The sequence below is a fragment of the Rana temporaria genome, chromosome 3 (assembly GCF_905171775.1).
Source record: "Rana temporaria chromosome 3, aRanTem1.1, whole genome shotgun sequence".
NCBI classification, from domain to species: domain Eukaryota; kingdom Metazoa; phylum Chordata; class Amphibia; order Anura; family Ranidae; genus Rana; species Rana temporaria.
The window spans coordinates 220,827,856-220,972,034 of NC_053491.1; the positions used below are offsets into that span (position 1 = coordinate 220,827,856).

The following is a 144,179-nucleotide window of genomic DNA, read 5'->3' on the forward strand; positions in this document are numbered from 1 at the left end:
TGTTTTACAAGCTGTACACTCATTAGTTTACATTATAGCAAAGTGTGATTTCTTCAGTGTTGTCACATGAAATGATATAATAAAATATTTACAAAATGTGAGGGGTGTGCTCGGGTCGGCTTATACTCAAGTATATACGGTATTTATATATATATATATATATATATATATATATATATATATATATATATATATATATATATATATATATATATATATATATATATATATATATATATATATATATATATATGTATGTATCTTTTACCATATTTGTTCTTCAGGCAAGTGACTTTTCCTCAGTTTTTTGTCCTTCAGTGATCTGTCTTTGTAGCAGATGAGATGGTGAGAGACCGCAACAGGAGATGATCTATGTCAGGCATTTTAAACACAGCCAAGATCTGTATAGGCATTAGGATCTACAATGTTGTGTCATCTGTCAACCAGCATCTCAATCCACTATTTAAATTCTGTTCCTCTATTGTCCCAAAACAAAGATGGCTCCATTCTTCTGCAAGGAAAAGTAAATAGAGCAGAGGAGTAACTAGAACCTTCAGGGCCCCAGTGCAAGAAACCATTAAAAGCCGCCCTGGCCCCCGACCGGGGCCCTTCCCATTGATCCCTTGGCTCTTTACTCCCATTGTAAGACATTTTATTACGGTTCCACAGCAGGCCACCTTCCTGCTGCCTTGGGGTCTCCCGTGGTGGCAGAACGCCAGAGCCCAGTTACAAGTGAAACCTATGCGACCCTGGTAGTTCTGCCACTGGTGTCAGTAGTTTTTTTATTTTTGTTATTTTATTTTTTATTTATTTTTTACATCTTTTTTAGGACCACCGTTGGGGGACTATGGTGAAAAATTAGTAGCCACAGCTATGAATGAATAAAAAAAATCTATACCGATCACTGACTCTATTCATTAAGATGAGGAAGGTCTCCACCCTGACAGATCACTTCAGCAGCCGGCGGGAGGTGGGAGGGGGAAACCTGGCAGCACTGTGGGGGGGGGGGTGAGGGGGGCCAGGGAAGCACACAGGGGTCCTCAGCAGCAGGACAGGTATTGGGAGGCGGGGGAATGGCATATAGAGGAACCGATGCCCTCCATTTCCCTCCTGCATCCGCTGAATGTCTGTGAGAGAAGAGATGTTGGGATGTGGCCTGGCGGGGGTCCAGGCTGAGAGAAGAGAGGAGAAGAAGCAGCCATTCAGCAGCTACAGGAAAGGATCGGTTCCTCTACATGCCACCACCCTCCCATTCAGGTGTACAGGGGGGGGCTGCATGGTCCCCCCAGAGTATGGGGCTGAGTTGCAATGGCGACCCCTGTATGTACGCCCCTGATAGATGCATTGCCAGGGAAAGTACTGTGATCTCTGTAGGCCTGCACCTAGTAACCAATAGGCGTGCACTTAATAAAAAAATATATCTGATGATAGATCATTCAAAGCCACTGTAGGTGGCACTTGTCCACAGCGGCATTGCATTTGGAGGAAAGTCAAGAGGGACATGTTTCCTCAATGTTTTCCTGGGCCCTGGGGAAGCTATCCGATTGGATGCTGCCATCTCACGTGACTCTAGCAGCTGTCTTGGGTCATGTAAAGCCTATTTAGGGCCCTGGCTCCCAGGCTTGGCTCACATTTTGCATATGGGTAGTGTAGGGACAGGTAACCCATCTGACAGGGACAGTGATAAGGATCCAGTCGATTAGGGAAAAGATAGGGACATGCTATCTTTCCTGGACACCTCCCTATTTGGGTACAGACCAGACAGGCTTCATTCCACCCCTAAAGACAGATGCTATTGGCACGCCCGAGACCTGTTCTGCTACACATTATTGTTGGATTCTATAAATGTTCACAGTCAGATGCATGTTTGTTGCAACTGGTCTCTCAGTGTTTACTGCCACCGCACCACACAACACCTCCCCACAGCTAATCAACTCTTTTGAAACAGATCAGCAATGGCAGCACCATATTTCTCTCAGTAGAAGTTTGTCTTACTTTTTGTTCCTGTATTAACCCCTTGACCCTTTTGGCATGTCTGGTATGTCCAGGCTTTAAGAAGTTAAAACAAGTTCATGTCTGTATCAGCTTTAGAGCCGCCCATTAACTTTTATAGAACTCAAAGGTAGCACCCCCAGCCTGCTCCCCCTTCTCTGTGGTTCCTGGGCTACCCCTGAAAGACTAGGAACAAAAAAAACTGTCAGGACCAGTGGCGTTGTGTCTATAGAGGGCGCTGGAGCGCCTCCCCCTCTGGCTCTCGCACAGCCACTGATATAACATAGATTCATGCATTGCATGAATCTATGTTATTGTTGCAGGCCGCTGCCGCAACTATTCAGATGGCCAGAAGGTGAGCGCCAACTACCTGAATAATGGCAGCTGGTTGGCTGTGCGGAAGTGCCTATGAGAGCCAGCAGGTCTGATAGGCTTTCCGAGTACAGCCCTCGGCTCCCGGAAGCTTATTCTCGGGACGAACGGGAGGTGCGTTCCTTGGATAAGACTGACGGCCGTCTTAGCCAATCAGATTCACCGATTCTGGTTATCGGTAACCTGATTGGCTGAAGCGTCATCGAGGGCAGGAGAAGACATCGAGGGACGTGGAAGGAGAAAGGTAAGTGCCGGGGGGGGGTATTTTACAGGGCACAGCGGCGACAAAAGGCACAGAGGTGACAATGGGTACAGTGGTGACAAAGGGCACAGTTGCATCAATGGGTACAGTGGTGACAAAGGGCACAGTGGCATCAATGGACACAACGTTGTTTTTCCTGATGAGATTCTTGGCAAGAATCTCTTGCCGGCCGAGTGTACAGACACTCCATTCAAAAGAACTGCAGTTCTTTTGAATGGCACGAACGCGGTGACGTCATCGTCTACGACGAGCATGCGCTCGTCACATTCGATGCTGTCGCCGCCATCTTGCTACACTCTACCTATGCCTTGGAAGCTATCGTGCATTCGTCAAAGTCATTTCGAGCATGCGCAGGTTTCCACGGCGACAGGTAAGTATACAGACGCTCGGGTTTCTCGGCAGGAAAACACTGTCGAGAATCCTGAGGTGAAAAATAGAGAGCAGATTTTCTATTTTTCTCGTCGAGATTTTGGGCAGATTTCCAGACGAGAAACCTCAAAGCTTCGTACACACGCACAGTTTCTTGGCAAGAATGCTCTGCCAGCAGTTTTCTTGCTGGTTCTTGCCGAGAAAACCATGCATGTGTATGAGGCTTAATACTCTCCTTGCCCGACCTGTCAGTTTAGGTGGACGGCAATGTCTTGGTTAGTTTGCAGTTGTGCCATACTTTTTCCATTTTCAGATGATGGGTTGAACAGTGCTCTGTGAGATGTTCAAAGCTTGGGATATTATTTTATAACCTAACCCTGCTTTAAACTTCTCCACAACTTTATCCTGGACTTGTCTGGTGTGTTCCTTGGCCTTCATGATGCTGTTTGTTCACTAAGATTCTCTAACAAACCACTGAGGGCTTCACAGAATAGCTGTATTTATACTGAGATTAAATTACACACTGGTGGACTCTATTTACTAATTAGGTTAGGTTTTAGATAGGGGTATCAGAGTAAAGGGGGCTGAATACAAATGCAAGCCACACTTTTCAGATATTTATTTGAAAAAAAAAAAAAATTGAAAATCATTTATCATTTTCCTTCCACTACACAATTATGTGCCACTTTGTGTTGGTCTATCACATAAAATCCCAATAAAAAAAATTACATTTTGGTTGTAACGTGACAAAATGTGGACAATTTCAAGGGGATGAATACCTTTTCAAGGCACTGTATATGTGTGTGTATCTAGATGTGCACAATACTTTGCAGCTGTAATTGCAGCAAAGTTTAGACTCGGTGAGCTGAATACAAATGCATGCCACACTTTTCAGATATTTATAAAAAAATAAAATGAAAACCATTTATCATTTTCCTTCCACTTCACAATTATGTGCCACTTTGTGTTGGTCTATCACATAAAATCTCAATAAAATACATTTACGTTTTTTTGGTTGTAACATGACAAAATGTGGAAAATTTCAAGGGGTATGAATACTTTTTCAAGGCACTGTATATTATAAATGAAGTATCATTTTCAATTTGCTTAGAAAGATTCACGGTTTGCTTACTTGCTGAAAACATCCAGGTGATAGAAAAAAGTAGAACAACATCCTAATTACTCATCTTTATTTTCTGAAAATGAAATGCTGCTTCAACCCATATGATGTGAATTTATAATAATAATGAGGAGCCTCAATGACAAACACAATATATCTGATGACATGACGTAATGAATATTTATAACACAATCCTCCAACAATGAGTATATAAGACATAGTTGTATGGGGTAGAAGGACGAAATCTACTCTACTGCAGGTCAGTTTGTTGGTTCGCTGATAGTACAACAAGTAATAAAACAGGTATGTGGAAGTTTTGATGCTTTTGTTCAGAAAAAATCCTATTGCTGTACAGAGAAAGCAATATTAGTGTTTATATATTTCAAAGCTGCCTTTTTCCACTATCTTCCAAGGGCAGGTTAGACATGAAGGCTGAAGTGGGAGTCTGTCAATGCAGGAAGCAGAGTCTCATAGAGGATGCTCGCAAGGAGAAAGAAGCTTCGGTCCTGCCTGCGCCAGAGCCTCAAGAAGTAAATAACGGAGACCTGGGCGAAGAAGACAATGGCACCACCTTAAATCTGATGTTTACAGTCAGGAGCCCTAGCACTTCTTCACTTAAAGCTATTTTAAAGATCTTAGAGGTAAAGTGACCACAGTGTTATATTTTTTACATTTTTTATTTTTATTTTAACTATGTTTTTAAAGATCCTAGGTGCTAAATGTAAAGTAATTTATCATTCCCCATTTGCTCATCATCACATTTTGTCATAGAGCAGACTCTGCTATCGCTATCAATGAGTTTAGAAGGAATAAACCAGATTATTTACCATCACTTTACATAGAATATTTAGGAAACAGATAAAAGACAGGTCACATTGTTTCTTTGTAGTGTTTTAATTGTAGTTACACAAAAAGATTAGTAACAATAAGGAAAAAGGTTAGTAACATTAAGGACAAGAATGAAGTGCACAAATATAAAATTAACATGTTGAATAGAATGCAAGAAATAAATAAAGCTTTATGTACCTTATGTACTCGAATATATGCCGAGTTTTTCAGTACATTTTTTTTGTACTTATATTATTTTTGGCTTATATTCGAGTCACCTTTTTGCACCTGATCTCCCAAAATTTGGGGACCCGGTACCAGTACACATGTAGCCCCACTCTTCCTTTACAAGTGTGCAAAGTTTGTTGTTCGGGGGACCTACGGCCGGGGAGCACCGATTTTTCAAAGTTGGGCAACCCTTCCATAGACTCCCATGTTAAACGGGCATTTCTCCGGTGATTTTGGGGACCCGTTACCGTCCGGTCGTAGGTCCCCTGGACCTGGAATTTGGCACACATGTAGCCTTATTTCTCCTCTACCAGTGTGTTTGTTGTCTGGGGGACCTACGGCTGGGGAGAACAAATTTTTCGAAAGTTGGGCATCCCTTTCATAGACTCCCATGTTAAATGTCAGTCTAGTCATGAGCACAGTGAGGCATGGACACAGTGAGGCATGCACATGGACACAGTGAGGCAAAGTGAGGCACAGTGAGGCACAGTGAGGCATGCAGATGGACACCCTAGGCTTATACTCAAGTCAATAAGTTTTTTGTGGTAAAATTAGGTGCCTCTGCTTATATTCCGGTCGGTTTATACTCGAGTATATACGGTAAGTTAAATTTACTAAGCTACAAATTATTTGTATGGCTGGAGGTTCTTTTATTTAACCGTTATATACTTAAAAAGTATTACATCTTATATGAGCTGTTCCATCATTTGTGTATGAATAATAGTTATTAGCATTTAATGATTTTTTTTTTTTTTTTTTATGTACTGTAAATTATCAAACCAGAGTTTACACTGGATATTAAAATAGTTTAGGCTTTTTTTGTAAGTACATTATTTTTCTACTTTCTTAAATGATACATTTTCCCAATGTTTTGTTATTAATGCCTTTGGTACTATTAACCACTTAAGCCGGGACCATTTTGCTGGCCAAAGACCTGGCCACTTTTTGCAATTCGGCACTGCGTCGCTTTAACTGACAAGTGCGCAGTCATGTGACATGGCTCCCAAACAAAATTGACATCCTTTTTTTCCCCACAAATAGAGCTTTCTTTTGGTGGCATTTGATCACCTCTGCGATTTTTATTTTATGCGCTATAAGCAAAAATAGGGCGACAATTTTTAAAAAAATTCAATATTTTTTACTTTTTGTTATAGTAAATATCCCTCAAAAATATATATATAAAAAAAAATGTTTTTCCTCAGATTAGGCCGATACGTAAAAAACTTAGATCTGAGACATACCTGTCATGCATTCCAAATCACTTGACCCAGGGCAAGTACTGAAATTAAAAAACGTATCTTGCACATTTGTAACACCTCTGTAATCCTGAGCTATGGAAATCTGAGACAGCCAAGCAAATAGTATTTTTACAATGAGGCCAGCAATGGAAGCCTGCTTAGTTATTTCCAAACAGACATGCTTTAAACGACATTGATGACTGGGTAAGGAAGGGTTAGCAATCTTGTGAGCATATATTCTGTAAGCTACTAAAACATATTAAATTAAATGATACATTTTTAGAGAGAAATACTGTGTGTAATGTATTTATTGATATTTATAATATGTAACCTTGTCATATAAACTTAAAGTCAATATTACTATTTGGATTTAATGTCTTTCTTAAAGCGGTAGTTCACCCTCTCGTACTTGATTTTACCATCGAGACAGGCATTGTAGCGCGAGCTACAGCATGCCTGTCCCGATTTTTTTAACCCCGTACTCACCTCGTAGTCGTCCATCGTAGATTTCGGCTCCCGCGGGGAATGGGCGTGCCTATGGAGAGGGAGGATGATTGACGGCCGGCCCTGGCACGTCACTCTCCCCGAAGACAGCCGGAGTAGGTCTCGGCTTTTCACGGTGCGTGCGCACAGGCTATGCGCACGCGTCGTGAAGACCAAGCCTATTTCGGCTATTTCCGGAGAAGCGTGACGCGCCAGAGCCGGCCGTCAATCATCCTCCGTCTCCAGAGGCACGCCCATTCCCCGGTATCTTCGATGGACGACTACAAGGTGAGTATGGGGGGAAAAAATTCGGGACAGGCATACTGTAGCTCGCGCTACAATGCCTGATTTAAAGGTAAAAGAAAAAAAATTATTTTTTTTCCCGTCGATAGGGTGAACCCCCGCTTTAAATTGTGTAATTTAATTTAATTATTTTTACTCAAAATAATTTTAGTAATTGTATTTTATCAAATGTTATATGTGGCTTTTTTTAGATACTACATTACATGATGATAAAATACAAAAAAAAAAAAAAAACTCTAATTTATCTGACTGCTTCATGGAAAAAAGTGTAATGAGGAAAGCATCATATGCAATGTGCAGTACCCATATCATTCAGTTAGAATTAAATATTTACTTGTCTTATCTTTATACAAGGAGCTCTAAGTAGTTGCTGCTCTTTGCACTACTTTTTGACCATTTCCTAAAATATGGTCCTCATCATTCAATGTGTATTATATACTCAAGTAAAACGCTACACAAGTAAAACACTTTGGGCCAGATCCACAAAAGAGATACTCCGACTTAACTGCTGTTCAGTCTGTGTGTAACTTTGGAAACGATCCTCAAAAGGCTTTTTCCAAAGTTAGGCAGAAGATCCGGCATGTGTAATTGAATTACACTGCCGAATCTTAGGATGCAGTACCGCATCCGCCGCTGGGGGCATTTCGAGTCGAAATGCCGTTTATAGTATGCAAATTAGCACTTAAGGCGATCCACAAAGCTTTCCAGCTTCCTTTTTGCGCCGTAAGTGTTATTTTGCAAGTGTAAAATTAGGGCTGGTTCTACAAAGTGTAAACTAGTCACACCTTGCAAAAGCCCATTCCAGCGACGGCATTTGGTATGCTTTCCCGAGGGAGAACTCCACGGCAATTTGTAAAAACAAAACCGGCATGGGTTCCCCCCCAGGAGCATACCAGGCCCTTAGGTCTGGTATGGGTTGTAAGGGGACCCCCCCTACGCCGAAAAATCGATGTAGGGGGTCCCCCTACAATCCATACCAGACCCGTATCCAAAGCACGCTACCCGGCCGGTCAGGAATGGGAGTGGGGACGAGCGAGCGTCCCCCCCCCTCCTGAGCCGTGCCAGGCTGCATGCCCTCAACATGGGGGGGTTGGGTGCTCTGGGGCAGGGGGGCGCACTACGGGCCCCCCCACCCCAGAGCACCCTGTCCCCATGTTGATGAGGACAGGACCTCTTCCCGACAACCCTTGCCATTGGTTGTCGGGGTCTGCGGGCGGAGGCTTATCGGAATCTGGGAGTCCCCTTTAATAAGGGGGCCCCCAGATACCGGCCCCCCACCCTAAGTGAATGGATATGGGGTACATCGTACCCCTATCCATTCACCTGTAGGCAAAAAGTTAGTTAGTAAACACACAACACAAGGCTTTTTAAAATATTTTATTATTCTGCTCCGGATGCCCCCCTGTCTTCGTTATTAGCTCAATTAGCAGGGGGGGCTTCTTCTTCCACTCTGCGGGGGTCTTCCACTCTCTGGGGGTCTTCCGCTCTCCGGGGGTCTTCTCCGCTCTCCGGGGGGGGCTTCTCCGGACTCCGGGGGGCTTCTTCCATCTTCTCCCCTCTTCCGCTGTTGACTCGGCGAACCCCGGTTCTTCTGGAGCTCTCCGGTGCCTTCTTCTTCAGCGCTGGCTGCCTGCTATGTTTGTGTGTTAGCTCGATTTCTAACAGGCAGCCGGCGCGGTCTTCTGTGGCGTCAGGGTCTTCTCTTCCTTTCTTCCGATGTTGCCTCGTCGCCTGTTGTCGCTGTAATGATGGAAGCGCGCCTTGCATCCCATTTATATAGGCATCACCGTCCCATCATGCTCCGGTAGGTACCCACGTGGTGGGTGCCTACCCACGTGCACCCACCACGTGGGTACCTACCGGAGCATGATGGGACGGTGATGCCTATATAAATGGGATGCAAGGCGCGCTTCCATCATTACAGCGACAACAGGCGACGAGGCAACATCGGAAGAAAGGAAGAGAAGACCCTGACGCCACAGAAGACCGCGCTGGCTGCCTGTTAGAAATCGAGCTAACACACAAACATAGCAGGCAGCCAGCGCTGAAGAAGAAGGCACCGGAGAGCTGCAGAAGAACCGGGGTTCGCCGAGTCAACAGCGGAAGAGGGGAGAAGATGGAAGAAGCCCCCCGGAGTCCGGAGAAGCCCCCCCCGGAGAGCGGAGAAGACCCCCGGAGAGCGGAAGACCCCCGGAGAGTGGAAGACCCCCGGAGAGCGGAAGAAGAAGCCCCCCCTGCTAATTGAGCTAATAACGAAGACAGGGGGGGCATCCGGAGCAGAATAATAAAATATTTTAAAAAGCCTTGTGTTGTGTGTTTACTAACTAACTTTTTGCCTACAGGTGAATGGATAGGGGTACGATGTACCCCATATCCATTCACTTAGGGTGGGGGGCCGGTATCTGGGGGCCCCCTTATTTGAGGGGACTCCCAGATTCCGATAAGCCTCCGCCCGCAGACCCCGACAACCAATGGCAAGGGTTGTCGGGAAGAGGTCCTGTCCTCATCAACATGGGGACAGGGTGCTCTGGGGTGGGGGGGGCCCGCAGTGCGCCCCCCTGCCCCAGAGCACCCAACCCCCCCATGTTGAGGGCACGCGGCCTGGCACGGCTCAGGAGGGGGGGGGCGCTCGCTCGTCCCCACTCCCTTCCTGACCGGCCGGGTAGCGTGCTTTGGATACGGGTCTGGTATGGATTGTAGGGGGACCCCCTACGTCAATTTTTCGGCGTGGGGGGGTCTCCTTACAACCCATGCCAGACCTAAGGGCCTGGTATGCTCCTGGGGGGGGAACCCATGCCGGTTTTTTCTTTGAAAATTGGCATGGAGTTCTCCCTCAGGAATGCATGCCGCTGTCATTTTTTTTTTTTCCCGACGCAACTTTTTTAAGCCGTCGCGATCCTCAAAACTCGGCGTAACGTAACTTCGCGCATGCGCAGTACGGCCGGCGCGGGAGCGCGCCTCATTTAAATGGGACTCGCCCCATTTGAATAGGAACGCCTTGCGCCGGCGGAATTTTAGTTACACAGCCTGAAATTTCTAGATAAGTGCTTTGTGGATCAGGCACTTAGGTAGAAACTTTAAGGCAGTGTAACTTAAATGGGATTTTTTAAGTTACGCCAGGTTTTTGTGGATCTGGCCCTTTATTTTTATGATGCAGCTGTGTATTGTTAATGAAGGTGATACTTGAAAAATGTGAATATCGTGCAAAAGTTAATTTATTTCACTAATGCAACTAAGTGCATTAGTGGCTTGAAGTCCAGTGTGAAGTTTCCACAGTCTGTGTTGATTTGGGGTCCGGGGTCAATGCAGCCGTCTACCAAGAGATTTTGGAGCACTTCATGCTTTCTTCCACAGACAAGCTCTATGGGGATGCTGACTTCATTTTCCAGCAGGACTTGGCACCTGCCCACACTGCCAAAAGCACCAAAACCTGGTTCAATGACCGTGGGATTACTGTGCTTGATTGGCCAGCAAACTCGCCTGACCTTAACCCCATAGAGAATCTATGGGGCATTGCCAAGAGAAAGATGAGAGACATGAGACCCAACAATGCAGAAGAGCTGAAGGCCCCTATTGAAGCATCCTGGTCTTCCATAACTCCTAAGCAGTGCCACAGGCTGATATCTTCCATGCCACGCCGCATTGAGGCAATAATTGCTGCAAAAGCGGCCCAAACAAGTACTGAGTACATATGCATGCTTATACTTTCAGAGGTCCGATATTGTTCTATGTACAATCCTTGTTTTATTGATTGCATGTAATATTCTAATTTTCTGAGTTGGTGGATTTGGGGTTTTCATGAGCTGTAAGCCATAATAATCACAATTATGACAAATCACGGCTTGAACTATCTTGCTTTGCATGTAATGAGTCTATCTCATATATTAATTTCACCTTTTGAGTTGCATTAGTGAAATAAATGAACTTTTGCACGATATTCGAATTTTTCGAGTTTCACCTGTGTGTTCTTTACATGTACTATATTTTGTGTTGGCTCTGTAGTCAGGGAATTCTAATTTGGCAGAATATTTCTATTTTAGGTGAACTATGCATGCCTTGTAAATTTAAGCTATAAATCACATCAGCGGGGGGCGTGGCCTGGAGCGACATGGGATAGGACGCTAGTCTGCAGAGCTCCGCCGGCCGTTTATCCTTATTGCCTTATCCTACAATCCCACCCGAGATTTTCCTCACTAAAACGCTCCAACAGACCCCGGATACTTCGGTAATCATGGCCCCACCGAAGACGAACAAATCGGCTGGCCCAAAAATCGACCAGTACCTCCGTCAGGAGAAGGACCCCCCGGCGCAAGATGGCGGCGCCACAAGGTCGGAAGACGCCACGACCGGCGCGGACATAGCCAAGGTGCTGCTGGCCATTACCTCCTGCCAGGAGGCGGTGGCGACCTGCCAAACTACCCTCACGGCAAAGATCGAGGAGGTAAAGGTGGACATCTCGCTGGTGCGCCAGGACATGCAGAGGCTGAGAGAGAGGGTATCCGAGGCGGAGGTGAGACTGGGCACAGTGGAGGACTCCCTCCCCCCATCCAGCAGTCCTCCGAGGCCATGCAGCTGCAAATCAACCAGCTGCTACAGAAGCAGGACGACCTCGAGAACAGAAGTCGCAGGTGCAACTTGAGGTTTGTCGGTCTCCCTGAGGGGGTGGAGGGGAGAGATCCGCAGGATTTCCTGGAAAAGTTGCTCCGAGATGCTTATGGCAGAGAGGCCTTCTCCCCCATGTTTGCAGTAGAGCGGGCTCATCGGATGTCGGGCAGGCAGCCACCGCCCGGGGCGCCTCCCCGCACGTTCATCGCCAAATTCCTGAACTACAGGGACAGGGATGCAATCCTCCGGCTGAGCAGGGAGAGGGGCAACATCCCCTTTGATAACAAGATGGTGGCCGCGTATCCGGACCTTTCGGCTGAAGTTCAGCGCAGGAGGAAGACCTTCATGGAGGCCAAGCGACGCTTACGGATCAAACATGTGAAGTACGCCATGCTGTTCCCGGCCCGACTTCACGTGGAGGATGAGGACCGAGCCTACTTCTTCAAAGATCCGGAGGAGGTGCTGGCCTGGATAGAGCGGCAGGACAGACACAGATAAGTACTCAGCTCTCCCTGTCCCCTGTTGTATTACCTATAATGGCGCCTGGGCCCTGAAGCATTTTTTTTTTCTTTTGGTCACCCCCGCGAGGATCTTGCGGCCCTCAGCCGCCCCCATGTATGGGAAGATCTCCCCCTATCCTTCCCCCTGTTGACCCCCTGTTGTGTGCCCAGTCCCAACATATCCTGCCCCCCATGGCTGCTTTCGGCCTGGGGTCCACTCCCCTCTCTGCGGGCTCCAGAGGGCTCCAAACCGCATCCTGACATTGCTCTCTGACACCTGGAGCCCCTGCGATACCCAGGTTACCCGTACAGCACACAGAGATCTAAGACCCTGTACTGCCCGCATGACTGGATCCCCCCCTGAGGGAACGAGCAGCATACTGGGCTGAACAGGGGGGACACGTTCTCAAACCTGTACTCTTGAACACTGGTCTGATGTATCTAGTACCTGATACACTTGAAAATCTCCACGTTCACTATTCACCCCGTTTTCCTTAACCCCCTTTTTTTTTAGTATTATTTTTTATTTTTCATATAATTTTTTTTTCTTTTATTTTTTCATTCGATTTTTCTTGTTTATCATTCTCCCTCTCCCGGCGGAGGGAGGCATGCTATAAAAGGCACGCAACTGACAGCGCGTCAGGTCCTGGACCGTGCATGTGCACGCAGCGGAATTCCGCCCCACTCGCAGCAGCCCATTATCGACCGCCACTGCACAGTTTCACCCTGGATGGCCCGGCTGGATACTATCCGGGACTGTGCTGGTGGTCTCCCTGGGTATACTCTGGATAGCTAGAATGTTCTCTATTACTATGCAAAGGGTGCTGCTCTTGCCATGTTGGCAGTTTTGGGTTCAAGCCCGCACCAGTTGGGGAATGTGCAGGGCGGGGTGGGGGGAGGGAGGGATGCAAAGGTACTGGGTTGTTAACGGTTATCTCTTGTTATGTATTTTATTTGAGCAAAACGTACATGGGACAAGTTTCACTGTGTTATTGTTGGCATGTGGGGACGTATGCGACGGCGGCCACGGGGTAAAGAAGTGTGTAATTAAAAGTAGTCTGGATCCTGGAGTTCATAGCCTCCCCTGGTATATCCCATGGCCACACTGAAGCTACTAACTTGGAATGTCCGAGGGATGAGGGATTCGATCAAGCGCTCTGCAATATTTGCAATACTCAAAAAGCTAAGGGCAGATGTCGTAGTCCTAGTTGAGACACATGCGGAGGGTCTAGCCCAGCGAACGCTTAGACGTCCGTGGGTGGGCTGGGGCTTTCATTCTGTCCACACTTCCCATTCTAGAGGGGTCTCTATACTAATTGCCAAAACGGCACACTTTGAACTCCAGGATTCAGTAATAGACCCGCAGGGCAGGTACGTCTTTCTGAAAGCTAAACTATATGGGGATCAGGTCCTTCTTATGGCATTCTACGTCCCACCCCCGTTTCAGTCCACTATAGTGGTTTCCGGCTTTGACTATATGGCCCTACACCCCGACACGCCGGCAATTTGGCTGGGAGATTTTAATACAGTTCTGGATCCCTCCCTAGACAGGATGGTCAGAGACCAGGCTGGACCTGCGGGATCGCGCCCCATGAGATTCGCGAGACTTCTCGCGGATTTCAACCTAGTTGATACATGGAGAAACGGGCACCCCACAGACCGGGCGTATACATGCTTTTCGGCCTCGCACCACTCAATGTCCCGCATAGACTTGATCCTAGTGTCTAAAACGCTTCTCCATAGAGTAAGAGAGTCAGGCTTCTCCCCTCGGTCCCTTTCAGACCACTGCGCATGCTGGACAGAAATGTCGCTGCCTCGGGCCCGCCCGCCGCCCTCTTGGCGGTTGAACCCGTTCTGGCTGACCCTGCTCCCGGGGGACGCGGACCTAGCCACGGAGTGGGAACACTACTTTACTGATAACTCCGGGTCTGCGTCCCCTCGGGCAGTCTGGGAGGCCTTTAAACTCCATGCCCGCATGACACTCTCGTCCCGCATTAATTCCCTTAAGACCGCCTCTGCAGAGACACTGGATAGGGCCACGGAACTAGTTGCAGCCAAAGAGAGAGAATACACTGCCAACCCGACCGCTGACCTGGCTGCTGAGCTGCAGCTCTGCACTAGGGCGGCTGACCAGCTGCACTACGAGAAATCGAAGCGCAAGCTTTTCTTTCTCAGACAGCGGACGTTTGAACATGGGGAGAGAGCGGGGAAATTACTCGCCTACTTGGTACACTGTGAGGAGAGACCCCCAGTGGTGATCTCCCTGCGCTCTCCAGCTGGGGATTTGATAACCGAACCGGAGCGAGTAGCTAGTATGTTCCACGACTTTTTCTCTTCCTTGTATGACACGGTAGCCCCAGACACCGACTCCCTGTCGGAAGACTTCCTTGCCGGCCTGCAGATCCCACGACTGACTATGCAACAGGCCCAAACACTTGAGGAGCCACTGACGGCAGAGGAAATATCCGCTGCAGTTGCTGGCCTCCCGAAGTCCAAAGCCCCGGGGTCAGATGGCTTGCCAGCCGAGTTTTATTCCACCTATGCGGGTCCTTAGACTTCTTGCCCTATACAAATCAATCTTTGATAACTCTGAACTCCCGCCCTCGATGAGAGAAGCCACCATAGTATTAATCCCCAAACCAGGCAAGGACCCACACTTACCAGAGTCATATCGCCCCATTTCTCTATTACAGGTAGATATCAAAATTCTGGCCAAGGTGCTCTCAGCTCGCCTCTCCCTTGTGCACGCTGATCAAGCGGGCTTCATGCCCGGCCGGAACACCTCCTTTAACCTGAGGAGGCTGTTCATCAACCTACAGGCCAGACACGACAACCCGGGGGCTAGAATTATTGTCGCATTGGACACCGCCAAAGCGTTTGACTCGGTGGAGTGGAGGTACTTGTGGACGTGCCTTGCTAAATTCGGGTTAGGCCCCAAATTCATCCACTGGGTGAAGCTCCTTTACCAGGCCCCGGTGGCAAGAGTAGTAGCCAATGGATGGCCCTCGGACCAGTTCCCCCTGCGGCGTGGCACGAGGCAGGGCTGCCCCCTGTCGCCGCTGCTGTATGCCCTGGCGGCAGAACCACTGGCAATCGCCATACGCTCACACCCAGACATAACGGGCCTACAGAGGGGTGGTGTGGAAGAGAGGATAAGTACATACGCGGAACGATACACTTCTATATCTAGACGACTCCACGGACTCCCTCTCACTGGCTCTGACCCTGATAGAGCGCTTCGACGCCTTCTCGGGACTCAGGATCAACTGGGACAAATCCCAAATACTTCCACTAGATAGCTACCCGGTGACCAGGGACAGGGCCACTCTCCCATTACAGAGGGTGGCTGACATTAAATATCTTGGGATTCGAACAACCAGGGATCCGGCAGACTACATTACGCTGAATGTCACGCCATTGTATGAAATGCTAAAGTCTAGAACACAAGCTTGGACTAGACTCCCGCTAGGAGTCTCAGGCCGCGTAAATTTAATAAAGATGGTCCTGTTGCCCAAGATTCTCTACATGGTGTGGCACTCACCGGTGTACCTAGTGCTCCGGTGCTTCAGGCTTATGGAAACTATCCTAAGGCCATTTGTGTGGGGCACCGCGAGACACAAACTCCCCTGGCACAGACTGAAAAACCCGACTGACTTGGCCGGGCTGGCGCTGCCCGAACTCAACGCATATTATCTGGCTGCCCAACTGTCACAACTTTTCCACGTGGACAAAGTTGACAGGACTAGGTTCCTCCGCCTGCTCTGCCCGGCGTGGACTCAATCGATAGGCGATCCCCTGGTGGCTATAGCGGGGGGGTCAAAGATACTTGAGGGACGATACTCCCTGTTGTACCATTACCGGAGGGTGTGGAATATAGTGTCAGACAGACTAAACATATCGCCCCTGCATGGATACACTTCCCTATGGCACAACCCTGCACTACCGGAGTTGGAGCGCATTCAAGATACCGAGGTATGGAGCGCTAGGGGAATTTACTACTTGTCCCATGTCACCAGGAGCGGAAAACTGAAACCCTTTCCGGTGTTACAAACTGAGTATAATCTGCCAGATCACATGTTATTCCGTTACGCCCAACTGCGACATGCCTTTAGGGCTCAATTCCCTCAGGACGATCTAGCCCTGACGGATAACCCCCTTATGGCCGCTGTCAGGTATCCAGACCCCAAAAAGCTGATCACCCAATTCCACACCATGATCACGCTCCCGAGGGCGACGGTGTCAGCTTACGCCCTGAAGCCCAGGTGGGAGGGGGAGGTGGGCCCAATGGAGGACGATGAGTGGAGTGATGCTCTAGAGGCTTGCAAACTGGTATCCCCAAAACTGTCAGACCGCCTTACGCAAACCTTCATCATAAACAGGGCCTACCTTACACCCCTTAGGATTTCTAAGTATAAGAGAGACTGCTCCGCCATATGCCCAATGTGCAGTCGTGAAACGGGCACCTTTTTCCATTTACTGTGGCAGTGCGCTAAGGTCCAGACCTTCTGGGAGCAGGTCGTGAAATTTCTCCATGACAAAATGGGATCCCCCATTACGCTACAGCCCAAGATATGCCTTCTGGGCATTTTTCCAGACACTGAAATCAATAAATTTCTTAAGATTTTTCTGCACGAGACACTTTTTATAGCCCGAAAAGTAATAGCACGGGTCTGGATGAGGTCGGAACCCCCAGAGTTGTCCCATTGGCTGACAGAGGTCAACAGCACGCTGCCCTATAAAAAATTGGTGTACTCGCACAGGGGCTGCGCTGCCAAGTACGAAAAAATCTGGGGAAAATGGCTAAATTCATCTGCGACCTGCTCCCGGGAGGGATAACATGACCAGGAAACCACTGAACTCATGGGAGGGCAAGGGGGAAGGGGAGGGGCGCGGGTTGGAGGATTACTTACCCTACTGTACTGGGCCGGCATCGAGGGGAGACTAGACATAAATATTACTGTACCCTCTGTCACCTATAGTCGAGATACCTAAGCTTGTACTTTGTCCGTGAACACTTGTTGTATACTATGACTGTACGCCTTCTACATGCCCTGTATGTTGCTATTTTGCTCAATAAAAACCTTTTTTGATTGAAAAAAATAAATCACATCAGCACATTGATGCTCCTCCTCATTACATGTCTGTTTAAAATGTATGTAAAAATCAAAGCACAAATAATTAATCCTCTTGGATTTTGTAAAAATAAAAGACACTCTACTGCATCAAGACTACTTCCATGTTGCACTGATTCTCTTAGGTAAATAGGGAGCTGGTTTTATAAATAACACTTCAAAGTGATGTTGGTTTCAGAGGTGAAAGCTATCAACAATAGACATTCCATGCCATTCTGTAACCATCGGATCTGAATTAAATACATTTTTTGATACAAACTCTGCTGCAATGTTCCCTTTTTTTCCCCTTTTCACTCTTGAGCACTGGAGTTTTGGTATTCTGTTTAAATTTTTCAGGCATTCATTCATTCACTTTTTCATTTATTTTCAGAAAAATGAAACCTATGTTTTTCACATGGAGACAAGACCTGCTGTAAAAAACAAGAAGAAAGAAGATCTAGAATGTTATCTGAAATGCTTTATTCCCAACTCCTCCATCAACATCTTCATACATTCCTTGAAAAAGGTGGCAGGAGATGTAAAAGTACTCAAAGATGAATTATGTAAGGGAATAATTTTGTTTATAGTTTGTAATCTTTTTTCATGATAATTTAATCTAGTATGAGTTAAAGAAAAAAAATAATAATAATATTTGAAAGGAATAAATCTGAGATGCTTTTGACGCAATAGCCATTACTTGATTATTTTTTTCAGCAGTTGTCTATTTTCTCTGTGCTATTAACCTCCCTGGCGGTATGATTCCTTCTGGTTTTGGGTGCTGAAAGCAGTACAATTGTTTTACATGGAAATTTGGCATTTTATATTGTAGGCCTGCAATTCTTAGGAATAACTCACTTAAATCTGTCCAAATAAGAGTCTAGTAGACATCCCAGGTATGATAAAGTTTGAAACACAAAATCATAAATTATAATATAATAACTAAAAATAATTATAACAAATAATAACGCAATTATAATAAAAATTATTCAATAATGTAATCAAATCAAAAACACTGAAATTTGCTCAGTTGCAGAATTGTCGCTGTCATTATTTTTATTGTTTAATGACGAATTTCCCCACAAATCACTATCGCGCAAATCTGCAAGTTATTCTAATTTATTATCGCTGTTTTCCAGCTGCTCTAAAACCACTTTTGATGTAAAGGGACACTTTTTGGTTGCTATGGACAATCTACAGTTTCCAGGCAGAAAGAATAATTTTTATTATATAAAACTGCATGCAGGACACTGTGCAGATCAATAGGGACAAAGGGGGTGTGTAATTATTTGATACAGTACTGTAATCTGTAAGATTACAGTATACTGTATGTGTATTGTGTGTTTCACTTTTTGAATATGGCGCCGAACTCCTTCCCTGTGCGTCATAACGTCGCAGGGAACGGAGCTCGGCACTGTGAATCGAGCGAGGAGACACATCGCAGGATCCAGGGACAAGGTAAGTAACTTCCCCCTGTATCCTGCAATGCGATACCGAGTCTGGCTTGGAGTTACCGCTTCTGGTATGAAAAATTCACCCCGAGGCAGATTCGGGAATACAGCTAAGGGGGTTAATTCAGAAAATTGTGTTCATTTTTGCAAAGTTTTTTTTTTTTGATAAAGCAGGGGAGAGTTATGATGCCTATCAAATTTATTTTCGCCATCGGTGTCCCATTATGGAGATTTCCCTTCACTTCCTGTCCCACAGGAAAACAGAAAATGAAATTCCTGCAAATTAGGGGAATTCCTTGGAGACCCCCAGGTCACCAGAACTAGTGTCCTCATTGGAACATTTTCCCTCTTTTACTTTTCTGGGGACAACCTAAAATTTGGGATGTTCTTTTAATTCCACTTTTAATGATAATGGTAAACAGGATAAATAGAGAGGGTGAATCTCCCTAACGGGAGCCCAGACAGTAATAGAAAAACTGACAGATATTCTTTTCCCTCTCTATTTTCTCCAAATCTTAAAAAAAAAAAACATTTTGCTTTTAGTTATACTTTAGTAAGCAGATACAAGAAAAATTGGGTAACTTACTACATTTTTGGTCAGTATAGTGGATGTCAAAGAATAGGTAAACCCAAGCACAAAGATGCAATGTATTGCAGTTAAAGGGGTGGTTCCACCTAAAACTCATTTCTAGCAATATATTCGTAAGACCCGTTACACTGCGGGTAGGCTGGCTTCTTTTTTTTTTTCCCCGTACATACCGAGATCTCGGGGGTCTCGTCCCTAGGCGGTGGGCGTTCCTATTTGATTGACGTTCCTCGGACGGGCGCATACGTGACGTCACGACTTTCCGAAAGAAGCCGAACGTCGCCGCGCAGGCGCCGTATAGAGTCGGCTCTATACGGCACCTGCGCGGCGACGTTCGGCTTCTTTCGGAAAGTCGTGACGTCACGTATGCGCCCGTCCGAGGAACGTCAATCAAATAGGAACGCCCACCGCCTAGGGACGAGACCCCCGAGATCTCGGTATGTACGGGGAAAAAAAAAAAGACACTGCGGGTAGGCTGGCTTAACGGGTCTTACGAATATATTGCTAGAAATGAGTTTTAGGTGGAACCACCCCTTTAAGAACATTTTCAGCAAACACAAAAACCAACTGTTGATCTTGACAGTGATGCAGTGTCCTTGTCACTTTCTGTGAGCTTCATTGATGAATATCTTCCTTGCTATCTTCTGTAAACTATCACTTTCCCTGCCTGCTATGTAATGTACCGTATATGAAGAGATACAGATATGTTTGTAGTCCATATAGGGAGAGTAGCCTTGTGTAACAGCCATGGCTCCCACTATGGATACAGTGGAAGAGTCATCCAGGAACAGGAATTATGTTATTTGTAAGATTACCAGGTGAAAATAAACTAAATTAAATAAATATAATATAAAATAAGTCAAAGTTGTTTTAAAAAATAAAAATGAGTGTAGCCACCAAACCAAGGACTAGTTAGCTGCAATATATAACATTTGGGGTTTGGGGTTGTTGTATAAACCTTAAACTTAGCTTTGTGAATAAAATGAATCTGTTTACCTTTAAATACACATTTATAGGTCAGAGAATTAAAAAAAAAAAAAAAAAAAAAGGATTTTAGCTTTGGGATGATTCAATTGAATTTTTATTCACATTATTTAATGAATTACTTCAAGTAAATATTCACTTTGCCAGGTGAACATCCTCTACTGGATTGCTATAATATAATAATTGATTTATTAATTCATTTATTTATTTGTCGGTTTCTGATTATCCACTGTGCACCATTTACAACTTAGCTGTTGGTGTTTGGATGGTGTAGTGTAGAATACCCTTCTTTCTTGCTCGTTCTTGAGAAGGATCAGCCTCAGCAAGTCAGAGAATTTCTGTGTGGGTGAGGTCTACTGGTCTTCAGTAGTACTAGTTACTGTTCCCTCAATAAGTCCTAAATGAGCTGATTCTCACCTGAGGGTAATATTGGGCTTTCAGGGGATGATCTCAAGTCATTTATGTCCACCATAACCAAGCAGCTAAAGCAGCCTAATTGCCAGAAATAAAGTGGTGTAAGTCAGACATTTTGTGGCTTTTCGCGTTCATTTTAACAAACAATAACGAACGTGCAGAATCCGAAATCCGAAAGATCCGGCATAAAAAATGCTTTTTTTTTTGTTTTGTTGCGACAACAGTTTGATATAGATAGAAGATTCGACAAGACGGTGACAATAGCAATCTGTGTCTAATATAACTCTATTGGTCCAAGATTATTCAACATAGAGAGTAAAGATTCAACATAAAGAGAAAAGATTCAACATTATAGAGACATGAAGATTCAATGAAGTAGCTAAAAACATACGATCACTGCAAGTGAACATTTCTGGTCAAATGCTCCGCCCAAAGGCTATAGAAGAATTCTAATGTTGGTCGACTAGTAATAATAATTAATAAATATAATTATTACTAGTCATACAACATTAGAATTCTACTATAGCTTGTGGGCGGAGCATTCGACCAGAAATGTACGATTGCGGCGTCGTACAGTTTAGCTGCTTCGTCGAATCTTCTTAGAACATTCGACGGACACCATGAGCCTTCAATGACAGATTCGACCTTAATTAATTCGGATTTTTGGACGAATGCATTTTTTAACTAAACAAAATAAATAAAAACGAATTTCGGGAGTAACTAAATAAATGTATTTTTTGGATGAAAACAAAATTCCGAAACCTAAATTTTTCAGTGTGCACATGTCTAGTGTAAGTAGAAGTACATTATAGGCACCTTTACGCTCAAGGGATCCCTATTAAAATTTTACTATGGATAATAAGATAAAACATTTCTATCACAAAGTCTACTGCATCCCTACAGAGAACTCTCATTATATTTACCGGTATGTTAAATGACATTGCACATTTACAACTGTTATATCGTGTGTTTACTAATGCATTCTAAAAGCAAAGGAAAATATTTGACGATGCATATATTATTTTTATATATTTAATACAGCTCATTCTTTTCCAAAAAAAGTTCAAGACCTGGATATGTACCAGCAGCATTTAATTGTGAAATTTGAGCCACATTTTGACCAGGACCACCCAGTAAGTATACAAAACTGCAAACCCAATTTGGAAAATCTGGCAAACCCTGAAATGTTTGTTAGGAAACCAAGTTTATTTATAATTAAAGTGGAGTTCCACCCATAAATATAACATTACATCAGTTGTTTTAAAAAAATGTCATTAGTCCTTTACGAATTTTTTTTTTTTTTCAGATGCCTTCAAAGTGTTGTTGCTAGGCAGAATAGTTAATCTTCCCACTTCCTGCACCTAGGTGCTTAATGCTTCCTAACCTACACCGCACAGACTCCTGGGAATGTAGTGGGTGTAACTTTCCAGGAGTCTGTGCACTCCCCAGTCTCAAAGAATCATGTGACTTGGAAACCTGATCTGACACTGCTTGTGCAGCACTGAGCATGTTCGAGATCTGCAAGGCTGAAATCCAGGAAGTCATACAGTCTGGCTTCATGATACCCACACTTAAGATGGCCCCAGTCAATTTCTATCTTATAAAGTGTCTAAATGCTGTAACAACCTAACAAAACGGACCTTAGTTTACAGGCCAACTTTACTAGAATAAATTAAGCTTGTGTATTACAGGGGTATTTATATTTAAAAAGTGAAATTGTGGCCGGAACTCCGCTTTAAGGTAAATTAAACATGCATGGTTTCTACACAAGGCCTAACTATTTTTTTTTTTTTACTGGGGAAGTGATAGAACCTCTGTCAGGTTCTCATAAGCGAGTTGTATATCAATTGGGGAGATTTCCCCTCACTTTCTGTTAGGACATGAAGTGGTATGATAGGACATCCCTCTAGTGGGGGCAAAACTTTAACAATCTTTAGTAAAATTTAGATTTTCTAAAACCCCTGTCAGGTTGTAATTATTGTCTATGTCAGTGGTTTCCAAACTGCGGCCCTGGGCCCAGATAGGGCCCTTTGCTTGCCTGTATTCGGCCCTTGAGGCTCTTTCTACTGACACCAACAATGGGGCATAAATCCTCCCATTGTCACCAACAATGGGGCCTAGATCCTCCCACTGTCCCCAACAATGGAAATCCTCCCACTGTCACCAACACTGGAAATCCTCCCACTGTCACAAACAATGGGGCCTAGATCCTTCCACTGCCACCAACAATGGGGCCATAAATCCTCCCACTGTCACCAACAATTGGGCCATAAATCCTCCCACTGTTACCAACAATGGGGCCAAAAATCCTCCCACTGTTACCAACAATGGGGCCATATATCCTCCTATTGTCACCAACAATGGGACCATAAATCCTCCCACTGTTACCAACAATGGGGCATAGATCCTCCCACTGTCACCAACAATGGGGCACTATTTCTCCCACTGACACCAACTGTTTCTCCCCTAATACCAAAGATGGGGCATTGTTTTCCCCCAAAAGTCTGAAGAACAGTGAACTGGCCCTTTGCTAAGAAAGTATGGAGACCCCTGGTCTATGTCATCTTGTCTCAGTGACTGCTACTCTCCTAATTTTTTGTCCTTTCTTGAAAGTAGTTCAGATGTTTTCAATGGGGTCACAGAAAGCAATTAAAACAGTTTTTTTCCAAGACTATGCAAAGTAAAAAATACATACATTTGGAAAGATATGAAATTAAATAAATAAAAAAAATGTTTTATTGTGAAACCAGAAAATTTTATTTGGAGAAGCAGTAGTACAGTATATCTGCAGCCTTACTGTGCTCATATGCAGCCTCATCAGTACCACCAATGCAGCCTCACTGTGCCCATCTGCAGCCTCATCAGTGCCGTCAATGCAGCCTTACTGTGCCCATCTGCAGCCTTACTGTGCCCATCTGCAGCCTCATCAGTGTCATCAATGCAGATTCACTGTGCCATCTGCAGCCTCGCTGTGCCCATCTGTAGCCTCATTATAGGGTTCATAGTTCAATTATGTGTAGCTATACAGAAGCTGTTGCTTTTAGCATTAATTTAAGTTAGAAGCTGATTGGCTACCATGAACATCTGCACCAAATTTCTCACTTGTGTATTTCGGTATTTCCTATTAAATGTAAGGAGTGTAATATAGTCTCCCATAAAACAGACTCTGCAGAATGTTGGGAGGTCTCCAGGTCTTCTCTAACATGTTGCCAGTTTCTAACATTCACTGGTAACATGGTAGCATTTTCTGTCTAGTAACATGACAGATGTTTCTAACATTTTGCAACTTAGGAAACGTCTCTGGTAGTCTCTATTTGTTACTTGTAACATTTAAACAACCTCCTATATTATTTGTAGTATGCAAAAGAAATATGTCAGGAGTCTTTGAAAGTCTACTGCATCTGTATAGTACTCTAGTATTCTTATGTACAATCTTAGCATTCTTCAATTTCTTGCAACCAGGGCTGCTGATAGAAATCGAGGGGGCCCGTAAAGCCTACCAAATGGGGCCCCCTTTAGCCCCACCCCTGATACCTCCTTCAGTCCCACCCTGGCCCCACCCCCTCCCCAAACCCCGCCTTGAAGCAAAGTGCACGTTTGTCTTCAAGTGATATCTATCTTCCTCCAGCCAGTTATAAGTTTGATTATCCAAAATAAATACTGTGATGATACAAGAGATGATCAGACACTGCAGCCATGCTACAAGAGATGGTCAGGGACTGCAGACATGATACAAGAGATGGACAGAGACTGCAGACACTGTACAGGAGATTGTCAGAGACTGCAGACATGATACAAGAGATGGTCAGAGAAAGCGGACAAGAGATCAATGCAGCCTCACCATTGCCCATCAATGCAGCCTCACTGTGCCCATCTGCAGCCTGATCAGAGCCCATCAATGCAGCCTTACTGTGCCATCAATGCAGCCTCACTGTGTCCATCTGCAGCCTCATTGTGGCCATTTCAGCTGAATCCGTGTTCATCAATGCAACCTCACTGTGCCCATCTGCAGCCTCACTGTGCCCATCTGCAGCCTCATCAGTGCCATCAATGCAGCCTCACTGTGCCCATCTGAAGCCTCACTGTGCCTATCTGTAGCCTCATCAGTTCCATCAATACAGCTTCACTGTGCCCATCTGCAGCCTCACTGTGCCCATCTGCAGCCTCATCAGTGCCATCAATGCAGATTCACTGTGCCATCTGCAGCCTCGCTGTGCCCATCTGTAGCCTCATCTGTGCCATTAATGCAGCCTCACTGTGCCCATTAATGCAGCCTCACTGTGCCCATCAATTCAGCCTCACTGTGCCATCTGCAGCCTCACTGTGCCGATCTGCAGCCTCACTGTGCCGATCTGCAGCCTCATCAGTGCCATAAATGCCGCTTCACAGTGCCCATCTGCAGCCTCACTGTGCCCATCTGCAGCCTCCTTGTGCCCATCTGCAGCCTCATCAGTGCACATCAATGCAGCCTCACTGTGCCATCTGCATTCTCACTGTGCCCATCTGCAGCCTCACTGTGCCCATCTGCAGCCTCGCTGTGCCAATCTGCAGCCTCATCAGTGCCATCCATGCAGCCTCACTGTGCCATCAATGCAGCCTCATTGTGCCCATCAATGCAGCCACACTGTTCCCATCTGCAGCCTTGCCAGCACCCTGATTACACAGAGCAGATAGCTCCCACTGTGTTATGGAGCTGGAGTCTGAACTGTTTGGCGGCTGTCCACTCACTGTAACAAAGCCATGATAGAAGGAACATTGATCCAATTTCATTGGATCAGTGTACTGTCTATCATGGTGTTGGAGGCGGGGCTTTGTTACAGTGAGTGGACGGCCGCCAAACAGTTCATACCCCTGCTCCATAACACAGTGGGAGATTCCCCATGAATGAGTGGAGAGTGATTAATCACTCCACCAGGGAAGGCTGGCCGCTACTTGAGCCAGCACTGACATGCAGCCGGCCGCGGAGGTGACCTTCCACCAAAAACACAAGAAATAGCCCCTCCCACACATCCACAAGAACATCTACAGACAGCAAATTAGTCGGAGCGGGAGGGGGGGGATGTTTGGACTGGGCGCTGGTTGGAGAATTGTTCTATTTTTATTTATTTTGTATTCTGCCTGCATTCTGCTGTCAGATTGCCCGGGCCCCCCTGCTGGCTGGGCCCGGTACAACAGGGCCAGTTGTACTGGCTTATCAGCGGCCCTGCTTGCAACAGTCTTTTGTAGAATGAGGGCAGCCACAGTACCTTGTAAACATGACAGCAGTTCTTACCAGTTTTCACTTACATGGAAGCAGTCTCTACTATGACAGTCTTTTGCAACATCTTTAAAAATGTCAGTCTATTATACTATACTTGTGTAACATGGCTGAAACACCCCTGCAATGATGTGCAAAGTGTGTTGCAAGGATAAAGCAATTGAAAGCCTATCCACCATTAATCCAAATATAGTATCTTGATCTCATTTTTTTTCACTCAGGTAGCCACTTAAATTTTAGAATTCCTCATATCTGATAACAATTCATGCCCATTTACTGCATCAGTTCTACTAACAGTGGACAAATATCTATTAAAAAATATCCACTAACAGTGGAGGCAGCTACAGTATATATTTCTCAAAGATTTCCCAATTTGCAAGGACATCTCTCCATGTAACGTCAAAGGTTTCTGACAACCCTGTGAGATAACTATCACTTAAATGTTAATCATACTGCTTGACTATTAATGATATTGCTCAGAATTTTTTAGCAACTAGAATATATCAGATTGTTAACCTTAATCTACATGTCAACTATGTAACACTATTACGTGGGGACTGTGTGGTCCTACATTACAAAAGCAGCAAACACTTATGTCTCTGGGAAGACAGACAAATGTGTACAGGTAGAATGCTAGTACTGTTGCTTTGAAAATTGGTTTTCCATATGACATATTCACTGGACCTAAAAGGTTTACGTAACAGTTTTAATGAACTAGTCCCTACTAGTAAATAACAGGAAAATGCCAAAATCTATTTTCACATTTACTAAAACAGCAAAGGATATTTGCTTCTCACTGTTGTGCTTGAAAATCACCATAGATGGCAAAATGATTTTTATCCAGGATGATGAACATTTGACAGACCCACTTATACATATACTTAAAACTAAGAGGACATTTATCTCCTTACTAGCAGAATTGTAGGGAAGCCACATTGCAAAGACCTTTGGCTTGCATAATTACTATGTGAATCAAGTATTATATAATTTTCCCAGACAGATCATTTACATAGAAATTAGGATGTTTTACATCCATTGCTGTCAGATCTAGGATCAAGAAAATGTCATCCATTGAGGCATGGAGAGGTTATTTCCCTGGGTGGGTATGTGCTGAGTAACTAACACCATATGGCAGGAAACAGGACTTGTTCCCATGGCTGCACGCACCACTCGGTACAGCTGGGAGATGTGTATTTTGCATGCTCTTTTACTATAAGATCAACAATGATCGCATTTCATGTCTTAAAGAGTTTTTACCAACATTAATTATTACATGTCATTTTCAATTGCCATCTCCAAATATTCACAAATATACCATATTTCTGAAAGTATAGCTGATTTAAAGGGCTGGTATACACTAGTTAAATTAATTACTTATTTTTTTTTCCATTTTTTTTTTCTTACTGATGAACACAATCACTGAAATTTGGTAAAGATTATTGGATAACTTGTCATCTTAGTTTTAAATAAAAATATTGAGATGTATACACTTTTTAGGTATTGTCTTCAGAATGTATACTTTATAATTTATGTAATATTTAGCGTTATTTTGCTTCTTTTTTACTGTGGGGAGGCAAGAGTACTAGAAACCTGTGCACCACGATGCTTCTTCCATAAATTACCAATGTGTTCTAGAACTTAAAGGTACTGTAAAGAACAGTAATGTCTATGGTTTATTGGTAGGGTACACAAGAGTGTGTGTACCCTACCTTCTGGATGTAGGATAAACCTTATATCATTAGTAGGGATGACCTAAACCCCCCCCCCCCGCACCAGAACATGCGAACAGACAAAAAATTTGTTCGAACACACGAATACTGTTAAAGTCTACTGGACACAAACATGAAAAATCAAAAGTGCTAATTTTAGAGGTTAATATGCAAGTTATTGTCCTAAAAAGTGTTTGGGGACCTGGGTCCCACCCCAGGGGACATGTATCAATGCTAAAAAAAAGTTTTAAAAACTGCATTTTTTTCAGGAGCAGTGATTTTAATAATGCTTAAAGTGAAACAATAAAAGTGAAATATTCCTTTAAATGTTGTACCTGGAGGGTGGCTAAAGTATGCATGTAAAGTAGCGCATGTTTCCCGTGCTTAGAATTGTCCCTGCACAAAGTGTCATTTCTGAAGGAAAAAAAGTCATTTAAAACTACTAGCGGCTATTCATGAATTGTCGGTCCCGGCAATACAGAAAAAAATAATTGAAAATAATGACAGCCCCCCCCAGTCCATTACCAGGCCCTTTGGGTCTGGTATGAATATTAAGGGGAATGCCTGCCATTTTTTTCAATGACTTTGACTGGTGGTTGTGGGGGTCTGCGGGCAGGAGGCTTATCGTAATCTGGGGGCCCCTAGATCCTTCCCCCCCAATGTGAATTTATAAGGGGTACATTGTACCCCTATCATTTCACACAAAAAATTGTTAAAAACCACACAGACACAGCTTTATAATTTCTTTATTAAAAATAAAAAAAAATTAAAAGAAAAAAAAGATTCCAGCGATGTCTCGATCTCCACTCCAGCGATGGAATCCATTCTCGGTATCCAGCGATGGGTGATCTCCACGCTCCAGCGATGATGTCCAGTGAGGAACACACACACGATGTTGACTCCACCGGAGCCCCTCCGGGAATGACCACCACGCCAGCCTGACAGCTCTTATGTAGCTGAGGGCCGCCCACCCATCACGTGACCCTGCCCCCTCTGACGCAAGGGAAAACGCCACACTTTCCCATTGATGTGGATGGGTGGTTTCCATTGCATCAGAGGGGGGTGGGGTCACCCATCCACGTCACTGCGAAAGCCCGGCGTTTCCCCTTGCGCCAGAGGGGGGTGGGGCCACACGTCATTACTCAGCTACATAAGAGCTTTCAGGCCGGCGCCGCAGTCATTGCCAGGGTGTCTCCAGTGGAGTCAGCATCGTGTGCGTGTTCATCGCTGGACATCACTGCTGGAGCGTGGAGATCACCCATCGCTGGATACCGAGAATGGATTTCATCGCTGGAGATCAAGACATCGCTGGAATCTTTTTTTCTTTAAAAAAAAAATATTTTTAATAAAGGACTTATACAGCTGTGTCTGTGTGGTTTTTAATAATTTGACTCTTTTTTTTATGAAATTATAGGGGTACAATGTACCCCTTATCAATCCACATAGGGGGGCGGGGATCTGGGGGTCCACTTTGTTAAAAAGGGCTTCCAGATTTCGATAAGCCCCCTACCCGCAGACCCCCACAACCACCGGGCAAGGGTTGTGTGGATGAGGCCCTTGTTCCCATCAACATGGGGACAAGGTGCTTTGAGGGGTCACAGGTCACAGAGGGCATGTGGCCTGGTAGGGTTCAGGAGGGGGCGCTCTCTCGTTCCCCCTCTTTTCCTGCGACCTGCCAGGTTGCGTGCTCGGATATAGGGTCTGGTATGGATTTTTTCGGGGAACCCCATATAATTTTTTTTTAAATTACACGGGGTTCCCCTTAATATACATACTAGACCTGAAGGACCTGATATGGAATTTGGGGGGACCCCCACACATTTTTATTTATTTTTTAATTTTGGTTCCCCGTACAAAATTTCATTTTTGAAGGAAAAAAATGAATTTAAAACTACTTGCACTATTAATGAATTGTCGGGTCTCGGCAATACAGATAAAAGTAATTGAAAAAAATGGCTGGGGATTCCCTTAATATTCATACCAGACCCAAATGGCCTGGTAATGGACTGGGGGGGACCCCTGTAATTTTTTTCAATTACTTTTCTCTGTATTGCCGGAACCGACAATTCATGAATAGCCGCTTGTAGTTCTAAATCACTTTTTTTCCTTCAGAAATTACACTTTATGCAGGGACAATTCTAAGCAAGGGAAACAAGCACTACTTTACATGCATCATTTAGACACCCCCAGGTACCATATTTAAAGGAATATTTCACTTTTATTGTTTCACTTTAAGCATTATTAAAATCACTGCTCCCGAAAAAACTGCAGTTTTTAAAACTTTTTTTGCATTGATAGATGTCCCCTGGGGCAGGACCCATGTCCCCAAACACTTTTTAGGACAATAACTTGAAAATTAGCCTTTAAAATTAGTACTTCAGAATTCTCCCATAGACTTTTACAGGGTGTTCCCCGGCTTTTCGAATTTGCCGTGAACACCCCAAATTGTTCGCTGAACTGGCGAACAGCCAATGTTCGAGTCGAACTCATGTTCGACTCGAACTTGAAGCTCATCCCTAATCATTAGTCATTTATTTCCAGTGATTTAACACCTGGACCAAGTTGTGTTTGAATGCTACTGTTTTATTTGCCTTAGCTAAACTGTGTTTGATATTTTAATTAATAATGTTATAACATATTTACAATTATATTCACAGGGTTATGGTGACCAAGAGTATAAAAAGAGAAGAGCATACTTTGCAGAGCTGGCTTTCACATACAAAGAGTGAGTTATAAAAATACTTTGTTTTATTTGTGACATTATACACATGTATATAGTGTAGATAGTTAGGTTAGTGAAAAAATGCCACTGTGAGAAGTCTCTAACAGAACTAACCATTCTGAAGCTGCAAGTGACATGACCTTTACTTAACAGGTAGCAAATCAATGTGTTCAATTGGATAGATTGCTTTGAAAAAAAACTGCATTGAGAAAAATAAAAGGCTACCATTGCCAATCTGTCCTTTTTACAGAGTAGCATTTACCTTTGAAGGAGCCGCATGATGTGTCAGGGCTTTTGTTCTTGTGCCCATGACTCTACGAACAGCTCTGTACTCTATGACACACCTGGCTGAGTTGAGGATACAGGTGCAGACACCGCATAGAACTTCCCCTTTATAGTGACGCCGTAGGTGTTGTACGTCACCGCGCTTTGCTAGAGCATTTTAAAAAAAATCAATGGTGCGTGGGCAATGTCGTTTTAATGATGAAGTTTGAAAAACTTTGTTTTCTCTACATGCCGAAAAACATCGTTTTTGTTTTTTTAATGCCGAAAAATGATCGTGTGTACGCGTCTTTAGTCACTGACTTTAATGGCATGGCAGTTGATGCCACAGCCCTGAGAAATACAGGCCTATCAGATTTAGTTATACCCATACCTCCTAACTTTTTGAGATGGGAATGAGGGACACCTCTAGGCATAAGACACACCCCATGTCACGCCCCTTTAAGGAGAAATTTACAAAAAAATTATTAGGGCTTTTTTTTACCTCTACTATTGCTTTATACCGGCTTTTGACATTTACAAATGTCAAAAGAAATTGGAAAAAAGGTTTAGTACTGGAAAACACTTTTTGAAAAAAGTGCATTTTCTATCTATACAACTATATAGATCAGACCAAAATGAGGGACAAGTGAAGTGACACATCTTTCCCTATGTGTGTTCCCCTGTATCTCCTTAAAGCGGGGGTTCACCCCAAAAAAATGTTTTAACATTACATTCAGCCGAGTTGTGATAATGACATTAGGCTGTTTTTTTTTTTAAATCCTTGCCGTACATACCATTTTATCTACATTTTCACCACGACTTCCGGGTATGTAATCTGCGGGACTGGGCGTTCCTAATTGATTGACATGCTTCCGACCTGCGCATACAGCGCGTCACGAGTTGCCGAAAGAAGCCGGACTGCGAGTCGGCTCTATACGGCGCCTGCGCACTGACGTTTGGCTTCTTTCGGCAACTCGTGACGCGCTGTATGCGCCAGTCGGAAGCATGTCAATCAATTAGGAACGCCCAGTCCCGCAGATTACATACTCGGAAGTCGGGGTGAAAATATAGATAAAACGGTATGTACAGTAAGGATTTAAAAAAAAAAACTGCCTAATGTCATTATCACAACTCGGCTGAATGTAATGTTAAAAAATTTTTTTTGGGTGAACCCCCCGCTTTTAATTTGGTTTTCTCAGCACTTTAGAAGCCACCTTTTGAACCTATTATGAATATATACCTTTGTCTGACCTCACTCACAAGGTAATCTTTCTTGTTATTATCACCCCGGTGTGGAGGGTCTCTAGATTAGCAGTCTTGTCCTGTTAAGGAGCTCTTTTTAGTTGTGTACAAGGATTAGGTTGTCTTGAGGCCTAAAGCTGCCTTTCTTCCAAAAGTGGTCTCTTTTTTCCACCTCAACTAAGACATTGGACTCCATTCACAAAAGCATATCACATGCAGTATTTAGGTGCTTTCTTAAATACCACATGCAATCCTATAAATGTCAATTTACTATTGCTTTATGTGGTAGTTAAAGCAAAAACAGGTTGTATATGCGGTATAAAACGAGAGTGAAAGTCAATCCACAAAAAAAAATGCATGTGGTAAATATTTAAGGAAACAGCACCCACCAGCCTCCTTAGCAACTAGTAAACAATATGGTTGTTAAGGAAGAGGTGGCTGCCACCTTCTTAACAACCGATGAGTCATCAGCTGTCAGCAGTGTTCCCTGTTGACAGCTGAATGTAACAAAAAAAATGCCGGCAATAACAAAATAGGGAAAAAAAACAGCATGGGGTTTCTTACCCAATCCATACCAGGCCCTTTAGGTCGCCCCCCCGAACCATACCAGTCCACATGCCCTCAACTTGTGGGGGTGCTTTGGGGCAGGGGGTATTTTGGGTTCCCCCAAAGCATCTTGTCTCCGAGGGGACAAGAACCTCTTCCCCACAACCTATGGTACCCCTACTATGTCCTTTATTAAAAAGACAAAAATAAAAAATAAATGTAGATCTATTGTCAATCACGTTGCCTGCTGTCGCTGAATCCCACCGCTAAATAAACAAAGGGGCGGTGAAACCTCTTGTGACTTCACCATCCCAGCATGCCCCCCCTGGTAGGTGATGTCACAAGGGGGCCGCATACTCAGTCACATGGGGAGCAGGATCTGGGGGCCACCCTGTTAAAGGGGGCTTCCAGATTCTGATAAGCCCCCTGCCCGCAGACCCCCACAGCCATAGGTCAGGGTTCTGGTTAAGAGGCCCTTGTCCCCATCAACAGGGGGACAAGGTGGTTTGGGGGGGCAGAGGTGAGGAAAGGTGGCCTGGTAGGGTTCAGGAGGAGGGGGCGCTCGCTCACCCCCCTTTTCTAACTTTCCAGGCTGCATGCTTGGATAAGGGACTTGTATGGATTGGGGGGTACCCCACGCCATTTCTTTTTTATTTTTCATTGCCGAAAATTATTTTTCTTGTGGTGGGGAGCCCCACTACCAGCTGATGACTCATCAGTTGTTAAGGACGCAGCGGTCACCATCTCTTTAACAACCATGCTGTTTACTGATTCTTAAGGATTCCGGCAGCCACCCTCTCTTTTACAACCAGCTATTTACAGTCTTTGTTAAAGAGAAGTTCCAGTCTGGGGGGACATTTTTAGTCAGCAGCTACAAATACTGTAGCTGCTGACTTTTAATTTAAGGACATTTACCTGTCCAGGGAGCCTGCGATGCCGGCACCCCAAGACGATCCATTCATCGGCTCTGGGTGCAGGCGCCGGTGCCAGCATATAAGGGAAATAGGAAGTGAAGCCTTGCGGCCTGTTTTCTACTGTACATGCATGAGTCACACTGCACTTTCTGAATGGTCCCGCTGTCTTCTGCGACCTGTGTGTCTCTCAGAAGGCAGCAGGTGGGAGGGGCCAGAAGTTTCGTAGATCGCTGCACAACAATGCAGCGATTTTACACGGAAGTGAGTGAGTGAGTGAGAAACGTATAAAGCGCAACACATGCAAACTAAATCGCCTCTGGGCGCTTAGTATCCTTTCCCTACTGTACTTTTGCCCTCAGAAAAGATGAGTTTTGAGTTTTTTTCTGAAGGCCAGGTGATTCACCTCCAACCGGATGCTGGTTGGTAGAGCGTTCCATAGTCTAGGTCCTTGGATTCCAAATCTTCATTTTCCTTTGGACTTGTATCTGGCTTTGGGTATCTGGAGTAGATTTTGGTTGGTGGATCGCAGAACGCGATTGGGGTTGTGACATTTTAGTTTTTCGCATAGATATTGGGGGCATTTCCTTGAACACACTTGTCAGACACACGTGTCAGACAGAGTGCCTTAAAAGTGATTCTGTGTTTTACTGGAAACCAATGAAGGGATCTCAGTGAAGGTGCGATTGATTCGCATGTTTTTTTCCCAGTCACGAGTCGAGCGGCTGTATTTTGAACGACTTGCAGACGAGTGATTTGGTATTTTGGGAGTCCGAGGTAGAGGGCATTTGCATAGTCGAGTCTGGAGTTTATAATTGTACCCACCACGACTGCAATGTCTTCTTTCGGGATAAAGGGAATGAGTCTACGTAGCAGGCGGAGCAGATGGTGGGATCCGCTGACTACTGACCCTATTTGTGCATCTATTGTCATGTGGGTGTCAAAAATGACTCCGAGACTTTTGACTTTGGTGCTAGGGGTGATGGTTTGTCCCAGAATGGGCGGCGGTGTCCATATTGGTGCGGGATGTCTCTTTCGGTTTGTGTGAAACAGGAGAAGTTCTGTTTTTGAGCCGTTGAGTTTAAGGTAACTCTCCGTCATCCAATTTTCTATCAAAGTAAGGCATTTGTCTAGTCCGAGATAATGATCCTTATTGTTGCAGATGCGAAAATATAGTTGCGTGTCATCTGCGTAGGAGTGGTAGAGTAACTTCTGGTTACTGATGATTTCAAAAAGAGGGCGAAGATAGATATTGAATAGTACGGGCGACAAGGGGGATCCCTGAGGGACTCCGCATGACACTGTGCGTTTTTCACAAGTGAAAGGACCCAGTTTCACTATTTGAGATCGGTTTTCCAAGAAGGAGGAGAACCAGGGTAAATCTGAGACAGCGACTCTAGCTACTTCAGCTAGGCGAGTCAGCAATAACTTGTTGTCTACAGTATCAAATAGTGCGCGAAGTGGGAATGGATACCAGGCTTTGACAGGTGTCTACTCCCCCCTAAAGGTGCCAAATGTGGCAGCAGAGGGGGGAAAGAACCAAAGAAGCAGAGCTTCCCTCTTTAAGGATGCTGGCTACCGCCAGCCGTAAATTATCACAGGTTTTCACTGCTAAAATACTTCATAAAATAGTATATGTTGCATTTTAGTAGCATTTTTTTGTGAATGCTCCAAAAATTTGGAAAACGATGTGTGGTATCTTACCACATACTTGAATGTGGTAAGATACCGCTTTGTGAATGAAGCCCACAGTCCTTTGTTCTTTGTGTCCTGCTCTGAAACATCCATGAAGGCAGAAAATGTATCTTCACTGTCTTAAAGCGCTGTGACAGTGTACTACTACTGCCTCTTTTGAGCAGTTGGATTTTCTCTTTGTACATGCCAAGGTTTTCCACAAGGATCTCCCTGCTTGGCGCTCCACCACTGATAGGTGAATCAGAAATTTTGTTATGCAAACAAGTGGTTTGAAGGACAGGGTTTCTCCCTTCCCTGTTAAATTACACCTTTCTACATCTACTACTAGTACTTCATGGACTTTTCAGCATCAAGCATCTGTTTCTCAGATTTGCAAGGCTAGGACCTTGGCTTCTGTTCACACATTTGTATTCTACCAGGTGGATGTTCAGTCCTCCTCTGATGCCAGTGTTGGGTGTAATGTGCTGCAGGATGCTTCACAAGTCTATTGAACCTTCATTTGTGTAAGAGGACTGTTAGAATGCAGCCGACGCACACACATGCGCATACGCGTGGGCAACGGCAGATTCTCACACGTGCCAATGCAAATGCGCGTGCGCATCGCACGTCGTGCACGCGCAGGAGCGTGCCCCTAGCCACAATTGACGCCAGACAGCCTATTTAAAGGATGCCCTGACTTCTGACACGTGCTGACTGGTCTTCAGCTGTGTCCTGATAATCTGAACTCTGTTAAACCCGGCTTGATTCCTGTTGCTGAACTTTGGCTTTCCTTGACCCTGCTTTTGGACTCTGATTACTCTGATTACTGGTTCCTGATCCTGGCATCCCATCTGACCTTGCTCCTGCCTATGCCTTGTTACCTCGCTGCCCACCTGTTACCGAACCCAAATATCCCTGTGACCTTGCTCCTGTCTCCTGCTTGGCTCAACGCTGTCTCCGAGTGCCTGTGCTGGCTATCCATCCTATCAGCTTTCCTGGGTCCAGCTCCTTACCGGATGCTTTGCCTGCACCTCCAAGCCTGCAACTCCACTTACAAGTTCTGCATGCAACACCTACAGGCACTCGTGTTCCTCCTCACCCTAGCCACCATCTGTTCCACCTTCAGTGGGGCTTGGGTTGGAGATACAAGGGAGGCCAACCTCGTCATTCCAGACTCCTACCAGGTACCTGACAATTTGTTTTATTTTGTTGCTAATGGCATGCATTATTGTGCTTCCCACCCTTCAATCAAACTGCTTTAGGATGTCCAAATGATAATGACTATATATCTTGTGTTCCATACCGTACAACTAAGTAGGATTTTTGCTTACCAGCAAAAACTGTTTCTTGGACTACAGCATTTGCCACATGTCCCATGGCCTGTTCCTGTGATCTCCCTATTGCTTGCTAAAAAAATGAGGCTAGCTGAGAGTAGGAGGAGTTATTTAGGGGAGATGCCCCTGCAACCCTCTCTTTTTTGTCAGTGTCAAGTCATCTAAAGATAGCTGCATGTAATACAATGACTATGTATCCTGTTTTACAAAAAACTTATTTTACTAGTAAGAAAATCATATTATTCTACTATTAACTGACCTTCAGTATTGTAACTGGTAAAGAAACTGAAGGAGTAATACATTGTTTTACGTTTATTTAGTAGAGATGCTTTGCCAAGAGTTGATTACACAGCAGAAGAAACCGCCACTTGGTAAGACATATTTATAAAACAATTATAATTAAATAGTCATGGTAAGCAGGAGAGACCTTATTGAGATGGTTGGTCATGATAATACAAAAGACATGAATGCAATACCTTCGCCATTGTCTCCTACTGTATTCTAGTAGTTATATACAGACATTTCTCTGGTGCTGTACAGTTACTATGTATCTACAGAACTATTAGTGGCGGCAGTAGTGTAGAACATGTATGTTATCTACAGTACAATACAGGCATACCCCCCACCCCACAATCTCATTGCACAGTACCAGTATACAATTCATCCTATACAGACAGTCTTTTCTATATTTACTAAACAAAAATGGCGACCACCCCAATTTATAATTAGATTTTAGAGTAAGAAGCACATGGAGAGGCTATGCACAGAGCAAACAAAACTGAATGTATCTTCCAGCACACTTATCATACAACTATTAATAAAAATGACACTGTCTAACAATTTGTATTAAATTAAAAGGTTTAGTTCAGGGGTCCTCAAACTTTTTAAACAGGGGGCTGTTTCACTGTCCCTCAGACCGTTAGAGGGCCGGACTATAAAAAAAAAAATATGAACAATTTCCTATGCACACTGCACATATGTTATTTTGAGCCCACCCTCACTGTCATTTCAAGCCCCCCCCCCTCACCATTGCAAGCCCCTCACGATAATTGCAACCCTCCCCCATCATCATTATAAGCCCCTCATTACAAGCCCCCCCTCACAATCATTAATTGCAAACTGATCATCATCATTATCATCATCATCATCATCATCCCCTCATTGCAAGCCCCCCCCTCACCATCATCATTGTAAGCCCCTCATTGCAAGCCCCCCTCGCCATCATCATTGTAAGCCCCTCATTGCAAGCCCCCCCTCGCCATCATCATTGTAAGCCCCTCATTGCAAGCCCCCCCCTCACAATCATTAATTGCAAGCTGATCAAAATCATTGCAAGCCCCCCCAATCATCATTACATCATCATCATCAGCCCCTCATTGCAACCCCCCTCACCTTTGCAAGCCCCCCTCACCATCATCAGCCCCTGTGTCACGGTCCCGTTGTGTCACGGTCCTGCTGTGTCACAAAGCTCACAGTGTTGGTAACAGTTCTGGCGCGCTGTGATAAATGTCCCACCAGCTCGTGTGATAGACAGAACACTCGCTCTATCACACAAGCTAGTCTAAGAGGAGGAGGGCGGAACATTTATCACAGCGCGCCCGAACTGTTAACACTGTGATCTCCGTGACACAGCGGGATCGCTGTGTTACAACCTGCCGTTTAACCAGCGTTGCCTGTCAGGGTCGGGTGGGCCGGTTAAAAGTCCTCCGCGGGCTGTAGTTTGAGGACCCCTGGTTTAGTTAGACAATATATAAACATTTGTAAAGATATGTGGAAGCTGCACTGCCTTGACAAGCCCCCTTTAAATAGTGGTGTCCTAAATCTACTCTTTGAAAGTCACCATATTGAAGCATATATAACAATAGATAAATTAAGGGCATGCATGCCTGGAGGCAGCCAATTCCTCCTTAAAGGTACAGGAACACACCTGAAGCCCGGCAAAGCACAATGGCAGCTGAAGGTATACAATGGGGGAGATTAAGGCCCCTTTCACACTAGGCAGGGGAGGTGCGGTGGCAGTATAGCGGCACGATTTTTAGTGCCACTATACTGTCATATTTACCACGATATTCGGTCGCTAGCGGTGCAGTTTTAACCCCTGCTAGCGGCCGAAAAAGGGTTAATACCACCGGCAATGTGCCTCTGCAGAGGCGCATTGCCGGCAGTATTACCGCGGTTTCCCATTGATTTCAATGGGAAGGAGCAGTATAGGAGCGGTAAACAGCCCGCTCCTATTCCGCTCCAAAGATGCTGCTTGCAGGAGATTGTTTTTACTCCCGCCAGCGCATCGCCTCAGTGTGAAAGCCCTTGGGCTGGGGCAGGATTATTTCAGGCATTATGTATGCACTATTTTGTGAAAGGGGCCTTACTAAAACTGGCGCACACAGATTCTGGTGCAGCTGTGCAGCTGTGCATAGTAGCCAGTCAGCTTCTAGGTTTTATTGTCAAAGCTTAATTGAACAAGCTGAAGTTAGAAGCTGATTGGTTATTAGGCACAGCTGAACCAAGTTTTTTGTGCACCAGTTTTAGTAAATCTCCCCCAATGCGTCTATGCACTAATTCCAAGCTAAAAAAAATTACAAAATCCACATTTTTATTTCGTTTTTAAGCCCCCTGGCGGTATTCCCGAGTCTGACTCGGGGTTAAATTTTTGTGCTGCGATCGGTAACCCCGAGTCAGACTCAGGCTTGCCTCGCAGAATCCACAGACTTGGTTTACTTACCTTGTCCCTGGATCCAGCGATGCCACCGCGCCGTGTGAGCGAGCGGGTGCTCGCTCGATTCACACAGTGCCTCTGTGTGCCGCAGATCTCCGTTCCCTGCGACGTTACGACGCACGGGGCGGAGAATGGCGCCAAATTCAAAAAGGTAAACAATCACCTTACATACAGTATACTGTAATCTTATAGATTACAGTACTGTATGTAAAAAATACACCCCCCCCCCCTTGTCCCTAGTGCTCTGCCCAGTGCCCTACATGTTCTTTTATATGATAAAAACTGTTCTTTCTGCCTGCAAACTGGAGATTGTCCATAGCAACCAAAAGTGTCCCTTTATGTCAAAAATGGTTTTAGAGCAGCTAGAAAACAGCAATAATAAATTATAATCACTTGCAGAATTGAGCGAATAGCGATTTGTGGGGAAATTCGTCATAAAAAAATAGTAATGACAGCGACAATTCTGCAACTGAGCAAATTTCAGTGATTTTGAGTTGATTACATTATTGAATAATTTTTATTATAATTACATTATTATTTGTTATAATTATTTATAATTATTAATTATATTATAATTTATAATTTTGTTTTAAAAAAAAAATCATACCCGGGATGCCTACTAGACTCTTGTTTGGACAGATTTAAGTGAGTTATTCCTAAGAATTACAGGCCTACAGTATAAAATGCCAAATTTCCTTGCAAATAATGGTACCGCTTTCAGCACCTTTTTTCTGAAATAATCATACCGCTAGGGAGGTTAAAGTAAGGTGCACATGGAAGGACTTATGCCGCGTACACACGACCGTTTTTCGGGTTGTAAAAAATGAAGTTTTTTTTTTTGCTAGAGCATTTTTTTTTCACGATCGTGTGTAGGCAAGGCCATTTTAATGATTGGGTTGAAAAAAACATAGTTTTTTCAAGAGCCTGAAAAACTTCATATTTTACAACCCGAAAAACGTTAAGCGTTAAACGTGTGTACGCGGCATTAGAGCAGAGCAAACAAAGCCAAATGTATTTACCAGCACACTTACCAGCTCTATTGTATATTTACATATTTAGTTATACAGTACTGTATATAATAATGCCACTGAATCGAAACTGTGGAATCCAGGGAAAATCACTGTAAAGATTGTGAGTACATACAAACCTTATACAAATAGTGCCTGGGTTTGGAACGAAAGCTGGGATCCCTGTGATGCAAGACCACAGTATGGACTATTGCGCCAATGCTTGTTAACATGTCATTAGTATGGAACCTCTATTATATATTTATTCTGTTAACAACCATATTAGAAAACCTACCTTATTAGCCATGCATTTCTTACACTATAAGGCACCATTCGCTTGTACGTCTTTGTATTTGAGGATGCAAATGTAAATTCACCTAAGGGTCACTTGTCTAATGTGTTTAAATGATCAATTTGTTAACTGTACACGGTGGTGATGCTAATATCCTATTCATGACTACTATTCTTCTAGGAAACAAGTCTACAAATCCCTCAGCACTCTGTATCCAAACTATGCTTGCAAGCAATACTTAGATGCTTTTCAACAGCTGGAAAAATATTGCGGATTTACAGAAAATTCTATACCTCAACTTCAGGATGTGTCTAATTTTCTTAAAGGTAATGTATTAAACAGAAATGAAATTACAGCAATCACATCTACTGAATTGGTTTAAATGCCACAAGATTGTTTGCAGGAAGGTGCAACATGTAGGCATCAATGGCCAATTGGAGGCATACAATATAAAATTCTGGCTTCTTTCCATACCCGGGAAGCCCAGGTGCTGCGTAAAGAAGCCATGAATGGGAGTGTGTAGCTGTATGAGGGTATTTACCAGTACACCTGTATATAACATATGGGAATATTCCCAGAATGCAGACTTTACTGACAGACATATTCCTCAACTCATGTACACCTGCCTATAGCATACAGAATTTCTAAATTCAGGATCAGGAAAGTCACCTGTATGCTATATGTGGGTTTAAACCAAGAACTACGTACAGCACAATAATTCATGTCTATGGGAGACTGTACGCAACACTAGGGCTTTCCAGGCATAGAAAAAAAAGCCCCAAATTTGACATTGTATACTCCTAATGTGCCCTATCTAAATCCAGTGGCGGCTGGTGCTCAAAATTTTTGGGGGGGCGCAAACGAAAAAAAAAAAAAAAAAAACAATTGCAGCCTTACTGTACCGATCAATTGTCACCACTGTGCCATGCCATCAAATGCAGTCACTGTGCCATCAAAACGCAACCACTGTGCCATGCCATCAAAACGCAGCCACCGTGCCATCAAAACGCAGCCACAGTGCCATGCCATCAAAACACAACCACTGTGCCATGCCATCAAAACGCAGCCACTGTGCCATGCCATCAAAACGCAGCCACCGTGCCATCAAAACACAGCCACTGTGCCATGCCATCAAAACGCAACCACTGTGCCATGCCATCAAAACGCAACCACTGTGCCATGCCATCAAAACGCAGCCACTGTGCCATGCCATCAAAACGCAGCCACCGTACCATCAAAACGCAGCCACTGTGCCATGCCATCAAAACGCAGCCACTGTGCCATGCCATCAAAACGCAGCCACCGTGCCATCAAAACGCAGCCACTGTGCCATGCCATCAAAACGCAGCCACTGTGCCATGCCATCAAAACGCAGCCACTGTGCCATGCCATCAAAACGCAGCCACCGTGCCATGCCATCAAAACGCAGCCACTGTGCCATGCCATCAAAACGCAGCCACCGTGCCATGCCATCAAAACACAGCCACTGTGCCATACTATCAAACGCAGCTACTGTGCCATCAATTGTCACCACTATGCCATCAAACACAGCCCCCAATTGTCGCCACTGTGCCCCCAATTGTTGCCACTGTGCCCCCAATTGTCGCCACTGTGCCCCCAATTGTCTCCACTGTGCCCCCAATTGTCACCACTGTGCCCCCACTTGTAGCCACTATGCCCCCACTTGTAGCCACTGTGCCCAGTACCCCCCCCCCTGGCACTTACCTTTATGGCTTCTACGTCCCTCGATGTCCCTCGTCCCGCCCTCGATGACGCTTCAGCCAATCAGGGACGCCTGTCAGTCTTATCCTCGGGCGTACGGCCGGTACGCCCCGAGGATGAGCTTCAGGAAGCAGACTACAGCCTCAGGGCTGTACTCGGACAGCCTATCAGGGCCGCTGGCCCTGATAGGCACTTCCGCACAGCCAGTCAGCTGCCGCTATTCAGCTGACCGGCGCTCAACTTCCGGCCAGCTGAATAGTGGACGGCAGCGGCGAAAATATACAGATTCATACAGTGTATGAATCTGTATATTTTACTGGCTGTGAGCGAGCCAGAGGGGGGCGGCGCTCCTGCGTCCCTATGGACGCACCGCCACTGTCTAAATCTATACAGATTCCATATACAGCAAATGCTTAGAATATGCATCATCACCTATTTGTCATGCACAGACTTTCCTTGTGACATAACATTTAACTTACTGGGGAAAAAAAGGATTAGCAATGATTTATTTGGTGGAATCTGCAATGTGACAATTTTTGATGCACATAGTAAGCCATGCTGAAACCGAGGGCCAGATTCACAGAATAGATACGACGGCGTATCTCCTGATACACCGTCGTATCTCTTGTCGTATCTATGCGGCTGGTTCATAGAATCATTTCCGCATAGATAGCCCTAAGATCCGACAGGTGTAATTGACTTACACCGTCGGACCTTAGGATGAAGTACCTCGGCTGCCGCTGGGTGGAGTTCGCGTCATTTTCCAGCGTCGGGTATGCAAATTAGCAGTTACGGCGATCCACAAAGGTTTTCGCGTTCGTTACGTCGGCGCAAGTTTTTTTTTCCCGTCGCAAACTTAAGTGTGCTATTAACATGGTGTAAAATTACTCCACCATGTTAAAGTATGGGCGTCGTTCCCGCGTCGATTTTGAATTTTTTTTTTCGGCGTAAGTACGTTACGCACGTCGCGATTCACAAACATGTCGCGCAAAGCACGTCGGGAAAATTGCGAACGGAGCATACGCAGAACGTCCGGCGTGGGAGCGCGCCTAATTTAAATGGTATACATGTACACATATTCGCCAGCACACCAAGGATCATTTAAAAAACCTTCCAAAAATGTAATGCATAATAGCGATCTAATTTAAATGGTACACGCCACATTTGAATTGGGCAGGCTTGCACCGGACGTGTTTACGATACACCGCCGCAAGTTTACAGGTAAGTGCTTTGTGGATCAGGCACTTACACTGAAAACTTGCAGCGGTCTAACATAAATGGGTTACGTTGCGCCGCCGCAATTGTACCTGAATCTGGCCCCATATTTCTAAGCCACATCTAGTGTGGGTTCACAGCCAATGGTGGCATCATGTAGACTAATTGCCCCAAAAAAGTGTTTTATTCAATGGAGCATGTTGTTCAGCAAGTAATGTTTCAGTGAAACATAAGACTCCTTTATTAACCACTTAAGACCCGGACCAAAATGCAGCTAAAGGACCCGGCCAGGTTTTGCGATTCGGCACTGCGTCGCTTTAACAGACAATTGCGCGGTTGTACGACGTGGCTTCCAAGCAAAATTGGTGTAATTTTTTTCCCACAAATATAGCTTTCTTTTGGTGGTGTTTGATCACCTCTGCGGTTTTTATTTTTTGCGCTATAAACAAAAATAGAGCGACAATTTGAAAAAAATGCAATGTTTTTTACTTTTTGCTATAATAAATATCCTCCAAAAATATATAAAAAAACGTTTTTTTCCTCAGTTTAGGCCGATACGTATTCTTCTACCTATTTTTGGTAAAAAAAAATCGCAATAAGCGTTTATCGGTTGGTTTATAGTGTTTACAAAATTATATAGCGTTTACAAAATAGGGGATAGTATTATTGCATTTTTATTATTTTTTTTTTTTTTTACTACTAATAGCGGCAATCAGCGATTTTTTTGGTGACTGCGACATTATGGCGGACACTTCGGACAATTTTGACACATTTTTGGGACCATTGTCATTTTCACAGCAAAAAATGCATTGTTTATTGTGAAAATGACAGTTGCAGTTTGGGAGTTAACCACAGGGGGCGCTGAAGGGGTTATGTGTGACCTAATATGTGTTTACAACTGTAGGGGGGTGTGGCTGTAGGTGTGATGTCATCGATTGTGTGCCCCTATAAAAGGGATCACACAATCGATGACGCCGCCACAGTGAAGAACGGGGAAGCCGTGTTTACATACAGCTCTCCCCGTTCTTCAGCTCCGGGGACTCCAGCGGCAATTCGGACCGCGGGTCCCGCGGTCACGGTCACGGAGCTTCGGACCGGGTCGCCGGAGCGTGCCGCGGGCCATTCTGCCGACCTATATCGCATGAAGGGGTCCTTAAATGGGTAAAGCAGAACTTTACCCATACCAACTTGATAAAAAATAATGTTTTAAAGCAAGGAACATACATTAAGTAAGGCATTGGACTTGGTGGGGCAAGTGACCATGCAGTAGGATGTAGCCTTAAAGTATTATTAAACCCTCAAAGTTTTTTAGCTTAACACATTGAGCACAATAAAATAAAAAATTCCTACCCCAGCACTTTCAGTTTACAACTCTCAATGGTGCTGGCTCCTACTCTTTCAGCAGAAATGCGGATCATACCAGCGCTACTTTCTCAGCACCACTTCCCTGAACTTCTGGTCTTTACAGGAAAGAGTTAACAGTGGATGGTGCAGTCTCTAGGCTCTCTGTTAGTTTAAAAAGAGGGAGGGGGAAGGAAGAGGGAGGAGCATGGCATGAGCTTAAAGGGGTTGTAAAGGAAAACATTTTTTTCCCTAAATAGCTTCCTTTACCTTAGTGCAGTCCTCCTTCACTTACCTCATCCTTCAATTTTGCTTTTAAATGTCCTTATTTCTTCTGAGAAATGCTCACTTCCTGTTCTTCTGTCTGCAACTCCACACAGTAATGTGAGGCTTTCTTCCTGGTGTGGAGAAAGCCTCTTGAGATGGGAGGGGGCGAGCAGGAGGGTCAGGACACTCTCTACTTTGCAGATAGAGAAAGGAGCTGTGTGTTAGTGGGCATCCTGACACTCCTGCTCGCCCCTTCCCCCCCCAAGAGGCTTTCTCCACACCAGGAAGAAAGCCTCGCATTACGGTGGTGAGTTACAGACAGAAGAACAGGAAGTGAGGATTTCTCAGAAGAAATAAGGACATTTAAAAGCAAAATGGAAGGATGAGGTAAGTGAAGGAGGACTGCACTAAGGTAAAGGAAGCTATTTAGGGAAAACATTTTTTTCCTTTACAACCCCTTTAAACTGAAACATAGACAAGGTTTAAAAGATAAAGAAGCTGCATACTCTGCAATTGATTAACCACTTCAGCCCTGGAAGGTTGAACCCCCTTCCTGACCAGAGCATTTTTTTTAAATTTGGCATTGCGCTATTTTAACTGGTAATTGCGCATTCATGCAACACTGTACCTAAAAATTGTGGCAACATTTTGGAAACCCACTGTTTCCCACAAATAGAGCTTTCTTTTGGTGGTATTTGATAACCTATGTGGAGTTTTTTTTCGACAATTATGAAAAAATATATATATGTTTTACTTTCTGATATAAAACAAATAAAACAAAACAATTTAAAAATTAAATTTCTTCATCAATTTAGGCCAATATGTATTCTGCTCTGCTACATGTTTTTGGTTAAAAAAAACAAAACAAGCGTTTATTGATTGGTTTGTGCAAAAGTTATTGGCCCGGATTCACAGACACTGGCGCATATTTATGCCGCCGTAGCGTATCTCCTTTACGCTACACCGACGCAGCGCAGAGAGACAAGCACTGAATTCACAAAGCCAGTGCTTCCAAATCTGCGCTGGGTTTCCAAGGCATAAGTCGGCGTAAGTGGAAGTGGGCGTGAGCCATGCTAATGAGGCGTGACCCCATGCAAATGATGGGCTGAGCGCCAGACAGATATGTATTGCCATCTGCGCATGCGCCGTCCCGTGGGCGCATCTCAGTGCGCATGCTCACAATCACGTCGGAACAACTGCCTAAGATACGTCGGATCACTGCCTACGGCGTGAACGTATCCTACGCCTAGTCATATTCACGTCCTACGTAAACGTCGTAAAATACGTCGGCTTGTGTTCCCTGGTGCAGCCCTTTGCATGGATGCTGCTGAGTTACACCTCCTTTATGGGGCATAACTTTATGCCGGATGTATGACTTTACGCGCACTGCGTCGGACGGAAGTACGTTCGTGAATCGGCGTATCTCCCTCATTTGAATATGTGAATAGAAAATCAATGGGAGCGCCAAATACGTCCAGCGTAAATATGCGCCCACTCTATGCTGGCATAGGCAAGTTACGTCGGTCAGGTGAAGCCTATTTTCAGGCGTATCTTAGTTTTGTGGGCACGGCGCACAGATACGACGGCGCATATTTGCACTTACGCGGCGTATCTCGAGATACGTCGGTGCAAGTGCTTTGTGAATCCGGGCCATAGTGTCTACAAACTATGGGATAGATTTATGGCATTTCTATTTTTAGTTTTATTAATAATGGAGGCAATCAGTGATTTATAGTGGGACTGTGACATTGCAGCGGACCAATCTGACACTAAGTGACATATTTTGGGGACCGGTGACACTGATACAGTCATCGGTGCTAAACAAATGCACTGCCACTGTACTAATGACACTGGTAGGGAAGGGGTTACCATCGGGGGCAATCAAAGAGTTTCGTGTGCTCCTAGGGAATGCTTGCTAACTGTGTGGGGGATGCTCTGACTGGGGGAAGAGAGATCTGTGTTCCTGCATAGCAGAAACACAAGATCTCCATTTTCTCCCCTGTCAGAACGGTGATCTGCCTTGTCATTCTGCCAAACCCATTCAATTAGCAATAACAGCAAGTGGATTGACATTCTATGTATGTCTCTCAGTACAGGTTCCCTTTAAACTTACAGACTTTCATTTTGTTGCATTTAATTGTATAGAAAGAACTGGATTTAAACTGAGACCAGCAGCTGGTTTGCTTTCTGCTAGAGATTTCCTGGCTTGTCTAGCTTTCCGTGTATTTCCAACAACACAGTACCTGAGACATCCCTCCACTGTCATGCACTCTCCAGAGCCGTAAGTACACTGACACCACTTCCAGAATTTACTATACTATGTTTAGAGGACAACTTTAAAGAGTAACTCCACTTTTGTTTAAAAAAAAATTAAAATTAATTCCTTCTGGGTAATCACTATGGTGCACTTTCTGTGTTCTAATGAGAACAAAATTGCAGTAATTACATTCCTTTAGAAGCGATTAACCTCTGGGGAGTATCGCAGGAAAAATGAAATTTTAGTTGCAGAGGATGCCTAAAACCGAACTTAGTGCAGAGTCATTCATCCAAGCAGAAAATGACACTTGTGGGAACGTTCTGTACACCAACTGTCTACTAAATCCCTCCAGGTTGCCATATTGCTTTGCATGTTACAGAAAAGGACAGTACTGCAGTTTCAAACGGAAATAACTTTTTTAAGGTTAACATTAATATATAATATGGCTTGTGTAGCAATTGTATATGCTATAATATAACTTGGTAGATAAAGAATTTAATCAAAGTGAAGTGTAACCACTTGCCGACCAGCCGCCATCTATATATGGCGGCAGGTCGGCTCTCCTGCACAAATCGCCGGGAAGAAGACGTGCGAATGCCGAGGGGATTTCTAGCCCCCGGACCTCTGAAGTGCCTATGCTGGGGCTCAGAACAAGAGATCGCCACGCAACAGGTCAGCGGGCCGGGGGGGGGGGGCGGGAGGTGATCCTGTGTAATTTCACCTTACAGATTTTTATGTGAAGGTGAACTTACCCTTTACGTGCTTAGTGAAAAGTTTAATTTAAGACTTTAGAACAGGGGTCTTATAGTACTGACCCACAGGCCATTTACGGCCCACGGACAAGTTACAAATGGCCCGCAGGCAGGGCTGATCCTGGGCTGGTGTGTGGGGTGCACTGCGCAGCGGCTGGAAGCTCTCTCTCACCTGTGTCCTCTCCCCTGCATGCTGCTGCAGCCCAGCACAGGAAACAGACATAGCACAGGAGAGCAGAGCGAACAGACAGAACAGAGTGGAGGGAGGATCCACCCATCACCCCGCCCACCTAGGCTCTGATGATCATTCAAAGCAGTGCTCCCTCAGATGCTGTGCCCAGATCCAGGGTCCTGCTGCCACTTCAGGACAGGAGATCATGGCATTCTCGGGTTCCCTGCCACTAGGCCTGTGTGTTGAGCGAGGCCCTGACAGGAGGAGAGGACTCAGGAAGCAGAAGATCAGGCCACCAACTGACTGCCAGGAGCAGAGGTAAGTGAGCCATCACAATGAGGTTGAACAAAGTCCTTAGTGGGGTGACTGGGGTTGAAATTTATGAAGAGAGGGTATTTGTGAGGTGTTGGGGGGTTATTTGTGTAGGTGATAGTGCTGGGGGTTAATAGTGCATCAGCTGACACCAGTGCTGTGGGTTAATAGTGCATCAGCTGACACCAGTGCTGGGGGTTAATAGTGCATCAGCTGACACCAGTGCTGGGGGTAATAGTGTGTCTGCTGACACCAGTGCTGGGGGTTAATAGTGCGTCTGCTGACACCAGTGTTGGGGGTTAATAGTGCGTCTGCTGACACCGGTGCTGGGGGTTAATAGTGAGTCTACTGACACCAGTGCTGGGGGTTAATAGTGCGTCTGCTGACACCAGTGCTGGGGGTTAATAGTGTGTCTACTAACCCACTGACATCAGTGCTGGGGGTTAATATTGCGTCCGCTGACACCAGTGCTGGGGGTTAATAGTGCATCCGCTGACACCAGTGCTGGGGGTTAATAGTGCATCCGCTGACACCAGTGCTGGGGGTTAATAGTGCGTCTACTGACACCAGTGCTGGGGGTTAATAGTGTGTCTACTGACACCAGTGCTGGGGGTTAATAGTGCGTCTGCTGACACCAGTGTTGGGGGTTAATAGTGCGTTTGCTGACACCAGTGCTGGGAGTTAATGGTGTGTCTACTGACATCAGTGCTGGGGGTTAATAGTGTGTCTGCTGACACCAGTGCTGGGGGTTAATAGTGCTTCCACTGACACCAGTGCTGGGGGTTAGTAGTGTGTCTGCTGACCCACTGACATCAGTGCTAGGGGTTAATATTGCATCTGCTGACACCAGTGCTGGGGGTTAATAGTGCATCCGCTGACACCAGTGCTGGGGGTTAATAGTGGATCCGCTGACACCAGTGCTGGGGGGTTAATAATGCGTCTGCTGACACCAGTGCTGGGGGTTAATATTGCGTCCGCTGACACCAGTGCTGGGGGTTAATAGTGCATCCGCTGACACCAGTGCTAGGGGTTAATAATGCGTCTGCTGATACCAGTGCTGGGGGTTAATAATGCGTCTGCTGACACCAGTGCTGGGGGTAATAATGCGTCTGCTGACACCAGTGCTGGGGGTTAATGGTACGTCCGCTGACACCAGAGGAGGCAAGATAAAATGTTACACAAAATGTTCTGTTTGGGAACTACCTTCTGTTATCCTGTTGTCTTAAACAATGATCTACATGGGCCTTATAGTAAATGTCATTCTGGACATTGTACACATGCACTGTGATACTAATAAATTGATCTTTTGTTTTTTAGTTTCTTTGTTAAATGAGCATGTAAAACTAAAATGTTCCTCTTGTATATCTCTAGGGACTGCTGCCATGAATTGCTGGGCCATATTCCCATGCTTGCTGATAAAGAATTTGCACAGTTCTCACAGGTAGACATTTTTACTAGTATGTTGAATTACGTTAGTATTTTGAACATTTGTGCCACAACATGAAGAGCTTGAGAAAAATATCTTCAATATTTTCAATCATTTATAGATAAATCAAGAATACAGGTTTGTGTGAAACATCTTAGACCCAAGCTATACAATAGAAAGGCCAAGGGCAGGTTTTGTTCTACTAAAATTGTTATAATCATCATCTATAATCATCAGTGCGATAACATGCACATCTCTTTAATTTATATAGGCAAAGTAATAATAATAATAATAATAATAATGGCACCACTACTGTAAAATTTAAAATAAACCTCTTGTTTTTGAAAATGATTCAGGGCAAAAGACATGCTATACTTTCAGAATTTTAGGCCCCATTTACAGTAACATATTGCAAAGCAAGCTTTTTACCATTTGCCCAGCTTAGCCGCACAGTGAAGGACTCGACTCGAGTCACTGTCAGGGGCAGGTGAATTGAGCCGAGCAGACTCAGAGCTTCTCCTCCAGGCTCCAACCTCGCCTGCCACCTGACCTTCAGTACGTGGCAAGTTGCGTGTGACATCGCGCAGAGGCGGAGTCACACAGCAACGCTAGGGTAAGCCCACGTCTCCTCTCCTCACACCGTCACACGCACTCTGCCCTGACACTGACACACTGACACTGTGTGTGCAGTGAGCTGTAAAAAAAGCCCTTTTTGTACCCTGCTATAATATATAGTTATATATATATAGATTGACCAGCCAGCACCCTAAGGCCAGCCAGCCAGCCAGCACCCTGAGACCAGCCAGGCCAGCACTGAGACTAGCCAGGCCAGCACCAAGTACCCCGCGGCCAGCCAGCCAGCAGCCTGAGACCAGCCAGGCCAGCACCAAGACCAGTCAGGCCAGTACTGAGACCAGCAAGGCCAGCACCAGTATTTTCTGTGAAATATATATGCATATATATATAAAAAAAAATTTGGTGGGGGAGTGGATCTTGGGTGGGAGTTCCCACATTTTTTTCCCCAGGACTTGACCCCTGCCCTGATGGCGATGTATTGAGTAGTCAATTTCAGTGCCAGTGCCATTGCCATCCATTTATTTTACAGGCCACTCCAACAAATATTGATGTGTGATAGCTTTAAATGCCTGGATTCTTTCCTAAATAATATAACTGGATACTAGCATTTATAGGCAAAGTTGATCCAGGGAATTATCAATTGCCTCTTGGGGGATCAGGAAAAAGTATTTTTCCCCTGCTGGGGTTTTCTGCCTTCCTCTAGATCAACTGTAGGAAGGGCAGGACTTAGGGTGGTGGGGGCCCCTGGGCTTGAGTGTTGAAGGGGCCCCCTGGAGCCGAGAATTGGGGGGGAATCAAAGATGTTGGGTGAGGGGGGGATCATAGTTGTTGAGCGGGGGGGGTGCGCATTAAAGTTGTTGAGCAGGGGGGAGTGCCTCTCACCTGTGCATGGAATGTGTCGGCTCTCTTCCCTTCAGCAGACATCCACACACCGCTCCGGTTCCTCCTGGGGGGGGGGTCTTGCAGTTGTTGAGTGGGGTGCCGACAACCGGGGTCACAGACTGTCATTAGCCTGGCTGTCGGCTTTCTTCCCTCCACACACCGCTCCGGTTCCTCCTGCTTTCATGCTGCCTCCTCTTGCAGTGCGGGAAAATAAACCCTTTTCGCGGGACTGCGGGAAGAAGCTGTCAGGCAGCCGCCTGAAATTGAGAAGTGCGGGGGCTGCCGCAAATTGAGAAGCGGGGGGGGGGGCCTTTACAAAAAAAAGAAGAAATAAAGAAAAAAAATATATATACAGTACAGACAAAAAGTTTGGACACACCATCTCATTCAAAGAGTTTTCTTTATTTTCATGACTATGAAAATTTTAGATTCGCACTGAAGGCATCAAAACTATGAATTAACACATGTGGAATTATACATAACAAAAAAGTGTGAAACAACTGAAAATATATTTCATATTCTAGGTTCTTCAAAGTAGCCACCTTTTGCTTTGATTACTGCTTGGCACACTCTTGGAATTCTCTTGATGAGCTTGAAGAGGTAGTCACCTGGCGCAGCACCCCATCACTCTCCTTCTTGGTCAAATAGCCCTTGCACAGCCTGGAGGTGTGTTTGGGGTCATTGTCCTGTTGAAAAATAAATGATGGTCCAACTAAACGCAAACCGGATGGAATAGCATGCCGCTGCAAGATGCTGTGGTAGCCATGCTGGTTCAGTATGCCTTCAATTTTGAATAAATCCCCAACAGTGTCACCAGCAAAGCACCCCCACACCATCACACCTCCTCCTCCATGCTTCACGGTGGGAACCAGGCATGTAGAGTCCATCCGTTCACCTTTTCTGTGTCGCACAAAGACACGGGGGTTGGAACCAAAGATCTCAAGTTTGGACTCATCAGACCAAAGCACAGATTTCCACTGGTCAAATGTCCATTCCTTGTGTTCTTTAGCCCAAACAAGTCTCTTCTGCTTGTTGCCTTTCTTTAGCAGTGGTTTCCTAGCAGATATTCTACCATGAAGGCCTGATTCACACAGTCTCCTCTTAACAGTTCTAGAGATGTGTCTGCTGCAAAAGGTGGCTACTTTGAAGAACCTAGAATATGAAATATATTTTCAGTTGTTTCACACTTTTTTGTTATGTATAATTCCACATGTGTTAATTCATAGTTTTGATGCCTTCAGTGTGAATCTATAATTTCCATAGTCATGAAAATAAAGAAAACTCTTTGAATGAGAAGGTGTGTCCAAACTTTTTGTCTGTACTGTATGTATATATATATATATATATATATATATATATATATATATATATATATAAAGGGGGGTAGCCATCCTGGGCTCTTTATTAAAAATAAAAAATAAACCTCTGGGCCCTTTAATTAAAAAATAAAAAATAAAACAAAATAAACATTTATAAAAAATACATAAAAAAAGGGGACCTCTGGGGACCTCTGAGCCCTTTAATAATATATATATATATATATATATATATATATATATATATATATATATATATATATAAAAATGTATTTATTTTTATTTAAAAAAAAAAAGGGGGGGGGGGTTGCCATCCAGGGGCCCTGGAGACCTCTGGGTAATAATAATAATATTAATAATAATAATAATAATAATAATTATATATATATATATATATATGCATTAAAGTATACTGTATTTGCTGGTGTATAAGACTACCTTTTACACTTAAAAAAACTGTCCAAAAAGCAGGGGTCGTCTTATACGCCTGGTCAGCTGCTCGGATGCCTGCTGAATGTGCGGTTATACTGTATGTACTGTAGCTTCGGCTACATACAGTATATACCGCTTAGCCAATCCCAGTGAGCGATGTATTCAAATAAATACAGAGCCTGCTCGGATTGGAGTAACAATCTCTGTCAATCTGAGCAGGCTACGTACAGTAGCCTGCTTGGATTGGCTTTGAGAGTCAGAGAAGTGGGCTAATGATGTATTCATTAAAAGACACATTCAAACAGACTTGCAGCTGTAATTGCCCCGAAAGATGGTTCTACAAAATATTGAATAGAAATTCACGCCAAACTTTTCACATATTTATTTGTAAAAAAAAAAATGAAAACCATTTATCATTTTCCTCTCTCTTTACAATTATGTGCCAATTTGTGTTGGTCTATCACATAAAAACCCAATGAAATACATTTACGTTTTTGATTGGTTTTTCGACCGCGCAATTGTCAGTTAAATCAACGCAGTGCCGAAACGCAAAAAGTCCTCTGGTCAGGAAGGGGGTATATGTGCCCAGTAAGCAAGTTGTTAAGCTGTTTGTTCACTAAGGTTCTCTAACCAACCTCTGAGGGCTTCACAGAACAGCTGCATTTATACTGAGATTAAATTACACACAGGTGGACTCTATTTACTAATTAGGTAAATTCTGAAGGCAATTGGTTCCACTAGATTTTATTTAGGGGTATCAGAGTAAAGGGGGCTAAATACAAATGCAGGCCACACTTTTCAGATATTTTATTTGTAAAAAAAAAATGAAAACCATTTATCATTCTCCTTCAACCTCACAACTATGTGTCACTTTGTGTCTATCACATAACATCCCAATAAAATACATTTATGTTTTTGGTTGTAACATGACAAAATGTGGAAAATTTGTATGAATACTTTTTCAAGGCACTTTATCTCTAAGTGATTTTAAATTGGATGAAGATAACAGTAGAAATGAGTCTACCCCTTTCTGTTTTTTCTGTGCCTATGATTACGCCCCTTGGGTGAAATGCATCAAAGAGTGATGTTTTGGTGGGGCTGTGTATTTTAATGTACAATAAAGTCCTATGCATTCTGCAAGACAGAGTGCGGACACATTCTTTACATTATTCAAGCTGGAAGACAAAGATAATCCTGTGAGTGCATGGACCCATACTTATAGCGAGCACCACCACAACATTCTGTCAAACACATAGATGCAGAGAAAATCACTGCCATCATCACAACACTCTGCATAACTGAAGACCATCCAACTCTGGAGAGTGGACCTGAACCTGAAGAACCTGAAGAAAAAGACAACATATGACCATCCTGATAACATTTGAAAAAAATACTACACACTGGGGGGGAAGGGGGTGGGGGACTGTACCGAAGGAGTAAATCCAGAAGTTTGTGAATAAGGTGAACCTATGCTCATTTTCATTTATCCAATTCCCCAGATACAACTTATTAAATAAACACTTGACTTTTACTTTGGCAAAAACTTGGCCGCGACACCTTTATTGTTTTTTCACAAATAATTTCCATAGCTTTTATTTATTCATTCAAAACTTCATAAACCATCATATAACATATTTCTACCTGCTCAGTTCTTACAACTCAAGCAGTAGCACAATTTCAAATATAAATAAAGTCCCCACACGCCGGACTTGAGCATCAAGCCCGGCCCACCCCAAGTGGTGCGGCCTTCTCGATAATGTTTTGCAAGCCCACATTATCAATCCCTACTTCAGACAAGTGGACCCCATCCTGCCTGTACAAACCCGGATAACCTCCCTCCAGGTCCACATGGAGATAAGACAAACCCCCTATCTGAGGCATACATTTTTCAAGAGCCCTATTGACCCTTTTCCTCATTTTTTCCATAATCTGAACATAGCCTAGAATCCAATGGACCAATAAATAAAAAATCATCTAGATAGTGAACTATACTATCAGACCCAGACCGCATGCTAAGCACCCAATGAAGAAACGTGGAAATTTTTTCCAAATGTTATCCTTCATAGCAGCACTTAAATGGTACACTAAAGGGGACATCTCACAGGGCATAACATCCTTCATATATTTTTCAGGTACATTAACCCTAGCAACTGTATGTAATGAATCAGGCTGAGAACTAACATTGCACAGATCATTTTGCTGTGAGAATATACTGACAGGAAGGACATAGAGATTATTAGAAGAAGCAACAGGGTTAACAAGAGAGGCTGAAGGCTCAGAAAAAGCAGGTACTTTAGATAGAGATTGAATCAACACTGACAGAGACCCTACTAAACCAGATAACACATTTAGCTGGTTCAACTCACCCACCGCTGAGGGCTGCAACGCCTGCTGCTGAGCCGCCTGCTCCAGCAGCAATGCAGGGTCTTGTCCTTGTAGTGCCTGTGACCCGGATGCCTGATGTAGCACCTCCAAGCACTGACCACTGTGCTGTGTGGGTCCACGCTGCTGCCTGGGAACCTGGTGACCTGATTGTCTCTCTGTGGCGTCCTCCTCTTCATGCAGGCGACTCTGAGTAGGTCCGCTTCTTCCCGCCGCCACTGCTTCTCGTTGTCATGCTACCATTTTGCTCTGCCTGTGCTTGAGGCATCAGAGCTGCTTCGGCTTCTTCCGGAGCCCGAACGCTCCTCCTTGTTCTCTGCGACGGGGCAGGTACAGTCATTCCCCGCCCAGCGCCATTGTCTTCCGACAGCTCGCCTCCCACCGCTAAGCCACCTCCTTTCACCTCCATCCGCTGTGTCTCCTTCTCCGGGGCTGACGCCAAGCACCGCCTCAGCCATGCCTCTCCTCCAGTGCCGCCTGCCTTCTCCAGGAGCTTCAGCATTAAAGCCTCCATCGGGTAAGGGATACGCACTAAGTCCAGGAGAGAGTTACACAGCGAGTTACACAGATTCCTTGCTGTCCACCTGGCAAGAGGAAGTGCCCCGGCACCTGCAGGCCCTTAAATAGCCTCTCCCTGTCCTTCCAGCACATTCCCTTGGCCCCATTTGGCTCTTCCTAGCTAGCTCCCCTCTGGCCCCTTAATTAACCCTTAACCAGCTAAACCACCTGATCCCATAACCTGGGCTAGGGAGGCCGCAATCCCAGGAAAGTGGCCCCATCTTTTAGTTTTTAATTTATTCCATATGCAGCAAAACAAAAAGTATGCAAAGTTTGTTTTTACCAGACAAGAACGAGTATCCTTCTCTAAAGAATGCTGGTAGGGAACACACTTTTGGCACATTTTGTAATGTTTTTTTTGCTAGAATTACCTTGTTAATCTAAAATATTTTGTGGTGCTTACCTGACATAAAATATTGTAAAAATGTGTAAAAAATGTTACATGAAATGTTCCCAGTAGTAACAGAAAAAGAATGCCTAAGATAAGGTAAAGCCGTTGCAGTGTCATATTCTGCTGCCTATCGTAGAATGCTGCGGAAGTCACGTGACGGCCAACTGCGCATGCGCTCCAACGGCAAATGTGATGTGTTCCAGGGGATTTACGACACTACCCTTCAGTGAACCATCACAATTTGTCACGGAAGTGACGTATTACCATACACGGAGCGGGGGGAGAGAGAGAGAGACCCATTCAGAGCGAGAGAGAAATAGACATATAGAGATACTGAGATACATTCAGAGCGAGAGAGGGATACAGATATAGAGATACTGAGAGAGAACCGGGGCTCAGGGAGGGGATTACCTCCCCTATGTGCATTACTTCCGTTATATAAAATATATGTACACGATCTCTCTCTCGCTCTGAATGTATCTCAGTATCTCTATATCTCTATTTCTCTCTCGCTGTGAATGGGTCTCTCTCTCTCTCCCCCCGCTCCGTCTATGGTAATACGTCACTTCCGCGACAAATTGTGATGGGTTCACTGAAGGGTAGTGTCGTAAATCCCCTGGAACGCATCACATTTGCCGTTGGAGCTCATGCGCAGTTGCCCACCATGTGACTTCCGCAGCATTCTGCAATAGGGAGCAGAATATGACAACACATCGTCTCAGCTACGTACAGTATAGGCATAAGTCTATTGTGCCTAATGATACATTCCTCTCTTACTATGCTTGTTTTTATTACTACTAATTACAATACCACTAATACTACTATAATACTAGTAATAACAACAAAAACACAAAAAAAATACTTATTTTACCAAGTACACAGTTTATATTTTAAGAATTGATTTTACTTTTGAATTGTTCAGGATATTGGTCTAGCCTCACTAGGAGCATCTGAGGAAGATATACAACAATTGGCAACGGTGAGTCTGACACTGACAAGCTAAATGACCTACAATGAGAATAGAAACTACAATAAAACATTTTATAAGAGTTAGCTCTTAACATGGACACTCTTTTCCCAAATGGCTGTGATGAAACATGAGTAATATTATATTGAAAAGTATTTTGAATGATAGAAAACACTTTGAGTTTGTGGCTAATGCCACTCCTCCTACCTGATGTAATTACTAATCACTTGGACATCAAATAGTTAGATATTGGATGACCATGTGTTCTATGTACCATACAATTACTTGTGTAGTCTAATTGGTTGTCAGACATCCAGTCTTATCAAATATGTTGGTATGTATGCATGTATGGCCAATTTGGGTAAAATTTGTGCTGCCCAGTTTATAGCCCTAATTGTAATTAGTAGCCCAAATTGAGCTTTTACTAAGCATTATGGAAACAACTATCTCATGCCCTGTACACACAATCTCAGTTTCTGTCGGAATAAACTCCAACGGGTTTTTCCAACGGAATTCTGTTCAAGCTGTCTTGCCATACACACTGTCACACCAAATTCTGAGTTCCATACAGACGAACGGAATTTCCGATAGAAATTTTTTCTGTCTGAAAAAAAGAGAACATGTTCTCTTTTTAACTCTGCCGGAATTTCCGTTGGAAAAAGTCCAATGGGGCATACACAAGGTCTGAATATCCGATGAAAAAATTCCGCCTGACTTTTTCCATCAGAAATTTCGATCGTGTATACGAGGCATAAGACCCACAAGTACCTCACATTCGCTAGTACCCCAACACTGTCTGTATATGTATATATAAATATGCTCACACCTGCAGTAGTATGTGGCACAACATAATTCACTCTGTACTGTCATCGGTACTTTGATTATTAAAACAACAAGATCAAAATCACATCTGCAGAATAATGCTAGCTACTTACCTTGGTAGCATTGTTTTGGGATACTATATCATGACTAAATTGATGTGTTTTCTTGAATTCTATACACCACCTGTTTTTCCAGGTCCATCATGTTTCTTTATTGTACCTTGTGTAAAATGAAGTGAATAAATCACACACCTGATAGGTGAACAGCTTTCCGTTCCAGTGAAACAATATGGCAATAAAAAAAAAATATAAAAAATAAGAAAATACAAGGAAATAACTATAAATATGAGCACAGAATACAGGTTATAATGAGTGGTGCTTATTTACCAGTATCATACTACACATGCAGTTTGGTAAAACAGTTGATATTTTGTATTTCAGCTTTATTGGTTTACCATTGAGTTTGGACTCTGCAAGCAGAACGAGTCTATCAGAGCCTATGGAGCTGGCTTGCTGTCATCTTATGGGGAGCTTAAGGTAAGAATTGCTTTATAGTTCATTCAGTTTTTTTTTCTTTTTTTTTTATCTCAAATAAGAACATCTGTATTTACAGAAGTGATGCTACTTGCAGTGAAATTTTAATCATCAAAATGTTGAACTTGAAGACTTACATAAACAAGAGTCTGTAACGTGTATAAAACCTTGTTGTCCAAGGCTCTAGCCTGTTTCCTTTTCACATACCCTGCCTCAGCTAAATGTATAAGAAATTGTATATGTATCAATGTGAGCAAAATGTATATAGTAGTGTGTAGGCAGATACATAACTTATTTGAAATGGTCAGTTTGCTTATTTAATCAATTCCAGCAGCAGTCATATTACAGGAGTGTCCAGGTTTCCCACTATTATAACCATTTCCATCTGTCCTCTGTTTTACATTGACTTATCTTTAATGCTTAAATTTTCCCTGAAAATGAAGGAGTTTATAACAAATATAGTGAGTATTTTCTTACTAAATAAAGGCTGTTCACTTAGGAAAGTAAATGTCCACTTGGAAAGGTTTATGTTCACTTTGCAAAGTGAATGGTAGTCAATTATTTGAACCTGTGTTCACTTATGAATACTCATTCTTATGCAAGAGAAATTTTTAAAAAATGGAAGCAAACACAACTTCATTTGGTGAAATTTCGCTGTGCAAATTACAAGAAAAATATACCATGGAATTTATAAAAAGTGTTGTAAACACCCCATATACTTCTTTTGAGCCACTGTACCACAATTGTCAGTGCTTGCAACAGGTTCATGTAACTGTCAGAAACAGGTACATGAATCAATCACATGGAGGACTGCACTGAGGTCAAAGTGTCCACACAGGATACTCCTTCCTCTGTGCAACTCAGTAAAACTGTTATACAGACAGGAGCAAGGCCAATGAGTTTTGTTTTGGGGTGGATGGATCCTGGTTGGAAACTCTGAAGCCCTGTACACACGCTCTGTTTTCATGGCGGTAAAAAGTCTGCCGTGAAAACCGAGGGGAAAGCCGAGAACCCGGCAGGAAAACTGCCATGGAGCTTTGGCCAGGAATCCTGGCCGTGTGTATGCTCCATGGGCACTGCCTCGCAGTGTTTCCCATAGATTATTAGTAAATCTGGCGGCAATAAATTCCGCCAGGAATCCTGATCGCAAAATAAAGAGCAGGTTCTCTATTTTCCTGTTATGATTCCGTTCTGCTAGGAAGCATACAGCATACGATTTTCCCGGCCAAAAGCTCTCTTGGCAGTTTTCCTGGCAGGAAAACCGGTCATGTGTACGGGGCTTGAAAGACCCATTAGGTCTGCCTGGCATGTCATTGACAGCAGACAGCAGTGGACGGATTCCATAGCCACAATCCAGACCAATTATAGATATGAAATCTGCCCACTACTGTCTGCTGCCAATAAAAGGCAAGGTGGAACTTGCAGGTCCAAGGATATCTTCCAGCTCCTCCTACAAAACAGAAGTTTACAGAAAAGCCCCAAAAAAAATATGATCATGAGATGCCTAAATAAAAACTGCAGGACCCTCTACCATAGTTAACAAGGGCCCCTTAACAAATACTGTCCTATATAACCCTTTATGTGCTATATTTTAATGTATTTTTGTAAAATAGACCCTTTCCTCATCTGTTATGAGTTTCAGCAGAAAAGTATATCCTCAATTTTTAAGAAAGGCAGAGTAGATGATGCAACCAGGGCCATCTTAATGCAAGGGCACTCCTGGGCACTGCCCAGGGGCCCCAGGTACATGGGGGCCCCACAATAATCTTGCATTAAATCATACTTGCCAACTGTCCTGGATTTGCTGGGACAGTCATGCTTTTTACTAAACTGTCCCGATATGGTCCTGTCCTGTAACCTATACTGTACCCTCCGGATCCCAGTATTGCGCCCTCCTGACCCCCCCCCCCCCCCCTATACTGTGCCCTTCTGCATTGCCCCTGTACTGTGACCTTTGTGTTGACTAGTCTTTGATCTATGGAATGTTTTCCTTTTGAAAAATCGATTTTATTGAAAGTACTAATGATTATATGTTTAATTCTATCAACTATTTATACATTATTTCTTGAAAGTAGGTGTGTAAATTGGGGCAGGCTGGTAGGGGTCCCAGTGCATTAATTTGCCCAGGGGCCCATGATGCTATTAAAGCGGCCCTGGATGCAACTCTGCACTTCTGGTAGGAATGCCTTCATATGACTGGGGACCAGGCCTTGCACCTACCTTAGGACCATTTCCTCTTTAATTCTTTGAAGAGTTGAATCAATCAATAAGTAAGACCGAACATAATGCAAGTGTGGAAGAAGAAGCTGCTGCTTTCAAAGTGAGACACCCACATTGCGCATGCACTGATTTCAAATAAGGAGGAGTGCTCAATCCTGGGTGTGCTGGCTCAATGTATTTTGCTTCCCTGACATTAGGCAAGGCACAGGATCACTGGTAATGGAAGTTTTTTAGACAGGCTGTAGGGGGTGCTGCAAAAAACCAAAAAACCTACATGTATGGCATTCAAAAGAAGCTACAGTTTTAGAAACTCAACAGTGATTTTTAACCTACCAGTGACCCTAGATTGCACAGTGATTTTGTTTCAAACGGTAAAACTTTAGGATCTAGTCATTTTGGATACAGTGTAATTTCCCCTATAACATAAATAGTTCTCTGCTAAGTTGGTAGCTTACTCATTACTATTTCTTAAGAAAACTAAAGGCCACTCTCCCCTGAGAAGTCAATCCCCCCTCAGAACATTATTTTATTTTCTCTCTCTTATTGTTTTCCATTTTTTTTTTTTTTTATGTCTTGCTTGATCTTTTTGTACTTCCTTTTTATATCATATATGTACACTAATTTATGTATTATTTCAGTATGCATTATCAAATAAGCCTGAGCTTCGGCCTTTTGATCCAGAAATTACTGCAGTCCAGCCATATGAGGACAATTGCTTCCAGCCAGTATATTTTGTGTCAGAAAGCTTTGATGACTCCAAAGCCAAATTCCGGTGAGTGGGTATTCATAAAAATATGGGTCAGACAGAAAGGATTATCTGTAAATAACTAACAGTAGCTTTTAGAAATGGGTTAAATGTAGAGTTTAAATGTTTTATTGCAAGGACAAACTGCTGACCTATATGTAATATATATATATATATATATATATATATATATATATATATATACTGTATATACATATACACACACATGTATGTTTGAGCTGTGCACACCTATGGCAGGTAATCAAAGATAGAACAATGAGTTAAATAGATGTCACCATGGATATATTCTATATGAGTGGCCTCAGACCACATGATCAGAGACAACCACTCTTGTGAAAATCATTTAGCTATACAAATTATTTAATCAAGCCAAAGATCTTGTTTACATTTCTTCATACTCATACATTTTTAGGTGCTAAGGGGTCCTCCACTTGTATCTCCAAGCACCACAACTTTTCATAATAGAAGGAATTTATTTAGGGGATATATAGGGGTAGATTCACGTACCTCGGCGCATCTTTCCACCGGGTGCAGCGTATCTAAGATACACTACGCCGCCGTAACTTATTTTTATTTTTTTGAATCCTCAAAGAATTTGCGCCGTAAGTTACGGCGGCGTAGTGTATCTTTGGCTGCGTAAGGACGCGGAATTCAAATAGATGTGATGGGGGCGTGTTTTATGTAAATACGTCGTGACCCGACGTAAACAACGTTTTTTTTAACGGAGCAATGCGCCGTCTGTGGGGGTATCCCAGTGCGCATGCTCGAAATTAAACCGGAACAAGCCAATGCTTACGACCAGTGACGTCATTCTACGCAAATCCCTATTCGCGAACGACTTACGTAAACGACGTAAAAAATTCAAAATGCGAGGCGGGAACGACGGCCATACTTAACATTGAGTACGCCTCATAATAGCAGGGGTAACTATATGCCGGAAAAAGCCAAACGCAAACGACGTAAAAAAATGCACCGGCCGGACGTACGTTCGTGGATCGCTAAATAGCTAATTTGCATACTCGACGCGGAATTTGACGGAAACGCCACCTAGCGGACGCCGAAAATATACATCTAAGATCTGACGGCGTACTAAGACGTACGCCTGTCGGATCGATCCGAGATGCAGTCGTATCTTGTTTTGTAGATACAAAACAAAGATACGACGCGCAAAATTTGAAATTACGTGGCGTATCAAGAGATACGCCGGCATAATTCTTTTGTGGATATGCCCCATAATGTTTAACCAATTTAAAAAATAATAGCCATTTCATAAAGCATAACTCCACTTTTGTTGCAAAAAAAACATGGGTGATTTATGTACATTGGAAGGATTTTAACAATCTTTGTTGCAGGTTCCTACATTTTGTTATTCTGAAGAAATCCCTGTGTCTCTCTGTGCCCATGAAGGAAAGTCTAATGGGAATGGTTTCATAAATATCAATCAGCTGTGGCAGCTGTAGAGCACTAATGAGGAAATCTACTGGGCCTGCATCCCTTTAGACGTGTTCCTATTGGCAGTATCTCACCAAAAATGACATTTTTGTTGCAGGGGATGCCTGGAATCTGACTTGTATCTTAGTGCAGACTTCTTTTTTTTTTTTCTTTTTTTTTCTTTTTTTTTTTTTTTTTGCCACTTCAGACTTCACCACAGCGAGAGACTTGCTCATGATTTTATTCATAATTCCGTCTCTACATCTGGTTTAGCATCATTTGTGGTGTATTTCTTTTGCAAGTTTTTATACTTGTTATTATTTTTATTTTATTTATGTGTTTATTTTTATATTTTCCTTTTTTTTTTTTTTTTTTCTCACCGTTTGGAACTCACTCTTTTATAGTAAGTACGGAATTTTTAAAAGATTTTATCTGCGTGACAAAAAAATACCCAGCACCCCATCTCCCCCCTCCCCAACTAAATCCCCCCTCCCCCCCCTACCCACCCCCTCCCTGGACCATCCCACGACTCCACTATAAGAATTCATTCTCTTAATTGAAAAATGCGTTCCTATTCCTCTCTCAGGTTTTCTGCGAACCTCCAGGACTTTTTAAATTCCAACCAGGGTACCCATATATCCTTTTCCCCTTCCCTATGTTTATAGCTCCCGTATTTTAATTTCTCTCTCCTATAAGTGTCCTCTACGGAGTCGATCCACTCCCACATTTGCGGACTTTTCGCGTCTCTCCATTTAAGGGGAATCAATCGTTTCGCTGCGTTCAGCAAATGAGGGATCAGTGAACCCTTGTACTCCTTCTCTGGAATCTCCCCCCCATGAAAGAGAACTACCCATGGGTTATCTTCCACTTCTTTTTTTGTTATTACATTTATCAGGGACAAGATTTTTTTCCAATAGGCTTTAATTTTCAGGCAGTCCCACCAAAGGTGTGCCATTGTTCCTCTTGACTCACAACCTCTCCAGCATTTCTCTGACTCTCCCCCTCTGAATTTTGCCATTTTATCTGTGGTGGCGTACCACCTCGTCAAACATTTGTAGTTCATCTCGGCAGTTCTTACATCTACTGCCGAGGTGTGAGTCATTTTCAGGATTCTTCCTATGGTCGTTTTCCCCCTTGGGACCCCTAAGTCTGTTTCCCAATTTTGGATGTATTTTGGCGTGTCCAACTCTTCCGTTTTCTGCAAGTAATTATAGATTTTAGATATATTTCCTTTTGAGCTTTCGATGCAACACAATTGTTCCAATAAGGTGTAATCCTCTTGTGACCTCAAAGGGTGTGGTAGGCGCTTGACGAATGAGACTAACTGCAAGTATCTCCACTCGTCGAGCGCCCTAATTCCAATCCTATATTTAATATCGTGAAGTGTCCTAATTTTGCCATCTAGTGTTATATCTTTTAACTGTGTTCTATTTGTGATCCAATTTCACCCTACTTCTTTTGTCCCTGGAATGAAATATTCATTTTCTTTTAAATCAATAAAGGGTGAGTTGAATTCTGTTTTTAATTGTTTGTGAAGTCTATCCCAGATCCTCCATGCATTATGAGTAATTGTGTGTGTTGAGGAGTGTAAGAATCTGTGTTGTGGTGGATTCCAAATTAATCTCCCTAACTGTGCCCTCGCTAATGTGCATTCAATATTTAACCATCTTTTGTCCTGGGATTCTTTAGCCCATTTTATTACCCGTGAGAGAACCGAAGCATTATAATACAATCTGATGTCGGGTACAGCTAAGCCTCCCTTTTTCTTGGCCCGTTTTAGGATTTGAGCAGACACCCTGTGTTTTTTATTATTCCAAATATAGTTCATTATGAGGGAGTTAATTATTTTGATAAATGACGGTGGTAGGTATATTGGGACCATTTGAAACTTGTATAGAATTTTTGGGATGAGAACCATTTTTACTACATTTATCCTCCCGAACCACGAAATTGGTCTATTAAATATGTTTTTAATTTCACTTTTTATTTCGTTGAGCAGGGGGATAAAGTTTATTCTATATATTTTCTTTATGGAATTTGCCAGTTTTATTCCCAGATATTTTATTTCTTTTTGCCATTTAAAATTATATTTCTTCCGCAGATATTGTTCTTCTTCTTTAAGAATGTTGATATTTAGGATCTCCGTCTTTTCTGTATTCATTTTAAAGTTTGACACCTCACCATATTGTTTTAAGGTAGCTATTAACTTCGGGAGAGTGACTCTTGGGCTGCTTATATAGAATAGAATGTCGTCTGCGAAGGCGGATAATTTGTGCTCATCTTCTCCAACCTCTATTCCATATATTTCTGGATTTTGTCGGACCATTGCCAGCAGGGGTTCCAATGATAAGACAAAAAGAAGAGGGGACAGGGGACAACCCTGCCTGGTTCCATTTCTCATCTCGAAGGGTGCGGATAAAGATCCATTGATCTTGATCCTAGCACATGGGTGGAAATAGAGCGTTTTGATCCATTTGATCATCCTTGGGCCAATTCCTATACATTCTAGTGTTTGTATCAGGAACCCCCAGTCTACCCTATCAAACGCTTTCTCAGCGTCTACTGACAGGAATAGACCGGGGGTCCCTCTTTCTTTGATCTGCTCCATGAGGAGAAGTGCCCTAACCCCATTGTCCTTTCCCTCCCTCCCAGGTATGAAACCAACCTGGTCTGGGTGGACAATGGCAGTCATCACCCCCTTCATTCGTTCGGCCAAAATTTTTGCATACAGTTTGGTATCTGCATTCAGGAGTGAGATAGGTCGGAACCCTGAACAATTCGTATTGTCCTTTCCCTCTTTTTTAATGACAGTGATCGTAGCTGTTAATGCCTCTCTGCTCATCTCATAGTCTCGCCCCAACCCATTGAAATATTGACATAGTCTAGGGACTAAGATAGTACTAAACCTTTGTATATAGGCCGACGTGAAGCCATCTGGTCCCGGGCTTTTCCCATTGGGAGTATTTTTTAAGACCTCACTTATCTCCTGTTCAGTAATACTTTCCTCCATTCTTTCTATCTCATACTCTTCTATCTTCGGTAGATTAGTTTGCCGTAATACTTCTCTGATCTTATCCTTTTTTTCGGCAGGGTCCCTAATCTTCTGTTGGACATTGTATAGTTTTTCATAATAGCTTCTAAAAGATTCTGCTATTTTATTTGTCGCGTATACTAAGTCCCCATCCCCATTCCTGATTTTTTCGATAAAGTTTCTGGTTTTCTTTTTTCTTACCATTCTGGCCAAGTTTTTACTAGGTTTATTTCCCCAGACATATCTTTCACTCTCTACCCTGTCTATGAAATTCTTGGTTTCTTGCCCGGCAAGGGCTTTATATTCATCCCTTGTTAAAGTTAACTTACGGAGTGTTTCCTTCTTTTGGCCCTGTAATTTATGTTCCTGTTCCAGCCTATATATCTCCTCTTTTAGTGTTTTTAATTTACTCCTTCTCATTTTATTTTTCTTTGCCCCTTCTGCAATAAAAATCCCTCTTATATACGCTTTGTGGGCGTCCCACAGTGCAGACTTCTGGCAAAATCGGTGAGCCAATTACACAAGCTGGAAATGATTATTCTGGGGTGTGTTCTGTACACATTCTGTGTACAGAACAACTCCAGGTAGCCATATTGCATTGCATTTTCAGGAAATTACAGCAGCTGCAGATTGAAAAGGGAAGATCATTTTTATTGACATTCATTTACAATATGACTTGTGTCCCCATTGTATACTCTATATTAATATATTATATATATACTATATTATTTTTCTTCATTTATTTTTCCCAAAAAAAGTGGAGTTACTCTATTAGACACAATTTACTCTATTTAACATTTAAAGTAATATTCTATACTGTGCAGTGCAGTAGGGCTATATTGGCTCACCTTCTTGTAATTCCCTTCTCCAACTGTCTCCAAATTTCCTGAAATTATGGGACCTATAAATCCAGATTCAGACAGACACATAAACCAAGAATTAATAAATAAATTCATATTCATGCAGCATATTTTTGTTTTGGGTTGCCAATGGCTCCCTTTGGTGTCGCTGAGCCAACAAGGAGGCAGAGAGCCAGGACAGCAGTCGTTCTCATGCAACTCACTGGATCTGGATCGGGTTGAGGTAAGTATTGGGGGGGGATTCAGGGGGAACTGCATACAGAGGATAAAAAACCTCCAGGCTTTACAACTACTTTAACCGGTTCCCGACCGGCTCCTGTAGATATACGTCGGCAGAATGGCACGGCTGGGCAAAGTTATGTATATATACGTTACTTTGAAATTTCCACCGCGCGCCCCTGCTGCGAGCTCTGTGACCGTGCCCACAGGACCCGCGGACTCGATGTCCACGGGTGTCCCGCTATCGGGTCACAGAGCTGCAGAACGGGGAGAGGCAAGTGTAAACATGCATCTCCCCATTCTGCCTAGTGACACTGTCACTGATTGTGTGTTCTGCCAGGACCACTGCATCATGAGTGCAAAGCACGGGCTCTTGCAATTGGTCCTACCAGTATTGGGTTCATATGGATGTATGGAGCTGCTGTTATTGGGCTAAAGTAAGTGTGCATGAGGAGTTGGGAGAGGGAGGGAGGATCTACAGTATGCTTTACATCTACCTCAGTGGTAATTTCCATTGAGCATTTCCAGACCTTGATGAGGTGGCCGTGTGGGCGAAACAATGAACACCAGTGCTAAATTCAAATAATTACAAAATGCTGCGATTCAGATAAGGGGTTGGGGGGATTGGGGAATGTTGTGTGTGACCACGCTTCATCTTACACCCAAAATATAGGTGCAAATTAAAACAAAGGTCTAAAAATGGACCGATAGAACACATTTAAAACCATGTTAAACATTATAAGTGTAGCGCCTGTGTACTTTCAGTACAGGTGCTATGTTAAATTTAGAGGGGGATGAGAGAGTTATTTTGCTCTCATCCATGTTGATTTGGTTAAATTGGGTTTCTGCCAGGCTGGGCTGTCCTGTGGGTTCATTCTGTGTTCCAAAGATACATTTCCATCTTTGGATAGCAGGTGGCGCCAGAGGAGGTCAGGCAGAGGCACCTTTCTCCAGCAGCCAATCAGAGGAGTGTTTCACCCCTTGTGGGGGATGCTGGGGGGGGCGGTAATTCTTGGGCAGACGCCATTTTGTGGGGTTCGTTTTCACCCGTTCCTGGTTCCGGGTGCGGCACCCACCTTTAGGGTGCGCATATCACGGGCCCCCGGCGAGATGGCCTACCAGGCCGTGGCCCACGTTCTACGCGTAGTTCCCAGTTCTGGGCCCTCATGGCCCAGAGCAACTGAAGCTGCAAAGGGGCCCCAGTGACTCACTGGGTCCCCACATTCTATGAAGGAGATCCCAAGCGAGTTATGCTGTTCGGTGGGGAGTCGGTCTGAGGTGAGCCCGGAGGCAGGTGATCCAATAGGGCTTAGACAATCCATCTGGGATCTGGGTAGCCGGACACTGAGAAGTTGTATGCTGCAACTTGTCAGTCGGTGACCCCAAAATCAAGAAGTCTACCTAAAGGAAGATTCAGGCAAATTATATTAGCTGAGAGGATTCGCTCTATTATCTACGTTCCTGAGTGGAGGGCCTGTGGCAGATGTTCCACTCCTAATTCTAATTCCATTAGAGCCAAGTCGGTGGCAGAGACTTGTTTTCCTTCTCAAAGGTTCAGAGTGATACTCTGGCTGCCAGGTCGGTGTGAGAAGCCTGTCCAGGTACACTATACCTCTATACCACTATACCACTATACCTCAAGTTAACTGTTTGCCATGTTGGGCGAGAAATAAAAGCACAGAAAACGACACCCTGCTGTTTGGACATTCCATTATTGCATCATCATCATCCTCATCATCCCTAGACACATCACAGAGGTAACATAACATGCCATCCCAATCTAACCAGCGGCTCCTGAGGGGGTAGCGCAACATAAAGTTAATTAGGCCCAAACCATTAACATACTAAATATATGTAAATGCAACAATAATAAAAGCATGTAAATAAGCATAAAATCTGGAATTGATCATAATTATTTATTTTATTCTCTGCAGGCAATATGCCCTAAAGATGAAGAAACTGTTTTCACTTCGCTATGATCCTTTGACATGCAGTGTTGAAGTATTAGACTCTATCCAAAAAGTCCAAACAGCACTGAGCCAAATCAAAGATGAACTGAACACTCTGTGCTTTGCTTTGGACAAAATGTGCAAGATCTAATCTAAACAAAACTTAGATTTCATAGAAGTCAATATAGAGTCAATATATCCATGTGCTAGAATAACTCAAATATAACATTCATGTTTGCAGTTATTGAATGTCAGGGAAAAAATACATATATTTATTAGGCATTGAGCTTTGTTCTTAGTAAGATTTTATTTGCTTCACACATATTTTTAACCGATACAATTTCAGTAAAAATGAATTCTTTTGAATGGTCAGCATGATTTCAAGCTAAACTTTGGGCAGATATTTAAAACATCATTTAATACCATGGTGTTTTCATTAAAACATGACATTTATTGTTAAATGTAAATGTAAATTACCCAAATCAGTTTTGTAATCCCATGTACAGTAAAACTCAGACTGGGAGTGGGTCAATATTCTCAAGCCCTGTACACACGGGCCAGAATCTCGTCAGGAAAAAAACGTTGTTTTTCCTGACGAGATTCTTGGCAAGAATCTCTTGCCGCCTGAGTGTACAGACACTCCATTCAAAAGAACCGCATTTTTTTTTTTGAATGGCAAGAACGAGGAAGCTACCGCGAATGCGTCAAAGTCATTTTGAGCATGCGCGGGTTTCCACGCATGTGTAAATATACACACTCTCGGGTTTCTCGGCAGGAAAACACTGCCGAGAATCTCACGATGAGAAAATAGAGAGCAGGTTCTCTATTTTTTCTCGTCAAGATTTTAGGCAGGTTTCTTGACGAGAAACTTGAAAGCCTCGTACACATGCACGGTTTACTCAGCAAGAAAGCTCTGCCATCAGTTTTCTTGCTGGTTCTTGCCGAGTAAACCGAGCGTGTGTACGAGGCTTGAGACATTCAGGCTGTTGCATGTGTATGTAAGAAGTTGAAGGGGAATACTTTTTAAAGATCTGTGAACTATATTTTTTGCCCTTTTGTGCCTATGCTCAGCTCGCAGGAGGTGACAAGGACACCACATTTTCTGGCCAGATCAGCAGATTTTTTCTATACTTGCTGTTCTTAACCTGAAAAAGGTAAACTAATACAGCCTCCACATCTAAGTACTGGTAAGCTGCAATGTATTACATTTTTGTATATGGGTTTAAATTTGCTTTAAAATGTTACTAAACCCACAACAGTAAATTGTGTCTGTATATACAGTAAAGCATGCTTGTTATATTCACTGTGGAACCTAAGGGGTTAATCTTCCGCATTGTGTAAAAAGGCTGTTTGATACTGTCTTCTCTGATCCTCCCCTTCCTTCACTGTCCCCAATCCATCTCCTGATAAGACAGAGCCTTTGGAGTCACTCTGCACATGCTCAGTTTGGTGTGTATTGCTAGAGAGTTATTTTTTTCATCTTGGGAGGGTGCATGTGATCGGCACAGGGCCAATCAGCACTGTCCAAACAGAGGGCCAGGGGTCCTGCAGCCTCATAGGACAGTCAGAGTAGAATGAAAACTCCTATTCACTAAATAATTGAATTTCCATGTTCTATGTACTGTGAGAGACCAGATATAGTGAATTCCAGGTCCTGGGTTTAGTAACACTTTAAATGCAGGATGGTGGCACCGCCTTATGAAGACTGGAGAAAAGAAAAACAGAAACAAATTTTTTTTTGACTATTTATACTTAGAACAATTTTTTTATTTTCAGTATAAAGAATAAAGGAATCTGGTTACTATGGCAACAGATGCCTGCTTTGTGCCCATTCACACCATTCCAGTTTTTAAACAACCCCCTTGTTTTAAAAAGGAGGAATCTTAAAAATAGATCAAATAAACTTTTAGCAATTTAAATTTATAATCAGTATTTATACAAAGTATTCACTTCTTTGAATCACATGTTATTGTTATAGAACTTTGTATCCTAATAGTAAACTGCCCTATCCAGACAGGGAATTGTTTTATTTTATTTTTTCCAACTGAGACTTAAGTGGCCAAAAATGTATTTGGTCTGGATTCAGAGCAGTATTCCTAAAACAAACCTTGGGGAATATCACAAATTGGTAACACAGTCTAAGGGATCCCCAAAGGCTAAACTTTACAAAGCATTTAAGTATGTTTTGAAAATGATTTCAACTGCCAATCTGCAAATAAAAAAGTTTTTTTAATTTATTTGTAAGCATGTTTAAGAATTATTTCTATATTACATAAAAAAAAGAAACCGCAATACTTACATAAAACGTATAAACATTCTAATGATGAGTTTTGCGTATTTGTTTTCTTTTTGGTCTGTTAAATTTGTAATTTTTAATATCTGTTTGATATGTGCAAAAATACCTGTTGAGGTATTGTTGTTGTTATTATTAGAATTGGTTTGGAAGTTTAACAAAACACACTGGGCAGGGCTGACACCTGGCACCTCTCAGTCCAAAAAAAAAATGTTGTGTGTTATCAGCTCACAACAGGGTTTAAGAATTGAGTGCATTTCTGGCAGATTAAAATGTATTTTTTGCACCTTTAGTTTTTCTAAATGAATATAAAAAAGGACATTTGCATGCATTGCAGAAATGTACTGCAAATTTCTTTTGTTTTGCTTTTCTTGGGCAATTAAGTGATGCCTGACCAGAAGAGCTGCTTCAGGTCCAGATGAAAGAGACTAATTCTGTGTTATTGCTTCTCAATTCCACCCAGTAAAAGAAATTGTGGAAGTGTGAAAGAATAAAGAAACATTAGTACTTTTATGTCACCAGGAGCTGGGAGAAATATGCATTGGGTGAAAAAACTGATAGTTCTCCACTAACTAAAAGCTTATGATGCTTTGCCTAGAGCAGGGGTCTGCAACCTTTAAGACATAAAGAGCCACTTGGACCCGTTTCCAAAGGGGGAAAAAATGGGAGCCGCCAAACCATTGCAACATTTAAACAAATATAACACTGCATATATTATTTCTTACCTTAATGCTATATACAGGATTGTGCACTCCAACCAAAAAAACAGAATGCAATTGAACAGCACATTACACAGCCAATAACAATGCCCCCAATGTGCCAAAAAAAAACTAATTACTGCCCCAATGTGCCAGAGAAAATGACCAATGCCCCCAAATGACCAATGCCCCATAATGCCATAGAAATTAATCAGGGCCCCAGTGTACCATAAATCATAATCAGTGCCTGATGTAAATAATAATTAATAATGAGGGCCCAATATCATCCTCGTCATTATAAAAAGAACTTCCTGGGCATGTTGAGGTGGAATCTTATCTGATATAATTGATATTGTACAGTATTGCATTTGCTGGGCATGTGGAGGTGGAATCGTATCTGATATAAATTAATCGTATCTGATATAAAATGCAATACTGTACAATATCAGATAAGATTCCACCTCCATATGCCCAGCAAATGCAATACTGTACAATATCGGATAAGATTCCACCTCCACATGCCCAGCAAATGCAATACTGTACAATATATGATATTGTACAGTATTGCATTTGCTGGGCATGTTGAGGTGGAATCTTATCTGATATAATTGATATTGTACAGTATTGCATTTGCTGGGCATGTGGAGGTGGAATCTTATCTGATATAATTGATATTGTACAGTATTGCATTTGCTGGGCATGTGGAGGTGGAATCTTATCTGATATTGTCAATATCAGATAAGATTCCACCTCCACATGCCCAGCAAATGCAATACTGTACAATATCAGATAAGATTCCACCTCCACATGCCATACTGTACAATATCAGATAAGATTCCACCTCCACATGCCCAGCAAATGCAATGGCGCCAACCGGGCTCTGCTTTTAAGCCAAAAAGTAAAATTTTGGTCTCATTTGACCAGAGCACCTTCTTCCACATGTTTGTTGTGTCCTCTGCACGGCTTCTCGCAAACTGCAAATGGGACTTCTTATGGCTTTCTTTCAACAATGGCTTTCTTTTTGCCACTCTTCCATAAAGGCCAGATTTGTGGAGTGCGCGACTAATGCCACGTACACACGATCGGTTCATCCGATGAAAACGAACCGATGGATTTTTTCTTCAGATATCCGATGAAGCTGACTTTCATCAGTTTTGCCTACACACCATCAGTTAAAAATCAGTTTCTGTCAGAACGCGGTGACTAAAACACTACGACGTGCTGAGAAAAATTAAGTAAAATGCTTCCGAGCATGCTTTGACTTGATTCTGGGCATGCGTTAATTTTTAACCGATGGATTTCCCCACAGACGATCGTTTTTTTTCTATCGTTTTTTTAACCATCAGATAATTTTAGAACAGGTTCTATGTTTTTTCACCGATGGGAAAAAAATGATGGGGCCCACACACGATCGGTTCGTCTGATGAAAACGGTCCATCAGACCGTTTTCATCAGACGAACCGATCGTGTATACGTGGCATTATAGTTGTCCTATGGACAGATTCTCCTACCTGAGCTGTGGATCTCTGCAGCTCCTCCAGAGTTACCATGGGCCTCTTGGCTGCTTCTCTGATTAATGTTCTCCTTGCCAGGCCGGTCAGTTTAGGTGGGTGGCCATGTCTTGGTTGATTTGCAGTTGTTTCCATTTTCAGATGATGGATTGAAAAGTACTTTGTGAGATGTTCAAAGCTTAGGATATTTTTTTTATAACCTAACCCTGCTTTAAAATTCTTCACGACTTTATCCCTGTCCTGTCTGGTGTGTTCCTTGGCCTTCATTAAGCTGTTTGTTCACTAAGGTTCTCTAACCAACCTCTGAGGGCTTCACAGAACAGCTGCATTTATACTGAGATTAAATTACACACAGGTGGACTCTATTTACTAATTAGGTGACTTCTGAAGGCAATTGGTTCCACTAGATTGTAGTTAGGGGTATCAGAGTAAAGGGGACTAAATACAAATGCAGGCCACACTTTTCAGATATTGTATTTGTAAAAAAAAAACTGAAAACCATTTATCATTTTCCTTCAACCTCACAACTATGTGTCACTTTGTGTCTATCACATAACATCCCAATAAAATACATGTATGTTTTTGGTTGTAACATGACAAAATGTGGAACATTTCAAGGAGTATGACAATTTTTTTAAGGCATTGTAGAGTGTACAATAACACTTGAAAGCCAAAACCCAACTTTCTAAAATTAGGAAGTTTTTCCTAAATAAATATTAGAATGTATTATTTTATAGACCATGGGTCTTCAAACTACGGCCCTCCAGTTGTTCAGGAACTACAATTCCCATCATGCCTAGTCATGTCTGTGAATGTCAGTGTGTTACAATGCCTCATGGGATGTGTAGTTATACAACAGCTGGAGGGCCGTAGTTTGAGGATCCCTGTTATAGACAATGGCTCTCAAACCTTATCAGACTTTATTCCCTGTCACTTGAGGTCACAGATGTTGAAGTGGATACAGATGGAGAATATTGTGAGGGTTAAAGTGGACATAAAGAGGAGCAATGTAAGCATTTTGCAGCCATATGATGTGCTGTTCCCATTAAGCTTTGTGGTGCACATTCCTCTGTCTTCTAATGCATGTAATATCCAAATGACTAGTCGATTTACCATAATTGATATACTTCAGGCAGAGGTTGCAAACCACAATGCTGCTGCCGGTTAACCGATGTGTTATAAAAGGCCAAGACTGATGAGCTATGCGGAGCAGCCCTGGGAAGAGCAGTGGTCTGTACCAGTGGGGCAGTGCCACCTGGTGGAATAGCAGAACTGCTTCATCCAGGCTTCTGCAATCTTCCCCTGCCCGTGGAGGAAATGCTGTCTTGATGATGTTGTGCCTCTACCTCATTTTCCTCTTCTAAAATCTCTGGCATCCAAGCAGGCTGTCATTTCATCATCCCACCCTCCTCATCGCTTAACTTGGCCAAAATCTGCAGCTGCAGCAACATTACAGCCAATTGCTGCCCCCTGCCCAATGTGTCCTCCCTGGTGCTTTCTTCCTCAATTTTAGGTAGCATTAATTTTTGCACATCCTCCTGCAGGCAGTTACTGATAGTGGAGGAAGAAAAGGGCACATTTCCAGCTGTTGAAGAAAACTGTCTGCTTTGTGCCATGGAGGAGGAAGCTGAGGTCCTATGTGGGCTCTGGCTTTTTAGCCTGTCTACTGTCAGAAAAAAAAGACAGACATGCTCTGCCTCTCAAAGTTGCCTGACCACCATTTTGTTCTGCAGATAAAAAACCTGCTTGCTATCAGCTGTGTGTGAAGAACCTTTGCCCTTCCTTTTAGGCACGCCACACTTAGTTCCTCTTACCTTATTTATTAGTTGTCAACAAAATGACTGACTTTTGTAGACAACTAATAAATACTGCAAGAGGAGTTGAGTTAAGTGTGGCTGATACATTTTTTTCATATTTCTGTGACAGACTATAGTTGATGGCACCCAAATTGTACATGTACAGTTTTTTTAGGTCTTAAGCAGAGCTCTGGATTTGGGCTATTGCTCGCTGTCAACTGACATGACAAGATCTCTACAATATTGTAAGCTGAAGCCAGCTGTCCCAGCTCCCTCTTCAGCCTTGTGCTCCAGTAAGTACCGGAGGAGCAGAGTTGAGAGCAGTGACACCAAGCAAACCTAGAGCTGAGCATCAGTGGTCATATAAATGCTTTGTTTTAAGCCCTAGGCCCCTTTCACACGATAGACCTGCTCGGATCCACCTGTTTATTTTTCAGGCGGATCCAAGCGGGCCACCCATTGACTTCTTTGGGCAGGCGGATGTCAGCGGAAATGTCAGCGATCTGCCATCCAATCTGACAAGATCCGCTGAAAACAGACAGCTGGCGATACGTTCGCCATCTGTCCAGCGTATGGGATCGGATGAAAACGGACATGCTGTCCGTTTACATCCTATCTTACCATAGAGATCAGAGGGGCTCTGACAGTTCCATCCCTGCTCAGTGAGCAGAGATGGACCTGTCATCCGCCGGCTCAGCTGGGATTAATGGATGGATCTCCCGCTGAGCTAGCGGAGTCCACTGAGTGGATCCACCCTGTGTGAAAGGGCCTTAGTGCTGATATGGGATAGCTGCAGCATAGAGGTGACTGTGTACATATTTTTTTTATATGCCTATACCTCTCCTTTAAGAACACTCATCTAAAAGAATTTAAGACAATTTCATTGATAGGGAAAATAGCCTAACACTAAAGGCTAGAAACACTTGACCAGAAAAGAAAATAATTTAGTATTGTAGCACTGTTGGTGCTATTGCACGCAAATATGCGGCTGCTCGGCACCAAGTGAGAGATGATACTGCTCTAAAAACTTCTGATCCCTTGGCTTTGCTTCCGTTGGATAGAAGAAGATCCTGGACTGCCGCACGCCTTAAAACGATGTCTTTATTTTACCAATTAATCCAAAAAAACAACCAAAACGATGCAGTCAAAATGAAGTGAACAACAGGAAAAAGGTGGCTGACATGTTTCACATCATGTGATGCTTACTCATAGTTGAGCTATGAGTAAGTATCACATGATGTGAAACATGTCAGCCACCTTTTTCCTGTTGTTCACTTCATTTTGACTGCATCGTTTTGGTTGTTTTTTGGATTTATTTGTACAATAAAGACATAGTTTTAAGGAGTGCGGCAGTCCAGGATCTTCTTCTATCCAATGCTCGGCACCAAGGCCTGGCCACTGAGAGGCTGTATATTTGCGTGTGCTTTGTAACAACTGGTTTGGTAGAAGAAGAGGCGAGCAGCGTACTGGAGGGGGCAAAGACACAAACCTCTCTGTATGCCTTTCCCGTAAACGCCTGTCAATACGGATGGCTACTTGTATGGCTTCATTCAATGACTTTGGTTCAGGGAAGTGAACTAAGGAGTCCTTGATAGAGTCTGATAAGCCAAACCTGAATTGGCTTCTTGGAGCGGGGTCATTCCACCCTGAGTCAGGTGCCCAGCAGCGGAAATCAGAACAGTATAGCTCAGTGGTGCGTTTACTCTGACGTAATGACCTAAGATTAGCTTCTGCTGAGTGGGTACAATCGGGATCATCATAGAGTAAACCTAAGGTTTTGAAAAACGAACCCTCTGACTGGGTCATTTGTGGGGAGACTAAACTCCCAAGACTGGGGATCCCCCTGCAACCATGTAATAATCAGGCTGTGCTTCAGAACCAGAGGAGTGTGGCTTAAAGGGGTTGTAAACCCCCGTGTCTTTTCACCTTAATGCATCCTATGCATTAAGGTGAAAAAACTTCTGGCAGTGACCAGCCCCCCACCTGTTTTACTTACCTGAGCCCCGTATTTCCCCTCGGCGGAGATGCGCTGTCCCTCTCTGCATGGGGTCCTGGATCTTGATTGGATAGATCGATAGCAATGCAGCCATTGTCTCCCACTGCTCTCAATCAAATCCAAAGACGTGAGTGCCAGGGGGTGGGGCCGAGTCCGTCATTTGTGTCTATGGATGCCGAATGGTGGACTCAGGAATGTGCCTGCAAGGTAACCCAACCGGTACAGGGAATAACCAGAGACTGCGGATCTAGAAGAGGAGATAACCAAAGACTGTGGATCTAGTACAGGGGATAACCAGAGACTGCAAATCTAGTACAGGGAATAACCAGAGACTGTGGATCTAGTACAGGGGATAACCAGAGACTGCGGATCTAGTACAGGGGATAACCAGAGACTGCAGATCTAGTACAGGGGATTACCAGAGACTGCAGACTTAGTACAGACAATAACCATAGACTGCGGATATAGTACAGGTCAATACCAGAGACTGCAGATCTAGTACAGGGGATAACCAGAGACTGCAGATCTAGTACAGGGGATAGCCAGAGACTGTGGATCTAGTACAGGGGATAACTAGAGACTACGGATCTAGTACAGGGGATATTCAGAGATTGTGGATCTAGTGCAGGGGATAACCAGAGGCTGCGGATCTAGTACGGGGATAACCAGAGACTGCGGATCTAGTACTGGGGATAATCAGAGATTGCGGATCTAGTTCAGGGGATAACCAGAGGCTGCGGGTCTAGTACAGGAGATAACCAGAGACTGCGTATCTAGTACAGGGGATAACCAGAAACTGTGTATCTAGTACAGGGGATTACCAGAGACTGCAGACTTAGTACAGGCAATAACCATAGACTGTGGATCTAGTACAGGGCATAACCAGAGACCGCAGATCTAGTACAGGGGATAACCAGAGACTGTGGATCTAGTACAGGGGATAACCAGAGACTACAAATATAGTACAGGGGGTAATCAAATAAGTAACCATTTAAAATTTTTATATATCAGCAATGTACAGTTATAATGTGGGTAAACAGGTCAGGGTTAGGATAATAGTCCACAAGCAGTCCATGAACAGTGCTTTCAGAGGTTCAGGTGTGGGGACCTCAGAGGTCCAGGTGCGGGGCAATCAGGGGTTTAGGTGCGGGGGCCCTCAGGGATGCAGGAACAGTGCTCTCGGAGGTCCAAATGCAGGGGCCCTCAGGGGTCCAGGAATGGTGCTCTCAGAGATCCAGATGGGGGCCCAAAGAGGTCCAGGTGTGGGGCCCTCAGAGCACCGAAGGCAGAGATCTCAAATATCTGGGGGCAGAGCTCTCAGAGGTCCAGAGGCGGGGCTTTCAGCGCTCCCACTTCTATCTCAGCTCCGAGCCTCAGAACGCACAGGCTACATGGGGCCGAGTCAGAGCAGCAGTGAAGCTCCTGGCCTCGCTCCCGGCCCGGCCTCCGCCTTGCTGGCCGGGGAATACACCAAACCTGTTCCCTCTTACATCAAGTGCTCCTACCAGAGTAATTCATTACATTGGGTGCCCCCATCAGACTACCCCTATAAATCAGTTGCCACCATCAGGGCTCCCACTTATATCAGGTGTCCACATCAGATATTCCTGTCAAAGTGCCCACTTACATCATGTTTCTTCATCAGAAGGACGCCTTACATCTGGTGTCTCCCATCAGTGTGCCCCCTTACATAATTTGTCCCCATCAGGGTGCCCCCATTACATTAGGTGCTATCATCAGAGTGCTCCTTTAAAACCGGTAGTGTCCTCATCACAGTGCTTCTTTACATTAAGTTCCCCATCACAGTGCTACCATACATCAGGTATTCCCGTCAAAGTGCCCCCTTAAATCAGGTGTCCCCATTACATCAGGTGTCCCCATCAGAGTGCCCCTTTACATCAGGTGTCCCTATCAGAGTGCCCCTTTACATCAGGTGTCCCCATTACAGTACTGCCTTACATCAGTTATTCCCGACAGGGTGCACCCTTACATCATGTGTCCCCATCACAGTACTCCTTTACATCTGGTGTCCCCATCACTTCAGGTGTCCCCATTACAGTGCCCCTTTACATCTGATATCTCCATCACATCAGGTGTCCCCATCACAGTGATCCTTTAGATCAGGCATTCCTGTCAGAGTGCCCCTTACATCAGGTGTCCCCATCACATCAGGTGTGCCCATCAGAGTGCTCCTTTACATTAGCTGTCCCCATCAGAGTGCCCCCTTAACATAAAATGTGCCCATTAGCATTCCCCTTATTTTATGTTAAGGTTCACGCCGATGCGAACATTTCATTTTAAGGGGCACTCTGATGGGCACATTTTATGTTAAGGGATGCTCTAAAAGGCACATTTTATGTTAAGGAGTGCTCTGATGGGCACAACAAAATGTGCCCATCATTGTGAACCTTAACATAAAATATGCCCATCAGAATGCCCCTCATTTTATGGTAAGGGGCACACTGATGGACATATATTATGTACAGTAAGATGGGCATATTTTATGTTACGGTTAACATTTATGGGCACATTTTGTTGTGCCCATCAGAGTGCCCCTTAACATTAAATGTGCCCAGCAGAGTTCCATTAACATAAAATGTTCCCATCAGTGTGAACCTTAACATAAAATAAGGGCCATGCTGATGGGCACATTTTCCCTCCTGCTAGCTGCTGATGATGGGCATTTTTCCCTTCTGCTAACCAATAACATTGGGCATTTATTTTTCTTCCAAAGATGCTGGAGCATTTTTATCTTCCCTGGGATTATTTACTCCAGGGCCTTAAACCCCCCATTGACCACTAACAGCAGGAAATCTCCTTCCTCACATACACACTGACAGAAGGCATTTTTTCTTTCCACCAGTAAAGTAAGGGTTCATCTGTACATACTTCTAAACGTTACACTATATGTTGTGTGGTACTTCAAGTAGACTTAACTCCCTGTAATGAATTAAGATGGTGAACCTTCTGGGTCGTCTGTATGACTGGTGGAGAGCTGGGCTTTGTTGTGGGATGATTCCCAGGTTGCAGCATTTGGAAGCACCTGTGCAGTCAACAGCTAACCAGAAGTATCTGTGTAGCGCCTGTGTACTTTCTGTACAGGTGCTATTTTAAATTTAAAGGGGGATGAGAGAGTTATTTAGCTCTCATCCATTTGATTTGGCTAAATTTGGGCTCTGCTTTAGCTGGGCTGTACTGTGTGCTCATTCTGTTGTTCCCGGGGTGCTATACCACCCCGGAGTGACGGGTGGCGCCAGTGGAGTCCAGGCTAGGGTGCCTTTTGCCAGCAGCTAATCGAGAGAGTTTTTCCCTTGCGGGGCATGCTGGGGGAGGGTACTTCTGGAGCAGATGCCATTGGGCGGGGTTCATCTTCTGGTGCTTGTTCCAGGTGTGGCACCCACCTTCAGGGTGACCACACATCACGGCCCCTGGCGAGATGGCCTACCAGGCCAGGGTGCGCGTGCCACGTGGAGTTCCTGGTTCCGGGACCATGTCGGCCCGTAACATTTAGAGCTGTGGCGGGGCCCCAGTGATCGACTGGGACCCCAAGTTCTGAGGAGAGGATCCCAAGCGAGATAGCTGTAAGGTGGGGAGTCCGCCTGAGGAGAACCAAGAGAGGCTGGCGATCCAACAGGGCCTAGACAATCCATCGGGGATCGAGGTAACCGGACACTGAGAGGTTGGATGTCAGCAATCTGTCAGTCGGTAATCTGAGGAGAAAACTAAATGAGGAAAATTCAAGAGCAAAGTCTACTGAGGAGAATAGTCTCCATAATCTAAGTTCTTAGGTCAGGTCTGTGGCAGAGACTTGTTTCCCTCAAAGTTCCGAGTGATACTCTGGCTGCCAGGTCGGTGTGAGAGGCCTGTCCAGGTACACTACACCCACTCCGGCTGGAGTGGCAATGCAAGTAAAAGTGTCATTGGAAGCAGGATTGCTTTTGTGTTGTTGGGCCTGAGTCGGCTATTTCTTCTCCTCATGCATCTCTACTGTCTTCCTCAAGTTTGTCGTTTACCGTGTTGGGTAAAATAAAGCATAAGAAAAGACACCTGCTGTTTGGACATTCCATCATTGCTGCTCTCATCATCTACCCCTAGACGCTCACAGAGGTAACACGCCATCCCAATCTATAACCAGCGGCTCCTTTGGGGGTGAGCGCTAGACGAGAATGAAGTACAAACCTGGTAAGCAATCTTGTAAATAGGGACAAGACAAAGGTCAGGGCAGACAGTGAAGAAGTGTGATCATATGCAGGGCCAAGCTTGATAACTGAAAAGACAGGAACATAGGAATTGCAGACAGTGGAACTCAGGAATGCTGCACTTGAAGATACCAAGGGATACAGGGGTCAGTGGTGGCACTCAGTGCAGGGGTTACTAGGGACAGCAGGGTCACAGGAGTGTGCATATTTTGATGAGGGCATTAAGATACTAGGCTCACGGGAACACAGGGATGAGGGTCTCTTGCAGCATTCTGGTCACAGCGATGCTCAGAGACATGAGAACCAGGAACTGAATGTCATGCATTACATAGTCCTGACCAAATTGTTTATTTTCCTAACAAGTGATCATTGCTGTGTAGTTAGCAATAGGGATGAGCTTTATGTTCGAGTCGAACATGAGTTAGACTCGAACAGCCAACAATTTGGGGTGTTCGCGGCAAATTAAAAAAGCCACGGAACACCCTTTAAAAGTCTATGGGAGAAATCAAAAGTGCTAATTTTAAAGGTTAATATGCAAGTTATTGTGATAAAAAGTGTTTGGGGACCTGGGTCCTGCCCCAGGGGACATGTATCAATGCAAAAAATAACTGAAGTTTTGTTCGGGAGCAGTGATTTTATTAATGCTTAAAGTGAAACAATAAAAGCGAAATATTCCTTTAAATTTAGTACCTGGGGGTGTGTATAGTATGCTGGGGTCACCCAATGATGTGGGTGGGTGACCCCTACCCCGTGACGTCACGGGGCGGGGTAACCCGCCCACATCATTGGATAACCCCTGCTTGCCGGAGAAAGACGGGGGTTACCCAATGAAGTGGGCAGGAGACCCCGCCCCCTCTTACGCATCATGGGGGTTTCGTGTGGAGTGGAGCCTGGAGCATCGCTGAAAAATGGATCACCGCAGGACATAGAGAATGGATTACAACGCTGGAATGGTTTTTTAATTTTTTTATTTTTAATAAAGGACTTCTCCCAACTGTGTCTGTGTGGTTTTTAAAATGTTTGACACTTTATTTTGTAAAATGGTAGGGGTACAATTTACCCCTTACCAATTCACATAGGGGGGGCGGAATCTGGGGGTCCCCTTTTTTAAAGGTGGCTTCCAGATTTCGTTAAGCCCCCCGCCCACAGACCCCCACAACCACTGGGCAAGGGTCGTGTGGATGACGCCATATTTTTTTTAATTTGGTGCGGGGGGTTCCCCTTAAAATCCATACCAGACCTGAAGGGCCTGGTATGGATTTTTGCAGGGAACCCCATGCCATTTAAAAAAAAAATGGCACTGGGTTCCATTTAATATCCATACGAGATCTGAATGGCCTGGTAATGGGATTTGGGGGTAACCCACGTTCACAGCGTGCGAACGTTCACAGCGACTCCCTGCAGGGATATAGTCCCACGGGAGGGGGCGAGCACGCTGACTAACCGCCAGCCAGAACGGCTCGGATGATGGGGGAAGCAGGAAGTGAGAAATTCAGACAAAGAAAAAAACATTTAGAAGGGAAATCTAAGGAAAGGGTAAGTGAACCAACAATGCACTAGCTTAAAGTGGAGGTTCACCCTATAAAAAAATTCTAACACTGCATCCAGCCCAGTTGTGCATATAAAATGACACTGACCTTTTTTTTTTCTTTTCCGTAGATAGCGTTTAGCCGTGGAATTCACCGCGGCTTCCGGGTAGGGAATCCCGCGGGAGTGGGCGTTCCTATTGACATGCCAATTGATTGACATGCTAAACGACGGCGCACACAGCACGTCACGACTTCCCGAAGGAAGCTCGGGTAGGCTCGGCTCTATTCGGCGCTTGCGCACCGGCGCCGAATAGAGCCGAGCCGACCCGAGCTTCCTTCAGGAAGTCGTGACGCGCTGTGTGCGCTATCGTTTAGCATGTCAATCAATTGGCATGTCAATAGGAACGCCCACTCCCGCGGGATTCCCTACCCGGAAGCCGCGGTGAATTCCGCGGCTAAACTAGGCTGGATGCAGTGTTAGAATTTTTTTATAGGGTGAACCTCCACTTTAAACAAACTCATTTAGAAAATAAAAAAACAACCTTTACAACCCCTTTTATTCTTGTGACCCCACAAAATCTTTAGAGGAACTCATGACTCTTGTCTTTGCATTCGGACATCTCTCTGGGTTTCGCATCAATTGGGAGAAGTTGGTATTGATGCCGCTATATAATGTAAATACTCCATTACCAGACTGTGCAAAACAAATTTGAATAAAACATAAAATTAAGTATTTAGGGATTGAGGTAACTCGAAAAGTGGGGGATTATGTGGACCTCAACCTTAGACCACTGTTGATTAGGTTTAAAGATAAATGTCAGACCTGGTACAAACTCCCATTAACTATGATTGGCAGAGCCAATTTTATAAAGATGATTTTGGCCCCACAATTATTGTATATTTTTCATAACTGCCCGATGTGGATAGCCACATTTTGGTTCAAAAGGATAGATTCTTTTTTCCGTGAATTAGTTTGAAGGAAAAAATATGCACGTATTAAATTAACAACCTTTATGCTGGCTAAAGATGAGGGGGGACTCATTATCCCACATCCAAAAATTTTTAGCTTCACAAACTCAGCAATTTTTTGGCTGGACAGAGGTAGATGAGAATGATCCCATACAGGGGTTACTACTTCCGCTGGGTAAGGGATACTCATTGATGTCTTTATTAGAGACAAAAACCTTTCAAAAAGATACGAAATTCATGACAGGCGAGTTATTCAATAAGGTATGGCTAGCAATAAAAAAATATCACTAGTATTACAGGTTATACTTCCTATACACCAATATTGTACAACGCAAATTATGAGGAAGTGCAGAGATAGAAGGGATTTGGGCTTTGGTAAACCCCAGTTTGAGATATATGGAACAACTGTTCTGGAATTATTATATAAAATCATTTGCGCAAATATCTGAGGAATTTAGGATTCCAGGACAGAGGTTCTTTCAGTATCTCCAGCTTAGATATGCCTTTCACGTCCAGGCCCGTACATCTGTATTTAACCTCCCTGGTGGTATGATTCCTTCTGGTTTTCGGTGCTGAAAGCGGTACCATTATTTTGCATGGAAATTTGGCGTTTTATATTGTAGGCATGTAATTCTTAGGAATAACTCACTTAAATCTGTCCAAACAAGAGTCTAGTAGACATCCCGGGTATGATAAATTTTGAAACACAAAATCATAAATTATAATATAATAAGTAACTATAAATAATTATAACAAATAATAATGTAATTATATAAAAAATTCTTTAATAATGTAATCAAATCAAAAACACTGAAATTTGCTCAGTTGCAATATTGTCGCTGTCATTATTTTAATTGTTTCATGACAAATTTCCCTACAAATCACTATCGTTCAATTCTGCAAGTGATTCTAATTTATTATCGCTGTTTTCTAGCTGGTATAAAAGCACTTTTGATGTAAAGGGACACTTTTTGGTTGCTATGGACAATCTCCAGTTTCCAGGCAGAAAGAATTATATAAAACTGCATGCAGGACACTGAGCAGACCACGAGGGACAAAGGGTGTGTGTAATTATTTGATACAGTACTGTAATCTGTAAGATTACAGTATACTGTATGTGTATTGTGTGTTTCACTTTTTGAATTTGGCGCCGAACTCCGTCCCCGTACGTCGTAACGTCGCAGGGAATGGAGCTCGGCACTCGGCACTGTGAATCGAGCAAGGAGACACAGCGGAGGAGCTCGCACACACAGCAGGGACACATCGCAGGATCCAGGGACAAGGTAAGTAACTTCCCCCTGTATCCTGCAATGCAATCCCTCAAATTGGTTAGGGGATACCGCTTTTGGTATGAAAAGTTCACCCCGAGCCAGACTCGGGAATACCGCTAAGGAGGTTAAGCTTAACGTCTCTAAAATAATAACATTTGTGTCAAATTATTCAGCGCCAAAAAATTTAAATTAATTAAGTTATTATTAAAAATAAATAAATTAAAGCTGCTCCTCTGTGACAAAGTGTATACTTGCAATGTGTGAAGGTAAATATAGAGGGCGCTCAACTACAAGATGATATCTCACAAATACCCCCTATAATTGTATAATATATATATATATATATATATATATATATATATATATATATATATATATATATATATATATATATATATAAATAAATGTAATTGAAATCATCAACGATAAAAAAAAACAACAAATATATAACAATAGTGCATCAACACAAGTCCAGTGCTTAATATTGTCTCTTGTAAATAGTCCCGAAGTGTGCGTTACAGGGAATCTGATATCAAAATCTTCTTATCAGCTGTATTCTTGCTTAAGGTAATATCTTTCCGCCACCAAACATTAATATCTTCTGTCACCCAAAAGTGCTCAAACATATGAATGCGCTTACCAGAAATATATGACTTCTTTATTGAAAAAGAGAGTCAGATATGGCTTTAGCAGGATTGTGCCTGCACACATGCTGGATTGACAGGAATGCTCGCATATACCTCACTCTCGGCGTCCCAGATAAGATATAAAAAAAAAAGAAAAAAGCCCATAGCATAATACTGTTTTTTATTTAAAAGTATAAGAAAAAGGTGCCAAGTGGCCTCTTACATTAAAAAGTGCTGCAGATATATCACCGCTGTTGGCGGTTACACTTTACTCCCACCTCCGTGATTTGGCGTGCGTTCCGCTGGGTGCTGCCAGCTCCTACAGCATCGGAAAGAACGTCAGGCTATCACCTGACCAGGTACCGCCGCCGACGTACGTTTTGTTGGTTTACTTCTTCAGGGTGCGTACCTGATCACAAAGGATCACAGGATTTGTAGTCTGTTCGGAAATCTCATTGGAGCCCGAACAGGGAAGCGTACGCCAATTAGATTGCAGCCACAGTGCCGATTGGCTTCGTAGTTATACAAGCAACAAAATAATTAGATACAAAAATGTAAAAATATTGCGTTTATTTATTTATAAAAATGCTTATTGGGAGCGCAGTCATTACCCGAAGGCCTCAATGTGCTCAAAGTTTTAAGTCGACTATGTTTGTATTCAACACAGGGAAATATAAGTACCAATATGATACATCATGCACGAATCACAATGCTTGCTCCACACTATACTTTATATTTGACCCAAACATTTAGACCCCTTTCACACTGAGGAGTTTTTCAGGTGGTACAGCGCTAAAAATAGCGCTGCTATACCACCTGAAAAACTCCTTCACTGCCTACTCAATGTGAAAGCCCGAGAGCTTTCACACTGAGGCGATGCGCTGGCGGGAGAGAAAAAAAATCTCCTGTCAGCAGCATCTTTGGAGCGGTGAGAGGAGCGGCATGTATACCGCTCCTTCACCGCTCCTTCCGACTGAAAACAATGGGAAACCGTGGCAATACCGCCCGCAATGCGCCTCTATCGGCCGCTAGCGGGGGTTAATACCACACCGCTAGCGGCCGATTCCCGCGACAATCCCGGCTGTATAGCACCGCTATTTTTACCACAGCTCCTGCTCGAATGTGAAAGGGGCCTAAGAGCTTTCACACTGGTGCATTTTTGCAGCGTTTTTGCCACGTTTTCACTCATAAAACGCTCCCCATGCATCTCAATGGACCCTTTCACACTGAGGCGTTGCGCTGGACGAGCGTTGAGAAAAGTCCTGCAAGCAGCATCTTTGGAGCAGCTTTTGAGTGCTGAAAAAAAACGCTCCAAAATTGCCCCTCTCCATTGAAATGAATTGAAAACGCTGTAAAAACGCTGTAAAATAGCGGTGTTTTACCGCTAGTTTAACGCTCCGCTATAGGCGTTTCCAGTGTGAAAGGGCTCTTAGACTCTTTTTTTATAATAATTTCGGCAGATTCAATATACTAAAATAAATAATCTGATAAAGGGGCACTCTCTATCCCCCCTCCTCATACACTGATTCAACAGCTATTAAATATTCTTAGTTGTTACGTTCATAGTACTCTCCCATTTTAACACTTAGGAGAGAACAAAGAACCCAACTCCATATGAACAAATAAAACCATATGAAAAGGAACACCCTTATGATGCCCCGTATACTACTATGGTAGCACTCCTCAATACCCCATCAGTTTCCCACTTTACCATCTGATCTAGCAGGTATCACATAGGCTTAATAGGGAATAGATATGCTCTCAAACTGGATCTAAAGTCTCAGACCTCCATAAAGGTCTCAATCATTGGCCAGAAAACAATTCAGATCTAATTCGATATTGAGGCCAAGTGGCTGCATTGTCCGCAATCTATTAACCCACTTGGTCTCATTTTGGGAAACACTCCTAGTCATGTGTGTTCCTCGTCAATGTCTAGAGACTTTATCGATCCCATAGAATGTACATAGACTAGGGTCACTGGCATGATGACTTGCAAAATGCCTTGACACGCTATGGTTTGGGAAACTTTTTTTGATATTTGCTAGATGCTCATTAACCCTGGTTTTAAGTTGACAAGTAGTTCTACCTACGTACTGGAGTGAACATGGGCACACCAGGACGTAGGTGACATGGTCTGACCAACACGTGATAAGGGGTTTGATTGTATATGATTCTCCTGTCACATTAGATTTAAATTGTGTGACTTTTTTGGGATCGCCCGATTGTCTGGTAGTTCTGCATGCTTTGCACCTAGTGCAATGATGGAACCTGGATCCATCCAAAAAAGTCACCAGTTTCTTAGGCGGATCTGGCACATTGCGGGCTTTTTTATTTCTTAGGCCTGGGGCCCTCCTGTAGATAAAATTGGGGGTGCTGGAGATAGAGGTTTGTAAATCTCTGTCTTTCATAAGAATGGGCCAATGTTTTTTGAAAATTGCTTAAATTTGCCTGTATTGCCTATGAAACCCAGAGATGAACGCTACTTCTCCTTTGAATTTTTTTTTTGGTTTTGCAACCAATAGAGATTGTCTATTCATTACGGACACCTGCGAGCACACTTTCTCAAGCGTATCAGCCGAATATCCCTTTTCCAGAAACTTGTTTGTAAGGTGATTTGCTTGTGTCACAAAATCTTCATCCGTGGCACAGTTGCGTTTTAATCACATATATTGTCCCTTTGGTACTGCCCCTATCCATTGAGGATGGTGGCAACTATGTGTGGGCACAAACCCATTTCTGTCTGTTGTTTTGAAATACGTGAGAGTTTCAAACCTCATCCCATTTTTTCTAATGGTCAGGTCCAGATAGTTGACGGAAATGGTGCTAACCTCCACCAGGAATTTTAACCCATAGTTGTTATTGTTCATTTTTGCCAGATACATTTGAAGATCAACCTCTGTCCCCTCCCAAAACAGAATCACATCATCGATGTAGCGTTTGTAGAACATGAGTGATTCATGTTTTTTGTGAAAAATGGTCTCCTGTTCAGACTTGTTCAAAACTATATTAGCTACACTGGGGGCATACCGTGCCCCCATAGCTACACCTCCTATTTGATTGTAGTACTGGTTGTTCGCCCAAAAATAATTGTTCCCCAAGAACAATGCAAGACCTTTAATTAAATAGCTAATTTGGGTTTTTTTGAGTTTTGACTTTCATTAAGGCCCACCGAAGTGCCTCTAATGCATCTTTGTGACATATATTTGTGTAGAGTAAGGATGAGCCGAACACCCCCCTGTTCGGTTCGCATCAGAACTTGCGAACACACCAAATGTTCGTGTGAACTTTACAACCCCGTTAAAGTCTATGGGACTTGAACATTTGAAATCTAAAGTGTTAATTTTAAAGGCTAATATGCAAGTTATTGTCCTAAAAAGTGTTTGGGGACCTGGGTCCTGTTCCAGGAAACATGTATCAATGCAAAAATACGTTTTTTAAATAAGCAGTGAATTTAATAATGCTAAAAGTGAAACAATAAAAGTGTAATATTACTTTAAATTTCATACCTAGGGGGGGTGTAAAGTCAGCATGTGAAAAAGCGCATGTTTCCCGTACATAGAACTGTCCCTGCACAAAGTGTAATTTCTGAAAGAAAAAAAGGCATTTAAAACCGGCTTTGCGGCTCTAATAAATTGTCGGCTCTGGCAATTACAGAGATGATTCATTCATAAAGAAAAAAAAAATGTGTGGGGGTTCCCCCAAATTAAATTACCAGGCCCTTCAGGTCTGGAATGGATATTAAGGGGAACCCCGCTGTAAAAAAATGACGTAGGGTTCCCCGCAAATATCCATACCAGGCCCTTCAGGTCTGGTGTGGATTTTAAGGGGAACTCCACCCCAAATAAAAAAAATGGCGTGGAGTCCCCCTAAAAATCCACACCAGACCCTTATCCGAGCACGTTAACCTGGTCGGGCGCAGAAAAGAGGCGGGGACAGAGTGAGGCCCCCCCTGTCTCCTGAACCGCACCAAGCCACATGCCCTCAACATGGGGAGGATGTCCCCGTGTTGATGGGGACAAGGACCTCATCCCCACAACCCTTGCCCGGTGGTTGTGGGGGTCTGCGGGTGGGGGGCTTATCAGAATCTGTAAGACCCCTTTAACAAAGGGGACCCCCAGATCCTGGCCCCCCTATGTGAATTGGTAATGGGGTACACTGTACCTCTACCTTTTCACGAAGGAAGTGTAAGAAAAACACACAGACACCGTAGAAAAAAATGCTTTATTAATAAAAAATAAATAAATCCAGCGATGTGAATCCACTGTCTCCATGATCTCTCCAGCGACGGGTGATCAGCGGTCCGGTCCAGCGATGAGAAGATCCATCCGTCCAGAGCGCAGCAGGGGAGCTCCACTCTCCACTGGACACAGCCCAGCGGAATGATGCGCTGGAGCTGTGACATTTCTTATATAGGGGAAGCGGCCACCCGTCACGTGACCCTCTGATGCACCCTCGTACGTCACCGGGAAAGCCCGGTCTTTCAGGGTCTTTCCCAGTGATGTACGATGGTGCGTCAGAGGGGGCGGGGTCACGTGACGGGTGGCCGATTCCCCTATATAAGTAATGTCACAGCTCCAGCGCGTCATTCCGCTGGGCTGTGTCCAGCGGAGAGTGGAGCTCCCCTGCTGCGCTCTGGACGGATGGATGTTCTGCATCGCTGGACCGGACCGCTGATCATCCGTCGCTGGAGAGATCATCCATCGGTGGATAGGAGACAGTGGATTCACATCGCTGGATTTTTTTTTTTATTTATTAATAAAGGATTTTTTTCTACGGTGTCTGTGTTTTTTTTTAAACTATTTACACGTCCTTCGTGAAATGGTAGAGGTACAGTGTACCCCATTACCAATTCACATAGGGGGGGCAGGATCTGGGGGTCCCCTTTGTTAAAGGGGTCTTCCAGATTCTGATAAGCCCCCCGCCCGCAGACCCCCACAACCACCGGGCAAGGGTTGTGGGGATGAGGCCCTTGTCCCCATCAACATGGGGACATCCTCCCCATGTTAAGGGCATGTGGCCTGGTGCGGTTCAGGAGAGGGGGGGCCGCACTCTGTCCCCCCCTCTTTTCTGTGGCTGGCCAGGTTAACGTGCTTGGATAAGGGTCTGGTGTGGATTTTTAGGGGGACTCCACGCCATTTTTTTTTATTTGGGGTGGAGTTCCCCTTAAAATCCACACCAGACCTGAAGGGTCTGGTATGGATATTTGCGGGGAACCGTACGTCATTTTTTTTTACGGCGGGGTTCCCCTTAATATCCATTCCAGACCTGAAGGGCCTGGTAATTTAATTTGGGGGAACCCCCACACATTTTTTTTTCTTTAAGAATGAATCATCTCTGAATTGCCAGAGCCGACAATTCATTATAGCCGCAAAGCCGGTTTTAAATGCCTTTTTTTCTTTCAGAAATTACACTTTGTTCTATGTACGGGAAACATGCGCTTTTTCACATGCTGACTTTACACCCCCCCTAGGTACGAAATTTTAAGTAATATTATACTTTTATTGTTTCACTTTTAGCATTATTACATTCACTGATCTGGAAAAGACATCAGTTTTTAAAACTTTTTTTTGCATTGATACATGTTTCCTGGGACAGGGCCCAGGTCCCCAAACACTTTTTAGGACAATAAATTGCATATTAGCCTTTAAAATTAACACTTTAGATTTCTCACATAGACTTTAACAGGGTGTTCCGCGGCTTTTCGAATTTGCCGCGAACACCCCTAATTGTTCGTTGTTCGCCGAACAGGCGAACAGGCAATGTTCGAGTCGAACATGAGTTCGACTCGAACTCGAAGCTCATCCCTAGTGTAGAGTGATTCTATATCCACTGTTGCCATAATTGTATTTTCTGTGGCCTTAAGGTTTTGTATTGCTACAATCAAATCCTTACTGTCTTTTAAATAAGAAGGGCTTTGGGACACTTAGGCCTTGTACACACGGTCGGACCAAACCTATGAGAATGGTCCGACGGACCGTTTTCATCGGTTCACCGCTGAAGTGGCCTGATTGTCTGATGTGTGTACACACCATCGTTCCAAAAACCGATCGGGTCAGAACGTGTGACGTCAAACACACGACGTGCTGAATAAAACAAAGTTCAATGCTTCTAAGCATGCTTCGACTTGATTCTGAGCATGCGCGGGTTTTGAACCGATGCTTTCTGTACTAACCATCGGTTTGGACTGATCGGGCAGCGGTCCATTGGTTCGGTTTGAAGCATGTTTTAAAATTTTGGACCGAAGGAAAACAGACCGATGGGCTATACACACGGTCGGTTTGGACCGATGAAACTGAACCTCGGTCCATTCTCATCGGTTTTGGCCGACCGTGTGTACGGGGCCTAATGGCTTAAAAAAGCCATCTAAGTATTCACCCAGTCTAGAGAAGAGTGATCCTATTCCGCTAATTATAGGTCGACCGGGTGGACTTTCTTTATTTTTATGTATCTTGGGCACTGTGTACAGTACTGGCTCAGGTGGGATGTTGGTGCCAACGATGGGATTGACAATCTACAACTTATTGATGAATGGTACCAGTTTTTTAATGCCTGCGAACAAAAGCTGATGCAAATGATGATCAGAAGACGCAGAGCAAAAAATGTAATCTTGGAATCTAAGGGCTAGATTCACATAGCCCGCCCTAACTTTGCGGCGGCGTAGTGTATCGTGTTTACACTACGCCGCCGTAAGTTAACGAGGCAAGTACATGATTCACAAAGTACTTGCCTGCTAAGTTACGGCGGTGTAGCCTAAAGCGAGCGGGCGCCTAATTTAAAATAGGCTGAGGGGGCGTGTTCTATATGTTAATTTGTGTTGACCTGACGTGATTGACGTTTTTTTGGTACGGCGCATTGCGTCGTCCGCCTACATATCCCAATGTGCATTGCGGCAAAGTACACCGCACGGACCTATTGGTTTCAACATGGACGTAAATGACGTAAATCCCTATTCACGGACGACTTACGCAAACGACGTAAAATTTTAAAATTTCGACGCAGGAACAACAGCCATACTTAACATTAGCTACGCCACCTAGGGGGCATGTTTATCTTTAGGCGGCCTATCTCTTACGGAAACGGCGTATCTTTACTGCGACGGGTGGACGTACGTTCGTGAATAGGCATATCTAGTGATTTACATATTCTACGCCGACCGCAATGGAAGCGCCACCTAGCGGTCAGCCTAAATTTTGCACCCTAAGATAGGACGGCGCAAGCCGTCGTATCTTAGATAGGTTTAAGTGTATCTCTGTTTGAGAATACACTTAAACTTAGGACAGAGCAAATTCCGAGTTAGGTCGGCGTATCTACTGATACGCCGGCCAAACTCTTAGTGAATCTACCCCTAAGATTGCAGATCTTAAAGAAAAAATTGAGCCATTCAAAACCAATAATGAATATATGGAAAAATCCAAGCTCTTACAAACTCATTTATCCAAATATGACGAGGAAATAAAAAATAAAAAATAAAAAAAATATCAGAGAGATATCAAAGACTTCGAAGACAACAAGGTCTATAAATGGCAGGACACCCCTAATTTAGCAACATCCCCCGAATCTAGTATAGATGAAGGACATGCAAATCCTCCCATTGTTGGCCCAGTTAAAAAGGTTATACAGTCATCCAGTACCCCTAAAAAAATTGCTACTAAATCTAATTCTAAACCACCAAATACCCACTCCAAGCCTTCAGGGCATCCTCCATCCAATGCCTATGCATATCCTCCTCCTCAACCAGTGGATATGTATAATAGGTATGCTCCACTGGATAATAGAGGGCCCGATTACCAATACTATGAGCCCTATCGCCATCAGTATCCCCCCAGACCCCCTAGAGGTGGCATTAGGGTAAATTTTCGAGGCAGACCAGCCCCCTACTACAATTAGTACCGGGGGGCGGGTGGAAGGAGGCTTATCGCATTCCTCCCAAGTCCCTGCAGTATTCGAAGGACCCCTCAGAAAGAGAGGTAGACGAGGAAGAGGTAGAACAAAAAGAAAAAGTTAAATGAGGGAATATATAATCTAGCAGGAGTGGAATATTCAAATCAAGAATTAGAGGTACTACAACAAGGTTTAAAATGTGCTCCTAATAAAGATGTAGATAAGTTTGAATTATTTATCGATATTGAAAAACACATTAGAAAATTAAATATCAAAAAACACTTTGCGGGACACACTAGTGATATACCACCAAGTGTACCAGACCCTTTTGTGCATAGCGGGCTGAGAAACCAGTCGGTGTTTAATCCTCAAAGGGGAGCGAACCACCATATCGAGGTGCTTCGCAATATGGTACAAGACGAGGTACGAGATATGCAAATAACTCGACATACGTCCAATATACAGTTTAGGGAAGCAATAAAATCCATTGAAAGCAATAAACAAATAGTGGTCGGACCAGCTGACAAAGGGGGGGGGGGATTAGTTATACTCAAGAGAGAATACTACTACAGTGGAATGCAGAAACAACTTGAAGATTCCAGTACATACCAACTTATGAGTGGTGATCCTACCTCACGACTTAAGAGTCTATTAAAAAATTGGGTGGATGAGGGAGTAGATAGAGGGATTCTTAATCCTAAGGAGGTGGAATACCTGGTCCTTCATGCACCCAAAGTCCCAATACTGTACACAGTGCCCAAGATACATAAAAATAAAGAAAGTCTAACCGGTCGACCTATAATTAGTGGAATAGGATCACTCTTCTCTAGACTGGGTGAATACTTAGATGGCTTTTTTAAGCCATTAGTGTCCCAAAGCCCATCTTATCTAAAAGACAGTAAGGATTTGATTGTAGCAATACAAAACCTTAAGGCCACAGAAAATGCAATTATGGCAACAGTGGATATAGAATCACTCTACACAAATATACGTCACAAAGATGCATTAGAGGCACTTCAGTGGGCTTTAATGAAAGAGTCCAAACTCAAAAAAACCCAGATTAGCTATTTAATTAAAGGTTTTGCAATGGCCATGGGGAACAATTATTTTTGGGCGAACAACCAGTACTACAATCAAATAGGAGGTGTAGCTATGAGGGCACAGTATGCCCCCAGTGTAGCTAATATAGTTTTGAACAAGTGGGAACAGGAGACCATTTTTCACAAAAAACATGAATCACTCATGTTCTACAAATGCTACATCGATGATGTGATTCTGTTTTGGGAGGGAACAGAGGTTAATCTTCAAATGTATCTGGCAAAAATGAACAATAACAACTATGGGTTAAAATTTCTAGCGGAGGTTAGCACCATTTCCGTCAACTATCTGGACCTGACCATTAGAAAAAATGGGATGAGGTTTGAAACTCTCATGTATTTCAAAACAACAGACAGAAATGGGTTTGTGCCCACACATAGTTGCCACCATCCTCAATGGATAGGGGCAGTGCCAAAGGGAAAATATATGCGATTAAACCGCAACTGTGCCACGGATGAAGATTTTGTGACACAAGCAAATCACCTTACAAACAAGTTTCTGGAAAAGGGATATTCGGCTGATACGCTTGAGAAAGTTTGTCCGTAATGAAGACAATCTCTATTGGTTGCAAAACCAAAAAAAGAATTCAAAGGAGAAGTAGCGTTCATCTCTAGGTTTCATAGGCAATACAGGCAAATTTAAGCAATTTTCAAAAAACATTGGCCCATTCTTATGAAAGACAGAGATTTACAAACCTCTATCTCCAGCACCCCCAATTTTATCTACAGGAGAGCCCCAGGCCTAAGAAATAGAAAAGCCCACAATTTTCCAGATCCGCCTAAGAAACTTGTGACTTTTTTGGATGGATCCGGGTTCCATCATTGCACTAGGTGCAAAGCATGCAGAACCACCAGACAATCGGGCGATCCCAAAAGGCACTTTTTAATGTAAGAGGCCACTTGGCACCTTTTCCTTATACTTTTAAATAAAAAACAGTATTATGCTATGGGATTTTTTTCGTTTTTTTATATATGTTATCTGGGACGCCGAGAGTGAGGTATATGCGAGCATTCCTGTCAATCCAGCATGTGTACAGGCACAATCCTGCTAAAGCCATATCTGACTCTCTTTTTCAATAAAGAAGTCAGATATTTCTGGTAAGCGCATTCATATGTTTGAGCACTTTTGGGTGACAGAAGATATTAATGTTTGGTGGCGGAAAGATATCACCTTAAGCAAGAATACAGTTGATAAGAAGATTTTGATATCAGATTCCCTGTAATGCACAAATTGGGACTATTTACAAGAGACAATATTAAGCACTGGACTTGTGTTGATGCACTATTGTTATATATTTGTTGTTTTTTTTTGATCGTTGATGATTTCAATTACATTTATTTATATATATATATATATATATATATATATATATATATATATATATATATATATATATCCAATTATAGGGGGTATTTGTGAGATATCATCTTGTAGTTTTGAGCGCCCTCTATATTTACCTTCACACAAAATAATAACATTGTTGAAGAAAAGGGATCAAAAGAAGGGACTTATCTCTAAACTATATGAGATATTGCAGAGTAAATTTAAGGAATCGGTAGCTGTGCCGGCTAGGGCACAGTGGGAACAAGACCTGGGAGCACTGACTGATGCTCAGTGATCAGAGGTCTTGTCTGCGATCCCAAAGGTATTACTGTCAGCCACTCAAAAATTAACACAACTTTTTATTACACATAGATCATACTATACCCTGGAAACGCTGTTTAAAGGGGTTGTAAAGGTACAATTTTTTTCCCCTAAATAGCTTCCTTTACCTTAGTGCAGTCCTCCTTCACTTACCTCATCCTTCGATTTTGCTTTTAAATGTCCTCATTTCTTCTGAGAAATCCTCACTTCCTGTTCTTCTGTCTGTAACTCCACACAGTAGTGCGAGGCGGCTTTCTCCCTGGTGTGGAGTGTCGTGCTCGCCCCTCCCTTGGACTACAGGAGAATCAGGACGCACTCTACGTTGCAGATAGAGAAATTAGCTGTGTGTTAGTGGGCGTCCTGACACTCCTGTAGTCCAAGGGAGGGGGCGAGCACGACACGCCACACCAGGGAGAAAGCCTTGCATTACTGTGTGGAGTTACAGACAGAAGAACAGGAAGTGAGGATTTCTCAGAAGAAATAAGGACATTTAAAAGCAAAATCGAAGGATGAGGTAAGTGAAGGAGGACTGCACTAAGGTAAAGGAAGCTATTTAGGAAAAAAATTTTACCTTTACAACCCGTTTAAGTGGAAACGTAGGGAATCCTCTTTATGTCCCCGGTCTAATACACATGCTGTGGAAATGCCCCAAACTAGATCGATATTGGCATGATATAATTAAAAACATAAATAGCATGCTAGGTGTAGAAATGCCACTAGATCCGAAACTATGTTTATTAAATATAGTGGAGGAACTAAGGGCCAGATTCACAAAAGAGATACGACGGCGTATCTCTGTGTTACGGCCGTCCTAACTATGCGACTGATTCATAGAATCAGTTACGCATAGCTAGCCCTAAGATCCGACAGGTGTAATTGAATTACACTGTCGGATCTTAAGGATGCAATTCTAGGCCGGCCGCTAGGTGGCGAGGCCATTGCGGTCGGCATAGAATATGAAAATGACTAGTTACGGCGATCCCCGAACGTCCGCGCTGCCCGTCGATCTAACTTTACGTAGTTTCCGTCGAGTTACGGCGCGTAAAATTAGGGCTGAGCCCTAGTTGTTCTAAGCCATGTTAAGTATGGCCGTCGTTCCCACGTCAAAATTTAAAAATCCACGTCGTTTGCGTAAGTCGTCGTGAATGGCGCTGGACGCCATTTACGTTAACGTCGAAACAAATGACGTCCGTGCGACGTCATTTAGCGCAATGCACGTCGGGTAATTTACCGGACGGAGCATGCGCAGTACGTTCGGCGCGGGAACGCGCCTAATTTAAATGGTGCCCGCCCCATTTGAATTGGGCGGGCTTGCGCCGAGTGCATTTACGTTACACCGCCGCAAGTTTACAGGTAAGAGTTTTGAGAAAGAGGCACTTACGCTGTAAACCTGTGGCGGTGTAACGTAAATAAGATACGTTACGCTGCCGTGGAGCAACGTAATTGTATCTGAATCTGGCCCTAAATACTTAAAAAAATACTGCAATGACAAGAGGCTTGTTTCAGGCACTATACGTACACGAACGTACGCTTGCCCGACGCAGTAAAGATACGCCGTTTGTGTAACGCACTTTCAGGCCTAAAGTTATTCCATCAAATAGCTTGAATAGTAATGTTAAGTATGGCCGTCGTTCCCGCGTCGAAATTTGAAAATTTTACGTCCTTTGCGTAAGTCGTCCGTGAATACGGCTGGACGTAATTTACGTCCACGTTGAAACCAATAGGACTGTGCGGTGTACTTTGCCGCAATGCACACTGGGATATGTACATGGACGGCACATGCGCCGTTCGTAAAATACGTCAATCACGTCAGGTCACCCCTCATTAGCATAAAACACGCCCCCTCAGCCGAATTTAAATTATGCGCGCTTACGCCCGCCCGATTTACGCTACGCCGCCGTAACTTAGCAGGCAAGTACTTTGTGAATCATGTACTTGCCTCGCTAACTTACGGCAGCGTAGTGTAAATGCCATACGCTACGCCGCCGCAACTATGCGCCCGCCATCCTGAATCCAGCTATATGAGCTAGATTCATGTAGCTCGGCGTATATTTTGGCCGGCGTAGCGCATCTCATATGCGATATGCCGACGTAAAATAGGGCGCCCAGACCAGTATTCACAAAGATCTTGCACCGTACGTTGTGCCGCCGTAGTGTAAATAGGCAGGCGTAAGCCCGTCTAATTTAAATGTGGAAGGTAGTGGGCGTGTTGTATACAAATTAGCCGTGACCCCATGTAAATGTCTTCCCGAACGAACGGCGCATGCGCGCGCATGCTCAGAGTCACGTCGCATATACTCCCTAAGATACGTCGGCTCAATGCTTTCGACGTGAACGTAACCTACGCACAGCCCCATTCACGTACCACTTACGTAAACAACGTAAATTTTGATGGCTGTTCCGACGTCCATACCTTAACATTGGCAGCGCCTCATATAGCAGGGGCAACGTTACGCCGGACGTAAGCCTTACGCAAACGGCGTAGCGGGCGCAAGTACGTTCGTGAATCGGCGTATCCAGGTCATTTACATATTCTATGCCTAAATCTACGGAAGTGCCCCTAGCGGCCAGCGTAAATATGCACCCTAGATACGACGGCGTACTAACACTTACGTCGGTCGGAGGAAGCTGTAATTCTAACTCCCAGAATGGCACGCATAGATACGACGGCGCATCTTTCAACTTACGCATCGTATCTATAGATACGCCGACGTAAAGGGTACCTGAATCTAGCTCTATGTTTGGCGGAAAACTAACACTGCACATTACCCTGAACGTGAAACATGGTAGTGGCAGCATCATGTTGTAGGGATGCTTTTCTTCAGCAGGGACAGGGAAGCTGGTCAAAGTTGATGGGAAGATGGATGGAGTCAAATACAGGGCAATTTTAGAAGAAAACCTGTTAGGCCCCGTACACACGACCAAACATGTATGCTGAAACTGGTCCGCGGGCCAGTTTCAGCATACATGTTCGGTCGTGTGTAGGCGCGAGCGGGCCGAATTCCAGCAAACATTTGCCCACCAGGCCTTTTCCCAGCAGACAAATATTCCTGGACGTGTTTTAAAACCGTCCGCTGGAATCCTGCCCGCTCGGACTTGTACGGTCGTCAGTACAGACCTACCGTACATGTCCGAGCGCCCGACGTCCCTCGCATGCGTCGAATGACTTCGACGCATGCGTGGAAGCCTTTAAATGGCAGGCCCGCCCACGTCGCCGCGTCATCGCTGCGTCATCATCGTGGCGACGACGCGGACACGCCCCGCGTAATGTTTACGCGCAGACTTCTGTACGATGGTTAGTACAACCATCGTACAGAAGCCCTCTGGCAGACATGTACAGTGAAAACGTACATGTTTGCTCGTTAGTACCCGGCCTTAGAGTCTGTAAAAGACTTGAGACTGGGGCGGAGGTTCACCTTTTAGCAAGACAATGACCCTAAACATACAGTCAGTGCTACAATGGAATGGTTTGGATCAAAGCATATTCATGTGTTAGAATGGCCCAGTCAAGGTCCAGACCTAAATCCAATTGAGAATCTGTGGCAAGACTTGAAAATTGCTGTTCAAAGGCGCACTCCATCCAATCTGACAGAGCTTGAGCTATTTTGCAAAGAAGAATAGACAAAAATGTCACTCTCTAGATGTGCAAAGCTGGTAAAGACATACCCAGAAATACTTGCAGCTGTAAGGCTTCATGTACACAGGATGTTGTTTAACCTCTCCTAAACGATTTAACTTGACAGCTAACCAGCGTCTAAAAATGTCAGTTGAGCCGCGTTTACATGCCACGTTTTACATTATTTGCGTGTAGAAGCATTTAAAAAAAATATATATATACACAAATGGGACTACCTGTTTGCGGATTCATGGACATCAGTGCATCCTGTGCAGGTAAAGATGGCTCTTTGCGTTGGTGTACAGATAGTTACACCTGTGTGAATGAGATCTTACAGTAGATGTATAGCAACATTGTTGTACCTCTGAAAAGCGACCCACATCTGTTTTGCTTTTTAGAGGTGTTTGAAAGGCGGTGAGGAGGTAATAATCCAAAAAAGCACCTAATCTAAAAAAGCCTAGGATTTATCAGGGAAATTGTTTATGTTTTGGCCACATGATGGTGCTGTGAATACAAAATTCACAGGAACAGTCACTGAAGTGAATCTAGAGGGAAATCTTAGCTTAGTAGACCTTACATGTGGTGTCCTGGAGAATTTCTACAATTTCATTTTGAAGCACGTTAAAATTCTTACAATTGCAGTCTTCCCGTTTTTATTATTAGTTTAGCATTATATAAATTTTCAGAATCAATTTAGTAAAACGTTTCATAAGGTAAAATGTGTGTACTGTAGGTGGTATTTCCACATGGTAAAATTCACTTTAATAGCTAGAGATAGGCAAATCAATTTAAAAATCGGGCTAATCTGGTGGGTGTTTTTTTTTATTTATAATAAATTTTAGATTTCTCTGAATATTTGAATTGAGTTTTTGTGCACTTAGGGGGAGATTTACTAAAACTAGAGCACTTAGAATTCAGTAAAGTTGTGTATGGTAGCCAATCAAAAGAAAAGAGTGGTGTAAACTCCTGTGCTACCAGCTGATAAAGTAAATGAACAAAAAATCCTGCTACAGACAATATTTTATGTCCTAGACAGCTGCTGCTAAACCACCAATTTGTGTTGGAGACAGCGTGGACCGGAAGTGCGGTAGTAGAAAGTCCAGTATCTAGCTAATGCATTGTTTCTATGATGTTTTTTTTTTTTATGTTTTACTATGTAATTGCAATTGTTTTAATAAATTGGCTGGTTTTCTAATATTACTACACTATGGGAGCCTGTCATTTATGCTTATTTTGTTGAGAGCATTATATTATGGCCACATGAATAATTAAGGGATCTTAAAGGTGCTGCACCCTTATAATTCCAGGAGCCATTTATCAAGGGAGACCTCAGTGGACAGAGGCTGAAGTGGTCCTTTCCTTAGAAGCTGGGAGGTTGGAGAATCTGGTTAAGGCCCCTTTCACACTTATGCACCTTGTCCCCATGTTGATGAGGACAAGGGCTCCTTCCTGACAACCCCGGCCGTTGGTTGTTAGGGTCTGCGGGCGGAGGGCTTATCAGAATCTGGGAGGCCCCAGATCCCGGCCCCCCTATCGTACCCCTACCCTTTAACCTGGGGGGGGAGGAAGTTTAAAAAAAAAAAACACACTACACAGGTTTTTAAAGTAATTTACCAGGCAGCTTTCGACTTCGGGGGTCTTCTTACGACTCCGGGGCTCCTCCGACTCGCCGCTCTCTTCTCCCGCTCTCCAGTGACTTCTCCGCGCTCTCCGGTGCTTTCTGTTTTCTGCGGGGCTCCGCTTTCTTCTCGCAGCTCTTTTACTAGTGGCGGCCTGGTCTTCGACCATTGTCTTCTTCCCTCTTCTCTTGTCCAGATCCTGACACGACGATCTCTCCCGCTGTAATGCTGTGTGTGCGGTGCGCAACAATTTATATAGGCATGGGGCGTGGTCATCAGATGATGTCACCCGTTGACCCTGCCCCATAGGACGTCACAGTCTGTGTGCCTGGGGCCAGTTTGGTCATTGTGAGGAGATGTTGTTAAGACTGGTGCCAAGTAATTGCCAGCCCAGAATCCTGCTTGTGACTTGGGAGATGGGATTTACTACAGAGATGCCTATATCTACAGTTGCTACAGCTTCCCTAGAAGAGCTGAGGACGCCGATGGGGCTGGGACCAGTGGTCTACACTCAAACCACATCTGCCAGACCAGGAAGAACTGCATCGCTACTGTGCAGGATACCCAGCTGGTCAAAGCTGGGCAGCAGCAGGATCCATCGGCAGGAGTCACCATGATCCACCAGTTGGCTGTGAAGGAAATCGAGGGGATCCATTAGCTCCAGAAGCAAGAGTCTACACGTTTCTAAGGTGAGGAGGGGTTTGGGATCATTGATGTGTGGTCAGCTAGGTTTGAATGTCAATCGAGGAGGGAATAGCAGGGGGTCAGTGGCCATCACAGAGAGGGATGTGAGGCTGAGGAAGAGAAGTGTTCTGACCAGCTGAAAACAAAAGTTGAATCCCCATATTTTCCACCTAGGAGAGCAGACAGGAAGAAACTACCAAGGTTCTCCCACTTTCAGAGAATCATGCCATGAAAGGCGGCCTTAGAATATGGTTATGATTTCCCCATTTCTCCAAGGGAAGTAATGAAAGAAATTGAGTCTAAGAGGGTCTCCTGGTGCGAGGAAGCAGTGTGGGATGTACATTCTCAAACCCTTTTAAAATAAATCTAAGCCCTAGTTTTGGGAGGAGTTCCAAATTGGAGAAAGAAGATTGGAATCTGGGGAGATCTATTTACATAGACAGAACCCTGATCAACAAGGCCAGACAGCAGAGTCAGGTGTGATCCAGGACCATTTGGGGCCCTGACAGGAACATGGTTCAGTTCCTGCATACAGACTTTTAATGCTGAACCATATCCTGTTGCTACTGTCTGCTCCAGTTGGGCCTCTTAGCTGTTGAAGAGTTCTGTCAGATCCAAGAGGTTGTCATATAAAAGGCATGTGTTAGAGAAAAGTTGTTTGTTCGTAACATTCTTCATTTCTAGTCTGTTCCCGGGGGCAATTCCACTTATTCCAAAATCCCCCTTCCATACTATCCTTGCAAAACATGGAAGGGCCTTTAAGGCCTAGTACACACGATAGGATTTATCCGCGGATACGGTCCAACGGACCGTTTCCGCGGATAAATCCTCTCGAGGATTTCCGCGGATTTGGATCCGATGGAGTGTACTCACCATAGGATCGAAATCCGCGCCGAAATCCCATCGCGATGACGTGTCGCGCCGTCGCCGCGATGATGACGCGGCGACGTGCGCGACGCGGTCATATAAGGAATTCCACGCATGCGTTGAATCATTTCTGACGCATGCGGGGGATCCATTCGGACGGATTGATCCGGTGAGTCTGTACAGACCAGCGGATCAATCCGTTGGGATGGATTCAAGCGGATAGATTTGAAAGCATGTCTTCAAATTTTTATCCGCTTGAAATCCATCCCAGGGGATAAAAATCCGCGGAAACAGATCCGCTGGGTTGTACACACCAGCGGATCTATTCGCTGGAACTGATCCGCAGATCAATTCCAGCGGATAGATCCTCTCGTGTGTACGGGGCCTTAGGGGGACTCACTGTGCTTTGGAGAAAACACTTCTACTGTGAGGATTTCTCCCATCAAACATGCAAGACTACAGTCTGGAGGGGGTAAACCTCTTGTACGTAAAAGACACTTTTGCATGTAATTGTGTGCCAAATAGCCACTACTTTTCACCATGTCACGTTTATGTGGGCTGTTGTTTGTGGCAAAGGACAACTGCAAAAAAATATTGGGGTGTATTTACGAAAGGAAAATCCACTTTGCACTACAAGTCCAAACTACAAGTGCAAAGTGCACTTGGAAGTGCACTGAAAGTGTACTTGGAACTGCAGTCGCTGTAAATCTGAGGGGAAGATCTGAAATGAGGGGAAGCTCTGCTGATTTTATCATCCAATCATGTGCAAGCTAAAAGGCTGTTTTTAATTTTCAATTTTTAACTTCCAAGTGCACTTTCAGTGCAATTTTTAAGTGTACTTTGCATGTAGTGCAAAGTGGATTTGCCTTTAGTAAATAACCCCCATTGTGTTTGCCTGGATCTACCATATTGATTGATTAAATTAATAAAGTATTTGTTTAGCTATTTTTCATCAATCCTCGTCCACATGATGTTTTATGGAGCTCAGTTCCAATAACCCTATAGGCATATAACAAGAAAAAGAAGAGAATAAAGTTCTCTCAAGAGGGTCAAATCAAAACACTATAGATCAGGTATGTCCAAAGTACGGCCAGCGGGCCAATTGCGGCCCCCTGGTTATTTAATACGGCCCCCCTGGGGATTTGGATATATATATTGATTGTGGCCCCCAGGGCCACAAAAGATGTATACCATATTTATCGGCGCTGCCTCGGAGGGGACAGGGAGGGGGCGGGACGAGCGCCATCAGATTATAGGAAGAGAATCTCCTGTTTACTCAGCGGTGTCTGTAATAGGAAGTCCAGTCTCCTGGGATGCCATTGGATGACTGTTCTGTCTATCATAGGAGGCGAGACTTTATATTAAAAAGGTAACCGGGATTCTCCTGTTTGTAATCTGTCGGCACCCCCCCCCCCCGTCCACTCCGAGGCTGCAGATGGGCATCAATCAGGCTGCACTGATGGCAATGGTAAGGCTGCATTCATGGCACATGTGAGGCTACATTTATGGCACATGTGAGGCTGCATTGGTTGCAATGGTGAGGCTGCATTGGTTGCGATAGTAAGGCTGTATTCATGGCACATGTAAGGCTGCATTCATGGCACATGTGAGCCTGCATTGTTTGCAATGGTAAGGTTGCATTGGTTGCAATGGTAAGGCTGCATTGATTGCAGTGGTAATGCTGCATTCATGGCACATGTAAGGCTGGTTTCATGGCAATGGTGAGGCTGCATTCATGGCAATGGTAAGGCTGCATTCCTGGCAATGGTGAGGCTGCATTCATGGCAATGGTAAGCCTTTGCGTGTTATACACCGATAAATATGGTATATCCAAATAACACGCCCAAGCTCATTCTTAGTCCTGAGCAGCACTTGGGGATTAGTGGGGGCCACAAAAGAGATATATACAGTGTATCCTAATAACACGCCCAAGCTCATCTCTTCACCACACACAGCCACAAAGGCAAGAGAATTATTGTTGGGCAGTGGATTAGTGATCGGACGAACACACTTAGACCGAATTTTAATGGTTCAAAGAATGTCAAGCAAAATGGTCGGCCCTCACGCATGTTCACTTCATCAAATCTGGCCCTCTTTGAAAAATGTTTGGACGCCTCTGCTATAGATGATACAAAAAAGCTTTGATTAATTAGAAAAATATCACAACAATATAGAGAAAAATGGCAGATTGACTGTGTATAACAGAGGCTAATTAAAAATAGGACAACGTTGTCTTATATTAAAAACAAAGTGAATCGCAGCTGATGTGTACCACATACACATCACAATCACCACATTCGAGCATTAATAATGGCCAAGCACATAACTAATGTATACTGATATCTAATTGGAAAAACTCTGTTTAAGAAAACATCAAAATTCATAATACAGTCTCTGTCGATTTCCCAAATGCTAGATATGCTCGGTCAGATAGCTCATCTAAACGTGGGATTTGTTTGAGTGAAGGAGTGAAAAAGAAAGCTGTCCTGACGTCATGAAAAAGTTCACTAATGAGTGATTTCAAAATCCTGTGGATGTCAGAGTGGAATGACTGGACAGAATAGCACTATTTTGAAACAGGTTATTAGCTCAGCTTGGTGTTTATGTGTTCAGAGGATCTGGCAATCATTGGCAACACAGGTATGTCTTATAAAGGTGTCTAGCGGGGAGGTAATACAGGGACGAACTGGACACATCTGTATAATTAATAGGTGGACTAAAGATACTCTCACCACATCCACGGAACCAGACGTTCTTCCTTTACTCTCTACCCAACAAGTCCTCAGGCTAAGAGCCATGTTCAGAGATAGCCTGTATTGTGGACACTTAGAGACGCCTCGTTGTGTAAACAAAGCCGTACGTACAAACTTCAAATTGCAGCAGGAAAAGCCGCTGATCCACCGCCAGCTTACTATTTCAGATGTGCTTCACTCAAACACTTGTCTCCCCTTCAGAATCACTGCCCACATTCTCATCTAAAAGAGATATAAGGTTTTCCAAAGCCTCTTTATCTTCCTTATCCAAGTTTTCCTCAGGGACTCGTTGGTTACTTGATTTGTTTAAATGCCAAAGCTTAAACAGGACCTTCCTCAAAAAGACTGATTTCTTTAAAAACCTTAAACTCATTCATCAGAGAAGTAGGAGAAAATGATAGTCCTTTTTTCAGAAGTTTAATATGATCCTCACTTAACCTCCCTGGCGGTATGATTCTTTCAGAAAAAACATGCTGAAAGCGGTACCATTATTTGCAAGGAAATTTGGTGTTTTATACTGTAGGCCTGTAATTCTTAGGAATAACTCACTTAAATCTGACCAAACAAGAGACTAGTAGGCATCCCGGGTATGACATTTTTTTAAAAACAAAATTATAAATTATAATATAATATAATAAATAATTATAAATAATTATAACAAATAATAATATAATTCTAATAAAAATTATTCAATAATGTAATCAACTCAAAATCACTGAAATTTGCTCAGTTGCAGAATTGTTGCTGTCATTATTTTTATTTTTTTTATGACGAATTTCCCCACAAATCGCTATCGCACAATTCTGCAAGTGATTATAATTTATTATCGCTGTTTTCTAGCTGATCTAAAACCATTTTTGACATAAAGGGACACTTTTGGTTGCTATGGACAATCTCCAGTTTTCAAACAGAAAGAAAGGTTTTTATTATATAAAATGACATGCATGACACAGGACAGACCACTAGGGACAAGGGGGTGTGTTTTTTTTTACATACAGTACTGTAATCTATAAGATTACAGTATACTGTATGTATAGTGTTTGTTTACGTTTTTTAATTTGGCGCCGATCTCCGCTCCCGTGCGTCGTAACGTCGCAGGGAACGGAGATCAGCGGCACAGGAGGACGCTGTGTGAATCGAGCGAGGTCCCGCTCGCTCACACAGCGCGGTGACATCGCTGGATCCAGGAGAAGGTAAGCCAGCGCGCGCTGCAGGCTCTGCATAGCTACCCAGAGCGTGACTCGGGGTTACCGATTTTAGCCAAAAAAATCAACCCCGAGTCACGCTCGGGGATACCGCCAGGAGGGTTAATTGGAATTCAGATAGGTTTACAATCTTGAAGTCTTGTGTTTGATCTGTAGTTTGTTTAATCAGTATCTCTTTTGACTCCTTAATCTACCACTCCTCCGGCTTTTTGTTGATGACTCCTTGTCCTTTCCTTTTCCTTCTGTGTCGCCTTTTCCTCCTTCCTTTGTCTTCTTTTTGTTTATCATTTGTTTTGGGTCTAGAGCTAGCATTTCCCCCCGAGCTCCTCTAAAAAGGTGACCGATTTGCATAAATTTTCCATTTCCCGGTCACTATCAGAGGATGAACCCATATTGTTTTTCTGACTGCGTTGTCTTTGTCTAAAGCCCCTTGATTGGCTCCTACTTCTATTTTGCTTAGTTGGATCAAACACGTCTCCACTTTCCCAATCAAGTAGATTCTGTTTGAATTTCTCTTGCTTTGTGTATTTTACGTTTTTTGGGATTCTCTCTATTTCTTCTTTGATAAACTTATTATTTTTCTCGAACTCTGGTTAATTTTTATGGGGTTCAAGCTGTTTAGCATTATTTTTAAGTTCCTCATGAATTACTTGTAATTGCTTTTCTTCTTCAGCGACAATCAGTCACATCAGATTTAAACCCCTATTCAAGCATTTCTCTTTCCAGAATTCCAGAAATCTGGGAGTATGGAGATGTTGAGCTGAGATTACTCTCTCTCTTAGGCCTTGTACACACAATCAGTCCAAACTGATGAAAACGGACTGATGGACGGTCTAATGGTCTGATAGACTGATGGTCTGAGGGTCTGATGTGCGTACACATCATCAGTTCAAAAACCGATCGAGTCCAAAGCAGTGACGTAAAACACGACGACGCGCTGAAAAAAACAAAGTTCAATGCTTCCAAGCATGCATCGACTTGATTCTGAGCATGCGCGGGTTTTGAACCGATGCTTTTGCGTACTAACCATGTCTGGATTTTTTCCAATCTTTGTCCATTTTGAAAGTTTATCTACTTAACTAGCTTAATTAAATTTATTCTAATCAAACCTTGGTCTGTTACCCTCTGTGCCTGGGATATTCCTTTCCGTCTGAACACTATGGCCCGGATTCACAAAGCACTTACGCCGACGTATCTCGAGATACGCCGCGTAAGTGTAACTATGCGCCGTCGTATCTGTGCGCCGTGCCCACAAAACTAAATACGCCTGAAAATAGGCTTCCTACGACCGACGTATCTTGCCTACTCCGTCGTATCGTGGGCGCATATTTACGCTGTGTGCATTTTCTATGCACATGTGCAAATGAGGGAGATACGCTGATTCACGAACGTAGTTGCGCCCGGCGCATAATATACGCTGTTTGCGTAAGTCGTACGTTTGGCGTAAAGTTATTCACCATATAGGAGGCGCAACTCATGCAAAGGTATGGACCAGGAAACACAAGCCGTCGTATCTTTTGTCATTTACGTTGTACGTGAATATGACTAGGCGTAGGTTACGTTCACGTCGTAGGCAGTGATTCGACGTATCTTAAGTAGTTGTTTCGACGTGATTCTGAGCATGCGCCATACGTTATTCGTAACTTTATGACGCTCAGTCCTTCATTTACATGGGGTCACGCCTCATTAGCATGGCTCATGCCCACTTCCACCTACGCTGGCTTACGCTGAGGAAACCCAGCTTGCGACTGGTCAGTGAACGCTCTCACAACTTCTCCTGCTCTCCAGGATTGAGTCTGAAAGAGTGACCCCTCCCCAGGGCTAGAACTGAGCTCCAGCAGTAATCGGCGTGCGGATCCTAGCAGTAGGACGTACGGCTCCTGGAGCCAGACAGGCAGGGTTTCCACCCCCAGCTTCAGTCTCTGTTCCACCCCCCTGTCACTGCTGTCTGCTTTCCAGCTCTCCTCCGCAGACTCACTACCTGGCTTCCCCTCGGCCTACCCTGACATCCCCTGGCTCCCTCCTTCGTCCCCTCTTTGGGGAAGCCAACAGGTAAGCCTGTTCTCAGGGCCATCTACTGGGATCGTTGGCGGCCGTCCTTTTCAGGACAACCTGCCGCAGAAACCCGATTAGTATGGCTCTCCCCTTCTCCTTACCCCCTCTGCTATACCCCCACATCACCATCCATAACCAAGGAATCCCCCCACCACCTCCCCACCGCAACCTCCTGCCGTTTTCCCGCTTCTCCGGACATCCGTGCCGGCCTGTGGAGAGCCGCGGCAGCCGCGATCTAGGAAAGACCGCGGCTTCACCCGCGGCCTAGCGGCGCGCCGCTTCCCACACCCGGCAATCTCAGCCAAAACCGCCCAGAAACCACCCCCCCTACCCCAGAAGGATACCTGCACTTTCCTGGCGCTTTCCTGGCCATCGATCTAGTCCTCCACAGCAGAACCAATCCACCCAACAGGCAGCCCCCAGCCTGGATCCTGCTGCCTGATCAGTGACCATCTGCTACACCCAGCAACAAGGGTGCCCCTCATCCCCACTCCCCCCCCCTTCTCAATACAAGCAGAACTTGATCCAGGGCTTTGTCCGATCGCCTCTCAAGGGGTCAGGAAGGAATTTTTTCCCCTGCCGCAGCAGATTGGCACAGCTCGGCCAGGGTTTTTTTTTGCCTTCCTCTGGACCAAGCCAAGAGGGAGGATTAAGTTAATCTCCCCTCCATCACCCTAAAAAAACTCCCCTCCACCCCCCCCTACGGTGTTTGGCGACCATGGTTAAGCTGCAATATTCCGCTGAAACCATTTGGGGTCTGAGGCGTTTTGCCGCAATACTACCAGCCATCACCAAAAAAGCCCTAAGAATTGAGCGATTATTGAAAATCGATCGACGATCGACTGTCAAGAATTTCAGCCATTTACCCAAGCCTAAGCACATATTATGTGCTTTGATCAACACAAGATCGGCAGTAAAACACTGACTAGAAATCCACGATTTCATTTTACAATACGATTTAGTCTATTTATTACAGATAGCTGGCTCACAGCCGACTGTAACACCATTCTCGGAGAACTGGTGCCAGCAAACTATCGTATCATAACCGAAAACAGAATAGGGCAAAGAGGAGGAGGCCTGGCGGTGATCCACAAGAATCACCTTGCGATCACTAAACCAGTCCTTCAAAACCCCCTTCCATTCATGGAAACCCTTACTCTGCAACTGCAAACAAATTCCCAGGAGACCGTCCGTATTCTACTCTGCTACAGACCACCTGGCCCAAAATCGCAGCTTCTGCCATCATTGGCGGAGTTTATCTCCATTAACAGCAAACACCTTTTGCTGCTCGGGGATTTCAACCTTTGGGCCAACTCCTCACAAGACCCCGTAGCCGACGCCTGTATTGACCACCTGGAAGGATTAGGGCTACAGCAACTAGTATGTGGGCCCACACATGCTTCAGGTCACACGCTCGATCTTATTTTCAGACAAGATCTGGAAATAAACATTTTGGAAAATGAACCGTTGCCATGGACAGACCACCATGCAATTAAATTCATAATTTCCAAAATCCCCCCCTTAACAAAAACATCAAAACCAGTGACAACACACTGGACTAGATGTCAGAAGAAGCTCCACTCGGAGCTCTTCAAAACCACATTAAGGGAAAAAATAAAAACAATCCAACCACACCAACAGCCTCAGAAACACTGAATGCCATAAACACAGCCCTATTACAGTCAGCCGACTTAATAGCACCGAAACGAAAAACCTGCATCCGGAAAAACTCCTCTAGCTGGTTTAAAAACCAGCTATCGTTACTGAAGCAAGAGCGCAGAAGGGCGGAAGCCGCCTGGAAAAGAAGCGCTTCAGAAGAAAACCTCATCATCTACAAGGCTATAACAAGAAAATACCATAAAGAAATTTTCAAAGCCAAGAAAAATTATTTTTCCATGGCTATCAACAGCGCCCTAAACCGCCCCGCGAACTCTTCAAGATGGTCACCCAGATCATGAATCCCGTCTGTCTTGAAGCCGCCAATTCAGACACCCAAGAGTTCTGCAATGAATTGTCGGATTACTTCATTAATAAAATTGAGGGAATCCGGGAAAGCATTCAACAAAACAATACCCCTCTCAACCCCCCCCCCGCAACTTTTTCACACAATACCCACAGAAATTCACCACAATTAGGAAAGTTCACTCTAGAACCGATCTCCATCGATGCAACTAAAAATATCATCGGTACTTTGCGAAACAGCACAGCGCCAAATGATATCATTCCCACCAAACTGCTGAAGGAATGCGCCGACATCCTGGCACCTCCTATCACGCAGCTTATAAACCAGTCTTTCAAGGAAGGTATAGTGCCCTCCCAGTTGAAGGAGGGCATAATTCAACCCATCTTGAAGAAACACACCCTAGACCCTAAGGACCCACTTCATTGCCGTCCCATAACAGGCCTAAACGTCCTCTCCAAGGTAATGGAGAAAGTAGTGGTACAACAGCTGCAACAGCATCTAGATACCCATAACCTACTTGATCCATTTCAATCGGGTTTCCGCCCCGGACACGGTACGGAAACAGCATTGCTCAAAATATGGGACGACGCTCTCCAGGCCGCAGACGAAGGAGAATCTTGTCTCCTGGTTCTGCTGGACCTAAGCGCTGCCTTCGACACTGTAGACCACAAACTGTTACTGACTCGGTTAGCTGACGTAGCCAAAGTCGCAGAAGGTGATTTACCTTGGTTCTCCTCTTTTTTGGAAAACCGATCACAAACAGTGAAATTGGGACCTTTCACTTCTGAGAAACCCACGGTATCGTATGGAGTCCCTCAAGGATCGCCTCTATCGCCAGTGCTGTTCAACATCTATCTTCGTCCTCTTTTTGAAATCATTAGCAGCCAAAAACTGCTTTATCACTCATATGCAGACGGCACGCAACTGTATTTCCACATTTGCAATAAAAAGGATCACCATCTCAATCTAGAGACATGCCTCTCCTCGATAGAGAACTGGATGACAAAGAGTTATCTTAAACTCAACGGAGCGAAAACAGAACTTCTCCTGTTTTTCAAATCGCCCGTCTGCAATTCGTTCAAAATACGGCCGCCAGACTAGTGACTGGGAAAAAACCCTGGGAGTCAATCTCACCTTCACTGAGAACCCTTCATTGGTTGCCAGTTAAAGACAGAATTGTTTTTAAAGCATTCTGTCTAACGCATAGATGTATCCATGGGAATTCTCCCCATTATCTATGCGAAAAAATAAAAGCTCACAACTCCAATCGCGTTCTGCGATCCACCAACCAAAATTTGCTCCAAATACCAAAAGCCAATTACAAGTCCAAAGGAGAAAGATCAAAACTCATCTCTTTTGATATCAAAGGAGACAGGAACAACAAGCGCCCAGAGGCGATTTGGTTCGCATGTGCCGCGCTATATAAGGTTTTCATTCATTCATTCAGATTTGTGAGCGACTGGGGGCGAGTGCTTTGTGAATACTGTGCTCGATATGCTATGCCGGCATAAATATGCGCCAATGTATGTGAATCCGGGCCTATCTCTCAGGTGATATTCACATGTCTGTGTGCTGATTCAATTCCTTTGCTGAATGTTAAGTATGGGAGGAAGAGTGAATGACATCTAGTGGCCAAACACTGATGTTGAATATAGGATCGGGTGACTATTTAAACACATTTCCCTGACTCCTCCTTGCGCTGAGGAAACTAGTGTCCATTGGCTAGTGAAACGCATCAGTGTAATGTCAGCACATCACGAGGAAATTGACTGCTCACAAAAGTGAAGCAAATCTGAAACAGTAAGCTGGTGGTGGATCAGCAGCTTTTCCACAACGAGGAGTCTCTAGGTGTCTACAGGCTATCTCTGAGCGTGGCTCTTAACTGAGGACTTGTTGGGTAGAGAGTAAAGGAAGAACGTCTGGTTCCGTGGATGTGGTGAGAGTATCTTTAGCAGACATGTGCACATTGAAATATATCGTTTCGGGATTTCGTTTTCGTCTGAAAAATAAATTTATTTAGTTACTCCCGAAATTTGTTTTTATTTATTTTGTTTCGTTTAAAAAATGCATTTGTCCGAAAATCCGAATTAATTAAGGTTGAATCTGTCATTGAAGGCTTATAGTGTCTGTCGAATGTTCTAAGAAGATTCAACGGACCAGCTAAACTGTACGATGCCGCAATTGTACATTTCCGGTCGAATGTTCCGCCTACAAGCTATAGAAGAATTCTAATGTTGTATGATACTAGTAATAATTATGTTTATAAATTATTATTACTAGTCAACCAAAATTCTTCTATAGCCTATGGGCCGAGCATTTGAAATTTATGCTTGCAGCGTCGTACAGTTTAGCTGCTTGTCGAATCTTCTTAGAACTTTCGACAGACACCATAAGCCTTCAATAACAGATTCGAATTGTATGTTTTTCGCTGCTTCGTCGAATCTTCATTGTTCATGTCGAATGGTCTACCCCAACACTGTCTCTATAATGTTGCATCTTTTCTCTCTATGTCGAATCTTTCCTCTCTATGTAGAATAATCTTGGACTAATAGAGTTAAGGTAAGGCATATTCGACCGCAGATTCGATAGACTCAGATTGCTATTGTCAGCGTCATGTCGAATTTCCAATCTATATCAAACTGTTGTAGCAACGAAAATAAAGCATTTTTTTTATGTCGGATCTTTCGAAATTTGCCTTCTGTGCGTTTGTTTTTGTTTGTTAAAACAATAACGAAAATACCCGAAATTCGAACGAAAATGCATTCAGACGAAAACGAATGCACATGTCTAATCTTTAGTCTACCTATTAATTATACAGATGTGTCCAGTGAGTCCCTGTAATACCTCCCCACTAGACACCTTTACGAGACATACCTGTGTTGCCAATGATTGAGCAATAGGCCGGATCCTCTGAAAACATAAACACCAAACTGAGCTAATTACCTGTTTCAAAATAGTGCTATTCTGTCCGATCGTCTGTGTGGAGAAAAAAACACACATGCTCAGAATCAAGTCGACGCATGCTCGCATTGAACTTAATTTTTCTCGGCTCATCGTAGTCTTTTACGTCACCGCGTTTTGGACGGTCGGAATTTGGTCTGACAGTGTGTATGCAAAACAGCTTAAACGGGATTCCGACAGAAAATTCCATCAGATTTTATCCCATCAGAAATTCCGATCGTGTGTACAGGGCATTAGTCTGCATGTAATTGTGGGGAAAAATATAATTAAAGCTATGTGAAACAAAAAATGTATTCATATACCAAATGCTATCATTACATGTATTAAGCATGCTAGCAGAATACAATATTGTATGAAATAGTGGGCCATTAAAGCTACGCTTTCAGTGAAAAAATTAAATACGAAATACGTTACATCTCATGTGACTGCTATGAGGCCTGGGGATGGAAGAGTGCCCCGTTAAGAAGGTTGCTGAGGAAAATTAAATGAATTTTAGAAGACAGCACACGAGGAGTCACCAGGAATTCTAGTCAGAGACCCCCTTGCCTTTTGTCTTTTTAAATTCATAGCCCTCGGATCTTCTACTGACCCCAACCACTTTAAAATTGACCCTGAATGCCTAATACAGTCTTTTTGAAGCTGTAAAAAATCCCAGTGTCTCCTCAAGTAAAAAACAAAAACCAGCAAAGGCAGCTGAAGTTTGTAGTTCTGTAAAATAAGGCTGGAGTTTAATCTTTTCACTACCAGAGCGTTTTTTATACCTGAAGATCCCCTGCTGGTTTCAGTAGTGAGGAATCATCCAGCAAAGCCATTTCTCATCTTCTGTAAAGTAAATATTTAAAGGGAGTGCTCCTATTCTCAGCTTGTTACCTGTATAAAAGACACCTATCCACAAAAGCAATCAATCAGATTCCAATCTCTCCACCATGGCCAAAGAGCTGTCCAAGGATGTCAGGGACAAGATTGTACACATATACAAGACTGGAATGGGCTACAACACCATCGCCAAGCAGCTTGGCCAGAGTGTGACAACATTTGGTGCGATTATTCGCAAATGGAAGAAACACAAAATAACTGTCAATCTCCCTTGGTCTGGGGCTCTATGCAAGATCTCACCTTGTGGAGTTTCAATGATCATCAGAATGGTGAAGAATGAGCCCAGAACTACACAGGAGAATCTTGTCAATGATCTCATAGTCACCAAGAAAACTGTTGGTAACACATTATGCTGTGAAGGACTGAAATCCTGCAGTACCTGCAAGGTCCCCCTGCTCAAGAAAGCACATGTACAGGCCCAGCTGAAGTTTGCTAATGAACATCTGAATGATTCAGAGGAGAACTGGGTGAAAGTGTTGTGGTCAGATGAGACTAAAATAGGGCTCAACTCACCTTGTTTGGACCTCAAGAACACCATCCCCACCATCAAACACAGAGGTGGAAATATTCTGCTAAGGGTACAGGACAACTTCATTGCATCAAAGGGACAATGGATGGGCCATTTACCTTTAAATCTTGAGTGAGAACCTCCTTCCCTCAGTAAGGGCATTGAAAATGGATCGTGGATGAGTATTGCAGCATGACAATGACCCAAAACACATGGCCAAGGCAACAAGGGAGTGGCTCAAGAAGAAGCACATTAAGGTCCTGGAGTGGCCTAGCTAGTCACCAGACCTTAATCCCATAGAAAATATGGGGAGGGAGCTGAAGATTTAAGGTGCCAAACATCAACCTCGAAACCTTAAAGACTTGAAGAGGATCTGCAAAGAGGAGTAGGACAAAATACCTCCTGAGATGTGTGCAAACCTGGTGGCAAACTGCAAGAAATATATGACCTCTGTGGTTGCCACTAAGGGTTTTGCCACCATGTACTGAGTCATGTTTTGTGAATGGGTCAAATACTTATTTCACTCATTAAAATGCAAATCAATTTGTAACTTTTTCAAAATGCATTGTTATTCTTTCTCTCACTGTTAAAATAAACCTCAATAGCTGGGTGAAAAATGAATAAAAACCTGAAGATGTCAGAATTATATCACAATTAACCAGGCAGCGCTGGACATATGGAAAATTTAGACTTTAAACAAATAAATATATAAATACTGAATATTGTCCTTGGAATAGAAAAGTTCTTAAATGAAGAATGGCAGTCTTTAATGCAAATACTGGACTGAATAATCCTTATTCAAACAAAGTCCACTGTAGCCCAAGATGATAGGTTTGGAAAGACACCGCTCCACGTCTGTGCTCATAGAAGAAAGAGGAGGGTGTGTGAGAAGAGAGAACCCCCTCTTGAGTAGCCTCTTACCGCAAAGCAAATATATATCAGCGTGTCACAGGTGCAGTCTCAGCCTCAATCTCTGCTCAGCGTCTCTGAATGGCTTAGGGTTCATACATAAAAAAGATGATAGGAAACAGACACATAGCATGATCCTGCTTAAAAATCTTTAACCACCCAATAAAGACGTCATCCAATACACTTACATGTATAAAACTTTAAAATGGCATATCTCACTGAGTTACCCAAGTCGGGTCAGGCTATCCACATCACTGAACACTCGTTGCTGATCAAGCTGCGAGGAGGGGAGTGGTCTCTAATGCCGACTGACACTCAGACTGCTTCACTTGGTTCAGCCCTGACTAGTTTCATCCCAAAGGATATCATCTGAGGCTGACCCTCAGATGACCCTAATGCCTAGTACACACGAGAGGATTTATCCGCGGAAACGGTCCTCCGGACTGTTTCCGCGGATAAATCCTCTGGCGTATTTTGATCTCCTGGTTGTACTAACCAGGAGATCAAAATCCCCGCGGAATTTCCGTCCGCGGTGATGCGTCGCCGCTGTGATATAAGGACTTCCACGCATGCGTCGAATCATTATGACGCATGCGGGGGATGGATTCGGACGGATTGATCCGGTGAGTCTGTACAGACCAGCGGATCAATCCGTTGGAATGGATTCCAGCGGATAGATTTCTTAGCATGTTTGGAAATTTTTATCCGCTGGAAATCCATCCCCGGGGACAAAAATCCGCGGAAACAGATCAGCTGGATTGTACACACCAGGGGATCTATCCGCTGAAACCGGTCAGCGGATCAATTTCAGCAGATCGATCCTCTCGTGTGTACGGGGCCTAAGATGATATCCCTTGGGATGAAACTAGTCAGGGCTGAACCAAGTGAAGCAGTCTGAGTGTCATTAAGTTTACTTAACTATAGGCAGTTTTTACTCGCAAGCTCCCCCTAGTGGGCAGTCCTACAAAACAGTTAATGTAGAACTCTTTGCCAGGCCTGGCTCTAACAGCTCCCGATTGTCTCCTAAGAACAAAGTTTCCGTTGTAGCCGTTGGTGCACTTTTAAATTGTAATCCGAAGGGGTGTAAGAAGGAATAAACACCAATGAGGAGGAACTGATTTCTAGTCAGCGTCAGTTAACTCTACGGGTATAACTCTCAACTTGTTAGGCCTCTCCGATTCAGTCAGACATAAAACATGTGGCTCCAGTTTATGGAGTGACACTAAACTATCAGCTGAAGTGGGGTTTGAAGTTTAGGCATGTGCCTTCTCACCCAAACAGGCCGATCCGCCTGAGTCCTTCACCAAGACGCGCCGATCAGTCTCTGCTCCACAACACACGGTCTCCGGTATCAGGCTCTCCACTGTTTCGATCGTCAGCTGGCGAGTTTCTCCGGTCTCCTGGAACACGAGCTGAGCACCTTTGGTCCTGCTTCCCTCCGGATGGTGGGTCTCCTGGTGGATCCAGGCCCAGGCTTCAGGCCTAGCAGCTCGGCTGTGTTGCCCTCCACAGCTCCGCAGAGGAGAAGATGCAGGTCCCGAGAGAGCGAAGTCAGCTCCTCCCTGTCTTTAAATAACCTCCCCCATAAGTCTGTGCGGAGGTGTCATGTGCTCCAATAATGCTGGGCATTGTGGGAAGTGTAGTCTGTTCCTACTAAGTGTCAATGGAGTCCATATCTCCCGATACTCCTGATACCACAATGCATAACTTTTAAAGACATATCAACTTTATTTACAGACGTGGCTGGAGCTCCGATGGGGATTCAGGCTATCAATAGTCCCTGATAGGATGACCCCGCTACATACATTATCGCTTATACTTCAGATATGACATTGTTGAGTTACTCTACAGATACATGTCAGACCTTTATACAGTTACTACAAGCTAGAATATGAGTCAGGTCCCAACATTTTATACAAGAGTAGCAGTAAAGGTAGGAATCCCCATTTTTAATGGTCAATGCAAAGAGAGAATGCATTTCATCCTAACATTTTATTGTTAAATTCCTAGAAAAATAGCAATAACACATTTTTTAAGAAATAAAAAACAAATCCACTGCAATGAGGGTAACGTGATTAGATGGATAAAATAAGGGGGGAACTAATGCGCAAACCAGCCTAACCCGGGAAAAAATATAATGGTACAAATAAATTAAAAGTTACAATCAAGCAGCAGCCACAACTAATAGTGCTCACGCACTGACAGCATATGATAGACAGGGGGATGTAGTGGCGCTTGCAAATACTAAAAACCGACAATAATTTAAAACAATAAATTATTCTAAACAATGATTCCTAAAGTATGAGAGTGAGTCCGTCCTCTACTGGGGTAAAGTTGTGTTCCACTCGAGGTCTATGCCCAAAGAATACCATCCAGCATCAATAATTAGATGTGGAAGGAACTGCGAGTGAATAAATAATGAAATCCAATGGATAAAAGTGCCTAACTGGCCGCACAGTGTACATGGGATAATAATCCTTTTTTAAAAAATATGTGTCATAAATCCTTAAAGTGCTTGATAAAAAACAAGTGCAAAGTGCTAATAAATAAAACAATAATAACAGTGAATGAAAGCTCCAGCTCTCCTGGAAAGTGGTTAATTACTAATTAGCAAACACATGCAGGAAAAAGCAACAACTAAAAAGAAGTCCAAAAATGCAAGTGTCCTAAAAACCTAAACGGTTCAATCATAAAACTGTTGTTTTTTCTGTGCGATGAAAAAAATATAATAATATAATAATAAATAAAAAATAAAAAAATCATAAATAATAGTCCAAAAACAGATAGTACAATATCACTGCAGGATTAGTGATAGTGAATAAAACTATATGCTTTGCGGCCGCAGAGCGGTGACACTCGATTCTACACACGCTGTTTAACACAGCAATGTTTGTGAGTGTATTCGTTTTTCTTTATTAAACTGATATCCTGTGGTTTTATGCTATGGAGGCATTCCTGTGTTTCTTTTTGAGAGCCTGAATGGGGAGGAGTGTGAGTCGTTTTTGGATCCTGGATTTTATCTATGTGACTGCAGAGCAGCTCCTGTTACAGGCTTGGTAAAAGCCTCAGGAAGGTAAGAGGCTAGTAAAAATAATCCCCACACTGAGGAAAATCGGGCTGTTTTGATTCACAGACATATGAGCACAATGTAACAAGTCTTCACTGAATGAGCACAATGTAACAAGTCTTCACTGAATTATCCACTGATCATCTGAATTGTTGAATGGAGCACAGATGCACTTTGCACTTTGGACTTTATTTTTAATATTATCATTATCACTTGATTGTGCACTGGATATAGTTTTATTCACTATCACTAATCCTGCAGTGATATTGTACTATCTGTTTTTGGACTATTATTTATGATTTTTTTTTTTTTTATTTATTATTATATTATTATATTTTTTTCATCGCACAGAAAAAACAACAGTTTTATGATTGAACCGTTTAGGTTTTTAGGACACTTGCATTTTTGGACTTCTTTTTAGTTGTTGCTTTTTCCTGCATGTGTTTGCTAATTAGTAATTAACCACTTTCCAGGAGAGCTGGAGCTTTCATTCACTGCTATTATTGTTTTATTTATTAGCACTTTGCACTTGTTTTTTATCAAGCACTTTAAGGATTTATGACACATATTTTTTAAAAAAGGATTATTATCCCATGTACACTGTGCGGCCAGTTAGGCACTTTTATCCATTGGATTTCATTATTTATTCACTCGCAGTTCCTTCCACATCTAATTATTGATGCTGGATGGTATTCTTTGGGCATAGACCTCGAGTGGAACACAACTTTACCCCAGTAGAGGACGGACTCACTCTCATACTTTAGGAATCATTGTTTAGAATAATTTATTGTTTTAAATTATTGTCGGTGATTAGATGGATGGTATTTGAGCAGTTGGGGAGACACTGAGGGGAAAGTTCAAAGAACATCTACCTGTGTCTCTCTCTCCTGTTTCAAGTCAAGAGAGACAATAATTCAATGACATGTTTGTTTAAGATAAGAACGTTGGATGCCACAGGTCATCAATGGTTTTCGCCTCTCTCAGCCTACAATTTCCACTTGCAATACATTGTAGGGGCAAGTAAATCATTATGTTAATAGGTTTCAGGGAGCTGACTATCGTCAAAAATAGATACATGTTTCAAATGGCTTTGTTAAAATCACACATTAAGGTGTTGACGGCAAAGTACAGGACAACTTTTAGCTCTAAAAGAGCTATCGATCTTATGAGAACAGGAATCTGCTTCCATTCCCTTGGTCTATGGAAAGTTCATTGCCCTTGTAATGATTCGATTCAGCAAATATTTAAAGTCTGTAATGATTATACTTTGTAAATATGTAACCGTCAACCTTTTTGCTGCATCTGACTTTTTGCCAATTAAAGACAACCGCTGGGTGTTCTGGTAACTAAATAGATGTATGTTACATATTTAGTGAGTTTCAGAGCAGATAAAGTTTAATGGCTGATGTACAGATAATTACTATCCTGTTAATCTAAAATTAGACTGGAGTAAACTTAGTCTACATTTCTTAGCGTAAGAATTGATGTTGTTTCAAAGGATTCCTATGTTTCAACCATTTAGAAATTTGCCATTTAAGGGAACCATACCCTTTTCCCTCCGTGTGATAACATTTTAACTCAACCCTGCTATTATCGAACTTCCACTCATTTGTTCCCAGTGGCTGCAATATATGTGGGGGTTTTTTTTCGTTTCTTTTTGGACAGGGTAAGACAGGGTTAAAAAAAATCCTGTAAAGTTTTGTTTGTTTTGCTGTCTGTGTCCCATTGGAGAGATTTTCCTTCATTCCATCATTTTCTGTCTCAGACACCAAACAGAAAGTAAGATGAAAGCTCTCAAAATTAATCTAAATTGTCACAAGAGAAAGTGTCCCTACTGGAAAATGTATCTCCATTCTTGTGTTGGTGATAGTCATCAGAACACTTGGAAAGTGAGTGATTCTGCTCAGCTGGGGATACAGACAGCAATAAAAACCCAACAAATGTTTTAGCATTTCACAATCTATCCAGAATAAAAAATAATGTTGACTTTAAATACAATTTTAATAAACTTGGTTTGATGGATAGATTTGCTTCTTGTTCTCCAAGGCAAGTTCTGCTATATCTCATAGCTACGTACATGACTGAGTTCAAGTAGGGATCCTCAGGATGGATCATGCCCCATTCACAAAGCAATCTACAGAAGGGGGTGATTGTGTATCATCTTACTGAAAAAAAACTTCAACTTAAAAACAAAGTTTAATTTTTTTTTTGGACACCAAGATTTGCTTTTTTGAACCAGGATAAGCTTAGTTTCAATATTATTACAGGTATTTAAGTAGCAACATAAATTTACACAGTGCTTTACATACTACACATTCACACCAGTCCCTGCCCTCCAGAAGCTTACAATCTAAGGTCCCCAATAACATGCCTACATACACATACTACTGCCGATGTAGAAATTAATCAATTAACCAGTATGTCTTTGGAGTGAGGGAGGAAACCAGAGTACCTTGAAGAAACCCACACAAACACAGGGAGAATATAAAAAACTCTATGTAAATAGTGTCCTGACCAATATTTAAACCCAGAACCCCAGTGCTGTGGGGCAGAAATGCTAACCATTAAAACACAGTAGTATATTTAGTCTTTATTGGCCAACTCCATCCCTTCCTCTAGTGGTTTAGTCATATATTATTTGCACCTGTAGCCCACTCACAGGCCAAACTACTCTCTGCCCCCACAGTGCTCCCATAGCTTATAGCTTTCTACAGAACTCAATCCCCCATATTGCCCCCAAGCCTTTCACAGGGCTATGCTTCATACATAAAGCCCCACAGTGCCCTTTAGACTGCCACAGATTCCCAGCCTCCCTCAGGGCCCCTATAGTACCTCCATATCCCCACAGTGCACACCCAGCTACCTACAGAGTCCTGAAGCCCACACAGAATCCCCAAATAGTTGTCTCACAGCCCATGCAGAATCCCAAATATTTTTTTCTTCCACTGGCACCAATGTCAGGGCATTTATTCTTCCTACTGAACACAATGGCTTGTGCATTTTTTCCTCTATTAATCACTGTCAGCTGGACTTTGTTTTTCTTTTACTAACCACTGTCACCAGGAAATTATGTTCCCCATACTGACCAATGAAAAGGCATTTATTTTCTTCTAAAGACCACTGACAAGACACTTTTTCCCTCTACTGACCAGGCATTTGTATCCCCCTACTGATCACTGATGTGCAATTTTTTTCCCTACTGACCAATAACAAGGTAATTTTTTCCTCCTACTGACCACTGAAGTCTAGGATTTTTTTCCCCTCTCACCTGCTACTGATGCAAGGGTGTTTTTTCTCCTTCTGACCATTGATTAGACATGTTTTTCTACTATTGACTGTAGATAGGGCATTTTTTTCTCCTAACTAACATGAGGAAATTTTTTCTTTCAACCCTTTTTTTATTAAGTTTTCAAAAATAGTACAAAAAAAAATCAGCATTAATAAGTCTCCCCACTAGGGAGACACTATAGTACAGCTTTTATGTTGAACAACAAAGTTATTCACACAGTCACAATCATACCAATCACAATCAGGGGATAATTATAATGCAAACTATCAGTTAAGCTCCTAAGACATAACACAACATGAATGGTAAAAATTAGGGTTGTCCCGATACCACTTTTTTATGACCGAGTACAAGTACCGATACTTTTTTTCAAGTAGTCGCCAATACCGAATACCGATACTTTTTTTTAAATGTGTCCCCAAATGCAGCCATGTCCCCCACATATGCAGCCATGTCCCCCACATTTGCAGCCATGTCCCCCACATTTGCAGCCATGTCCCTCTAGCCATGTCCCTCACATATGCAGCCATGTCCCCCACATATGCAGCCATGTCCCCCCAGCCATGTCCCTCACATATGCAGCCATGTCCTTCTAGCAATGTCCCTCACATATGCAGCCATGTCCCTCACATATGCAGCCATGTCCCTCACATATGCAGCCATGTCCCTCTAGCCATGTCCCTCACATATGCAGCCATGTCCCTCTAGCCATGTCCCTCACATATGCAGCCATGTCCCTCCAGCCATTTCCCCCATACCTTTGCCGCCGAAAGCCGCCGCCGCATGGAGAAAATCACAGCATTCATTTGAATAGCTGTTTTGCCCGCGCGTATAGACACTACCCCTTGCTCGGGATTGGACAGATCACGATCACCCATCCAATCCCGAGCAAGGGGGAGTGTCTATACGCGCGGGAACACTACAGCTATTCAAATGAAAGCTGTGATGTTCCCGCACGCCGTTTAACCCATGCGGCGGCTTTCGATGCGGCGGGGGGGGGGGGAAGTATTCTATTTAGGTATCGGGGGTATTTGCGCGAGTACAAGTACTCCCGCAAATACTCGGTATCGGTCCCGATACCGATACTGGTATCGGTATCTGGACAACCCTAGTAAAAATAACATCAGAGATAGAAATATAATTCCAAGTATAACGTCGCTCAATCTCCAGTGAGGTACATTATTGTTAGCAATTTCCCATATGATTTACTAATTGTTATGAAATGCCAAAGTAAACTTATAATACCTTGAGTGAGTAAATAACAGTAGTCTTAACCAAGAATGGTGTAAGTGTAAGAAGGAAAGGAAAGAAGTAATAAGAATAAGGCATAATTTAGCTGAAAAGGGCCTCTGTAATCTACAGAGAAATATCAAATGCAGGGGTCCCAAGTTTTGTCACACTTAGCCTGATTATTTTGAAGGGTACATGTGAGCTTATTGTTGCTCATAATCAAATCCAAGTCAATTTCTGCTTTACTTCGTCAAAAGCCAGTTTGCTGGTTCCAGCATCTCCTTATAGCTATTCTAGCTGATATGATCATATAGGCGATTAACCATTTAGCCTTTTTCAGGATGTCAAAGGGCATATTCTGGAAGACAGCAATTTCTGGGGATCTGGGAGCAGGTATTCATGTAACCGGCTGAATAAAGTAAAACATTCTTATCCAGAACCTAGATGCTTTTTTAAAAATGTTTTCAAACTTGAGAACCTAGACACTTTAGGACTCTGCCACAAGGTGTGGTAAATGGTACCTATTTTGCCGCACTGTCTGAAGCAGTTTGGAGAGGATGACAGATGCATTTTTGCCAGTCTCATAGGTGGCAGGTATCATCTTAAAAAAGTTTTGTAGTTGGAGGTATACTATTAAGGTGGTATTTTCAGATATTTTAGAATTTAGATAGATCATTGGCAATCTTGTGCCAGTCAGAAAGATCAAGTGAAGTGCCAAAATTATTCTCCCACTGTTGCATAGAAGGCAATTTGCGATCTGAGGCCATTAACATAGTATACTGGAGAGAGATACGACCTTTGGATAGAGCCCTATAATTACAAGATGACTCAAACAGTGTCATTGTTGATGGGTTTGTTGAAAGTTTGATCTTAGTTTTGATATTTTGATATAAGACATATTTTGGTTGTATTGAATTAGCTCAGCAGGAGCTAGTTGTAATTGTTTGCAGAAATAATCTAGAACATATGGTTCCTTGCTTTTCAGAAAATCCCCAATCCAGAGAAATCCATTGTTCTCCCATCAGTGAACAGAGTTAGTAGTAGCCCTGGGACAAACTTTGGATTGTTTAAAATAGGTGCCAAAAGTGTCTGAGCAGAAGAAAACAGTTTCCTAGTCCTCTGTCCCCAGATGAAAAGCGAATATGATACAGGAGGACATTTTTCTCCTGCTACTGATCACTGACACCAGGGAATTTTTCCCTCCTACTAACAGCTGACACCAGTATATATTTTTTCCCCATTTACTTACTAACACTTCTGAGAGATCATCACTGTGCCACCAAACCAACACTACATAGTCTTTCTATCAACCTCTTTAAAAATTGTACACAGATCTGCTTGCACAACTTGTACTTTAACCTGGAAAGTTTATAATTGCACTGATTGAATATAGACTGGTTTTCCATTGAAGTGAAGGTTAATTGTAGAGAATATGAAAAGGTAGCGCTTGAAAAGACTTTTAACAGTTTGGGAGAAAGGATGCGTGTTGTGCTGAGTAGGCCAAATAATGAAAACTATTGATTATACCTCTGAGAAAAGAGAGGAAAAGCAGAGGAAAAGCAGTAAAAGATAAGTTCACTAAAACCTGGAACACTAATAGAAAAGTAGCCTTTGATAATGTGCCTGGTTTATAAAGTGTAAAGTAAGCTGAAGTAAAGTTTAAGAAATTGAGGGGAGACTGAGCTCACAAACATCCAAACTGGTCTATTTTATGAAGAACAGCAGTCACCAAACACCCCCTCAACATTTGACAACTCTCTCATTCACCTGGAGAAGATGTTGTAATGCAGGCTGACAAACAGGAAATCTCAATAAAACATAGTGTACCGAGCTTGCAAAGATTGTCAAGGCTATGTATTTGGCAAGAAAGGATGTGTGATAACTACTTAAATCTATTATTTGGTGTCTACTCTGAGGCTTTCTCTTTTTCTATATACAGAAATGCCTGATACTCAATTGAACCTACAGCATGTTGTTATTTCTATTGGTATTTCCATAGTAATCTAAATACCTGCACACGAATATATTGTCCCTATGTACTGTACATGATGACATCATCATACTAGTAGACCTCTATACATTTCCATAGGGCCAGGAAAATAATCAATTCATTTTTTGTTCATTATGTACATTTCGAGAATTGAGAAGCTACAGTACACCTAAAGGGCCTAATCCTCAAAAACCCGGCGCAACGTAACTTTTGCCATTTAGGTTACACCGCCGCAAAATCTCTAACTAAGTGTCCGATCCACAAAGCACTTACCTAGAAATTTTGAGCGGTGTAACTTAAATCCGGCCGGCGCAAGGCGTTCCTCTTCAACTGGTGGCGATTCCCATTTAAATTAGGTGCGCTCCCGCGCCGGCCGTACTGCGCATGCTCGTGATGTCATTTTCCCAGACGTGCATAGCGCGAAATTACGTTACGCCGAGCTTTGTGGATCGCCACGGGTCAATAAAGTTGCGTCGAAAAAAAAAAAAGATTTGGCGGAAAAAAAAAATTCAAAACAAAAAAAAAACGCGTCGCTGGACAGAAGGGTCTGCTTTTACAAGGTGTAAACAGTTTACACTTTGTAAAAGCAGCCCTAATTTTACACATGCAACTTAATACTTACGGAGAAAAAACGAAGCTGAAAAGCTTTGTGGATCTCCGTAAGTGCTAATTTGTATACCTGAGGCGGCATTTCGAAGCGAAATGCCCCCAGCGGCGGCTGCGGTACTGCATCCTAAGATCCGGCAGTGTAAGTCCCTTACACATGCCAGATCTTCTGTCTATCTCTTGGAAACTGATTCTGTGGATCAGTTCCAAAGATAGAAACAGGGATACGACGGCGTATCAGTAGATACGCCGTCGTATCTTTTTTGAGGATCTGGCCCATAGATCTTAAAGTGTTACTAAACCCAGGACACTGCATTCACTATATCTGGTTTCCCACAGTACACAGAACATGGAAATGCAAACTTCCTGATGACGTGTGTAACACAAAATGCATAGAGACTGCGCGTCCGCTTCCTTTTGACGGCATATCTGTTTTTTTGGGTTCCTAACCCCTATGCTTTGGAACGCATGTTGCAGCTTGTTGGAATGGTGAAGCACATTTACCCAAAATCTGGACATATTGGTGCTGACTTATACCACATGCAAATGTAAGTGTGCATTGTTTTACTTACCTGCTTTTATTCATCTGCAATTAACATATTGATGATTCTCCATATGTTTCTCCAGAGCCTGGTTATTTGATTATTGCCAAAAGATATGCAGGGCTCAAAATTTCAAGTCCTGAGCTACTAGCCAGGCCTCAAGGTGTACTCGCCACCAGTTGCCCCGCCCAACCCCTACCATGTCCCGCCCTCTAATCCCGACCCTAGACACACCCTCATAAATTATTTCATGAAATTACACTTAAATGTTTTATGCAGAATTAAGTTATAAAAATAAATATTAACAAAAACTTTATCCGTGCCCAAAAATTTTGCCTGCCCATGTCTACCAATGGAGCACGTGTCCCCAGTGCAGCCACATGTCCCCAGTGCAGCCACATGTCCCCAGTGCAGAAAAATGTCCCCAGTGCAGAAAAATGTCCCCAGTGGAGCCAGTGTCCCCATTGCAGCCAGAGTCCCCATATTGCAGCCAGAGTCCCCATATTGCAGCCAGAGTCCCCATATTGCAGCCAAAGTCTACATATTGCAGCCTACCTGTGCTGGGTAAGAGAGAGGAGAGGAGCCGGAGCCGCTGCCGCCACCTGGTTGTTCAAAGCGTGGGGAACATAACAGCTTTCAATTCAATAGCTGTGTTCCCCGCCACGAGTCGTCATATGCAGCCCCTCCCCCCTTATCCGGGAAACTTTGATAGACAGATCACCCGTCCAATCCTGGGATGGGTGATCTGTCTATCAAAGTGCCCGGACAAGGGGGAGGGGCTGTATATGATGGCGCGTGGGGGGGGGAACACAGCTATTGAATTGAAAGCTGTTATGTTCCCCGCGCTCTGAACAACCAGATGGCAGCGGCGGTGACAGCAGCGGCGACTCTCCTCTCCTCTCCTTGTTCGCCCCCCCTTCTCCCAGGCAGCCCACACTCGCCAGCCCTCACAAATTTACTCGCAAAAAGCGAGCAGGCGAGTGTAAATTTTGAGGGATGGTGTATAGGTATAATTTCCATGTGTGCTGCTGGCTGAGAGAAATGTAATATTACTACAAGGCTTTTTTACTTTGAAGTTCTGGTGAGTTTGCATGTTATATGCACGATTTGTGGTGGAGCACTATTTGAAGGATATTATTTGCCTCCCTGGCAAATCGAGGCTTTCTGATTGGCCAGGGGGAGAATTAGGAAGACAATAGTGAATAGTAATTGGGTGCAGTGTTCTGCGCCCCGAGCCCACGCTTTTTTTTAGCCAATTAGCACCTCAGACTCAAATCACATGCTTAAAAACAAAACAAAAAAAATCATAGAAATCCATGAATCTGGCACCTCGTATGTAGTTTAAGGGGCCGGATGCATAGATAGGGGGCCGTGCCTTCTGCATGGATGGGCCGCCACTGCTATCTAGCAATACACACCAAACTGAGCATGTAGAGATTGTCCCCAAGGCTCTTTATTATCAGGAGATGGTTTGAGGACTGTGGAAGAAGGGGAGGATCAGAAAAGACAGAAGAAAACAGCCTTTTTACACAATGCAGGGGATTAACCCCCTAGGTTCCACAGTGAGTAGAACAAGCAAGCTAGACTGATTTTACTGCTGTGGGTTTAGAAACACTTTAACAAGTTGAGTATAGACACATTTTTGAAAAAAGTAATAACATGAATTGCAAAAATTATACTTTTTCCTATCACATTTTCCATCGCCTGCAAAAACAAGCATACTGTATGTGTGTATTAGAACAAATAATACATTCCAGCAGAGTGGTAATTAAATAGACCTAAAAGAACATAGAACTTTACTCCATGTTTTTTAAATAAAACATTTGTTTATTTCTTCATCTTTAAAAAGGTTTTCATTATTTTGCCAAAATTAGAATATATGAAGATAGAAGAACAGGTACAGTACCTTTTAGAAACATGATGCGAGGAAAAACAAATGCACAACTTAGAATTGATCTACCTCTCATCACTGAAAGTAGGGAAATATATATACAGTACATACTGGTGCTTGAGCAAGTAAAAAAAAAACACAGTACTTTCCATACTTTCAGTACTTTATATTATTTAATTATTTAAAATGTAATACATGGAATTTCTGTAAAATTCAATGCTGCTTTCAAATAACAAACAACGAGAACAATGTTTACAAGAACATAATCTTTTACAAATAAAATGCAGTGCATACAATACTGATTATATACGCAGAATTTGATTTCTATCTTGTAGTGTTGCAGTGGTTGTGTTTTACTGCTTCTTCCTAAAATAAGAGTATGGGGTTGGTACATTAAAGCATAAAAGAATAAGCAATTTACTGTTCACTTTTAATACTCAATCATGTGTATGAACTGAACATTTAAAAAAGCAAGATGTACGCTTCAATGACTGAAGTGAAAGTATCTGCACCTTACTCACTAAGCTAACTGAACATTCTCTTTTACCTGTGAGTAGCCAACTCATTGAATTTAGAACTGTTACAGTTTTGTCTATGTAGATTTTTTTTTCCCTAAATAGCTTCCTTTACTTTAGTGCAGTCCTCCTTCACTTACGTCATCCTTCCATTTTGCTTTTAAATGTCCTAATTTCTTCTGAGAAATCTTAATTTCCTGTTCTTCTGTCTGTAACTACACACAGTAATGCAAGGCTTTCTCCCTGGTGTGGAGTGTCGTGCTCGCCCCCTCCCTTGGACTACAGGAGAGTCAGGACGCTCTCTACGTTGCAGATAGAGAAAGGAGCTGTGCGTTAGTGGTAAAGGAAGCTATTTAGGAAAAAAATTGTACCTTTACAACCCCTTTAACTAAAAAAATCTCTATAGTTAATGTGATAGCAAAATATGGTAGATAACAATAATGCCGCATACACACCATCACTTTATGTGATGAAAAAAAAACGACACTTTCTGTGAAGTAAAAAATGACGTTTTTGAAACTTCAATTTTCAAAGACGAAGTTGCCTACACACCATCGTTTTCTCACAATGATCTAGCAAAGTGAGGTTACGTTCCACCACATTTTACCATTGAAGCTTGCTTCATAAGTAGCTTCTGGGCATGCGTGGATGAAAAAACGTCTTAGAAAACAACGTTTTTTGCTACACACGGTCAATTTCTGTGAAGTAAAAAGTGCACTTTTGAAAAACGACACATAAAATTGAAGCATGCTTCAATTTTTTTTGGTCGTTTTTTACAAGACATAATACGACGTTTTCCCCCACACACAGTCAATTAAAGTGACGTTTTTAAAAACGTCATTTTTTTTCATCACATAAAGTGATGGTGTGTACGCGGCATAAGACTAGTATGTACAGAATGCTTTTTTTTTTTAAACATTTGCAACACTTTTACACAAGTTTGTAAAATATTGGGTGGTAAAAGTAAAACTGGTAGCATAACAAAAAAGATGGATAAAATATCCAAAATTACTAAAAAGCAGGAATAAACGTGAAACAAGTGAGCAAAGTTCGGTTAAACCTATCCACAAAACACATTTAGTTGGGTTATATTTTTGTGCTTAAATTTGTTGAAAAGGGAAAAAAGATATTTCATCATGTTATTATAGTAAACAAATTGTTACTGACCCATATTCTACAATTTATAATAATCAGTTGTGGACCTTAAATATTTTACATGCAGAAAAAGAAACGTAATCTCAACAGTTTTGGATATGTATAGTGAATCCTGCTCCTTCTCCTTGCCCACAGCAGTTCTTTTTTTAATTCTGATGGTCGAACCTTGTTTGAGTTTAAGTGTTACAAGTGATTGGATTCTCTATATATGTTGTATGCAAATCCTCATTGAACATGGTAGATAAATAAAGGAATCTTTTTTTTTTTTAAAAGATAGCCAAATGAAGTAAAATACAGACTGATGAATGTCCAGTAAACATTCGCTGCGTGAATAATTTTTGAAGAGACTGAGGCCCGGATTCACGTAGAAGCGCGTACCTTTGTGCTGGCGTAACGTATCCTATTTACGTTACGCCTCCGCAACTTTGACAGGCAAGTGCCGTATTCTCAAACCAAAGTTGCGGCGGCGTAGCGTAAATAGGCCGGCGTAAGCCCGATTAATTCAAATGTGGTAGATGTGGGCGTGTGTTATGTAAATTTAATGTGACCCCACGTAAATGACACTTTTTTACGAACGGCGCATGCGCCGTCCTTGAAAGTATCCCAGTGCGCATGCTCCAAATTAACCCGCAAGAAGCCAATGCTTTCAACGTGAACGTAAATGACGCCCAGCCCTATTCGCGAACGACTTACGCAAACAACGTAAAATTTTCAAAATTCGACGCGGGAACGACGTCCATACTTAACATTGGTACAACTCATGTACGCCTCATATAGCAGGGGTAACTTTACGCCGGGAAAAGCCTAACGTAAATAGCGTATCTGTACTGCGTCGGCCGGGCGTACGTTCGTGAATTGGCATATCTAGCTGATTTACATATTTCTAGGCGTAAAATTAGCGTACACGCCCCTAGCGGCCAGCGCAAATATGCAGTTAAGATCCAACGTCGTAAGAGACTTACGCCGGTCGGATCTAATACAAATCTATATATTCTAAGAATCAGGCGCATGGATACAACAGCTCGGACTCAGAGTTACGACGCCGTATCTGGAGATACGCCGGCGTAACTCGTACGAGAATCCGGGCCTGAGTCTTTAGCATCATTATGAATGGGACAGTTTATAGAATAAATTGTATACTTTTTATCTACAGGAACGTTTGCTGTTTTAAAAACAAACAAATGTCAAACTAGAAAAAAACACCCTTTTTTGTTTTGTTACTTTATACTTTATAGATTGCATAGACAATAAAAAAAAGTTGCAAGAGAGTATTACCAGCAGAATGCTTTATTTGTACCTAAAAAAAAAAAACAATGTATGCATTACTCTGTTATCATAGGTAATATTGTCATATTGTTAGTGTGTGTTGGAGCTGTTAGATAGAACTGACAATTTTGTGCAGGGAGAGATACGTACTTTTTAATTTTAGCACAGGAACACATCTCTCATAGCAGTGCCCAGCAATATCGTAGGATGCAAAAACTCCTGGCTGTCAGTATCAGGGAACTTCATAACTAAATCCAAATACATTACGTATATATGAGACTAAAGAAATATAGCACTTAAAGCCTGATTATAAATTTAACATGCATAAATTGATTTCTCAAATCTGATGGCTATTTTTCTGTAATTAAATTTCATTGGATTTGTTGTTTTAACAATATTTAACAAGACAACTATAAAAAAAAGATACATTCTCACATCTATTGAGCAAAGCTGGATGATTTTCTGTGCACAAATATTAATTTCTTCTGTTTTTTATTTTTATTTTACAGAGAAAGGCATGTATGAAATGTAACCAATGACAAGCGATGACCTTCTTTGAAGACCATTAGAAATTAATTAATACATGGAATATATAAATATGCTTGTTTCAGGAGTAGTATTTCTTAGAAACCGAAGTACACTGGGCCATATTCTCAAATAATTTACGCAGGCGTATCAGCAGATACGCCGACGTAAGTCCGATCCTATGTTTAAGTGTATTCTCAAACTGAGATACACTTAAACATGCCTAAGATACGACGGCCTGCGCCGTTGTATCTTAGGCTGCAATATTTACGCTGACCGCTAGGTGGGGGTCAGCGTAGAATATGCAAATGACTAGTCACGCCGATTCTCTAACGTATGCTTGCCCGCCGTAGTGTTTTAACGTCGTTTCTGTAAGCGATACGCGGCGTAAAGATAAAGATGCCCCCTAGGTGGCGTACTCAATGTTAAGTATGGCCGTCGATCCCGCGTCGAAATTTGAAAATTTAACGTCGTTTGCGTAAGTCGTCCGTGAATGGCGCTGGACGCCATTTACGTTACAGTCAAAACAAATGACGTCCGTGAGACGTCATTTAGCGCAATGCACGTCGGGTAATTTACCTGACGGAGCATGCGCATTACGATCGGCGCGGGAGCGCGCCTAATTTAAATGATCCACGCCCCCTACCAGGATCATTTGAATTAGGAGGGCTTGCGCGGGTGGACTTTACGCGACGCCGCCGCAAGTTTACAGGTAAGTGGTTTGGGAATCAGGCACTTGCCACTTAAACTTGCGGCGGCGTAACGTAAAGGACATAAGTTCCGCCGCCTCAGATCGATAAGAATATGCCCCACTGAGTCCAATTTTAGGTGAGGTGAAGTGAAATGAATTACACCAGTGTTAGCTTCAGCCTGTCACAGATGGGCTCCCATCTGTTCCCATAAGGGGCAGACTGGTTAACCAGGATTAGGTATCCGAAGCTGGGATTAGTAGTGATGTAGGCCACAGAGACACAGAGCCTTGCAAAGTCACAGAGGGGCAAAGAATACTGTGGAGACTGGATACCTGATGACACTGAAGGAAATGGGCCAAGACATAAGTTTTAAGGCACCATCTAGAGTCAGCCAGAGCACCCGCTGCGGGAAAATGGGTTTCTCTGTTGGTGACTCCTAGGTTTCATCCCTCAAACTCACTCAAGTAGACGGCCATAGAGGCTAGAGTACAGGTATACAGAAATTTGTCTCTTGCAGTACTAAGATCCTCAGAACATAGAACTTGTATAGCATAGTTTGTGGCAGGCAGGGTTGCCAAAGGCAAGGGAGCACAGGCTGGAGTGCACAGAGTCACTGAAGCAAGATACAGGTTTAAGTGCATGGTGTTACTGAGCAGGACACAGGCAATAGTGCATTGGGTAATTAGGTCAGGATACAAGCTGAAGTGCATGGAGTTACAGGAACAGGATACAGACCAGAGCCAACATAAATACTGGAGCAGGATATAGAACAGAGTAAGTGGGGTCACAGAAGCAGGATACAGACTGGTGTGCACTGGGTCACTGGAACAGGATACAGGCTGGATGCATTAGGTCACATGGAGAAGAATACAAACTGGAGTGCACTAGGTCACTCTGGAGAACACGATGCATGATGATGGGGTTACTGGGGGTACCTGGAGACACACTATTACTGAATATTACATGGGAGGGAGAAGAAACTGCAGTTGGACATAGCCAGGAAGCACAGGGGGAGTGTTCCTGATATCGTGAAGATACCTAGCTGGAATGCCAAGCAACGTGCACACTCTGCCTTTAAGACATTGCCCCCTCTGTGATTGGCTGCAGTTCCAGCAGATTCTGGAAACCAGCAGCCGAACACAGAAGGAGAAGGCCCAGCACTAGAATGTGGAAAAAGGGAGTGTTAAATTACCCTTTCCCTCCCTTTTTTTCAACTCCCCCACTCGCCAAGCTCCAGGTTTCAAGTGGAAGTGAAGATGAAACCTCTTTGCCAGGAAAAGTGCCAAAGCATCAGAAGCTTTGGATCCCAGAATCTTTCTTCAGAGCTAAAACCCTTCCAATCAATTGGAGGCTTCCACAAAATAATCCAAAATGTCAAAATGTAGTGAATCTAATATTCTTAAAACGGATTAGCAGGGGGAGCAGCCAAGAAAGAAGGATGAGAAAACGTGATCAGGACTAAACTTTAACAGTTGAGCACTGCATGGATTATTACTCTCAAATTCCTTGTAAAGAGTTTTTAAGAGGATAGGTGAGAAATTTTAGCAGCTAGGCACATAGGGCCAAATCCACAGAAGAGATACTCCGGCGTAAGCCGTCGTATCTCTGGTTCTAACTTTGGAACTGATCCTCAGAAGCAGTTTTCCTAAGTTAGGCAGAAGATCCGACATCTGTAAGGGACTTACACTGCCGGATCTTAGGATGCAGTACCGCATCCGCCACTGGGGGCATTTCGAGTCGAAATGCCTCTGCTAGTATGCAAATTAGCACTTAGGGCGATCCTCAAAGCTTTTGTGCCTAGTTTTTTCGCCGTAAGTGTTAGTTTGCCTGGTGTAAAACTAGGGCTGCTTTTACAAAGTGTAAAGTTAGTCACACCTTGTAAAGGCCCATTCAAGCGACGGCATTTGGTATGCATTCCCGAGGGAGAACTCCACGGCAATTTGTAAATTCCAAACCGGCATGGGTTCCCCCCCAGGAGCATACCAGGCCCGTAGGTCTGTTATGGGTTGTAAGGAGACCCCCCCTCCGCCGAAAAATTGACGTAGGGGGTCCCCCTACAATCCATACCAGACCCGTATCCAAAGCACGCTACCCGGCCGGTCAGGAAGGGAGTGGGGACGAGCGAGCGTCCCCCCCCCTCCTGAGCCGTGCCAGGCCGCATGCCCTCAACATGGGGGGGTTGGGTGCTCTGGGGCAGGGGGGCGCACTGCGGGCCCCCCCACCCCAGAGCACCCTGTCCCCATGTTGATGAGGACAGGACCTCTTCCCGACAACCCTTGCCATTGGTTGTCGGGGTATGCGGGCGGAGGCTTATCGGAATCTGGGAGTCCCCTTTAATAAGGGGGCCCCCAGATACCGGCCCCCCACCCTAAGTGAATGGATATGGGGTACATCGTACCCCTACCCATTCACCTGTAGGCAAAAAGTAAAAGTTAATAAACACACAACACAAGGCTTTTTAAAATATTTTATTATTCTGCTCCGGAGGCCCCCCTGTCTTCGTTATTAGCTCAATTACCAGGGGGGGCTTCTTCTTCCACTCTCCGGGGGTCTTCTCCGCTCTCCGGGGGGGGTTTCTTCTTCCGCTCTCCGGGGGGGGGCTTCTCCGCTCTCCGGTGGGCTTCTTCCATCTTCTCCCCTCTTCCGCTCTTGACTCGGCGAACCCCGGTTCTTCTGCAGCTCTCCGGTGCCTTCTTCTTCAGCGCTGGCTGCCTGCTATGTTTGTGTGTTAGCTCAATTAGTAACAGGCAGCCGGCGCGGTCTTCTGTGACGTCATCTTCTCTTCTGTTCTTCTCCCCTCTTCCGATGTTGCCTCGTCGCCTGTTGTCGCTGTAATGATGGAAGCGCGCCTTGCATCCCATTTATATAGGCATCACCGTCCCATCATGCTCCGGTAGGTACCCACGTGGTGGGTGCACGTGGGTAGGCACCCACCACGTGGGTACCTGCCGGAGCATGATGGGACGGTGATGCCTATATAAATGGGATGCAAGGCGCGCTTCCATCATTACAGCGACAACAGGCGACGAGGCAACATCGGAAGAAAGGAAGAGAAGACCCTGACGCCACAGAAGACCGCGCCGGCTGCCTGTTTGAAATCGAGCTAACACACAAACATAGCAGGCAGCCAGCGCTGAAGAAGAAGGCACCGGAGAGCTGCAGAAGAACCGGGGTTCGCCGAGTCAAGAGCGGAAGAGGGGAGAAGATGGAAGAAGCCCACCGGAGAGCGGAGAAGCCCCCCCCCGGAGAGCGGAAGAAGAAACCCCCCCCGGAGAGCGGAGAAGACCCCCGGAGAGTGGAAGAAGAAGCCCCCCTGGTAATTGAGCTAATAACGAAGACAGGGGGGGCATCCGGAGCAGAATAATAAAATATTTTAAAAAGCCTTGTGTTGTGTGTTTATTAACTTTTACTTTTTGCCTACAGGTGAATGGATAGGGGTACGATGTACCCCATATCCATTCACTTAGGGTGGGGGGCCGGTATCTGGGGGCCCCCTTATTAAAGGGGACTCCCAGATTCCGATAAGCCTCCGCCCGCAGACCCCGACAACCAATGGCAAGGGTTGTCGGGAAGAGGTCCTGTCCTCATCAACATGGGGACAGGGTGCTCTGGGGTGGGGGGGCCCGCAGTGCGCCCCCCTGCCCCAGAGCACCCAACCCCCCCATGTTGAGGGCATGCGGCCTGGCACGGCTCAGGAGGGGGGGGGGCGCTCGCTCGTCCCCACTCCCATTCCTGACCGGCCGGGTAGCGTGCTTTGGATACGGGTCTGGTATGGATTGTAGGGGGACCCCCTACGTCGATTTTGCGGCGGAGGGGGGTCTCCTTACAACCCATAACAGACCTAAGGGCCTGGTATGCTCCTGGGGGGGGAACCCATGCCGTTTTTTTCGTTGAAAATTGGCATGGAGTTCTCCCTCTCAGGAATGCATGCCGAGCGACGCTGTCATTTTTTTTTGTACATTATTTGTTTTCCCGGCGCGTCTTTTTTTCACCCGTCGCAACTTTAGTGTCCCGTCGCAATCCACAAAGCCGCCCGGCGTCAATTACGTTCGCGCGATGCACGTCGGGAAAATGACGTCACACGCATGCGCAGTACGGCCGGCGCGGGAGCGCGCCTCATTTAAATTGTAAACGCCCCCCGGAGAGGAGGAACGCCTTACGACGGCGGCACTTAACTTACACGGCTTGAAATTTTTACGTAAGTGGTTTGTGGATCAGGCACTTAGGTAAAAACTTTAAGTCAGTGTAACTTAACTGCTGAAAGTTAAGTTACGCCGCCTGGCTGAGGATTTGGCCCTTACTCTTGATCATTTTATACAGTATGTTATCTTCAACAACTTTTCCTCTTCCTATGTTTTCCACATTATTCAGAACTAATTACAGTACTATGTTTTATCTATACTTACATCACCATCATCATTACATGATTTCAAATCAGACATGTCTTACGTAAATTACTAGAGAAAATACCATTCCAAGTTCCTCTCTGTTCAGTTAATAGGAAGACTGAGCGACAGTAAACTGACAGTATGTCAGTTTTGCTGCAGAAGGTTCTATACATGGTACCAATGTGCCACTCTACAGGCAGACTAGGGAGAAACCCCAGGCACTATATTTAAAGGAATTTTTCATTTTTATTGTTTTACTTTAAGCATCATTAAAATCAATGCTCCTTTAAAAACGATATTTAAAAAAATTTTTTTGCTTTGGTACATGTTCTCCAGGGCAGTACCTGGGCCCCCATACCTTTTTTATGGCCAATAACTTGCACATGAGCCTTAAAAAAGGGGATTATTGGAGTTCAGGGTTCATAGACTTTAATAGGGTTTTTCATGTTTGGGAGTTTTGGTGTCGAACCGAACTGGGAGTGTTCAGCACATCACTAGTTGGCACATAATATACTAACACAGCAACAACAGCTGCAATTTAAGGTTCAACTAGTAAATTTGAGTTTTGTAAATTAAAGATGATTTACTTTTTAAAGAGCTTATTTATTATTGAAAACACGTACTGCATGTAACTACAACAGTCCGTCTGTAATGATAAGAGAAGTCTACAGTAGGATTATTTCACAGTCCAGCCAAGAATTCATAATATGCGACTAGAATACCAGACATAAACAAAACAAAATGAAATGCTAAGCATATGCAGAAACATTGGGACAAAAGAGATGGATGTTAACATTAACAATTTACCCTTTTGCTGCTCTTTAGTAAAAATATGCGATGAGGTACAATCATCTCACATATTCTGCTCTAAATCATGAAGAAATCATGAAGAAACCAATAACTAGGTATGAGCCAACTGTCTCAGTCCCTACATTATTATAGGGCTGTTGCTCTGTCCAGAATACTCAGTTGGAGAAATCATGTTGTGCAAAAAGTCTGGATAATACTGTACTAGAAAAATCTATAGCAGGCCGAAACTTGGCTCGTGCCCCATGGGTCCCTCCCTTGTACCTGGACCTTTCCACCACCAATTCCTTACTTACTATTCATACTGTGTCTCCGCCAGTATCACCCTGTCTTCCACGGGGTGGTTTCCTATTGTTCCCTCATGGTGAATACCTGTCTTCCTTCAGAATTTGGACATCTGATGGTGACAGTAGTTGCCTCATATTATTGCAGGTAGGTAAACTGCACCCATTGAAGGAATTTAGGGAGGGGTGTGGACAGTTTCCTAGGCGTGCTTGATGTCATAAGCAACTACAATGCTTTGTCACCACTCACTCGAAGGGAATAAGAACAGCAGCCTTTGTCACCGGGTTTAAATCCCTTTGGCCTATCTGTGGATGACAGTCTGCTGTCTAATTCCTATAGGCTCTTGAACCATTGTGGAACCCTCACAAGTCTTAGGCTTCTTAGAGTTTGGGAGACAGATAAAATGCCAATTTTCTGAGGCCCTGAGACACATTATCCTGAAGCTAACACATACCTCCTCTATCAAAGACACAAGTGACTGAATTTAAAATCTTAAAGAGGTGGTATACAGATCCAAAGTTACGCCGACAGTCTGCCCATGTGTACAACAGCCTGGCCAACAGAAGCCGGCTGAACATATGGCTCCTGTTGAACAAACATGTGTGAAAACTCATTTATAATGCATGTTCCTGGTTTGAGAGTAGAGCCAGACACAACCAGGCAATTAGCATTTACAGAAGAAGATTAGCAATTGCAGCTCTTTCATGACAGGTTCTCTTTTCTCTTCTCAGCTTTCTCTTTTGTTCACAATGCACCTTCTCTTCCCCATTATAGAACTGGTAGACCACAAAAGCAAAAATAATTGTAGTTCCAAGTGCTAGAACAGGTAAGCTGTACAGACAAGACTGGTGTTATAAAAGACCCAAATCAATGTTATACAGTTGTATATCATACAACACTATTCCCTGATGCTTCTCTCTAGTACACAGGTGTCAAACACGAGGCCTGATGGCCAAATCCGGCCCTCCAGGCCATTTCACATGGCCCTCGTACCTCTCCAGCTGCAGGAGAGCTCCAGCCCTCCTCTGGTCCTCCTCCAGACACTTACATTCTGCTTTCAAGCAATGCATCCAGTTTCTTCCCAGCAGCAGCATAAGGAAAGGGGGGTGCACTGTGATGTAAAGGAGAGTGGGGGACTCAACTTCTGATGGTGGGGGGGCTCTTGACATCTAATGTAAAGGGGAGGGGATGCGCTGGACATTTAATCTTACTGATACAACCGGCCCTTTTGAGGGCAATCATAATGCTGATGCGGCCCACAATGAAATTGAGTTTGACACCCCTGCTCTAGCACAACCAATGTGTCCAACTAAACTTTTAAAGTGAATGAATAGAGAACTCTGCGCTATGGTAATAAAAATATAAATATATTAAAGAAGCTGCTCCCCTAAAGTGGTGTGAAAACAACTTTGGCAATGTGGGGGGTGTATAATAATAAGGGGGCGCTAATAGTAAGTGATAAATACATTTCAAACTTTTAAAGTACTGAGGACTATAGTTCTCTATACTGTTTTGCATATTTATGGTCTTAGAGCTAGACAGGACACATACAGAAATGTGTACATCAATCTAATAATTTTAACTGCTTTGGAATGCAGTGTCATTAAAATATTTCAGGATAGTAGCCATTTGAAGTTCCTTCATTTGGTTCTGTAATATATCAGATATTAATGTCCTTGATTGTTATTTGCCCTATGTCTTTTACGCTGGGTTCACACTATTGCTAATATGATGCAGGATCCCCAGGTTCTCCTCTATGGATCCGGTTCACATATCTCCGCTTCAGGTCCGGTGTGAATTTGCGTCTTTTGGTACATTTCATGGCCAAATTCAGCAAAAAGATTCGGGCTGAAATCGGACCGGGGAAGAATCAGACCCCTGCTGTGAGCCGCATTCGAAGATAGTGTGAACCCAGCCTAAAAGAGCAAAACAAGTTAAAAGACAAATATTGTTTGCTTTATATTGGGGGCTACACTAAAGGGGGGGTTACATTGATGGGGGGGGCTACACAGAAGGGGGGCTGCACTTAACGGGGGCTACACTGAAGGGGGGGCTGCACTGATGGGGGGCTACACTGATGGGGGGGCTGCACTGATGAGGGAGGGTACACAGAAGGGGGCTGCACTGAACGGGGGCTACACTGATGGGGGGGCTGACCTGATGGGAGAGGCTACACAGAAGGGGGGCTGCACTGAACGGGGGCTACACTGAAGGGGGCTGCACTGAAGGGGGGCTGCACTGACCAGGGGTCTGTGTAACATGCAGGAGGTCCAGAGCTGCAGGGTGCTGTGTAATGTAAAGGGGTTCAGGGGGCTGTGTAATGTAAAGGGGTTCAGGGGGCTGTTTAATGTAAAGGGGTCCAGAGGTGCAGGGTGTTGTGTAATGTAAAGGGGTCCAGAGGTGCAGGGGGTTGTGTAATGTAAAGGGGCCCAGAGGTGCAGGGTGCTGTATAATGTAAAGGGGTCCAGAGGTGCAGGGTGATGTGTAATGTAAAAGGGGTCCAGAGGTGCAGGGGGTTGTGTAATGTAAAGGGGCCCAGAGGTGCAGGGGGTTGTGTAATGTAAATGGGTCCAGAGGTGCAGGGGGTTGTGTAATGTAAAGGGGCCCATAGGTGCAGGGGGCTGTGTAATGTAAAGGGGTCCAGAGGTACAGGGTGCTTTGTAATGTAAAGGAGTCCAGAAGAGCAGGGTGTTGTGTAATGTAAAGGGGTCAAGAGGTGCAGGGTTCTGTGTAATGTAAAGGGGTCCAGAGGTGCAGGGTGCTGTGTAATGTAAAGGGGCCCAGAGGTGCAGGGGGTTGTGTAATGTAAAGGGGTCCAGATGTGCAGGGGGTTGTATAATGTAAAGGGGCCCAGAGGTGCAGGGTGCTGTGTAATGTAAAGGGGTCCAGAGGTGCAGGGTGCTGTGTAATGTAAAGGGGTCTAGAAGAGCAGGGTGCTGTGTAATGTAAAGGGGTCCAGAGGTGCAGGGTGCTGTGTAATGTAAAGGGGTCCAGAGGTGCAAGGTGCTGTGTAATGTAAAGGGGTCCAGTGATGCAGGGTGCTGTGTAATGTAAAGGAGCCCAGAGGTGCAGGGGGATGTGCAATGTAAAGGGGTCCAGAGGTGCAGGGTGCTGTGTAATGTAAAGGGGTCCAGAAGAGCAGAGTGCTGTGTAATGTAAAGGGGTCCAGCGATGCAGGGTGTTGTGTAATGTAAAGGGGCCCAGGGGTGCAGGGTGCTGTGTAATGTAAAGGGGTCCAGAGGTGCAGGGTGCTGTGTAATGTAAAGGGGTCCAGAAGAGCAGGATGCTGTGTAATGTAAAGGGGTCCAGAGGTGCAGGGTGCTGTGTAATGTAAAGGGGTCCAGAGGTGCAAGGTGCTGTGTAATGTAAAGGGGTCCAGTGATGCAGGGTGCTGTGTAATGTAAAGGAGCCCAGAGGTGCAGGGGGATGTGCAATGTAAAGGGGTCCAGAGGTGCAGGTTGCTGTGTAATGTAAAGGGGTCCAGAAGAGCAGAGTGCTGTGTAATGTAAAGGGGTCCAGCGATGCAGGGTGTTGTGTAATGTAAAGGGGCCCAGAGGTGCAGGGTGCTGTATAATGTAAAGGGGTCCAGCAATGCAGGCTGCTGTGTAATGTAATGGGGTCCAGAGGTGCAGGGTGCTTTGTAATGTAAAGGGGTCCAGAAGAGCAGGGTGCTGTGTAATGTAAAGGGGTCCAGAGGTGCAGGGTGCTGTGTAATGTAAAGGGGTCCAGAGGTGCAGGGGGTTGTGTAATGTAAAGGGGCCCAGAGGTGCAGGGGGTTGTGTAATGTAAAGGGGTCCAGAGGTGCAGGGGGTTGTGTTTTGTAAAGGGGCCCAGAGGTGCAGGGTGCTGTGTAATTCAAAGGGTTCCAGAGGTGCAGGGTGCTGTATAATGTAAAGGGGTCCAGAAGAGCAGGGTGCTGTGTAATGTAAATGGGTCCAGAGGTGCAGGGTGCTGTGTAATATAAAGGAGTCCAGTGATGCAGGGTGCTGTGTAATGTAAAGGAGCCCAGAGGTGCAGAGGGGTGTGAAATGTAAAGGGTGCAGAGGTGCAGGGTGCTATGTAATGTAAAGGGGTCCAGAAGAGCGGAATGCTGTGTAATGTAAAGGGGTCCAGCGATGCAGGGTGTTGTGTAATGTAAAGGGGCCCAGAGGTGCAGGGGGATGTGCAATGTAAAGGGGTCCAGTGATGCAGAGTGCTGTGTAATGTAAAGGGGTCCAGAGGTGCAGGGTGCTGTGTAATGTAAAGGGGTCCAGTAATGCAGGGTGCTGTGTAATCAGGGGTACATTATTGAGGTATGTCTGCTGGCAGGACAGGTGAGGGCTAAAGGGGATCCAACCAGAGTGGATGTTTATATAACGGGGGGGGGTGAAAAAAATTCTGCCCCGGGCGCCCATAACTCTGGTTACGCCACTGTTGCTATCTATTACATCTAGTTTCCCACACTGATGTTCTAGGCAGGGCAATAGGAAAAACTGCCAGCTGAAACTGCTGAAGCATATTAGAAGCTTGTTTTTATTCACCTAACTCCAGATCTTGACGTCCAAGCCTAAACCAGGCTATGGAAGGTTAGGGTGGTCTCAAATATCTTCCAACAAGGATCATTGCTTTACCTTTCCCTTACTATGTACTTAAATATGAGCTATGGAAAATGTCATAAATAAAAACATAAAACTGTGGAGCTTGTGTAACATAAAATGCAGACATTGGGAGTGATTTACTACTACTTGAATATTAGAAATTTAGGTGAAGCTGTGGTTACTTTAAATGCAAAATCAAGTGTATGTAAAACATTTTTTTTACTAGCACCTGATTGGATGTTTGAACTGCATGATAGGGCTGCACTTTATAAATCACCCCAATTTACTAATGATATTATGATACTGCAGGAGTCTCCAAACTTTCTAAGTAAAGTTTACTCTCCTTTATACTTTAGGAGGCTGTACTGTGGCCAATAGGGTTAGTGTGGGTAAACAATGCCTCAGGCTTGGTGGTCAATGGGTGTGAAGAACATTACATAACACCTGTGGTCAGTATGGGGGAGGAATGGAGCCCCATCTTGCATCTTGGTATTAGTGGAATTAATAGTGCCCC

At 43.7% G+C, this 144,179-nt stretch overlaps 1 protein-coding gene across 1 annotated transcript; it reads left to right on the forward strand.

The window, feature by feature from the left end:
* The first annotated feature begins 4,221 nt into the window (after positions 1-4,221).
* On the forward strand, positions 4,222-69,885 carry LOC120932127 (tyrosine 3-monooxygenase-like). The gene is made up of 12 exons (XM_040344283.1): positions 4,222-4,756; positions 17,803-17,974; positions 21,885-21,976; positions 30,467-30,534; positions 36,823-36,873; positions 40,698-40,843; positions 47,208-47,343; positions 49,927-49,996; positions 57,441-57,497; positions 58,748-58,843; positions 61,699-61,832; positions 69,302-69,885. The coding sequence occupies exons 1-12, from the start codon at positions 4,541-4,543 to the stop codon at positions 69,465-69,467; spliced, it is 1,404 nt and encodes a 467-aa protein (XP_040200217.1). The 5' UTR covers positions 4,222-4,540; the 3' UTR covers positions 69,468-69,885.
* Positions 69,886-144,179: the final 74,294 nt, after the last annotated feature.

Coding starts and splice junctions, on each gene's coding strand:
- LOC120932127 (XM_040344283.1), top strand. CDS start 4,541: ATGAAGGCTGAAGTGGGAGTCTGTCAATGCAGGAAGCAGAGTCTCATA. Junction 36,874..40,697: donor GCAGAAGAAACCGCCACTTG/GTAAGACATATT, acceptor CTATTCTTCTAG/GAAACAAGTCTACAAATCCC. Junction 40,844..47,207: donor TGTGTCTAATTTTCTTAAAG/GTAATGTATTAA, acceptor TTAATTGTATAG/AAAGAACTGGATTTAAACTG.